At 38.1% G+C, this 122184-nt stretch overlaps 12 protein-coding genes, 1 long non-coding RNA gene and 1 pseudogene across 20 annotated transcripts; 6 read left to right on the forward strand and 8 right to left on the reverse strand.

Annotated features, from left to right (window-relative positions):
- The first annotated feature begins 23885 nt into the window (after positions 1-23885).
- LOC121786619 lies at positions 23886-25368 on the forward strand. The gene is made up of 3 exons (XM_042185257.1): positions 23886-24044; positions 24173-25207; positions 25288-25368. Exons 1-3 carry the CDS (start codon positions 23886-23888, stop codon positions 25366-25368), a joined length of 1275 nt encoding a protein of 424 aa, XP_042041191.1.
- Positions 25369-29177: 3809 nt separating this feature from the next.
- LOC121787494 lies at positions 29178-32155 on the reverse strand. The gene is made up of 3 exons (XM_042186228.1): positions 31791-32155; positions 30173-31431; positions 29178-29628 (listed from the first exon to the last, which is right to left on the reverse strand). The coding sequence occupies exons 1-3, from the start codon at positions 32106-32108 to the stop codon at positions 29433-29435; spliced, it is 1773 nt and encodes a 590-aa protein (XP_042042162.1). The 5' UTR covers positions 32109-32155; the 3' UTR covers positions 29178-29432.
- Positions 32156-33868: 1713 nt separating this feature from the next.
- Positions 33869-34762, reverse strand: LOC121786621. Its single transcript, XM_042185258.1, has 3 exons — positions 34629-34762; positions 34132-34472; positions 33869-34038 (listed from the first exon to the last, which is right to left on the reverse strand). Exons 1-3 carry the CDS (start codon positions 34760-34762, stop codon positions 33869-33871), a joined length of 645 nt encoding a protein of 214 aa, XP_042041192.1.
- A 1155-nt stretch (positions 34763-35917) lies between these two features.
- LOC121786180 (thymidine kinase a-like) lies at positions 35918-37561 on the reverse strand. Its single transcript, XM_042184748.1, has 4 exons — positions 37316-37561; positions 37011-37155; positions 36539-36660; positions 35918-36433 (listed from the first exon to the last, which is right to left on the reverse strand). Exons 1-4 carry the CDS (start codon positions 37435-37437, stop codon positions 36169-36171), a joined length of 654 nt encoding a protein of 217 aa, XP_042040682.1. The 5' UTR covers positions 37438-37561; the 3' UTR covers positions 35918-36168.
- Positions 37562-40507: 2946 nt separating this feature from the next.
- LOC121787999 (protein disulfide isomerase-like 2-3) lies at positions 40508-44841 on the reverse strand. Its single transcript, XM_042186852.1, has 9 exons — positions 44686-44841; positions 44055-44213; positions 43419-43532; positions 42854-43011; positions 42043-42142; positions 41495-41671; positions 41232-41377; positions 40993-41139; positions 40508-40907 (listed from the first exon to the last, which is right to left on the reverse strand). Exons 1-9 carry the CDS (start codon positions 44806-44808, stop codon positions 40733-40735), a joined length of 1299 nt encoding a protein of 432 aa, XP_042042786.1. The 5' UTR covers positions 44809-44841; the 3' UTR covers positions 40508-40732.
- A 1422-nt stretch (positions 44842-46263) lies between these two features.
- Positions 46264-54191, forward strand: LOC121786401. Its single transcript, XM_042185031.1, has 5 exons — positions 46264-46453; positions 46587-46659; positions 46857-46921; positions 47432-47538; positions 53742-54191. The coding sequence occupies exons 1-5, from the start codon at positions 46313-46315 to the stop codon at positions 53944-53946; spliced, it is 591 nt and encodes a 196-aa protein (XP_042040965.1). The 5' UTR covers positions 46264-46312; the 3' UTR covers positions 53947-54191.
- A 561-nt stretch (positions 54192-54752) lies between these two features.
- Positions 54753-57619, reverse strand: LOC121787601 (zinc finger CCCH domain-containing protein 63-like). 2 transcript variants are annotated; one of them, XM_042186378.1, is made up of 7 exons: positions 57294-57619; positions 56889-57061; positions 56709-56768; positions 56149-56259; positions 55739-56026; positions 55432-55659; positions 54753-55357 (listed from the first exon to the last, which is right to left on the reverse strand). In XM_042186378.1, the coding sequence occupies exons 2-7, from the start codon at positions 57054-57056 to the stop codon at positions 55019-55021; spliced, it is 1194 nt and encodes a 397-aa protein (XP_042042312.1). In that variant the 5' UTR covers positions 57057-57061; positions 57294-57619; the 3' UTR covers positions 54753-55018. The 2 variants fall into 2 exon arrangements, with proteins under 2 accessions (XP_042042312.1, XP_042042311.1); XM_042186377.1 differs by having other exon boundaries at positions 57278-57619.
- Positions 57620-69517: 11898 nt separating this feature from the next.
- LOC121787344 lies at positions 69518-72655 on the forward strand. 4 transcript variants are annotated; one of them, XR_006047343.1, is made up of 6 exons: positions 69518-70241; positions 70954-71036; positions 71130-71313; positions 71533-71707; positions 72079-72236; positions 72342-72655. It is a non-coding gene; the product is annotated as an uncharacterized LOC121787344 (long non-coding RNA). The 4 variants fall into 4 exon arrangements; XR_006047342.1 differs by having other exon boundaries at positions 69518-71036; positions 71528-71707; XR_006047341.1 differs by having other exon boundaries at positions 69518-71036; positions 72079-72264.
- LOC121787343 lies at positions 71872-76638 on the reverse strand. Of its 2 annotated transcripts, none has more exons than XM_042186050.1 (10): positions 76202-76638; positions 76003-76088; positions 75327-75468; positions 74938-75231; positions 74699-74846; positions 73183-74118; positions 72858-73096; positions 72700-72773; positions 72397-72505; positions 71872-72227 (listed from the first exon to the last, which is right to left on the reverse strand). In XM_042186050.1, the coding sequence occupies exons 2-10, from the start codon at positions 76056-76058 to the stop codon at positions 72168-72170; spliced, it is 2058 nt and encodes a 685-aa protein (XP_042041984.1). In that variant the 5' UTR covers positions 76059-76088; positions 76202-76638; the 3' UTR covers positions 71872-72167. The 2 variants fall into 2 exon arrangements, with proteins under 2 accessions (XP_042041984.1, XP_042041983.1); XM_042186049.1 differs by having other exon boundaries at positions 74696-74846.
- Positions 76639-78004: 1366 nt separating this feature from the next.
- Positions 78005-80074, reverse strand: LOC121786511 (clathrin coat assembly protein AP180-like). Its single transcript, XM_042185147.1, has one exon. It carries the CDS (start codon positions 79986-79988, stop codon positions 78180-78182), a length of 1809 nt encoding a protein of 602 aa, XP_042041081.1. The 5' UTR covers positions 79989-80074; the 3' UTR covers positions 78005-78179.
- A 4778-nt stretch (positions 80075-84852) lies between these two features.
- LOC121787883 (plant UBX domain-containing protein 4-like) lies at positions 84853-87076 on the forward strand. Its single transcript, XM_042186732.1, has 4 exons — positions 84853-85410; positions 85662-85953; positions 86350-86451; positions 86558-87076. The coding sequence occupies exons 1-4, from the start codon at positions 84920-84922 to the stop codon at positions 86939-86941; spliced, it is 1269 nt and encodes a 422-aa protein (XP_042042666.1). The 5' UTR covers positions 84853-84919; the 3' UTR covers positions 86942-87076.
- Positions 87077-91867: 4791 nt separating this feature from the next.
- On the forward strand, positions 91868-95418 carry LOC121786600 (chromatin remodeling protein EBS-like). The gene is made up of 5 exons (XM_042185238.1): positions 91868-92071; positions 92645-92987; positions 93102-93170; positions 94590-94728; positions 95080-95418. The coding sequence occupies exons 1-5, from the start codon at positions 91999-92001 to the stop codon at positions 95104-95106; spliced, it is 651 nt and encodes a 216-aa protein (XP_042041172.1). The 5' UTR covers positions 91868-91998; the 3' UTR covers positions 95107-95418.
- A 180-nt stretch (positions 95419-95598) lies between these two features.
- LOC121786118 lies at positions 95599-97431 on the reverse strand. Of its 3 annotated transcripts, none has more exons than XM_042184655.1 (2): positions 97334-97431; positions 95599-96170 (listed from the first exon to the last, which is right to left on the reverse strand). In XM_042184655.1, exon 2 carries the CDS (start codon positions 96108-96110, stop codon positions 95685-95687), a length of 426 nt encoding a protein of 141 aa, XP_042040589.1. In that variant the 5' UTR covers positions 96111-96170; positions 97334-97431; the 3' UTR covers positions 95599-95684. The 3 variants fall into 3 exon arrangements, with proteins under 3 accessions (XP_042040589.1, XP_042040591.1, XP_042040590.1); XM_042184657.1 differs by lacking the exon at positions 97334-97431 and adding an exon at positions 97265-97319; XM_042184656.1 differs by lacking the exon at positions 97334-97431 and adding an exon at positions 96831-97240.
- A 1897-nt stretch (positions 97432-99328) lies between these two features.
- On the forward strand, positions 99329-109914 carry LOC121786622 (annotated as a pseudogene).
- The last annotated feature ends 12270 nt before the right edge of the window (positions 109915-122184 follow it).

Genomic DNA, 122184 nt, shown 5'->3' on the forward strand with positions numbered 1-122184 from the left:
TTAAAGCCCTAGACCTATGCATGAAATTAGCCTTATCAAACTGCTCACACTTAAACCATGCTTGTCCTCAAGTATGAAAGACAAGAAAAATGAAATAAGGCGAATTCCAATGCACGGTTCCCAAGAATGACCCTACAAACAAGATTTAACAAAAACAAAAACCTAGACCTAGAAAACTAACAGACTCAGAAAAGAAAATAACACACAAAGAACACAAAACACAACACATAAACATGCACTAGCTTCAACTTTTAGGCGACTGTCCCCACAAGCTTAAGTCTTCTCCGATCGTCTACAGTCTCCAAATCCTCCTTCTTCCTTCGTCAACCCAAACGGTTCGTTAGTTTGTCAAGAAACCCATGGATTTCCTAGCGGTTGGGTTCGCTCGATCACTTATTCCTCACCAGGGATGTTAGGATCAAAAACACTCCAAGGTTAAAGTTACACCACTGATGCGTTGGGTTATGAGAGTTTCTCCTTTTTATTATCTCCCCTCTTTCCTGGGTAAGGCAAATATCTCCTAGGTCAGGTAATTTTTACTTCCTGCCCTTAGATAATTAAGCTCCTTTTCCTCTTCTTTTATTTTCCCCCTGGACTTCGTCCAGCTTATACCTCCCTTTTTTCTTTTCTTTTTTTTTCCCCTGGACTTCGTCCAGCTTATACCTCATTTCCCTGGACTTCGTCCAGCTTATACCACCAGCTCTGGACTTTGTCCAGCTTATTCCTTCATAACCCATTTTTTTCTCCTTTATACTCTACTCCCTAAGCATCAAGTGGCTGCCCATTTTTTACAAGTTAGCTCAAAGTGTTTAGGCTTATAACTCACTTTATAGTAAGGCTGCACAACTAGGTTATCTAAGGTATCCTCCATCGTCCTCACTTCATCCAAACCGCTTTTAGTTTATTAAGGAAGAGGGCATCAAAGTTGACGTGTTTCCTATCTTCAATCGCTCTCACTAAAGGAATATTTCTGCCTTATTATATCCACTAGCTCATGCAACACGTAAAATAGACTTACAGTCACAGACTGCACCTATTCCCTCCCCCTCCCACTTCACTCAAGCTTGTCCCCAAGCCATCCTAGTGAAGGGGGTAAATAGGGAAGTACGAACATGCAAAACAGAAAACTAAACAAATAAAAAAAAACGTGCCAAAACAAACAAACTTCTCACACTTAGACCGTACACCGGGTTAAGTGGGAGAAAGCACAACAACCAAAACCAAACATGCAAAACAGCTCAACCCCTTCTCACACTTAGACCAGAAATTGGGCTAAGTGTGGAAAGTAGCAACACATATGTACAGAGCAAGCATGCCCGACTTGGGTCACTTTAGCTTTCTTTCTTGCCGGTGATTCCGGCTTCTCCTTCCTCTCGTCAGTCTGCCCGGGTACGGTCTTCTTCAAGGTCATGGGTCTAGTAGAGGACGAAGTGATTAGAGGCTTGGTGACTTGTGGCTGCTTCCGGATAGATAGATCTCCTGGACTTGGCGCCCTGGGTCCGCCACTAGGTCCAGGAAGTAATATTGGTGCGTCCGGGAATTTCTCGCGCAACCACTTCATCATTGTCATCATTAACATGACACCCTCCGTCATCTTCTCAGTGCATCGGGTCGACATTGCCACCAGATCAGAAACGCGCCCCTTGAGGGCCACCATTTCCTCCCTAACCGTCCGAACCTCCGATCTCAGTTCTACCATTCCCGTTCGTACTCCGGCAACTTCCTTCCTTACTCTCTTAGCTTCACCACTGTCTTTTCCTTTACCCCGCAGGGCCACAATCTCTTCCATCACTTTTTGAATCTCAGATCTCATCCAACTGACTTCCTTTCTTGTGGCATCCACCTCCACCACTGGCTTCCTGGCTTCACCTGCATCAGCAACGTCCTTCACACCCGCCACCTCTTGTTCCTGTTTGATCTGGGCATCCGATTTACCAACCTCGTAAAAACAGACATCCCTCTTGTGCATGATTAGCAGCCCCTTGTTGAAGAAGTACTCCATATTGAAAACCTCGGGAGGTAGACATATCTTCACCTCCCGGCAAGCCTTGTGGATCTTCATAATCACATTGCGCTGCAGATAAGCTCCCAGAAGGTGGCATGTGTATAGATGCCTGGAGGGATTGGCAGTTACTTGGTGGCAGGCTTGAGCTAACCAGTAGCCCAAATGAACACGTACACCCGTGGCCATGCACCAGGTAAAGTATAAATCGGCGGTTGTCAGGGCGGTGTTGGCTGTGCCCATCAGGTTGTAGCTAATGAAGGTTTGGGCGAACCTCAGAACCCTGTCTTCGATGTGGTGAGCCTTCGAACAATTAGTTTTAAATTGACCCACCCTCAGATGAGTCAAGAACTCCCATGCGCTCTGCGCTTTGAAACCTGGCGTGAGTTTTGGTGGACCAACCATTCTTTCATTCCATAATCCCTCGTCATCTTCCGTACGCGTTAACAGACCCATCCGTAGAGTCCACTCCCTGATGCTCATCACATGCTCCTCATTGAAGAGCCTGAAGTTAATGGAGTCGGCATCCAAGTCGGTAGTGGATTTAAACCGGAAGGTCGAGAAAAATTCCCGTGCCACGTCTATCGGAACCTTAAGGATGCTATGCTTTAGCAACCAGTCAAAGCCGATTGCCTCTACATACCCCCGAAACTCGTCATTGCTTGAGATCCCCTTAAGCTCTGCTGAATCGTACTTCTTTCCCGATTTGGCATGTTTCCCCACGGTACTCTTCTCTGCATATACCGCTGTACATTTTGGGTCATCAAACTTCCCCATCGCATTCAGCAGTTCCTTAGTTATCCAGATTTCTTTCGGCTCAAAATTGAGCTCCACTCCTTGTTCTTCCTCGGAGTCACTGGACTCATTAGGGCTTTCCGACTCGGCATCGGATGATATTTTAGCAGGTGGAGAGGGAGAATGGTCGGCGGACTTCCCTCTTGCTTTCTTGGTCGAGGAAGGAGCGATCTGCTTCCCCTTTCTCTTTCTCTCGGCCGCGCGTCTGCGCTCCTCCTCGTCGTTCTCCCCATCGTCAGGTCTGGGAGAATCTGCCTGCTCAGGTGCTGCGGCCCCTCGACCCAGCATGTCCTCCTCCGTCTGCTGGACGGTTTCGTCTATCTCATCAAGCAGACTCCGACGAGCCCGCCTCTTTGCTTCCCTTGCGTTTACCGGTGAATCGGTCCCATCAGGGACATCAGTCAGATCCACCATTAGAGTCATCCCGTCGTCGATGGGTTCCTGTGCCTCGCCAGACGCGAGGTCGTCTTCCTTCCCAATCAATGGTGTTGCCCCCTCGATGTAAACAGGGGTCTCTACCCCACTCGGACTTCTCGCAACAAATTGGGCTTCGGTGCCCTCAACCACTTCTGGGGTTTCCCCCTCAACCAACCCCTCCAAAACAGGGGTTTCCCTCTCTGTAAACTCCTTCACAACAAGGGTTTCCACCTGTGTAAACTCCTTCACAACAAGGGTTTCCCCCTGTGTATGACTATCAGTAACAGTAGAAAGACCCACCCCCACAGATTCATGCAGGATGTCTCTCTCAACAAAATCCACGGCGGCAGATAAAGGATTTACCTCCTCAGTGACAGAACCGAACCTAGGCTCACTTACGGCCAACAACTCCAACCCTGCGGTCAGATCTGCTTCTTCTTCGCGAGATTCTGCGGTGGTTGGTTCTTGAACAGTGACGGCTTCCTCTGGTACAGCGGTGGTGGGTTCTGCGGCAGCCACCGGTTTGGGTGATGAAACCCCTGAAGTTCCCGGTTGTGATACGGATATCAAGAAGCGCGTGTAGCGGCACTTCGTCCACTACACACATCTCCGAGGCATCCCTAAACACCTTCAGACGATGACCATTTACAGGGAAAGGAGTAGAGTTTGAAGAACTTCCCTGGATTTCTAATGCTCCATTTGCACGCAGACTCACAACAGTGTATGGCCCATTCCATTTGGATTTTAACTTGTCGGGCATTAACTTGAGCCGGGACTGGAACAGGAGAACCTTCTGCCCAACTTGCAATTCCTTGGTCCAGAGATTTTTATCATGCCACAATTTGGTCTTTTCCTTGTACCACATTGCTGACTCGTAAGATTCAAGTCGCAATTCTTCCAACTCTTGGAGTTGCAGTTTCCTCTCTCCCTCACAAGCTCGAGGACTCATATTAATCTCTTTGACCGCCCAGTACGCCCTGTGCTCAATTTCCACCAGTAGGTGACACATCTTACCAAATACTAACCTGTAAGGAGACATTCCAATGGGCCTTTTATATGCTGTTCTATATGCCCATAATGCATCATCAATTCTCTTGCTTCAGTCTTTCCTCGACGGATTCACCGTTTTTTCCAGGATCGCTTTGATTTCTCTATTTGATATTTCCGCTTGGCCATTGGACTGAGGATGATATGGTGTGGAGAGGCGATGGTGAACTCCGTACTTTCTCATTAGAGCTTCAATAGTCCGGTTGTGGAAATGCGTCCCATTGTCAGATATTATAGCTCTGGGTACTCCGTACCTGTTGAAGATGTTAGCTCTAAGGAACTTCGCTACCTCTTTAGCTTCACACGATGCTGTTGCTTTTGCCTCTATCCACTTCGAAACATAATCTACTGTCACAAGTATGTAGGTGTTTCCGTATGAAGACGGAAATGGACCCATGAAGTCCATCCCCCAGACATCGAAGATCTCACATACAATTATTGGAACTTGTGGCATTTCGTCCCTCCTGGAGATTCCCCCGGTCTGTTGACACCTCACACAGTTCTGACAGAATTCAAAAGCATCCTTATTCAACGTGGGCCAGTAAAACCCACTGTCCAACACCTTCCTTGCGGTCTTCCTAGGTCCAAAGTGACCTCCACACGCTAGGGCATGGCAATGGTTCAACACATCCCTCTGTTCCCACTCTGGGATACACCTCCGGATAACTTGGTCGGCTCTCATTCGCCACAAAGACGGGTCATCCCAGAAATAGTACTTGGCCTCACTCTTTAATTTCATCTTCTGGGCCCGGGAGATTTCTTGGGAACTGGGTACCTCTCCAGTTACTAAGTAATTTGCCAGGTCAGCGAACCATGGCTCAGTGTTTGTCTGACATTTCCCTTTCTCGGCATCCCCTGGACCTATTAAATGCTCCTCGGGGAATGCATCTGGAATTGCTTCCTCGGTCTGTCCTTGAAAAATACGACTTAGGTGGTCAGCCACCTTGTTCTCAGTTCCTTTCTTATCCTTAACTTCCCAATCGAATTCTTGTAAAAGTAATACCCAACGGATTAATCTTGGTTTAGATTCCTTCTTTGCCAACAAGTAGTGTTGTATCAGGAACCTTATGTGTACAAAATTCTGAAAAAAGTTAACATTTTTTATGCTAAACCTGCCTCTGTGCCTTTAGCTGCTCATTTTATGTTCAGTAAAGATCTGTGCCCTAAAACTAAATCTGATATTGATGCTATGAGAAAAGTTCCCTATGCAAATGCTATTGGGTCAGTGATGTATTTAATGGTGAGTACTAGGCTTGACATTGCCTATGTTGTATCATGTCTAAGTAGATATATGGCCAATCCTGGTCTTGTTCATTGGGAAGCTTTGAAATGGCTTCTGAAATATCTGAAACATACTGCTAAGTATGGGTTGTGCTATTCTAAATGTGATAATGGTGTGTTACTAACTGGTTTTGTTGATTCTAATTATGCTAATGACAAGGATAAGAGGAAGTCCACCACTTCCTATGTGTTTACAGTTTACAGGTCATATATTAGATGGAAGTCTCAGCTGCAGCACATAGTGGCTCTGTCCACTACTGAGTCAGAATATATTGTCATTACAAAGGCAATTAAAGAAGCTGTGTGGTTAAAGGGAGTGCTTTCTGAACTAAAGTTTGTGAAGACTTCTCCTACTGTGTTTTCTTATTCCCAGTCTGCTATTCAGTTGTGTAAAAACCATGTATTTCATGATAGAACAAAGCACATTGATGTAAGGTTTCATTATGATAAGGCCTATTTCATGCATCGGTTTATGGGTAAAATGTGTACTACTTGATCGGTTTATCGCGCAAAATAAGTGTTAATTGTGCAGAAATGCCGCTTGACCAAGGCAACAAAGCCAAACCGATCAAGCAAGTACAATCGGTGGAAAAGGCCAATAAATCAGGGGAGTTGATCAAGGGGAGTAATCATGCAGTTAGGCAGGGACCACTGGCTTCCAGAAGAAGGGCACGTGAGGAAATGAGCTGGATGTGGCGCATCATTCTGTTATCAATGACAACGTTCTAGAAGGGGACACGTGCTGGCATATGAGACGCAAGGACGGAGCTGAGTCATGAATCTTTTACTCAAAAGCGTCGACATTCTAGAAGGAAAAGCACGTAGCAATCAATGAGTCGCTCATCCTCAGCGTGAGTGAATATTCCCTGTCAAGATCGTTATCCAGCTGGAGGGCGAGTAGAGCTTATAAATAGAGGATGTGCCATCACAAGAAGAGAATCCGATCCTTTACTTCCCGTCTAGTTTAGCTTAGTTCAGTTCTCTAGCTTAGTTCAGTTCTCTAGATAGCTTAGCCTAGCTTAGATAAAATGTTGATTACTTAGAAAGGGCGATTGAAGAAGCGCTACAGAATATTTGTTATCTGTCAGCGTATTCTGAAGTTTCCCGCCGAGATTCTTCTCAGTTTTACTTGCTTTCGTAGTTTCCCAAAGTGTTAGTTTAGTTTAAACTTCTCGTTGTACTGTTCTCAGTTTTAGTTTAATCAAAGTTATTTCGTTTTCATCCCCGCATTTACTGTTACGTTTTCGCCTGCAATTCACTTGACCCAGTAGTTAAATTTACCTTGATCAAGTCAACAAGTTTAATTCTGCCTAGAGTAAAATCATTAGTTAAAAACTCCCAAGTTAAAGCGTGGCAGCAGCCAACCCCCTGTTCACTACTCACACACTCGACACACCAACTTCTCTGTGGGATCGACCCCGAACTTGCCGCTTTACTTTGGAAGGAAACGAGCGAGAGCGAGTTTGCATCGATCAAGTGGCAACGACATTTGCTAACTGATCCAATCGGTTCGGTTATCTTCAATATAACTTGGTCCGAATTCGCGCCCCTCTCGTGGTCCTTCCAAAATGGCGCCGTTGCCGGGGAAGCATGGTGTTACTTCATGTTTGTGCGTAATGCGTAGGAGTAAATAGTTTTCTTTTTTATCGTTTCTCATTTGTTTTTCCTGCTGTTGATGAGAAAGTACCACCGCGGCGGCCACTGGAATAACCCTCTTATATACAGAGGCGCTAATGCTCATTGGAGAGCCCAGGAAGCTGGCGTTGTCACCACCCGTTTCAGAGCAGGATTAGAAGCAGCAGCAGCCGCTGAACAGAACACACTACAACCACCACCAGAACGAACAGAAGCAGAGATGGCCCTTGTCGCTGACGACTCTGGAATCGGCTCTATGCACGCTCATGATGAGAAGGAGCCCACACATGCCATTGCCGCTACTCCTGGGATGCAGACCATCGCGATCAAATCAGGAGTACTAGCCGTTTTGTCCCACTTCTACGGTCTTTCAAAGGAATGTCTGTACGCCTTCCTGGAGGAGTTCTGCCGATACTTTGGTAGGAAACGAGCGAGAGCGAGTTTGCATCGATCAAGTGGCAACGACATTTGCTAACTGATCCAATCGGTTCGGTTATCTTCAACATAACTTGGTCTGAATTCGCGCCCCTCTCGTGCTCCTTCCACATTACATTAGAGACATTATAGAAAAACGTGAAGTTTTTCTTCAAAAAGTCCATACTGATAGAAATCCTGCTGACATGGGAACTAAAAGCTTACCACTTGAAAAACTTATTTTCTGCATAAAGTTTTTGCATTTTGATCTAGGATAGGTTGCATGTCCCGGGGGAAAACCTCAGTCACCTTATCAGCTGTGGTAAGGGTGTTAGGTGACTAGAGGCATGAAGTCCCTTAGACTAATGGGTGTCAGCCCTCTGGTGTCTAAAGGCAGCCTGGTGGGTTCCCTAATGCTGGTGAACTTTAGTTCCTTGGAGCTGAGGGGGCCACCTTGTAGGCGGTGATGATTAACACCTTAGCCTATAGTTTGGATTGGTTTCCCAAAATAAAGTCCAAGGTAAAGTATGTTGAATATATGGACATTTATTTGGGCTGTAATTTAATTTTGGCCCAATGCAGAATTGTTTGGGCTTGACCCAAGTGACCGAGCCCTTTAGCCCGTGATTCTTCCTCTCCACCGTTGGATGGCTGCCACTTCGCTCCTTCACTGGGATCATGCTCCTGCATCGTTGGATTGTGAAGTGTGTTTGTTATGTGTGATGTGTATGGTTGTTTGCCTCTCACTTTTCACTTGGCTCTCTCTCTCTATTCACTCAATTCAGTGAATTCTCTCTCTTCTCTCTCTTCTCCGATGACTTATCCGGCGGTTTCTCTTGAGTCCTTCACTGTTCCGTGGTGTGATTGACTGTGGTTTTGACCGGTGAAGGCAACTGCTTCGGTTGCCGGTTGTGTTTGTGAGACCTAGGGTTTTGTGTGGAGAGAATAGGTGTGAGGTTGTGTGTTGTGGTACTAGATCCGGTGTAAAGGGGCTGTGGTGAGTCGGTATTGACAGTGAGAGGTGAATCTTTGGTCATAGTCGACGGTACTCCTTTGGATTTAGGGTTCTGGTGAATAGATCTGGAATATAGGCTGGTGGCTGAGCCATTTGTTGTAATCTATTCGGTTTTCTCTGTGTTTCTTGTTCATTTCAGTTGTAATATCTTAGATCCGAGAGGATCTTGTTTGTTATTACTAACTGATTTCTTTAATTGTGCAGGCGGTGATTTTTTCAAGGAACTAGCTAGGGTTTCAGTCAAGACTTGTAATAGCTAGGTTATATTACTTGTAATCAAACCTATAATATTGGTTAAATCAGCCGCGTGATTGAGAGTTTGGCTGAGCTCTCTTGTACAAGAACAAAGAGGTCTCGGTAATTAGTGAATCCGGACTGGTCTGATCCCTACAGTAATTGAGTTTTTTGCGATTTTGTTATAAACTTGTCAAGATGTATTTATAGTGTCGAGGTTAGAGAAATTGAGTATGTGATGTAAATCTGCGAACTAAGCGTGTTATTATTATTTGTAAATAAATCATTAAAGAATTTATACATAAAAAAATCGAAATGTACTTGCATCTAATTATAGTTGACTTGAATAAAGATCTGTCGTTGCTCAATATTAGTTAAAAAAAATATTTTTTGATTATTTAGCATTGTATCATTTTTATGTGTTCAACGTTGTATATTGTAGAAAAGGGATTGCACTCAAATTATTTATGTAAATATTTGTTAGAGCATCACTAACAATAATTGAAAACATTAGAAAAAGATTTTGTTTCTTTAAAGAATCGCCGATACGTTTAAATTAATTTGATGTTGTGTTCAGCATGGTATCATTTTTATTTGATTAAAATTGGAGTATATTGTAGGAAAGGAATGCGGGCAAATTATTTTTGATATTTTTTTGGAGCATTTAGAAAAGGAATATATATCAACACAATAATGTAGCAGTAGTAGTATTTTTTATTGCTTATGCCTATAAATGGGTCGATATGATTATTAAAATCATAGTAGTATGATTTCGCCCATAAACAAATCGTTTGGTGAGACTTGTAAACAAGTTAAAGCCGACATGGAATGAAGCTTGTTAGTGAAAGCCGACATGGAATGAAGCTTGTTAGTGAAAGCCGACATGGAATGAAGCTTGTTAGTGAGGTCGCCGTTCGGCTCGACAGATAAAATAATATTCCTTCTATCCCATTTTAATAGTCTCGGTTTGCCATTTTTGGATGTTTCACTTTAAGAGTCTCGATTGGAATATTCTATAAATGGTAATAGACATCACATTCTACTAACCTTTCTCCACTCACATTTTATGATAAAACTAATCACATTCCACTACTTTTTTTACCAACTTTCCTTTATATATCTTAAAATCCGTGTCGAACTTATATGAGACTCCTAAAGTGGGACGGGGGAGTAGTGAGAATGTGAGATACAATATGAAATTAGCTAAAATAAGATTTTTTTTTTTTAGATTGAATTAGTCATTGAGGTGGAATCATGATGGATAGTCACGGAATAAAATTAGGGCCGGCAAATCGTGCGGATTTGGTCGTTATTGGGTCAACCTGATAACGACCCAACCCAATAATGCCTAACTCAAACCCGAATATGAGCCTGGCCTGCTACCCTCAAACCTGAACACGACCCGAACCCGACATGAACCCGTTAACGACATGATATAATATGGGTTGACACGACATGATAACGACCTGAACCCAATATTACACGATTAAAACTTGATATTGCACGATTAAATCTAATTTTAAACTTGACTTACATGATAAAAATCAAAATTTCAAGATTTAAACCCGATTTACAACAAATTAAATAACTAAACTAAAGCATTGTTTTTTTAAAATAATATTATAAATAATAAAAATAATAATATTATTTTTTAATGGGTTATCCGTATCCAACCCGCATCCAACCCGAATGCAACCTGAAATTTTTGGGTTCATGACGGGTCAACCCAATAAGAACACGAACTAATTAAGGTGTAACTCAAACTCATTATTTTCGTACGAATTCTTGTCGAATTATCGTGTTGAATCAAAAATTGTCACACCCTAAATAAAATGTAATATTAATCGACATTCTGCACACTGTCCAAAATACATTATCGTATGACTCACAGAGCCAAGCTTTTGAGAAAAAGCAATCAAACAACAGAGTAATATTACACATGATCATTAGTCAAACTAAACATTTATGTAATCTATTGGAAATACAAGCTCTCATTTTATTAGATAACTTAATACAGTTGAGTCTTAAATAAGACCGATTAGAGCATTCACAATAAAAGGGCCGATCTTCGGGCCCTGACATCGGTATCATCAGTGTCAAGAGAAAACTGAAACTAGTATATAAGTCTCATGGGCCCCTCTTTCTATCACCAATTGGTTTTAGGATGGAACCCATGGATTTCTATCAGAGCGGGTCGCCGACTGTGGGTCAAATTTAACTGACCCAGCAGTATATCTAGGCCGAAACCAAAAAAATGATTGACCCAGCAGTATATCCGGACTTAAAAATTTGGGTCAAGTGGTCCAACCGATCGAAAAAAAAATTGGGCCGATTGTCCAATCGATTAGAAAAAAGTCCAACCCCTCCAAGGTTCACCTTGAAGGGTTTGAGAGAGGGTGTTGGCAATTGAAACTAAAAGTATAACATATAACTGTCACACATCGGTGTCAAGAAAAAACTGAAACTAGTATATAAGTCTCATGGGCCCCTCCTCCTATCACCAATTGGTTTTAGGATGGAACCCATGGATTTCTATCAGAGCTAGTTATCATAATTAAAAAAATATTTAAAAAAATAAAGACATTATATTCATTGGCATCGACTCGTGCGCAAGGTGATGATTTTTAAAATTGATTGATTTGGTGTGCTATTAATTTTAATTATGTGCTCAACATTTCGCAATAATTGAGTAGACAATTATACATTGATTAAACTGAAATTTGTTGGACTACTTTAAATTAATGGAGTATCCAAACAAAAAAAATGTTTATTAGCTAAAATTGTAAATGAGTCGAGTTAGTTATTCATTATTTAAAATCTAATTGAAAATATATTTTGTGGACATATAAACGAGATAGGATTGAAATGGACAATACTTGTATCGTTGTCTCGTGAAGCTTTTACCATATTTGTGGGTTACAGAAAATATAAGGGACAGTGAATTTAAAATAATTATTTATTGCCGTATATTTCTATTAAAATCAGTAGGTTCATAGCCTACTGATTAAAAAACACTCCATTCTTTTTTAATCATTCGGGTTTGAATCATAGCATCCTCATTCAAATATATTCTTTTTAATGGTATATTTAAATTATCCATATTATCCTTTTTTATTAAATTTTTTTTGTTTAAATAATGTATTTTTCTTTATTTAAACTATGTATTTTTCTTTATTAAAGTTATTTTTTATTTTTAAAATTTTCTTTAAAAAAATTCAAGTTCAATTTTATTAACTGCCCCAGAAATTATTTGTTAAGTTTCACCATATTTAATTTATTGTGTTAATTAGGACATCCACAATGGTGTATCTTAGTCATCAGTTCTCCGACACCAATTCTATCACTAATTCATCACTATATCTACACAATTCATTCAACCTATATTTTTTTTTAATTCGTTAATGTTATTCACTCTAATTTCTGACAAATTCATCATAATTTTTAAAGAGAGAATTTTTTTAATAATGAATTTGTCAGAAATTATGATGAATTTGTCAGAAATTAGAGTGAATAACATTAACGAATTAAAAAAATTATAGGTTGCATGAATTGTGTAGATATAGTGATGAATTAGTGATAGAATTGGTGTCGGAGAACTGATGACTAAGATACACCATTGTGGATGTCCTAATTAACACAATAAATTAAATATGGTGAAACTTAACAAATAATTTCTGGGGCAGTTAATAAAATTGAACTTGAATGTACAATTCTTTTATTAACCAATTGTAGCACAAGAGTTTAGTAATGTAGTACAGTAATATTAGTTTGTGTGGCTGAATACACGCGCACCGGATCATAGTAAAGAGTCTCGAAGGTAACATAACCACGGGCTAGGCGGAATTTTCCAGTCCCACCCACCACAGCCACCTCAGTCACTTGCTCACTTTGCTCATAAGGACCTTGTACTTCTAATGTGCTACCTTTATATTCGCCATTGATAAAAATAATTGACATTATCATTTGAGCTTGGGATCCATCAAGGGACGATATGATATATATACCTCTGCTCCTAGCAATTTGGGTCGAGCCTTCCTCAATTTCTTCGGTTATTGGGTCGTCTGTACAGAATGCGGATCCGAATTTGGTGAAGTCAAGGGGCCCGGTTGATGGGACCGGTATCTCGACAGTGGTAGTATTTTGGTCACCAGAATAATTTTGGTAGTAGAGTACCATTTCGGTCTTCTTGAGATGACCTAATTTTGCCATAGAATGTGTAAAATTGGAGAGAAATAGAAGTAAAGAAAATGCAATTTTGATGGATGCCATGCAAGAAAATTTTGGGGACTCGAATGAAAGATTGTGTTGATTTTGTAATTGTGTTGATTTTGTGATTTGGTTATTAGTTTTCAAGAAGTATTTATAGCGTCGGTTCGAAAATTTAGTACATTAAATGGTGGTTGTTAATTAAAATGGTGATTTGATTAAATAACTTTGATTACATATTGCGTATGCAGAGAATAATATCCAAATACAATGTAAATATATGGATTTGATGGTAACAACCTAACAACACATATATTGCAGGAAAGCGACTGCAAGCAAACCTAGTAAAATATATGTAGGGACATTTGAAAGGGGATGTATAAGCATAATAAAATTCTTTTTAGTTAGGACACTTAATGAGTCGAGCTACCTAATAATTATTTATATCTTGATTAAAGAATATAATTATTTGGCGAAACATGTAAATGAGCTATGATTGAAATTGACAATTTTATCAATACGTACATTCATAAATATCTTATTGCAATTATTTTAGAATAAAATTCAAATGTAAAAACGAATTTTAAAAGTAGAGTGTAAAATTGTAAAATAAATATAATCAAAATTATGCTAAGATTAGAGGAGAAATAATAATAATAATAATTGTAATAATGGAGTGCTCATTTCAGTTGGAAGAAGAAGAGAAGAAGAAGGAAGCTCGGCTTTGAGCTCGGCTTTGAGTTCGGCTTTGAGCCGAGAAGACAGTTGGTCTTGAGCCGAGAAGCAAAGGAGTTCGGTTTGTGTACCGAGAAAGGAGTTCGGTTTGTGAACCGAGAAGGGAGCTCGGTTGTGAGCCGAAGAGAGTGCTCGGTTGTGAGCCGAAAAGAAAGTTCGGTCTTGAGTCAAGAATAGAGTTCGTCTTGAGCCGAGAAAGAAGAAGCAACAGTTCGGTCTTGAACCGAGAAGGAAGTTCGGCCTAGAGAAACTAGCCGTTGGAGCAGCTGTTAGTTAGCCGAGATGTAGCGGTTATTCTTCTTGCTTTCTTGATTCTTCTTGTAGTTAGTTAGTAGCAGTTGCTACTTGATTGTAGAGCTTTAAATAGCTCAAAACCATGTACGTAGTGAGTAGTGAAAATCAATAAAGAGTTTTCAAGTTTTCTCTCCAAGATTACCATCTTCGATACTCTAAGTGTGAGTGTGTGTTCTTCTGCATTGTGAGTTATCATACAACTGTGAGTGTGTGTGTGATTCACCTGAGTGTGTGAAAGTCTTGTGCGTATTGAATCCCAACAAGTGGCGCCGTCTGTGGGAAGGGGATATTGAAGCTGATTTGCAGAGGATCAAACGGTTTCAGAGATGGCAGCAAGGCTTGATGCAGAAAAGTTCACAGGCAAAAATGATTATAGCCTGTGGAAGATGAAGATGAAGGCGGTCTTGATTCAACAAGGCTTGGCCGCAGTTCTTGCAAATACAGAAGAGAAAGGAAAGGCTCCAATGCTTGATGATAAAGCTCAGGCAAAGATGGAGGAGATGCAGCTCAAGGCACATTCTGCAGTGATTCTGTGCCTTGGAGATAAGGTCTTGAGGGAAGTTCAAGAAGCCAAGACTGCGGTGGAGATCTTGAACAGGTTAGATGAAGTTTACCTGGCAAAATCTTTGGCTAACCGGCTGTATCTCAAGAAGAGGCTCTATGCCTATAGTTTTTCTGGTGAAAAATCTATCATAGAGCAGTTGGAGGAGTTCAACAAGATCATTGATGATCTGGGCTCTGTGGATGTTAAAATTTCAGATGAAGACAAGGCCATTCTTACATTGAATGCCTTGCCTAGCTCGTATGACCAGTTGAGTGATGCAATTATCTATGGCAGAGATAAGCCTATCACCTATGCAGAAGTCTACTCGGCCTTGATGGCTAAGGAACTCCAGAAGACTACCAGCAGAGGCTCTGCAAGCTCCAATGTTCAAGCTGCAGAGGCCTTGAATGTGAAGAAGTTCAAAAAGCAGAACTTCAAGAAAAAGTTTGAGGGCTCTAAACGCTCAAGTTCTGATGCTCAGAAGGAAACCAGAGCATGTTTTTGGTGCAAGAAACCAGGGCACTTGAAGAAGGACTGCCATGCCTGGAAGAGAAAACTAGCCTCTGAGGGCCACAACACTTCTGATTGTGTAGAGAGTACTGATCCCCCTGCTCAACTCATGAATGTCAGTGATAATGGGATCAGTCACAGGTGGATAATGGACTCAGGGTGCAGCTTCCATATGTGCCCCAACAAATCTTGGTTTCATGATCTTCAGGAAGCATCAGGGACTGTAGTTCTTGGAAATAACCATGTGTGTCAGATCAAAGGGATAGGGAAAGTGAAGCTAAGTTTGCAAGATGGCTCTATAAAGATCCTAACTGGGGTGAGGTATATTCCGGAAGTGAAAAGAAATCTCATCTCATTGGGAATGCTGGAGGAGAAAGGATTCACCATATTGATGAGTCAGGGAAAGATGCTTGTGAAATCTGGGAATGCAGTGATGATGGAGGCTGACAGAGAGCACATTCTCTATTATCTGAAGGCTAAGGCTGTTGATGGAGAAAGCAATGCAGTGTCAGATGATTCCATAATGCTATGGCACAAGAGATTGGGCCATCCAGCAGAAGGAAGCTTGAAAGAACTCATCAAGAAGGGCCTGATCTCTGGAGATTTCAACAAGATGGACCCCTGTGAGCAGTGTATACTTGGAAAAGCAAAGAAGGCACCCTATCCTACAGGTATTCACTCTTCTACAGCCCCATTAGACTACATACACAGTGATCTCTGGGGCCCTTCACCTGTAAGCTCAATTGGTGGTGGGAAATACTACCTTGCTATTATTGATGACTACACTAGGAAACTGTGGGTGTACATACTGAAAGAAAAATCAGAGACATTCACAAAATTCAAGATATGGTGTAAAGAGGTGGAGCTAGAGAAGGGAAGGAGTGTTAAATGCCTAAGAACTGACAATGGCTTGGAATTCTTGTCTACTGAGTTTGATCTGTTTTGCAAAGAAAAGGGTATGAAGAGGCACCGCACTGTTCCTGGTAACCCCCAGCAAAATGGTGTTGTGGAGAGGATGAATAGGACTATCCTAGAGAGAGTAAGGTGCTTGTTACTCAGTTCTGGTCTGAGCAACAGATTTTGGGGAGAGGCTGTGAATACAGCAGCCTATCTCATCAATAAGTGTCCATCTACTGCCCTTAAGTCTGAGACTCCTGATTACATGTGGTATGGAGCCCATAGTGACTACTCAAAATACAAGGTGTTTGGGTGCGCAGCCTATGCTCATGCTAGGCAAAGTAAGCTTGAGGCTAGGGCTCTGAAATGCATATTGCTGGGGTATCAGAGGGGTGTTAAGGGGTATAGGCTCTGGTGCATTGAGCCTGGTAGGCAGAAGGTGGTGGTGAGTAGGGATGTTGTGTTCTTGGAGGATCAGATGCCATACTTAAAAAGGAAGCTGGACTCCAATGAAGTTGAGAGTGATTTCCTCAAGGTGGAGCCAGTGGGACTTTGCCAAGGAGCAGGTGGAGCCTCTGACTCAGAAAGTGAGTCTGAACCAGAGGATGATGGTGCTCTAGCTCGAGGTAGAAAAATTGATGAGCCTACAGCAGATTCTGCCAGAGAGTACCAGATAGCAAGAGATAGAGGCAGAAGAAATACAAGACCACCTGAAAGGTTTTCTGATGTGGTCTACTATGCACTTTGTGCTGCTGAGAGCATTGATATTGCAGATCCTCTCACATATAAAGAAGCCATGAAGAGTAAAGACAGAGAAAGGTGGATTGAAGCCATGAATGAGGAAATGGAATCTTTACTCAAGAACAAAACATGGATTTTGGTGGATAAATCCAGACTGACTACAGATGGAAAAGAAAGGAGGCTGATCAGTTGTAAGTGGTTGTTTAAGAAAAAGATTGAGACCACTGATAAAGATAGAATCAGATTCAAGGCAAGGCTGGTGGCTAGGGGCTTCACACAGCAAGAAGGAATTGATTTCAATGAAGTATTTGCTCCAGTTGTTAAGCACACTTCGATTAGGATCTTGTTGGCAGTTGTGAACCAGCTAGACTGGGAGCTACAACAGCTTGATGTGAAGACAGCCTTCCTCAATGGGGATCTAGAGGAGACTATCTTTATGGAACAGCCAGAGGGCTATGTGAAGACTGGAGAAGAAGGCAAGGTGTGCCTGTTACAGAAAAGTCTTTATGGACTTAAGCAAAGTCCTAGACAGTGGAATAAGAAGTTTGATGCACAGATGAAGAAGATTGGCTTCTCCAAATCAGAATATGATGATTGTATTTACATCAAGAAGGCAGGCAGGACTCCCATTGCCTACCTATTACTCTATGTGGATGATATGCTACTTGCAGGCCCTTCTATGACAGAAATCCAGAAAGTTAAACAAGATCTGAAGTCGAGCTTTGAAATGAAGGATCTAGGAGAGTCAAGGAAGATCCTAGGCATACATATTCAGAGAGATAGAGGCTGCAAGAAGCTGTGGATGCTGCAAACTGATTATATTGACAAAGTTATGCAGAGATTCAGAATGGAGAATGCTAAACCTGCCTCAACACCCTTGTCCCAGAGTTTCAGATTATCAAAGGAACAAGCTCCTAAAACTAAGCAAGAGGCTGATGAGATGGAGGCTATCCCTTATGCTAGTGTTGTTGGGAGTATCATGTACACTATGATTTGTACAAGACCAGATCTTGCTCATGCTATCTCAGTGACTAGCAGATACATGGCAGACCCGGGGAAGGAGCATTGGAATGCTCTTAAATGGATATTGAGGTACATGAAGTCAACTAAGGACTGGGGGATTGTGTTCAATGGCTGGGAAGGTGGATCTGAGGAGGTTGTGCAGGGGTATTGTGATGCAGACTATGCTGCAAATCTGGACACCAGAAAGTCTCAAACAGGTTATTTGTTCACCATGTTTGGAACTGTGATCAGTTGGAAATCAGGTCTGCAGAGTGTAGTTGCTCTCTCAACTACAGAATCAGAGTATATAGCTCTCACTGCAGCTGTACAGGAGAGCTTTTGGATCCAGGGAGTGATTTCTGATTTTGGTTTTGACCAAGAAACAATGGTGATTCATTGTGACAGCAGCTCAGCTATATGCTTGGCTAAACATCCGGGTTTCCATGAAAGGAGCAAGCATATAGACATAAAGTTGCACTTTATTAGAGATGAGATTGAAAGGGGAAGGGTGAAGGTGGTTAAGATTAACACCTTGCACAATCCGGCAGATATGCTAACTAAATCTCTAAGTAGAGACAAGTTTGATCATTGCAAGAAGTTGATCAATGTTTGTGCGAGAACTGAGATGAGCCCTCAGGTGGAGAATTGTAATAATGGAGTGCTCATTTCAGTTGGAAGAAGAAGAGAAGAAGAAGGAAGCTCGGCTTTGAGCTCGGCTTTGAGTTCGGCTTTGAGCCGAGAAGACAGTTGGTCTTGAGCCGAGAAGCAAAGGAGTTCGGTTTGTGTACCGAGAAAGGAGTTCGGTTTGTGAACCGAGAAGGGAGCTCGGTTGTGAGCCGAAGAGAGTGCTCGGTTGTGAGCCGAAAAGAAAGTTCGGTCTTGAGTCAAGAATAGAGTTCGTCTTGAGCCGAGAAAGAAGAAGCAACAGTTCGGTCTTGAACCGAGAAGGAAGTTCGGCCTAGAGAAACTAGCCGTTGGAGCAGCTGTTAGTTAGCCGAGATGTAGCGGTTATTCTTCTTGCTTTCTTGATTCTTCTTGTAGTTAGTTAGTAGCAGTTGCTACTTGATTGTAGAGCTTTAAATAGCTCAAAACCATGTACGTAGTGAGTAGTGAAAATCAATAAAGAGTTTTCAAGTTTTCTCTCCAAGATTACCATCTTCGATACTCTAAGTGTGAGTGTGTGTTCTTCTGCATTGTGAGTTATCATACAACTGTGAGTGTGTGTGTGATTCACCTGAGTGTGTGAAAGTCTTGTGCGTATTGAATCCCAACAATAATAATAATAATAATAATAATAATAATAATATAAGATTTGTAGTTGTTGGTCTTATTAGGGTCAGGGTTCGGTTGCGCGTGGGCCAGAGCTAGGTTTCTGATGGTCCTAGTAGGCCTTGGCTGGGTCTGGGCATGAAAAATGGGCCAATTGGAGTTCAACCTATGAGCCCAGCCTAGCCCAGATTAGCTTTGTTTCAATGATGACCCAGTCTTGGATCTCTTGTACCAGACTTGGGTCGTATTGGGCTGGGTCTAGCTGACCTAGAAGTGTAGCCATAACTTATTGAACCTTACTTTCTTTATTTTTAAATTTTTTCAAACGTAATTTAGACACCCTTTTGAGTAACTATAATACAAGCCAAGACAAGCTCTCATAATCTAGTAATGTAGTACAGTTAAATTAGATCGGATGGTTGCATGACTACGGACCGCATCAATGTTAAGAGTCTCGAAAGTAGCATAGCCACGCGCTAGCCGGAATTTCCCTGTGCCGCCCACCACTGGCACCTCCCTATACCCGGATCACAGGTCGGAACCATATATCTCTATTGAGCTACCATTATACTCGCCACCAATAAAAACAACTGACAACATCACATGAGAGGACGACCCATCCAGTGATGTGACCACATTCAGTGCTCAGCCTCTTGCAATTAGGGCTGAGTTGTCCTTGAATCCTTCGGTGATTGAAATAGTCACATTTGGCACGCTAAGAAATTCTCGGATAGCCACCTCAGCCTAGTTAGTCAATTTTGCCTCGTCAATGATATTTATGGAGTACACATTGATTAAATTTATTACTCATTTTGCCTCATCAATGAGGCAAAATGAGTAATATTTTCAAATGTGACTATTTCAATGTGACTATCCGAGAATTTCTTAGCGTGCCAAATGTGACTATTTCAATGTCACCTTAGCACATAATATTTTCAACTTATATTTTTTAGTAATAAATTAAAAATCGTTATTGACGTGGCAAAAGGTAATAATCAAATAATGAATATTATCATTGACTCGGCAAAGTTGATTAACTAAAGCTGAGGTGGCATTCCAAAAATTTCGCAGTCAATGTCAACTTTCAATCCATATTTGTATACATAATATAGTTCATATTTGTTATTTCTGAGAGGTTGTTGGAGATAAAATGCTATCTGCAAATCCAAGACTGTCAGATTTTGATCTAGGAGACATGATAGACACAATTAATTTGTTGAATGGTTCAAAAAATTTGAACAAATATATTTGAGATCCAGCAATAAAGGTCTTTATTAAAGGTCATATATTATGAGTGTTGTGTGTTATTGTTATAGTATCCTGATTTCCCAATTAAGAACATCACATTATTTAAATGAGAATGGTTTGATCCTTAACCTCTAGGACATTCATTCATTCATAACAACTTTGGATTGGTTGATAAAAACCACATACACATGTTATCCAAGTTTGGACCATTTTTATTAGTGAATCAAGTGTATTATTATTCATATCCTAGCATGAACCATTTTATTTTTGACTGAACTGCACCAAATGGCCCTAACTTTTCGCTGTGTAACGGCAGAGGCCCCTAACTTTTAAAAATCCCACCAGAGGGATCTAACAAAATATGTAATCACAAATCGTGTATTTTCGGACCATAATACCCTCAGGGCTTAGAAGGGCAAAACCGGCCTTTTGCATGGCCGCCATTGCTGCATGGACTGTTGATGGGACCTGTAAAAAGATTTGACGTGACTGCAAAGCATGGTTCTTGTCCCCTATTATTTTCAAACCCTCGGACCTGCATTGTAATTTCCAATTTTGTAGCCATTTCGCCAAAATAATTAGGCGGTAGTTTCTCTTTCATTTTTCCCTCCAATCCACTTTAACTGCATCATTTCGTCTGCATAACCGTATCTCACCACAATTTTCTACTAATTCTCGGAAAACGCCGTTGTCTTTCACGCCATTTTCATCAATGCCTCCAAAACGGAGACGAAGTTCCGGCCGTAGTTCTTCAAGGGGCAAAAAGAAGCCGCCAACGCCATCTTCTGCGTCACCATCACCTCCGGCATCACCTGGATACGGTAGAAGGGGTCGACCAGAGATAATCGACGTAGACCCAGAAACGTGGAGCATTCGCGATCCTCGGCTGGATTTCTTTGTTCCGGAAGACGAATATAGTAAGTTCAAATTTAAAATTCCAAGCAAGCGATTTTGACTGTGATTTAGGGCTCCGAAAATTGGTTGTTTTGTGAAATTGTTTTGATGTCGTCGCGTTTGAGAAATTAGGACTTTATATGTGAAATTGTTTGGTTTAAATTTGGAAGTTTTCTAATTCTATACAAACCCCCTAACATGGGACCATGTCGGGATGTTTTCCGTCGCTTTTCATCACGGAGGGTCAATCTTCGAAATCAATGGACAGAAGAAGTATGTTGGGGGGCAATTGACATTCTTCGACTATTGCTGGATTCGCCAATTCGAGCTCTTAGATCTTTCCGCAATGGTGTTGCGGTTGGGGTACAATAGGAAAACCATCTATGAGTTCTATTACGTTCATCCAATGTACAGTTATGGTTGTATGGGCGTGGACATAGGAGGTCCATTGCTGCCCATTACGGACGATCCACATCTGGCCCCTTTTCTCGAAGTCGCGGCTACTAGCACAAAACTTGTTCACATTTATCTCGTGGAGCTGACAGAGGCGGCCGCCTTGCTCAAGAAGCGAAGGGAAGAAGCGGAGGAGCTTCTAAAATTTGTGAACGCTTGTAAAAAAACCACTGTGGTCATTGAAGAGCTTGACGAACCGGACCCAATTGTGCCGAAGAGTAAGAGTAAACCAAAAAGGAAGAAACATCAGCACGAGGAGCAGAGGAAACCATCGGCACCATTATTGATGCTTGAGTGGTACCCCAGGGATATCGAGTTTGAAGAGTATTTTACCAAAAGCTTAGAAGACAAACGTCGCGAATGGAAGAGGGAAGAGGATGCAGCAAGTAAGAATTTGATGGATGCATTTGCATCATGTAGTGCAGACCAAGCAGAAGCTGTTGTGGTGGAGGTTGAAGAGAATGATGCAGTCGATGGAGTTATTGGACAAGGAGATGTCCATGAATGCGAAGATGGAGATGAGATTGAGGTAGAAGATGGAGATGAAGGTAGCAAAGGTGAACACGTTAAACAACATGAGGTTGAGGTTGAAGTAGTTATAGACCATGCATAGGTTAGTACACCACTGTGGAATATGTTTGTGATTTATTGTTTATGTTTGGTATTCATATGTGATTCATCTTTTGGTCAGATTCTCCTACATGAAGATGAAGCAATTGTAGACCCTGATAGCGTGGCAGAGGTTAGTGCACACCTTTTGTAATATAGTTGTGATTTATGCTTGTATGTATGGTGTTCATTTGTGATTTTATGTTAAATCAGATGGGGCAATCTATTCATAGTGAAGATGTTCAGCATGTTGACGATAGTGTGTACAACCCGACCCTGGATTTGTCAGCCGAACCGCAATGTCAACTGCAGGTGGAAGTTCCCATTATAGAGGAGATTCCGGATGAATTGCTAATGCCCGGACTTGAACGTGATGTGGAACAAGCTGGACAGGAAGTGCATGATGGGCCTGAAGCGCAAGGTATTCCGGAAGTACATGATGTTCCGGGAGTAGAACCTCAAGAGGAGGTATACATTCCATCGTTTGAGTACGTTCCGGACGGCTGCCATCTACATAACGAGGGACCGCCGACTGATGATGATGAGATGGACCATTTTATCTCGTTGGCACACATGTGCCGAGATGAGAAGTTTTTCACCTCAAATTACGAATCCATTTTCCAACAACAGGCAAGACAAGAGCCAGAGAATGCAGACCAGCCGGGTCAAGGCGAAGCCCAGCCCGTTGAAGGCGAAAACCAGCCGGGTCAAGGCGAAGCCCAGCCAGGTGGATGCGAAGACCAGCCGGGTGAAGGCGAAGCCCAGCCGGGGTCAGGGGGTCAGGGGATAAACGATGGAGGAAGTATTTGCCTTATGTCGACAAGAGGAACATGACAGACAACCCACTTTTCGAGGAAGAAGCTGTGGACGAGTTACAAGATGTTGATGACCTCGAGGATTTGGAGGGTTTGGAGGGTTTGAAGAAGAGCGGCATAAAATTTACCCCGTTCAAGATCGAGAGTAATGAGCTTCCGGTGTGGAAGCCGGGTGATGTTTTTAAGCATAGGGATTTCTTCTATGACGTGTTGAGACAGTACGCAATAATGACCAGAAGGCGGGTGCACGTGAAAAGAAATGACGGCGACAAGCTTCAAGCCATTTGTAAAGGGCAAGGGTGTGAGTGGTATGTATACTTGAGGAAGCACGAAATACACAACGGTCATGATTACGTTGTGATGAATATGCAACGCGATCACGCGCACACATGCTCTCAGGTGTTGGATTCGAAGTGGCTGACAGCAAAGTGGCTAGGTGAGCGTTATATGGAGAAGATCAAAGCCAACCCTCACATTCCACTTGCAGCTATACGGCAGTGTGTCGAAGAAGATTTTGGCCTGAAGATAGGTAGGATGAAGGCATATCGGGCCACAGAGCACGCACTGGACGGCATATTCGGCTCTGCGGCAACCCAATACAGAAACTTGTTCTACTACAAAGCCGAATTGGAGCGGACACACTCTGATTCCCGCATTCATATACATTATGAGAATACGAGGGATTCTGGCGCCGTGGGCCCGAGATTCTAGAGGTTCTACTGCTGCCTAGGACCATTGAAAAAGGGATGGATGCAATTATGTCGGCCAATTATCTTCTTCGTCGCTTGTTTCTTGCGAGGGATGTACAGAGGACAGCTCATGACAGCAATGGGGATTGATCCCAACAATGGCTGGTGGCCAATTTCTTGGTCTGTGACTGAAGCCGAGAGTTATATCCAGTGGAAGTGGTTCGTGGAGTACTTGTCTGATGACCTAAACTTGCATGCAAATGGGCCACGATATGTGTTTATGTCTGACCAACAAAAGGTATGGTCGCTGTGATTTCAATATTACATAATGTACGTGGTATGTGATTTTATTTTATCTGTGATTTGATCAATACATGATGTACTTGAACTGTGATTTTGTGATAATGTTTTGTTGTGTTGCATCAGGGGCTTGCAAAATTGATTGCTGAGGAATTCCCACAAAGCGAGCATCGCTTTTGTGTGCAGCACATATACAACAATTTCAAGAAGAGATTTGTTGGAGAAAATTTCAAAGAACGTTTTTGGGAGATTACATCGAGTACCACCCTCGAACATTATGTGGACAAGATAGATGCTTTGCAGACCGAGTATCCCCAAGCACATCAGTGGCTTTCTGGAGTTGCTCCCAAAGAAAACTGGGTTAAGGCATTTTTCTCTCCACACACTTGTTGTGATGTGCTCCTGAACAACATTTGTGAGACATTCAATTCGAAGATTACATTGGCTCGAGAGAAAGCAATTATCAGCATGTTGGAGGAGATTCGAACAAGTCAAATGGAAAGAATTCAGATCAGAGGCCAGTGGATCAAAAGTTACTATCACGCAGTCCCTCATGTTATCAAGGAGATTGTTGACAAGTGGTACGCGAGGGCGTCATCGTGGAGGGCTACATGGAACGGACAGTCTTCGTACCAAGTAACTGGGCAGTCTGGCCAATATGTAGTCAACATGTGTGATTTCACATGCTCCTGCAGATTGTGGCAGCTAACCGGAATCCCATGCACGCATGCTATCGCAACAATCAACAAGAATGGCGACGACGTGACGCGATTCGTCTCCCGATATTATTTGAAGTCCACAATGATCATGCTCTACGAGAATGTCCTTTACCCCATCAATGGGGTGGACAATTGGCCCAAGTCTACTTGTGCTGGTGCGTTGGAACTGGCGCCCCCGCGGACAAAGCGACAGCGTGGTAGGCCGAAGAAACGGAGACGTGAGGAGCCCCAGATTCGTCTTCATGTGGACGGAGGTGAGTCATTGCGTCGCACCTTCGTGATGAAATGTCGTCGATGCGGTCAAGAAGGTCATAATAGGAGGACATGCAGCAATGATCCTCGGACAAATGCCCGTTCTCGGGTTGGGGAGACTTCGCAGCCCAACGGGTCGCGTGAACGTGGTGAGAGTACTTTGCCAGAATCGTCAAATAATTGCCGAGAGGTAATATGCAATAAACATATATTCTCTAATTGTACACAGCGCTTTCTCGTATATACTTACTATGCTGTTAAGTGTTGCAGCCTAATGTTTCGAATCTGGGACCAAGCACTCGGACCAGGACTCAGCCTCAGAGATGCGGCCGCAGCGGTGATCAAGATTGACGGGCTTTACTTAATCTTAAAACTTTATGTTTGTTTGGGATGGGTGAACAATTTACAGTGGCAGTGTTGATATGATGTGTATGGTAACTACGAGTTTGTATATTTTGGTGGCAGTCATGATATGATATGTATGTTATGTATGTTACAGACTAGTTTGTAACAAATTACTCTAGTATTTTGGTAGAAATGATATCATGACATATTTTGGTGGCATTTGATAAGAGTACTTCGTCGGTTTGTATCCATTTTTTACATAGTATGTGATTGTGATTTCAACCATAGTTGGGTAACTTCATTCGTGATTTCAAGCATAAAGAAAACAATCATCATCAGACATTTGTGATTTCGGTCATATTTTACTAACCTCAGTCGTGATTTCAGTCATAGTTGAGTAACCTCATTCGTAATTTCAGGCATAGATTAAAACAAAGCTTTGCAAAGCGTAATCAATCCACAGCAGAAGATAACGACGGAGTGAACACGACATAGCTATGTTATAATTTAGAAAAATTACAATACATAAGAACAAGATAGTGATTTTTAACCGTCGGAGAGTTTTTGCCGTTTTGTCAATTGTTAGCGCCAAATCGTCACACTCTTCAGTTTTCATGCCCAGTTGTAACTTCAAGGTTTCAACCTCCTCAGTTTTCATGCACAATTTCTCCTGCAGAACACCTTCAAGTACCGATTTGGCTCAAACTTCAGATTCGAATTGGTCTCGCTCAAGTTTCACTCTCTGAAAGTAACTGTCTTGACTTGGGGATAGACTCGCATCAACCCATCGAAAAAACTTGCAATCATCTTCCTGCATAATACTTCCTCATTAATCTTTATGCCAAGAAAATTAATGGAAAAAGGACCAAAATACATGGTTTTAACCTTCCATATTGGGCAGCGATAGTAACGTCTACCCGGGTTAGCAGTCGTCCTAGATGTCACAAGCTCAGCCTCAAGATCGTGATTACATTTCACAATTTCGGGACGAGGCCAATTCCAATTGAAGCTTGAGCCGAAAGATTGAGAAGAAGAAGAAGAAGAAGAAGAAGAAGAAGAAGAAGAAGAAGAAGAAGAAGAAGAAGAAGAAGAAGAAGAAGAAGAAGAAGAAGAAGAAGAAGAAGAAGAAGAAGAAGAAGAAGAAGACATTGCAACACGACCTGAATTCAATTTGACAATATAAAATTCAAATCAGCAATGCAAGAATTCAACACGGCCTGAATTCAATTTCGTCGAAAAGATAGCACATAACACATAGCACAAAAACTAAAATTTCCGCCCAACTGTAAACTTCAACCAAGAACAGCAAAATTTTCCACATGCCCCGACTATAACCCTACAACCATTAAATTGACCAAGAATTGCAAATTAGTTTTTCAGATGCTAACCCTACAACAAAAAAATCAACCACCAATTGCAAAATAAAATTCCAGCTGAAATCGCTTAAACCCTTGTGGATACCTTAAATTCAGTGAAATCCAGATGAAAACCCGTAATTTCCAGATGCCGAACAGATGCCGAACCAGATTCCGAACAAAATATAATCGCCTATTATGTTAGAGAGGGAAATATGAAAGACGAAAATGAAACGGATAGGGAGGGAAAGGAGAAAGAAAATAGGAGAATGGAATTATGACGACTATACTGTTTGACAAGACAGCCCCTGCACATGCAGGCATAGGGAACAGGTGTAGTACGTAAAAGGTCTAAACTGCCCTTCAGCCCATTTGGGCATTTTCGTCCGAAAAATGGCAAAATATATACGTTTTGTGATTACATATTTTGTTAGATCCCTCTAGTGGGATTTTTAAAAGTTAGGGGCCTCTGCCGTTACACAGCGAAAAGTTAGGGCCATTTGGTGCAGTTCACTCTTTCTTTTTTAGAATCTTAGTGCTTGGCCTCTCAAAATGTCTACAGATTTTAAGTTTCTATGTGATATACGTACACGTTACGATACTGACTCGACATTTTTTCATTGAAAAAAAGTGAGTGAAATATAAAAAAGTCTCGACAATTGAGATTTCACTTTCATGGTGTGTGGAGAAATTTTTTTTCAAATATCTTTATAGACATTGATGTAATTTCTTTTGAGATAAATTCTTCTTATTTTGACTCTTATTCTTTCCTATGCTTTTTTCTACCTCAAGGGCAATGTCGTTTACATTTCTTTGTTTAAGATGTATGTTGATAAATTTGTTTTTAGTCCTAAAATTGGACTGTAAGTGGATAATGTTATTATAATATAGCTAAAATTTGGTACTCCCAATCGAAACTTATATTCTAATTGTAAGTATTGCAAATTGGAGCTCACGTACTATTAGAACACATGGTTTTTGGTTTGGTTCAATAACTAAAATACTGAATTAAATATAAAAAGTAAGAAAATAATTAAGTAATAAAAAGATCAGAAGGAATTCTAAAATAATAATTTCATCAACTTGTGCTTTAGTTATTTTAATTGTTTACTTTATTGTTCATCCGAGCTTTACTAGTATTTTTTTTGTGAGTTCATTCACAAGTCAATAACTTTATCAACTAATCTTGTTAATTATTCACAGCATATATCAACACTCATATCACTGAGTATTGTATTGACTCATAAAATAAATCAATCAAAAATTGCATCGATCAGCAATTCACATCAATAAATGTCACGGTCAATATATGCTCCGCAATAATTAAGCAAAATGAGTTCTGAATATTAAATACTCCCTCCGTTTCACAAGAATATACACTCTTTTCTTTTTAGTCCGTCGCACAAGAATATGCACTTTTCAATGTTAGAAACTTCTTTCACTCTAATGAGGTGTGGCTCATTCTCCAATAACAATATTTTATTTATTTATTCTCTCTACCTCTCTCTTATTTTCTCAATTTTGCATTAAAACTCGTGCCGAACCCAAAGTGCATATTCTTTGAGGACGGAGGGAGTAATAAAAATTACTAAATATGAGTCAATTACTTTCAATCTATAGGATTTTAAGAACATGCTAACAAAAACTAAATAAAATCTAGAGGAGGTAATCTTGCTCTGCTCAATATCTTTGGAATTTTCTGCTCTTTGTTTTTTTCTCCAAAAGGTGTCCCTACTCTAAGTGTATACAAAAGCTAGATAAATATATAATTCTTGGACAGGCTTTTTAGTCGAAGTAGGCATATTATAGTGTGGAGGAAGCTAGGAATCGAATCCTACATACATGGTGTATCTTTAACATGGAATATATTGGGCTTTAAAATGCAAAAAAAAAATACAAAAAACTGGGATTTTAAGTAAGTAAAGTCCAGCGGGTTCACAAGGCACGAACCCACTCACTATGTGCTGCCTCTGCGCAAATTTGTAAAATGACTATAATTTTCTTTACTTATATCTGGTTAAGACGTGTGAGATATTCACGCGAAACACTTTCAAAGAAAAAGCGCGACTGATTGGAATTCATCACTTTTATCCATTTTTCCTTCAAAACCGATTGATAGAAAGTTATACAACAGCATACTAAATCATGCTATATTCAACCAAATCAAATCAAGATAAGACTATGCGACAAAGGACAAACTAAGTAGAGACAACCCCCATTAACATCAGAATTACGAGGTGTCATCAAGTCTGCAATGCAATGCTTAAGATTTAATGCTCTGATGCCATTGTCCTCATTGATTATGTCTAATTTGTACAAATGGTGTTTGCTTGTGTCGAGAAATATGACAAGAAGCACTTGTTTTGCACGCACACAAGCAGCATATAGCATAAATTCAATTGACATATGAGAAACAAAATTCCACCTTTGGCTGCCTTTAAACATCAAATATGAAAGGGGTAAGTGAAGAACAAATGGATAGAAATGCTCATATTAGTACTACATACTCCTTCGCATATGTGACTGTTACACGACAACCACAACGGAGACTAATACAGAAGCTATAGAATCCAAACTCGCGATGAAAGGAATGGTATACGACGAGGTGGGACTCGATGATAAAAAACAGTCCCGGATAAAATAAAATGAAAAACATACGAGATGATGTACAAGTTGTGTAGATGCTCATGAGTTTGTGAACCACCTTGCATACTCTCAATCTTTTTGGATTCGGACAGGCTTATGGTCGTCTGAGTCGGATGGAATAGAAAGGTCTGTTTCAAGCATGAAAGAAAGATCGTGCATCTGGGACATCAATATCTTCACACCATCCTTCGAGGACTGTCCAGACGCATCTTCATTGCTTGCAGCTTGCACGGATTCAAGGGAAGGGGAGCTCATGTCGCCAAACCTACATCGTCACAAGGATACTACTTATGAAACGAGTTATAAGCACAGTGTAAATTTAGCTCCACATCTGCAAATTTTAGCACATGAAACCAATCTGAATGATTAAACATACCAAAAACTAAATTACTGCACAAAAAGTTAACTTCATTGTTTGAGATGACCTTAGTGAAACTGTCTCCACACTGGTTTTCTCAAACATAGTTAGCTGAGAAAGGAAAGGACAATATACTTTAGCATTTTAGTTGCTAATAAATCTTATATTCCTCCGGGGTTTGGGTGTCATTTTCATTTTTCGGATTCTAATACAGTTTGGGCCTAATTTCATTGCTTTTCTAGGACTGGTCCAGCTACCATACAAGTTCAGTGACAAATGTGCAAAGGTCGAGCAACAATAGCATCTAGCATTTTTCACATTGCACAGATACAATTAGGAGAGTAAAACATCGGTAATCATGTTGAGGAAATTCAGATTCGAATAGTTTATACCAAAGCAGGTTATTGAAAGATACGTGCAGGAATCTTGTATAAGCAGAGTACAAACTAACCAGATTGAAGTAGGATCATCTGACATAACAACATTGCCTGGTGCAGGAGCATTAGGTTGAGAGTAGCCGCTGAAATCTCCTCCAAAATCACCATCAAAGCTGAATAAATCTCTCTCTGGGGACTTTTTGTCGTCTTCAAACTTATTGTCAAAGCTGAATAAATCTCCATCTGAGGGCTTGTTGTCGAAGCTGAATAAATCACTATCTGAGGGCTTCTTGACATCTCCAAACATATTGTCAAAGCTGAATACATCTCTGTCAGAGGACTTGTTGTCACCTTCAAGCTTACTGTCAAAGCTGAACAAATCTCCCTCTGTGGGCTTATTTTCAGAACTCGAGACGTGATCATTCTGGGGAGGAGCTTGTAAGCTAGTAGAGCTAGCAAAATCGTTCCAGTCTTCAAATACATCCTCATCCGTTGCTGTAGGCTCCTCGCTCGTGGTCTTATTCTTAGTAACATCTGCATAGTTCGCTGGCGACTGGAAGTCCTGGAACATATCAAAATCAACACTGGTAGAAAGATCTTCCGAGAAGCCTGGTGTAGGGTCATTTCGAGGCTCAATCTTAGTACTGAAAGGATCATCAAATCCACCAGACAAATCGGGGAAACTTGACCCCAGATTATTCCACATATCATCCGAATTCCAGTCACCAACTGCTGTAGGAACGGATGCACTCTCATTTGGTTTCCCATCATTCGGATTTTCCCCAAGGCCATACACTGAATCGAGTTGAGCACCAAGATCAGCATTCGAACCCATGGATCTCTGAAAGGGCACTGGATCTTCAAATTTGATATCAAAACCTTCTGAGGAAGCTACAACATGCTCAGATGACATCTGACCACCAAGCTGATTTTCAGAATCGGGGAACTGAAAATCCGCCTCCCATCCAGAAAGAGCTCTGCTAGTCTTCTGCTCGGAAGAGCTGACAGCCGGCTTGGATGAATGGACATTTTGAAACAAATCTTGATTGCCAAGAGCTGCAGCATCTTCTGAATTGTCAGCCTCAACCCATTTAGGCTCAGATGGTTGGTCGGTAGGCGTATCAGAGATGCCATTACTCTTAGATATCAAGAAGAATTTATCCGGAGCTACTCCAGTCAAAACCAAAGGTTTATCGGAGGAGCTATTCACTCCGTTCACATTTTCAGCTGGACACACTATCTTGAAGTCTAAGAATGCAGACAATGGAGTTGAATCTTTAGGCGAGCTCTGAACTTTACCTTGGTTAACTTTACTGGTTGGATCAACCATTTCCTGCAAGATACGAGTTATCGAATCACTATTGAGATAGCAATTAAAACAACAGAAGCTACAGCTGTTGTTTTTTTCTCACTCTTCTTGGATTAATCACCATAAATTTAGACAAGCAGCAATCAATTAATCTGTCTGAGTTCTACAAATCCCAATTATGGAAACCCTAAGCATCCAGCTCAATCCATCATGATCCTACTATTTCAATTCGAAATACAAACACATCAAATTGGAATCATAAATCGATTTCTATAATCAGATAACTCAAATTCTCCCAAACAATAATCAATCAGCGAGATTCAAGCAGCGATTTCGCACTGCAACGTAAAATTTAGCAATTAGATTCATCGAATCAACCATACCGATCCATCGAGGTGGAGCGAGCGGAGCAGCCACTGGTAGCCAACGGTGGAGGTGAAGCGGATGGGATCCGGAACGGCGTCGTAATGGGGGCCGATGCCGCAGTACAAGCAGACAATAGACTCCGATCCTCTAAGCAGCAAGGCTTTACAGCTCCGGCAGCGGCGTTCCGTCGGCGAAGCGTCGGCGGCGGCTATTGTGGCCGAGAGAGACGGGAGAGCGGGCAGTGTAGGATCCGACGGGTCGTAATCGGGCAGCCCCGCCGCTGAACGCGCACGGATCTGGACTTGTCGGATCAATTCAAACGGAATTTGGGGCATTTTCGCTTTTCAAAAATTACTCACACTACCTCTGCTCTGTCCTTCTATTTCAGTGATTCTATTTTTTTGTTAATGATAAATTAAGTGTTTCAACGGTTAAAACTACGAAACATCCCCCAACACCCACAACAACTCTTCCACAGCCAAAAAATACTTTTCAAGCCCAATGGGGGATAATTACATGTTTCATACAAAATATTTTATCTTTATTTCAATTTAGTATAAAAAGTATTAAGTTTACATATTTCATACAAAAAGTTTACTTAGTGTTCCAAAATAATACATTCCGTTAAGTCATTACTAACACCGTTACTTCCAATTACATCATACATACAAAAAGTTTCATCAATGTTTCAAATTTGTACAAAAAGTTTAATTTAAAACTTTTCATTAATTATTTCAAACACAGTTATTTTTATTACTCACAAAAATGAAATACACATAGAAAAAAAATCACAACTCTTCACCATCAAATTAGCGAATTGCATTTTATTGTCGAAGATTCCTCATGTAACAATGGAGAATACATGCAACTAAAAAGATATTGAATCTTTTTTGTAAAAATAAAATATCGACTTATTGACTGTTTGAAGCTCAAATTAGCCATTTTGTAAAGATGAAATATGGACTTATTTTATACTGTGTTCTATAAATAATACAATAAAAAAAAGAGTATATTGCTGGAAGAATTGATTTTTTAGAGTGATTAATTGTATTAAATCTCTAATTATTCTTTTATTATGATGATAAGTTGGACAAAGTATAAACTAACTAACGGTGTTTAAAATATTTAACGGAATGTATTAATTTAAAACACTAATGTAACTTTTTTATAAAATATGTAAACTTAATACTTTTTGTACTAAATTGAAACAAAGGTAAAACATCTTGTACGAAACATATAATTACCCCGCCCAATGGACAACCCCGCCACAACCACAAATCATATTATTTAATCAATTGTTGATATATTTTAATTAGACCAGAATAAAAATTATCGGATGAAAATAATTAGGAGAAAAAATGTATCTAATTTAAAAAAATTATTACAACCAAATCTTCATTGTATTATAAATATTGGAAAATTATACAACGAAAATTAGCTAAAAACACTAAACACAACACTATCGTCGTGGCTATCACGATGTGCCCGCTCCCCTACGTGCCCAGAGCTCTTCCACCATATCGGCCTGGAGTGCCAGATGTTCTCCTTCCCTATGCATATCGGTGAACGCTTGGAGCAAGTATTCATTACTACGCGGTACACCCATTTGCAGGGGCGCGGTGGCAACACCATGACTTGAACTAGCACCGCTGTCCGATCCCTAACGCTCTGCAGCCGAGCCTTCATCATCTATTATCATGTTATGTAATATGATACATGCATACTCCCCCCGTCCCATGTTACTCGCACTTTTCATTTTAGGCCATAAATTTGGGATTTATTTTTTAGTATAATTAAATTAAAATTTTAAGTGTAATGAGACATCAATTAATAAATGAGCTCTTAACTTAAACTAACATATTAATTAAATGCATTAATTCTAACTTAAAGTTTGTGACGAACCGAAAAGCAACAGTGCAAGTAACATGAGACGGAGGGAGTACATGATATCAGCGACATCGTTTTGGTGCCAAACTCGTGTCGGGCACCATATAATGCCCAATCACGCTTTTAGCACACCAAAAGCTCGCTCAACATTTTTCCTCGCACCCTCTTGACGTTGCTTGAAGTAGGCTTTCTTCGGACCAACTGGATGTCAGATCGTCTTCACAAATACGGGCCATCGAGGGTATATCCCATCTGCCAAATAGTAGCCCATGTTGTACTGCTTGCCGTTGGCCACGAAGCGGATTTCCGGGCCCTCACCACGGCACTGCTCATTGATGAGGGGCGACGACTGCAGAACGTTGATATCGTTGTTAGACCCTGCAACACAAAAATACGCATGTCAGATCCGCAACCGGTAGTCAGCCACAGCTTCAAGGATCATCGACGGGTGTTTGCTTTTGAAGCCAGTACTGAACTGCCATTTCCACACTACCGGGCAGTTCCTCCATTCCCATTGCATGCAATCAATGTTGCCCATCATCCCTGGAAAGTTGTGCACAGTCCCATGCATATCCAGCAGTATCTGGCAGTCTTGTACGGTTGGTTTTCGAAGATACTCCGAACCGAAGATGGCCCTGATGTCCCTACAAAACTGCCTCAGAACCTCCAGGCTAGTCGTCTCACCCATATTCAGGTATTCGTCGAACATGTCAGTCAGTCCGGCATAGGCCAACTGCCTAATTGCAGCGGTGCACTTCTGCAATGTCGACAGTCCGATCCAGTGGCTGGCATCCCGTCGGAGGGTGAAGCACCTATACCGCCCAGCTAATGAAGTCGTTATATGGAGGAAGAGTCGCTGCGACATTCTGAAGCACCGACGAAAAACCTTTGGCGGATAACGGGAGTTTTCGGCAAATTAGTTGTCCATTAGCCGCTGGTTAGCCCCGGCATGGTCATGTCGGATAAACCGCCGATGATGAATCGTACGAGGGACCTCCGCCGCCACCGCACTCTCCACATCCTCCTGGACTTCCCATTCAACCTCTTCAACCACCTCATTAAACGCCTCATCCAACATGCGTTGATACTCGTCGTCAACCATTTTATGAGAGAGGGTTTGAATAAAATTTTAGATTTGAGTTTGGAATGGAATGGAAAAAAATCAATTTAGGTACAGAGATGAAAATATGGATGTGAAATTGTAGTATAGAAGTGGAGGTGTGAATAAAAATGAGAAAATGGGTATATTTAAAGAAAAATTAAGAGAAAAAAAATCCCGCGCCACGGCGGTCGGCTACTGCAGTGGTCCGCTACACCGGCCGCTGTTAAACCGCCCCTTCCTTGCCGCGTTTGCGGCGCCTAGACCATCTCCCCGCCCCTTCCTTGCCGCGACACAGCACATCCAGCAGTGGTCGCCGCCGGCTGCCGCCGTGGCGGAGCCATTGTGGACACTCTTAGAAGTACTACCTTCGTCCTATAGTTGGTCGCTTCGCAAGATTGTATTTCGAGATTAAATATATACTCCCTCAGTCCCATAAAAATATGTGCACTTTTCATTTTCTTCTGTCACACAAAAATATATGCATTCTATTTTTGGAAAGTTATATCAATTTAATAATGTAGATCCCACTATCTACTAACTGTACTTTAACTATCATTTTCCTCATCTCTCTTACTTTAACATATCATTCTTCTCATCTCTCTTACTTTACCAATTTTATCTTAATTCTCGTGTCATCTCATCCGCCCATATTTTTATGGAAGGGAGTAATATATTTGGTTCATGAAATTGAATCTCACAACTCAATCCAAAATGAATAATCATTTATGTGATAATTAGTCATAGCCAATCCCCAACTAAAATAATCTTATAACTTAATCCTTGATTATATCTTGGTATTATTTTATCTAGCAAACCGAACACCATCTAATAGAAGACATATTTTATTTTAGCAAGGTTTTTAAAAATGCAAAGAAAAATAGTTAAATGGAATATGTCTACTTATATACTCCCTCCGTCCCAATAAATATGAAACAATTGGTTTCCAACATAAGTTTTTATACAGCTTTTTTGTGAGTTAATGGTGTTGTTTCTATTTTAGAAAATGTTTCATTTTTAATAGAACAACTCAAAAAGAGAAATGTTTCATTTTGAATGAGATAGACAACATATATTAGTTTTATAAGTAATAAAATGTGGGTGAAATAAGTTGATGGATTGTGAAAATATAACTCATTGTTCAGAAATAGACGAAAATGGCGAAACATTACTCTTATTATAGGAGAGTGGAGCATACAATAAGTGAAATAATACTAACCTCGAATCTTCCATTACAAATGAGTTCACAACATTTTCATGAGAACTCGATGATGAAGATTCAAGGCATAGTTTAAGAAGTGAACGAGTTTAAACATATGCTACTAAAACTATACATCACTAACAACACAGCCATAGATAGATATACTAAACAGCACAAACCAACACTTTCCTCAACTTGTGCAGTTGTTTCAACAATCAAGCAATTCTTCAACCGCGGCAGCACCAAACTTGCTTCCTGATGCAGCTTCCACAGAAGCACTGCGTTGCTCATTGCCATAGTGCAGGCGACAGACGGGCATGTAAACATCAGCACCACCAATGAGCTCAGTTTGCAGCTCGCCCGTCTTCCTCAGAGTGAAGAAAGCACGCTTGCCACAGAGCTCGCACCGTGCAGTAAGCTTCGTGACAGTATCAGCAAGTGGGATGATATCGAGCACTGATCCAAAACTCCTCCTATTGGGATGATAACATGTGATTTAGATCAAGAATCATCTATTCACAAACAGAACAAACTAGCATGGCATAATGTAACTACTATAGATTGCACATTTCAACTACCTCAAGTAATCACCATCAAGGCCAGCAACTACAACAGTTTTCCCATCAAGATCAGCCACCTCACAGCAGAACTCGTACAGGTCACCGAAAAATTGAGCTTCATCAATGCCTATCACATCCACCTGCTCGAATGAATCAAGCAAATTAGCTCAAATGATGATGTTTAAAGAAACCATCAAAAGGCATACTGCAAAACAGTAGTATATGGCAAAACAATGCATAATTTAATCAGCAAACATAACAAACTCTAATTCTGGCTTGATCCCTAATTCATTTTCTTACTTAGGGTTTCTTTTCATCTGGCAACAAACAGAGCAAAAACAACAAAATGAAATCAAGCATGGAAATTATCAGGCAATTTTGATATGAATTCAAATTCAACAAATATGAAGGGCGCATGGTGAATAAAGTAAACAAATACACGGTACAAAAGGCATCAAATTAACGTATGAAAATCATGAATATGAATTACTTTTTCATACGCCTTGGCGCCAATTTTGAGCTTGAACGACAAGAGATCCGGCAGCGGCCAACAAGGGAACTTGGTGCCATCGTGCGTCACGACTGCATCCACCGCGTATCGAGTATCCTTACTCGACTTTATCATCGCCACAGTCCTGCAAATCGATCCACCAAAAAAATTTCTAAGTCAATTCGATTCACAAACAGCAATCATTAAATCAGATCGGATCTCAATTCCACGCCAAAATCAAACTCTTGCATACTGCAAATTTGCGTAATTTCAAAATAAAATTGAATCAGAAGACTCGTGAATACCTGCCGGAATCAGACTCCGCCGTGATGCGACGGAGGAGAGCGGTTGATTTACCGGCGAACATAGGTCCGACGATGACGTGGACCTCGCCGGGGCGGCGGTAGGGGGCAGCGGGGGGTGCCATGATCAGGATCGGGATTGAAGAGGGAAGTGTAGAGTAGTGGAGGAGTGGTTGTGTAAACGTTGAAAGTGGTGGATTTTTCTGAATTTTCAACTCGAATTATATAGTTGACGATTGAAGGTTGAATTTTTAGGGTTGGAACCAAAAAAGGGTGATAAATTTGAAACGAAAATCGAAATTTGAGAGGGAAATTTGAATCGAAGATGGAAGCGTGCAGTGTACATCTCCGAACCGCGCCTACCTCAATTTGAATCGTACTTGACAAGATTTGAATTTTTTTATTAAAATTTTGAATTATTAATCACTTTGATTAGTTTCCAATTTTCAACTGAAATAATTTTTGAAATTAATGTTTAGTAGATCAAATTTCTAATATACTCATATACCAATCAATGCAGTGTGAATAATTATATGAGCATTAGTATAATTCTTTAGAGGCCGTGGAGCTATAATAAGGATAAATATTGTGGGATACTTTTACGAGCTTTTCCTAAATTATTCCCTTTACTATACTCAGTTTAAATATATTAAATTGAGTTTGACACTATTCTCTCGTTAATTAATTAACGCGTCTCGTTGCAGTCTCTATCTTGTCTCTGAGAGACGAGACGGCAGCGAGACAACGTTGTGGGCTCCGTCTCGTCCCCATCCCGTCCCATAACTCGTCGCGGAGAGACACTTGGCGAGCTGTCTCTCCACGCGCGTTGGCGATGTGGCGAGCTGCGGTTCGTCCGTGACGCCCACTCGCCGACCAGCGAGTGGGCGTCGTTTATTTCCGTTGAAAATGTATTTTTTATTGTTTTTTTTTAAATTCGGAAAAAAATGGGAAAATAAAAAAATCCCAAAATTATACTAGTCGTTTTTTACAAATTTTTTAATTTTTTTTAATTTTTTTAAGCCCTCAATCACTTCTATAAATATCAAATCATTCCCACAAATTAATCCACAAAAAAACTCTCTATTCTCACTCAAACACTCTTAAACACTCTACATTATTCTTCATCTCGAAACATTATTCTTCTCCCAAATTTAATCCATTCATGAATCCATTTGAACAAATGCGTCGAATAATGGAAGAATCGCTAGCAGAAGATCGACGTCGGGAGAAGGAGGAAGCCGCGGCGCCTCAAAGGCGATCCCGGACATACATCCATGGTAACCGGGAGGAAGCCGCTGCAAGGTCGGTACGCGACTACATTGGTGACAACTCAGTATGGGGAGAGACCTACCTCCGTCGCCGTTTCCGCATGCGGAAACGGCTATTTATGCACATCGCAAATACATTGGCAGCCCGGGAAGAGTTCTTCCAAGAAGTGTTCGACGCAGTTGGCCGTCCCAGTCACACGACGCTGCAGAAATGTACTGCAGCAATCCGTCAGCTTGCCACTAGACACACGGCGGATGTGTTAGACGAATACCTGCACATTGGGAAAGCACTGGGAGAATGTGTTTGATAAACTTCTGCAAAGGCTTCCGGGCAGCCTTCACCGACGAATTTCTCCGGAAGGCAAGCACGGCAGATTGTCAGTTTCTGCTCCGACTTCACGAAGAAGTGCACGGATTCCCCGGGATGCTTGGCAGCGTCGATTGCATGCATTAGCAATGGAAGAATTGCCCTGTGGCGTGGAGGGGGTCATACACGAGTGGCCACAAAGGCACCCACCCCATCGTTATACTCGAGGCCGTTGCCGACTACCGGCTATGGATTTGGCATGCGTATTTCGGGGTCCCTGGATCGAACAACGACGCCAACGTGCTCAACCAATCCGACATCTTCACCGAAGTTTTGAATGGTAAAGCGCCGGCCATTAACTTCATCGCTAACAACCGACAGTATAAAATGGGGTAATATCTTGCCGACGGCATCTATCTGAAGTGGCCATCCTTCGTGAAGACGTTCAACAGGCTGGTGAACGAAAAACATGCTCTTTTTGCGCAGAAGCAAGAGGATGCTCGCAAGGATGTAGAGAGAGCGTCTGGGGTTCTCCAAGCTCGCTTCAACATTATCAAAGCCCCGACTCGTACGTGGTTTATGGAGAATATGGTCGACATCATGTATACGTGCATAATCTCGCACAACATGATTGTCGCCGACGAAGGACCTGGGGCGGGAAATTGGTTCGACCCTGAAACCCCGGGAAGCTCTACCGCAAGTAGTCCGTCTCGCAGTGGAGTGCATCCGTCTATGCAAGATCGGTTGTCTGTTCGGGCAAGGACACGTGATTCTACCGCCCACGCCCAACTCCAGGAGGATCTAATGGAGCACATTTGGGTTAAATTTGGCAACCAGTAGACGCACATGATCGCCATTAGACAACTCTTTCTTCTGCTTCTTTGAGTTTTGATATTTTTAATTTAGAGAGAGTGAGCGGAAGATTTTAAATTATGTATTTTTTATTTTTTTAGGATTTTATTAATGTGGTTTTTTATTTTTTTAGAATTTTAAGTTGTAATTTTATTTTATTTAATGAAGTATGTTTTTATTAATTGAATTTGTTGGAAATAAAAATAAAAAATGAAATTGAATGAATAGTTAAGGGATGAGATGGTTAAAAGATGGAGGGTTGCAGGTGCTGTCTCTTAGTTAAGAGATGGGATGAAAAGTACAGTGGGGCACATAAATAATGAATAGATGAGACGGTTAAGAGACAGCGTTGCGGATGACCTTCAAGGATCTTGTATAGTAGTATCTCGTAGGAGCAATAACATATAAGTATAAATTTTTATTTTATCTTTAGCTTTATTTGGGTAGTGTTTTAATAGTATCAACGATTTAAAGTAGATTTATCCGCCAATATTTGTTTTTTATGTCATGATTGTGAAAATCCTTATATTACAAAATAACTAAACCGACAATTATAATATATTTAATTTAATAAACTGGTCTAGTCCTGGTGAAGATGTAAATTCTCCTGACCATAGTTGGTGGCCTGATTCTTTGTAAAATGAATTACTACTACTGAATTATTACGAAGATAAGTAGATATATTATGCGGGCATGTAATAATAATAGTATTAATAATGAAATAATAATAATAATTATAATAACAATAAAATACACTTTCACCAGATCTGGTTAATATATGTCGCATACTTGATATTCAATATATTTAGTTCAGAAAAATCAGTTTTCAGTTTATGAACTCGCAATCATACGTGTAAACAATTTAAATTTCAACAAACGACGTAGATCACCTTTAAACATTCATTTATCAACCAATAACACTACTCTGTAACATCAAAACTGTTTTCTAATTAAGAGAATTCTTGTTTCTCTCAGAAGCTTAAAAGAATTGAACTAAAGCTCATCTTTGCTGGCAGTGTCCTCTCCCATGAGTTCTTCGAGCGAGAACTCGTCTTCCTCGATTATCTCACCGTCTTTGCCGTCCCACGGTTGGGTCTTCACGAGCTCCGGGTCAACGGCCAGTGGCAGAGTGCCCTTCCCGCCTCGTCCGGCTTCTTTGACAAACTCTCTGAGAAAGCAAATGGGGTTTCACTTCGTTTGCAGTGCCAAATGAAGCGAGAAAACAGAGAAACAGAGTGAAGAGAAGAGCTCACGATATCTGGGCACGTTCAAATGCGCTCTTGAGTGGGGCATAGGCTCTCTTCTTCAAGTTGAGTGCCACTAGAGCAGGATAACCATAGCCTCCGACTCCAACGTGCTGCTCAAGATTGGGCTGCTTCCCCGCAGCAGCCCAGAGAAAACTGTGGCATTTGACAAACTCGAGTCAATCGTGTGAGAGATTAAAGTTAGTTCAAAACTCAGAATATGAGATTTTATAGAGCTTTTGTGTTGCCTGTAGGGACTCTTTCTGAACTTCTCTGCAACCGATAGCATAATCTCAAGGTATCTGTTTCGACCCTCCGCCTTCGAGTCCAATATGTCAGGGAGGAAGCCTACGAAGCAGATGGCAGCTGAGCCACACTTCTCTTCCATAACGTCCTATACGAATATACAACATCATTCCAGTTTCAGAGATCACAATTTGAATGAATCGCCCTAGGAAAGTTAGATTGGGGGTTAGGGGTGGGGGAGACGAGAAGGGATGACGGATCATACTGGGCAAGTCAATTCAGTCACTTCAGGAGGAGCAGCATTTGCTTCCAGCTGTCCCAGAGCGAAAGATTCAATTGCCGATGCAGTTCTTGCACCTTCATATGGAATGGGGCTGTCTTTGTCGGCTCCAAACACCATGATAGTGGGAAAACCTTGGACATTATACCTGCTCATCAAAGACTGGCAGGGCTGACTGGTTAGAAATGGGAAAAGACCTCCATCTTGTATTAATAGCAAGAAAGATAGGATCGAGCTACAACATTTATATCAGTAGGTTACCATGCAAGATATCTTCTTATGAAAAATACATGAATGTATGCATATGCAATTCCTAGTACAGTCTGAAAAGTGATACTGATCTCTATGGCATACAACATGAGACATCATTCATGCGTGCCAAGCATTGCTAAAACTAGACTGTGAATATTTGCAGATATAGTTATACTTAATGGGGACTAGAGAGTGAAGTATAGCACTGAACTTATGCTCGCTCTGTAGAATAAAACATTGAGATAACCGGAGTGACCAGTTCTTAATGGCAGGTGGCTTACCTTATCTGCATCACAGTCAACATGGCCCAACTTCACCTGACCCTTGAGACTGTTAGCTACCTTCTTCCACTCAGGAGCAAGCTTCTTGCAGTGACCACACCTTCACAACAGCAAATTGAATGACAATCAAATATTTAAACAACAGCAAATTGAATGAGAAACAAATATTTGAAAAACAAAATCACATAATAGCTAAATTAAACATCACGATATTATTATATCAGAGGAAGTGTTGATTTCAATCTAATTAATTAGTTGGCCACCTTTGATTTTATATTGTACAGAGAATCCCTTTGCTTAGACGAACTAAATTCGACCTTGATCGAACAATTAACATCAATTTTGATTTTTGACAATAAGTCACTTGCAATTATCTATACTCCCACCACCCTTCTTCATGGCTGCACCACAACCGAAACTATATTTTATAAAATCACATAATCTCAAAGCCTGTTTTGATGGTGACCAGCACTGCATTAAATATCATTATCTGTCTCAAGATTTCCCACCCAGCTTCCACTTCCTCTGTCAACCTGTCCCAGTAGTCTACAAATCTCAAGCTAATTTTCTTCAGAATATGCTCCACCAATCAATATTCCTGATCAATCTCATTCCCATATACAGACCCCATTCTCTCCCTAACCTCAGCAGCCCCCTACCATGCCAAAAGTAAGACTTTGTACCTCCATCCCAACCACTATTCAGTACTTCATAGACTATCATGCAGAAATGCAGGATAAAATCCACACAAAGTCACAGGTTTAACCTATAAGGATTTACACAAAAAGTACATTTGGAAAGCACAACTCACCAAGGAGCAAAGAACTCCACGACCCATAGTTCCTTGCTTTTGAGTACCAATTCATCAAAGTTGTGTGAGTTCAGTTCCACTGATGCACTTGGTTCTGATTTCTGGCTTGATCCTCCTCCTGATTTCCCATCCAGACGTTCTTTCAGGAGTGTTTTGACCTTATGGAAAGAAAACAAAAGCAAAGAAAATTTTAGTTATCCCTGCTCAACAATAATGACTCGGTGAAGAGTCAGAGATAGTGCAAAGTTACTAAGAACTTTATGGAACTTGACTTGTTACATTGACTAAATGGTTACCCAAACAAATAAGTACGCGCAAATGTATAGAATAATGTTTCATCAGAAGGATGGTAACCAATTCTTATTGCAGACATCTGACTATAACTTTTTCAGTAAGGACGTAAGAACCATTTCACTTTCAGATGACCCTTAAAACATGATTGCCAATCAAGGATGTAGGTGGTGATAATCAAGACAAAAGCAATGCACACAGTCACAAACAAGCATATGAATAGACACTAGAGAAAAAGGAAAAGGAGAAGCAATAAATTTAAGGCTTAATTCACCTGTTTCAAAGCAAATTCAACAATAGGCTTGGCATCTCTAGCTCCTTGATAATCTGCAGGGGGTTTTCCTGGTGCAAAGACCTTGATGGTAGGAAATCCTTTAATCCCATATTCCTACATAACACAAGGGACCAAAGAATTTTAAAATAATGGACAAATAAAGCCTTGTCTATGTGAGCAATAAAACACATCTTTGAATCTTAAATAAATAGAATGCTTCCTTTCATGGGAAATTATTTTAAAGGAAAGATTGAATAAAAAGTGGTGATCAAATTTCAAACTCCATTTTATACCCATTAAGTCACATACAGAAAGTCAAGGAGTTGATTAAACTCCTGTTGGCTTCAGATCTATGAGCAACCTTGCAGCATATTCACCATTCTTTAATGTCAGTCAAAAAACCACACAATACTTCCACGAAAACATCTCTAAATGCTCTTAGTCCACAAAGCGATCAATCAATAGATTACACGCAACCAAGAATGCAACATGTTATGGAATAAGCATTAGTACTATCTATATCAGGTTGATACTAATGAAGTGGAGATAGCACAGTGGAAGTTCTTCATAAAATCGAGCTCAATAAATGAACAAATGAGATATGGAATGTCACCAAATTGTTTGACAAATAAATACCTGAGCTAGTGACTGGTGAGCATCGGCATCTAAAGCTGCCACGGTTGCCACACCTTTCAAGACAGTAGCCGCCTTCTCCCACGCGGGTGTCAGGGCTTTACAATGACCACACCATGGTGCGAAAAACTCAACCAAAACTATACCATTCGAATTGAGTACCTGCGCGAGACAAATAAACAGAACATCAGAAATACTACGCCACCAATTAAGGCTCCATATGAAAATAATATAGCAGTCAAGCATTAAAGTTACTATCAATTTTATCTCAGCCAGCAACGAATTTACAAAACCAAGGCAAGCTGTCCACCTTCTCAATGTAGTTGAAAACTTAATCAACTCCAACCAATCACACACTCACAACATGAATCAAAGGCTAAAAAAATCAGCATTGTGATCTAAGTAAAGACCACTCGTTTCCACATCAATGCCAAGAAAATCTACCAATTCGCAAATTACAATATCTGAACTTCAGCCAGATCAACATAGCTGGCGTATAAAGTGTTTAATCTAAACGAATCGATTTTCAACAAAACAAACAGGGCGAATGAGCTGAAACAGTCTTTAATAAACGTTACACCTAAAAATAGAGGAAATAACTCAGAAACGGATAAATTGAAGCAAATTCGCGTACCTTGGACTTGAAATTGTTAGGGTTTAGCTGAACAACGGGGGAAGAAGGTCCGTACAGTGCATAAACGCCGAGATTCCGGACCAATGAGAGAAGGAGAAGTGCGATCAACGGCGATTTCTCCATTGTTTGGATTTCTTTTTCACACTTTCGAATTGGCAAAGATTTGGTTTTTCGCGGAGTAAAAAAACCCGCTGCTACTTGCGCTACGTAGCTTGGCCAATGGAAGAGTTCCACGTCATCTTGATAATTTTATTTTGTTGAATATTGTCTTAAACATGTTAGATGGGGTTTGGTTTCCAAAATAAAATAAATATTAAGATAATATAAGATTGAGTCGTGAGATTATTTTAATCATATAAGGTAACATATGACTAATTATCCAATGTCTATCCATTTAGCGTTGAGTTATGAGATTGAATCTCATGAACCAAACACATTACATATTTAATTCAGCATACAATCTTGCAAACCGAACATTTCCTTAATATAACTAAATATGATTTTATCTTGTAGCAAAAGCATATAGTAAAATATTTTGGATGAAATATAAGTTAGAATCCAAATAATTCTACCTTTGTTAATAGTGAACATTACAAATTTAGAGTGAGAAAAAAATGCTAAAAGTATAGTTAGTAAATAGTAAGATTTATTTTAGTAAAGAGATAAATTTATCGTATAATGAGAATAATTTTGGTGAATAACCCAAATTGTAAATACAAAACGTTTTCATCTGGCAACGAAAAATAGTTCTCATTATTGATGACACGAGTTTTAATGAATAATAATTGATAAAAATGCGAAAGAAAAAGAAAAAAATAATAATTGAAGTATAAGAAAGAAAATAATTGTTGATGGGATAATTACATTTGTATACAATAGTGTACAACTTCCTTAGGATTGTGATCAATATAGAACCATTCTTAAACGTAGAACCATTCTTAAACGTAGAACAAATGCCAAACGGAGGTCGTTAGATCTTTTAATCCAATGGTGTTGATTTGCACAGCAACTTCCCATTACAACCAAAACTATTATTAATGGGTGAATGCAGAGAAGTGAAAAAATAAAGCATGCATGGACTCTTCTTCGTTTCATTCATTCTTCCATCAACATGTGAGTTTTTTCACATGTTGAGTCCGGAATGTCGTGAAAACATAGTCTAATATGTATGATTTTTAATCTTGACCGTCATTTTTTCCTCATCCAATGAATAAAATATGTAGAGTTCTAGGTTCTACACTTAAGAATGGTTCTATCTTTAACGCAACCCCAACTTCCTTATCCTTGATTATATGTTCCACATTTCTTATTTGGAATACCCCTAATTTATTGACCTTATTATGAAACAAATTTGTAAAAACATTATTTAGCCACCTGTTAATAATTTTTAAAAATTTGTGTTGATCAAAGTAAGAGATTATCATTCGTGGGGGGAAATTATACATTTTTGAATTTAATCACAAAAATATTTATCAAAAACTCAAAATGATAAGAGGAGGCCAAATAATAATTTTCTAAAAGTAAAGGGTGAAAAATGTGATTTGCATAAAATTAACCACTAATCTGCGTTAGAATTTCCAGTGTCTGGAGTGTCTCAAGAGGATTTTATAGAAAGCAAGGTTTTAGAATGAGAGGAGGATTTTATAGAAGTATGCCGCGATTGAGGGCGTCGGGCTCCTCGATTATGAACTCTATCGCAGCATCTCAGCTCAGAAGAAAAGCTATGGATTCAATGTCTTCTGCTCAGGTCACTTATTCTACCATAAAGGTGAATGCAAAGATTCCTCTTTTTTATGCGTTTGCTGATAAAAATTTGGTTTTTATGCATGGAATGAAAGTTGGATTATTTTAGGGGATTTTATTTTTGTTGATGTTTGATTTTGGGGGTTTTGATGTTTCAGGATTTATTTGAGAGGCATAAAGTGGTATTTACAGTCTCCACTTCCATTGCATCAGTTGTTACAGCTTGGGCAGGTATGCTTCTCCCCTTATCTTTCACACATAACACACACATATACATAGAGAGAGAGAGGGGGGGAGAGAGATTATATGATTTGAGCATTAATATGTGGGGTGGTTACTGGTTAGAAAATATGAAGATGATGATTATGTAGTTTGAGTTTCTTTTAGCTTGTTGGATTTGCTCAACAATGATGTGGATGTTGATATAGGTTATTCTTTACGCCAGCTGCATCAGTCGAGAGTCGAGCAAAAGCTTGAATCAATTGAGAAAGCTGTAAGCATTTTCAGTTTTGTTTTAATCCACCTTTTGTTGACATATGTTTAGTATGTGATTCTGTGTTTCAAATATTTGAAGTTTCTATTGCTTTGGATGTGAGTTTAGAGATGAGAGAATTTTAGAATGATTCGTATCATTCTAAAGCATGATGATGGATGTCCTTTTTTTTCCTCCCGATAATCTTGTTGTGTTGGTAATCTTACCTTGTGTGATTGAAAAAATCTTAAAATTTACATTGGATTTACCTCGATGTCAGAGCTCCTAGCTTATGGATTCTTGAAGTAACTACACCAACGATTTTTTCTCAGAGCTCCATATTAGGATCGTAGTCCCATTATTCATGATGTTTAAATCATTAGTATAATGTTTGTTTTTGGTCCGATTGTAAGTCCAAATACAATAGGCCATTTCGGCTTCGTCTTTACTTTCTTGTACTCAAATGTACTACTTGCCCCCCGTCCCCTTTTTTATTCATACTGATATGAGATTATGGTTTTTATTTGTCAGATGAAATACAATTATCAGATGGAAGATCCCGAGTTGAGGAAACTAGTCTCAGGATCTGTTAGTTTGCCCGCTTGTCTTGCAACTGCTGGAACTGGTTTGATTATAGGGTCAGTGAAAACATATTTCTATTTATGTTACCTTTGATTTACAGTCTTTATTTGACATGTGAAGAAGAACAATAAGTTCTGATTCTCAATGACATTATTAGCAATGCATAGGGTTAGTTGCATCTATAACACAAACTAGCTTACCGTTTCCTCTGTGAAAGTGTGTCCGTGCAAACTACTGATTTGATCGAGTGTTGGAGCCGAGCTGCAGCTCAAAGAAGAGATCAAGAAATGAAGCTCGGCTTTGAGCTAGCTCGGCTAGAAAGGAGTTCGGCTAGAAAGGAGTTCGGCTAGAAAGGAGTTCGGTGAAAGGAGTTCGGTAAGCTCGGCTTACCGAGCTGGAACTAGCCTGGAACTAGCCGAGAAGAAGAAGGCAGAAGAAGGAAGCTCGGCTTTGAGCTGGAACTAGCCGAGAAGGAAGAGTTCGGTTTTGAGCCGAGTAGCGGTTATAACTAACTTTGGGAAATAGAGTTAGTTGGATTTTATTTCTTGATTGCATCTTGTATAAATAGCTCGATAGAGCTCAGTAGTGAAGTAGCAGAATTACACCATATACACACACACCCAGAGAGATTAATTCTCAAGATAGCGAGCGGTTGTGAGCGGTAGAGTGTGAGTGTGAGTTCATTGTAATTGTAAAGAGTTCATCAATAAGATTCCGGTCATCTTCTCCGTGGACGTAGGTGGTTTATCACCGAACCACGTTATATCGTTTGCGTGCTTTATTTTCTCGATTACGTGTGTGAGATCAGCGGCAACGCAACCCAACAGGTGGCGCCGTCTGTGGGAATTTCCCAAAGGAGTTCTTGATTGCTTTCTGGGATAGTTAGGGTCCAAGAATTCCGGTACTTGAGCTGATCTTGGCGATTGCCCACCGTCTGTTTGAGAAATGTCTACAGCTAAGTTTGAGGTGGAGAAGTTCACCGGGAAAAATGACTTTGGGCTGTGGAGGTTGAAGATAAAGGCCATCTTGATGCAGCAGGGCCTATGGAATATCTTGAAGAATGAAGTCGATGCCGAGAAAGAAGCGGAGGTCGATGAAAAAGAGAAAGGAAAGCTTCAGGATATGCAGTATAGAGCCTACAGCACCCTAATCTTGAATTTGTCAGATAGGGTTCTGAGGGAAGTCTCCAAAGAGGAGACAGCTGCGGGAGTATGGACAAAACTTGAGTCATTGTACATGACCAAGTCCATTACAAATCGTTTACACCTGAAGCAGAAGCTCCTTGCATTCAGATTCTCAGATGCGAGAGGAATTACAGAGCAACTTGAAGAATTTGGTAAGTGTGTAGATGATTTGGAAAATATCGATGAAATGATCAAGGATGAAGATAAAGCCTTGATGCTGCTGAATTCGCTTCCTAAGAGTTTTGAACACTTCAAGGATGCGGTGTTACTTGGAAGAGAGTCCAAGGTTACATATGAAGAAATTCATTCTGCTCTGAAAATGAAGGAATCGCATAAGAATGATTATTCCACTTCTACTAGACAAAATGATCCAGTGGCTGAGAGTCTTTTCTTGAAGAAGGGTCAGAACAAGAAAGTTTTCAACAAGAAGAAACAAAACAAAGATAAGGCTGAGGGAGAGAGGGAGACTAGAAGCTGCTACTATTGCAGAAAGCCGGGTCACTTGAAGAAGGCATGTTTTGCTTGGAAAAGGAAGCAAGAACAAGCGATCAATGCAGGTTCAAATACTGCAGATCTTGCTCAGGAAGTGGAGGCCAATGAGGCCTTGAATATACTCTCAGGGGCAAGAATTGAAGAATGTTGGATCATGGACTCGGGTTGCTCCTTTCATATATGCTCCCACAGATCCTGGTTTCAAAAGTTGACAGCACACACAGGATCAGTAATGTTGGGGAATGATCAGACATGTGATGTTAGAGGGATTGGAGAAATCAAGCTGAAGGTGAGTGATGGTAGTGTAAAAACTCTCACAGAAGTGAGGTTCATACCTCAGATCAAGAGAAACTTGATTTCTTTAGGGCTGCTGGAGTCCAAGGGCTACAGGTTTGAGTCCAGTAACGGAGTGCTCAGGGTGACAAAGGGTCCCAGAATAGTCATGGAGGCCAAAAGAAAGAATAGCCTGTATTACTTGGTGGGTGAAACCGTGATCAATGCAGCAAATGTTACTCAGTCAGAGAGCCTGGATCTGTGGCATGCTAGACTTGGGCATGTGGGGGAAAAAGGCATCAAGGAGCTTGCTAAGCTGGGTGTAATGAGGCTGGGGACATCAGAGAGGCTCAACAAATGTGAGTCTTGTATTCTTGGAAAGGCAAAAAGGCTACCATTCTCTGGTGGAAAGCACACTACAACAGCTCCCTTTGTATATGCTCACAGTGACTTATGGGGGCCTTCTCCAGCAGAATCCATAGGTGGAGGTAAGTATTTCATATCTATTATAGATGACTATTCAAGAAAGGTATGGGTTTACATCCTCAAAGAGAAGTCTCAAGCATTTGAGAGGTTTAGAGAATGGCATACTAGATATGAAAATGAGAAAGGGTCAGTGCTGAAGTACTTAAGAACTGATAATGGGATGGAGTTCTTATCTACTGAGTTTGATAGCTTCTGTAAAATGAAAGGGATAAGAAGGCATAGGACCGTGCCAAGGAACCCTCAACAGAACGGGCTGGCAGAGAGGATGAACAGGACGTTGCTAGAAAGAGTGAGATGCATGTTGTTCTACTCTGGAATGCCAAAGAAATTTTGGGCAGAGGCTGTTTCTACTGCAGCTGATCTGATTAACAAATGCCCCTCTTCATCAATTTCTAATGAGACTCCTGATCAGAGATGGTATGGAACTTTGGGAGACTACTCAGGCTTGAAGATTTTTGGGTGTGCGGCTTATGCACATATCAAGCAGAATAAGTTGGAACCAAGAGCAAGAAAATGTGTGATGTTGGGATACCAAGATGGAGTGAAGGGGTATAGGTTATGGAATATGGATGAAGGGGGTCAGAATATCATTGTGAGTAGAGATGTAGTGTTCGATGAAGGAGAAATGCCATTCAAGAAAAGTAGAGCACCCCCTGGTGGTGACAGTAGCTCTAGCATTCAAGAGTTTGAGTTTGATGAGGATGTTGAAATCTCTGAACACCAAGAAGAAGGTGGAGCTTCCAGTTCTCAGTCAGATGAAAACACAAGAGGTGGAGATCCATCAAATCAAGGAAACAGAAGAAATCCAAGAAGGAATGCAGGCTTGCCCAGCAGGTTTTCAGATTATGATATGAGCTTCTTTGCTCTTTGTGTAGCAGAGGTGCTCATGTTCTCAGAGCCTTCAACCTATGAAGAAGCCATAAAATGCAAAGAAAGTCAGAAGTGGATCAGAGCCATGGAAGAAGAAATAGAGTCCTTGTTGAGAAATGGGACTTGGATTTTGGTGAATGACCCAGGGACTCAGAAACTCATAAGTTGCAAGTGGCTATTTAAGAAGAAGGTTGAAGTTGGGGAAGTTGAAAGCATACGTTTTAAGGCAAGGTTGGTAGCTAGAGGATTCACACAAGTAGAAGGTATTGACTACACTGAGGTGTTCTCTCCAGTGGTAAAACACACCTCCATTCGGATCTTATTGGCCTTGACAGCTCATTTTGATTGGGAGCTGCATCAACTCGATGTAAAAACAACTTTTTTACATGGGGATCTAGAGGAGACGATCTATATGATGCAGCCTAAGGGTTTTGAAAGGCCTGGAGAAGAAAAGAAGGTTTGCTTACTTAAGAAAAGCCTATACGGGCTCAAGCAGAGCAGTAGGCAGTGGAACAAGAAGTTCCATGAGCAAATGGAGCTGATGGAGTTTGAGAGATCCAGCTTTGATAGCTGTGTATATGTCAAGAGAAGTGGAGATTTGATAATAGCCTACCTGTTACTGTATGTAGATGATATTCTACTAGCTGGATCAAGCTTGAGTGAATTGCAGATTGTAAAAGATGAGCTTAAACAAAAGTTTGAGATGAAGGATCTTGGGGAGGCAAAACGAATCCTAGGCATGGACATTGTCAGAAATAGGAAGAAGAAGGAACTGAGGCTTGTGCAAGCTGAGTACATCAAGAAAGTGATAAGGAAATATCAGGTGACAAATGCAAAGGCAGTCTCTACTCCATTAGCAGGCCATTTTAAGTTGAGCAAAGAACAGGCGCCTAAAACCGATGAAATCAGAAGGGAAATGAGTGCGATACCATATGCGAATATAGTGGGAAGCATAATGTACTTGATGATATGTACAAGGCCGGATGTGGCTCATGCTATAAGCGTGGCTAGCAGGTACATGGCTGATCCGGGTAGAGAACACTGGATGGCTCTGAAATGGATCTTGAAATATTTGGGAGGATCTGTTATGATTGGTTTGAGATTTGGTGGAAAAGCATGGTCTGAGAAAGATGAGATTCTTGTAGGCTACTGTGATTCTGATTATGCGGCCAACTTGGATAATAGGAAGTCCCAAAGCGGCTACATATTCACTTTGTTTGGTACAGCCATTAGTTGGAAGTCGAATCTACAACCGGTGGTCGCATTGTCCACAACTGAGGCAGAATATATTGCACTAACAGAGGCCGCAAAGGAGGGAAAATGGCTACAAGGAATCTTACAAGATCTGGGGATAGAGCTGGGAGCAGTAATGATTAATTGTGACAGCAATTCAGCCATATGCTTAGCCAAGCACCAAATGTTCCATGAGAGATCTAAACATATCGATGTAAGGAGGCACTTCATCAGAGACGAAATTCAGAGTGGGAAGATCAATGTGGTGAAGGTTCCCACTGAAGAAAATGCCTCAGACATGTTAACCAAGTCACTACCAACTTTGAAGTTCAAGCATTGCTTGAAGTTGGTGGAAATTGTGGAATGTTGAAGTATGGAACAGGATTGAGAAGGGAATCTAGATATTGATGGAGTTTTGCAAGGACAAGGTGGAGATTTGTGAAAGTGTGTCTGTGCAAACTACTGATTTGATCGAGTGTTGGAGCCGAGCTGCAGCTCAAAGAAGAGATCAAGAAATGAAGCTCGACTTTGAGCTAGCTCGGCTAGAAAGGAGTTCGGCTAGAAAGGAGTTCGGTGAAAGGAGTTCGGTAAGCTCGGCTTACCGAGCTGGAACTAGCCTGGAACTAGCCGAGAAGAAGAAGGCAGAAGAAGGAAGCTCGGCTTTGAGCTGGAACTAGCCGAGAAGGAAGAGTTCGGTTTTGAGCCGAGTAGCGGTTATAACTAACTTTGGGAAATAGAGTTAGTTGGATTTTATTTCTTGATTGCATCTTGTATAAATAGCTCGATAGAGCTCAGTAGTGAAGTAGCAGAATTACACCATATACACACACACCCAGAGAGATTAATTCTCAAGATAGCGAGCGGTTGTGAGCGGTAGAGTGTGAGTGTGAGTTCATTGTAATTGTAAAGAGTTCATCAATAAGATTCCGGTCATCTTCTCCGTGGACGTAGGTGGTTTATCACCGAACCACGTTATATCGTTTGCGTGCTTTATTTTCTCGATTACGTGTGTGAGATCAGCGGCAACGCAACCCAACATCCTCAAGTCTAATTAGCAGACAAAGCCTGTGCCACACTGGTTTGGCCAGGCCGGAAAATGGTTGTGTTACAAATTGCATAAATTATAAAGGTCGTATTTTTGGTGCAACAATTTAGTAACAATGATGTAAAGTTGTAAACCTGAAAATGTGGTGATCATAGATGCAGATAACACCAACCTAAACAAAGTAAGTAGCATAGCAGATGGCCCATGAACTGCTCGAAAATCTTTTGCATCATTAAATCATGAAGAGAACAATGCATCTCTCATTTAAATTTCCATTCATCGGTTTTCCTCTTTTGTTATATTAAATTTGGAGATGTTCCACAGCTGATGCTTCATGGCGTGTTGTTTTGCTTGGTTCAGTGATACGTCGCTATAGTAATTGTATGCGCTTTTAGTACATAGAAGAATAGTGCTGAAACAGCGTTCTTTCACTTAGTATAAAAAGGTGTGAGCTATGAATTTTCGTAGCTGATTCATTCATTCTGTTTAGGGTGTGTTCTCTTGATAGAAAGAGAGAGAAAACAATATATTTTCACTATCTTTGCACTCTTTCAACATGTTATGGAGGGTGGATAGTTATCTCCAGACAGTATGCAAAAAAATGAGGGCACCTTAGTGAAATGAATACAGATTTTCTCTCGTCTTCTCTCTTAATATGCTATGTCTAACGATGCAGGTTAGGTTTGGGTTGGCGAGGTGGAGTGAGGTATGCAAACCGGAGGTTCCAGAGGGAACAGATGAAGCTGCTCGGGCAGCTGAAGCCAGGAAGATGGCCGTTGAAGTTATTCAAAAGGCCAATTTTGAGACGAAGACTTCAAGAAAATGCTGATAAGATGTCAGAGCCTGTAGAGAAGGATGCATTAGCTCAACATTCTAACTGATCAAAGCCGAACAGCTGAAGCCCTTTTTTCTATTTACCTATGTTATTTGTAAAAAATCCTATGAGAATTTTGCCCTTCAATAGTAAATCATAATATATCAATTTTGCTCTTCATTTTTTTGTAATTTAACTTTATTATCCTTCAACTTTCTTGTGTTTAAAATATACGGATTACTACATATGAAAAAAATTAACTAGTAATAATTTGTCGTCTATGTGCATCAGTATTGAGAATTGAGGTCCTTATTGTATCTCTCTTTGACCTTTAGTCTGATATTATTTAAATTTTGTAGATTATTGTAGTATACTTAGCTTGTAAATTTGTAACTATTTGATTTTTAATTTGTTTTTGTAACATATCATGTGAGTTTTTGCTGGTGTAAAACATACTAGTAGTACTAGTTAGTTAGACTATTCTGTCCGTAGGGAAAGTTTATGCTAAAAAGTTGTGCATATATTGTAAATATACAGATATAAACTTGTTTTTTTCAGTTATTAGAAAATTAAAATTTGGAAAGCAACAAAATCTAAAAAAAAAAGTAAGCACAGATTCACGATTGACATAATCGTGTGAAGGTATAAGGATATTTACAACATTTACTATGCTAATCCCAATTCGACGTGAGTTGTTCACCAAGCAATGAATTAGTATTGTAACAGAGATCCCATTGGACAATTGTTCTTTTTACAACATTTACTATGGTTATTATATAATGTCTCATCCTTAAAAAAATCAAACTCGGAATCTTCAATACAATCCAATTAAGAAAAACAACAAAATCAAAATAAAATTAGCACACAATAAAAGAATAAGAAATTTGCACGCATTTACCATTTGATCAACTCTTTCTTTTAAGCTCTTTCTCCAAAAAAGAGTTTAAGAGAAAAAACCAATAAATATTGGCAGTTAAAAATAAAACGCGGGAGTAAGTATTAAAACAAAGTATCACAATAATATACTACTCCCTTTCAAAATGTAAGAGAGTTCAAGAAAAAAATATCAGATCAGCCAAAAATAGATCACCACAGAGATGGTGATGGAGAGTGGTTACAGCCGGCTGTGCCACATCGCGTCAGTCAGACTTGTCGTGATGAACATCGGGCGAGGCCTTAGACGAGTGCGGGAGCGAATCTGACTGGTCGAGTGACTCCCCAAGGCTCTTGGTGTTGGAGTTTTGATGATGCTTGTTGATTGCAGTTGTTTCCTTATTGATCCAGTCACTCAACTTGGATGATTTGGCCGGCGAGCCGTCGGCTACGGGCACCAGGGATGCTATTCTCTGATATGGGGCCAGGGGCGGGTAAGCAAAGGCCGTTGGAGGGACACTGAGGCCGTATGGGTGGTCGAATCTGCAGGCAGGGCCGTAATTGCATATTCCGTAGAGGCTATAATAAGAACACACAGGCTGACCCTGCATTTAAACAGATGTCGAACCATCACAATTCAGAACCAACGAAACCTAGTAACGTATCATGAGCGACCTACGGGTCTTAGAGGAAGCCCGAGTGGGACGACAGAAGTTGAAACTAATGGTGAGAGCTTTTCTCTGGGATGGTGATATTTGCACTCTGATCCGTATTTACAACTCCCGTGTTCCATGAAATAACGGCACTCTGGCTGATCCGGTCTTTCTGGAAGATAAGAGACAGATTGCTGCCCGTTCGGTACTGGACCAGTTAGGACACTAGTGAAAGGCAACGGACTGGCGTTTCCCTAGCAATCGGAGAAGGGAATGCAAAATAAGATAATCCCCATATATTGAGCTAAAATCGTTTTAATGAAAATGGCATACCATATAGGTGTTCCATCCTTGCGATTGCGGTAGAAATAAGGGCATGTAGCTTTGTGGAACTTGGAGTGAACTAGCAAAATAAGTTGCCTTTGACAATGGTGCTCCTGGAAAACTTGCAGATGACACACCAGATGAAGGAACTACTGCAGAGCCAGCCGAACCATATACGGGTCCCATTACAGGTACGGCATTTGGAGCAGCTAATGTTGGTTGGGGATGATGGAACTTGCAAGCATATCCATATTTACATAACCCTGTGCGCATATAAAAAGGACAAGGCTTTGCGTCCTGTACAATATACAACCAGTTTAACGTCGTCTATAGTAATTCATGGTCGTGGTTTGACTGTGTACCAAACCTTGAGGGATCAAACCTAAATGAAACGACCGGATTATAGAAGATATAACTACCTGACGCATTGGTAATCCCAACATATTCAACAAGAAATCAGCTTGTCTATCCTTGGGATGATGATACCGACAGGTCGACCCATACTTACAGGTGCCCGTCTTTAGATAGTGCTGAGAGACAACATACTTATCAGAATATCTCCACATATCACAAGCTCACTGAAAGCTTGATCATTTGATAACACGTGGCCAGCAAAACAAGTTAGTTATATGACTCGGGTAAGAAATGCAAACTTACCAAAAAGCACAGTTCATTAAAAAGCTTACATAACGACATACCTTATCAAGCTTGGCCTGAAAATTTAATACTACTCGCCTACGACAAGCCAATTATCATAAGTGAAGACAAAATGCACCTGAACTAAATTTACTACACAGCTCAATACGATAAAACAACGTTGATGCGTAGTGTGGTTGAGAATGCCTCATTTGCTCTAAGCAATACAAGAAATTATCTTCAAGGAACAATCATTATAGACCACTAAGTAATAAAAATACACAGAGACAATAGCAAGATTATAACCAAAAGAGCTTGAAAAGAAATCGAACCGAAGAATTACCCCACAATCCGGCTGTCCAGCCCTTTCGGGAAGCTCACTGCCAGCTTTAACACCATAAACCTAGCCATCCATCGCCAACAACAACAACAACAACCAAAACCATTCAGAAAGCATCATAAAAAAACACCAAACACACACATAATGCAAAAAGACATGATTATTTATCATGTAAATTCGTACTTGTTCTGCACTAGAGGGGTGATTAAAACGACAATTGCTCCCATAGCCACAAGACCCCGTCCGCAAATAGTAAATGCAATCGGGTTCACCCGGCCGATCCGGGTAGGATCCCCGCTCATCACCAGCTCCACCATTTTCATCACTCTCTTCCACCTTTAGCCGTCTCATTGCCTCTGCCAAAATCAACTAGCTAAGTATCAAAATCAAAACGCACAAACTCACACAAACGTGAGCTGAGCTAAGATGAATGATACTCAAAATCCAAGCTCAATTAACCAGAATCAACCAATCTCAATTACAAAAAAACACCGATCATCAAACAATACGAGAGATCAACCGAGGATCAACATTGATAAAGCATATATTGAAACAAAAACAGAGATTTTGACCAAAATTCGCGCCTACAACTCTGTCGGACGTTGAATCAATTCTCGAAACTTTCCGATTCCCCGGCATCGATCTGTGGGAAATTTTCACCCACACTTTGCTGAATTTGTGGTTTGGATTTCGATTTTGATATTGATTTTGAATTACAACCTCGACACGCTTGTGATTATGATCAAAATTCAGGAATCACGCCAACTTCAATGCCGGCAAAATTAGGAGAAGATAAACAATAAAAGAATTAATATCAGTCGGATTCGATCATCACTCGCATATTATTCGATTTCTCTCTCTAGAACTGAGAGGCTTCAGATCTTCAAAAAAAGTCCCAATATTGCGAAAGATTTTCCTGCACTCGTGTCCCAATTTATTTAATTTAATTTAATTCACCAAATAATTTTTGTCATTGTTGAATACGAGAACAAAATGTACACGTGGCATGTGAAAATACATGTTTGCCCCTAGGATTGTTATTTTTTCTTGCCTCTGTTGTTTTTCGACTATGATATAATTATGTCAATAGTTTAGTTTCTAATCTTGTGATATTAAGCTCTTTGTTTTATAAATCTACTAAAAAGTATCAGCTTCAAAAGTTTAATAATAGTGTTCATGGTTTTAATTTCTAATTGAGCTATATTTATCTTTATGCCTTTAATTTAATCTAACTATTATAGTGGAAATGCATGTTTAAGTGTAAACAATAATGCAATCTTCTTTTAAGTAGGAGTAGACATTAGTCTGACTTGGTAGGCAATAAAATTTTCTTTATGAGCAATAAATAGTGCTCCCTCCATCCGGAAAAAATAATCTTATATGTTTCCATAAAAACTAATATGGAATATCTTTTTAAAAATAAAAATATTCTTTCATACTTTATCCATTTTTTCTATTATCTTTCTAATTTTCTCTTTCCTATTTTATTTATTTTTTCTTTCATCCTTTTTACTTTATTAATTTTTTATTAAAATTTTTGCCTTACATAAATATGATTATTTTTTTTGGTGAATGGAGCAAGTATAATAAAAGATATTGTAGTTAATATATTTTGGTTGACTTCTATTTCAAGTGTCAAAATCCTGTCTTTGTAGGTACATTATTTTGCGCGTTTGGACATAAAATTCAAAAGCATCTCTTTATAGGTTTTTAAATATTTGTCTCAAAACTAGAAAGAATACACCGATTTTAACGTGAATGATATAAATGAATGAATGAGATTGTTATGGATCAAATATAGCCACGGAATTTATACATATATACTTCAAAATTAGAAAAAAAAAAACTTTAGAAACATCAAAAAGATTCAAGTTGAGAGACAAAAAATCATAAAGTGTGGTGTTATTTTATGGGATGTATTTGATCCTTAACATCAAATAATTGAATATTTCGTAAACATTGTATTTGCATAACTTTTCATTTACTATTTGAATTGATTACAAGCAGCAATGTTGAAACTTTGGTAGTAATAATATTCATGAACCAAAGACTTATTTAATATTTCAGATATTATTAAGCGAAAAGACACAATGATGCTATTAGTCGGGGGCATATCTGTCATTTCGAGCATCATAGTTATGTAACTACGGCGTATGGTACTAGAAATACAGAGAATATTTTATTTAATTTGTATTTTATGTAAATGCGAAAAATCGTCGCCGTTGAAATGGGTAAAAGTAGTAGCGTGGGCTACAAGCAGGAGGATATCAGCCGTTGATCAACCATGTTTCTTGGATCTTCTCTGATGGAGTATCAGCCGTCAGATCGTCGAATTCCATGGGGCCCACGTATTGGAATTTATCTCGGATTTGGATCCTCTACGGTGCACAGCACTGCTGTGCACCTCACAACACATTAAAAAAATATTTTTTTTTTATTATTAAAAAATTATTTTATTAGGTGCACAGCAGTGCTGTGCACCGTAGAGGATCCAAATCCATTTATCTCCTAGGATGTCAGAGGAAATAAGCGTTTGTGTTTGTGAATTTTTTTTATCCTATTGCATTCTTTTTTCTGTTTTTGGGTTTTTCTTTATCTAACGGTACTCCCTCGTCCCAAGTTATTTGATTGGTATTTCTTCTTAGATTGTCTCAAGTTATTTGAGTCATTTATTTTTTTAGCTAAAAATAAAGTATTTAATTAAACTTACTTTATTTTTTCTTTTACTTTACTTTTTCTCCTCTTTCTTACTTTATTCTTTTTTTAATTTTATTTTACTTTATTTAACTCATTAAACACAATTTTCTTAAATCTCATGTCGAAAAGAAACACCTCAAGTAATGTGGGACGGAGTGAATAGCATGTTTATATTTTTTTTATCTAATTACTGAATATATATAGCAAAAAGTTGTGTGAGTCTTATGAATAGTGTAGTAAAGGATTGGATTTAAGGAATAGGTTGTGGATTGCCCTAATTAGTTACAAATATTATTTGATTTTACTCTGACGATCATTGATATTTAAATAAAATATCTGCAATTGATCAATGGTGTGATTTACAATCTTTAATAAAGACAAATACCGTATAAAATTCCACCATATGTAAGTGGAATTATAAACTAAAGGAAAACAAGCTTAAGTAAAAAAAAAAGCTTATTTGAAAAACAAAGGCAATTAAGATATATTATACACAATTACAAACTTAATTTTCGAACAAAATGTCCAAAACATATACACCCTCCATCCCATAAAAATATGTGCACTTTCCATTTTCATCCGTCCAACAAAAATATATGCATTCAATTTTTGGAAAGTTATATCAATTAAATACTGTAGGTCCCACAATCTACTAACTCTACTTTAACTATTAGAGCATCATTAACCCCGGCCCGGTTTCAGGCCCCAAGTTCCCTCCACGTCATCATTCCTCTACAGTTGCGGCCAAGGCCCCAACTGCTCTAACCCTACGGGCCACAACCCGGGCCGCAACTAATAAATGACACTATTCACAACTTCGACTTATTTTACGTGTAAAAACTGAAAACGTTGAACAATTATAACACGAGAAATTCATTTTTAATTCAAAAATAATAAATTATAAACTAAAAAACTAAAATTATAACATAAAAAAATGCAAAAAAAAAATTAAAAATTAGAAAATGCAAAAAAAAATTAAAACTAAAAATGTAAAAAAAAACATCGACTGTCGCCCCTCTCCCTCTTCTTCATCTTCTTCCCTCTTCTTCCTCTCCCCCTCCCTTTTCTTCCTCTTCCAAATGCAAAAGAAATCAGAAAATTGGGTTCTGTCGCTCCTCTCCCTCTTCCTCCCTCTTCTTCCTCTTCCAAATGCAAAAATTGCAGCTCCGTCACGGCCCCTCTCCCTCCATCGCCGGGCTGGGCCGAACCCCGGGACCGGCCTGGGCCGGAAATCCGCCTCCTCCAACGCGCGTCTCGGGCCTGTACTCGCGATTTGCGGCCCGGCCTATCGCGTTAATGATGCCCTTATTCTCCTCCACTCTCCTACTTTACCATACTATTCTTCTTCTCTCTCTTGCTTTACTAATTTTATCTTAATTCTCGTGTCATATCCATTGCCCATATTTTTATAGGACGGAGGGAGTATTATTGTTTGTTGTATTGTTTGTTGCTTTATTAGGGCATTGGATGTTGGCGCTGCAATTCTTTGTTTTAAAGCTATAGCAACTGAAGAACATGTAAAATTTTGTTTTGCAAGTCAATTAAAGTATTTGATTATTTTTTCTGATAACATTTTTAAAAAAAATCAGATTTTCCAGGTAGAAGATTCAAGTTCGATATCCAAGTGTAAAATACGAAGCACAGATGCAACTCTACAAGTAATAGTGTTGGATGTTTTGTTTTTAGTCAAAAAGGAAAATGACTCAACTTTGTTGGGACATCCAAAAAAGGAATACGACTCTAGGTGAATTAACTACAAGAGCACAAGGCGAAGGATTTTGTGGGCAATTCCGGGGGTAGTAGAGGAAATATGTGCCCTAATGAAATAGGGCACATATTACGAAGTTAGACTATCTTGACTTAATGCCAAAAGGATTCAAGTATAATATCCATTGGATAACTGATTTTTTATGGAACAAGCTTAAAGCATCCACTGCGCTGTCCCTCCACCGTCCCTTAAATTACTATTTGAGGGTCCCACTGTACTTTATTCCTCCATCCCTTAACTAAGGGACGAAACCTGCAACGCTCCGTCCCTTAACCGTCCCTTAAATTACTATTCATTCAATTTCAGTTTTTAAATTTTTTTTTCCAACAAATTCAATTAAAAAAACAAACTTCATTAAAATTAAAACAATATTAAAATTCAAAAAAATAGAAAAAAGACATAATTAAAATCCTAAAAAAATAAAATGACATAATTTAATTTTTTCCGCCAAAGTTTTCCCAAATGTGCTCAATTAGATGGATGTACGTCCGGGAGCGTCGTGGGGGGCGGCGCGGCTTCCTCCGCCTCTCGGTGTCGATCTTCTTCAAGTGATTGTTCCATTATTTGACGCATTTGCTCAAAAGGATCCATTAGTTTGAGTTGATTTGAGATGGAAATTGGAGTGGATATAGAGAGGATTTGATAGGAATAGATGTGTGTTTGTGTGTGAAATGAGTATGAAATAGTATTTATAGAGTAAAGAAATAAAAAAAATTAAAATAAATTGAAAATAAAAAAACGAAACGGTAACATTACCGTTTGATTTTTTTTATTAAAATTCGAATTTAAAAAAAATTGAATTATTGCGTCATCCGTGACGACGCCCACTCGCGGGCCAGCGAGTGGGCATCACGCATGAGTCGGGCGAGCGACACGTCGGCCGGGCGCGTGGCGCGACGTCGCGCAGCGACGGGCTCCTGGACGGGCGATACGCTGCAACGCGTCCCGCGGCGGAACCGTCCCTCCGGGATGGAACACGAGCCGCGCGCGGGACGCATAGTGGATGCTCTTATTGAGCTTTATTCTGGTGCTCAATGACTGGGGATTAACCATACACAATCTCCATCAACTCGATTGGCAAGCGCCGTGCAAATTTCAAATAATTCTACAAACTTAAAATTCACCCTGTGCTTGTGTGTCTTTGTGTTTTTCTTTTTATTGTTCCAAATAATAGTACTTTTTTGATTAAGTGTTGTTAAGCGTTAACCTACATTTTTTCACTAATGCAATTAAATATATCATCAATTATATTATATACTTTACTTAATAATTAATTATTTTAAATTAAACATAAATCACAATAATTATAAATAATTCTGTTTTTTAAATTATAAATAGTTTAATTACAGATACTTAAATTTCGGATGAGATCACCTATACCATCTCATGCTCCATCTCCTACTACATACACACAAATATGATAAGTGATGGTGGAGTCCACATATTATCACGTTAGTAGCTCATAATATTATAATAGAAAAGAAAAATAGCTCATATTATAATAGTGTGTGAATTTATATATTTATCAATTTATTATAAAAAGAAGCACAATAAGAAAAAAAATGTGAATGAAAACTTTAACAAACCACCCATTTACCAACCCACGCCCACATTCCCCCATGGGCCATGCCATAATCGCAAGTTTAATTATGGTTTCACAACTTATTTTATCATAACTTCAATTCTTCATTTTATTTACTTTTTGTAGAATTAAATTTGGTTATATAAGATATTTTAATTAGGAATAAAACAAAGTGCTCTCTTTACTGTGTGAACTTTATACTATTGAAGTTTTATCAAATCTAAATCTTAATAGCCAATTGAAGTTAGGAAAACTGAGGTTTTTTTATAATCATAGTATATAGTAATAATTTAATTGTAAAAATCGTTATTTAGTTTATATACTAATACAATGTATGTAAATATAAAATTAGTTAAATATAAAAGAAAATAAAAATAATGAACAAATAAAAAATTTAAAAAACACATGAAAAATAAAATTTTAAAAAACTACCACCATTTCTAAATTAACTACTCATTAAATGAGGTAATCAAACTTTCTTTTAAAGGTATATTAGTCAATTATGAACGTGTAAAGGGATGATATTTTCTTATGCACACTAATTTGACTTCATTAAACCAACAAAAGTTAATTATTACGTATTTCTCATGTATAACATACAATATAATTATTTCGTAAACTATTGATAAATTAAATGGTTTTGATTTTATTTACCCTTGTTTTGAATGTGGAATTAGTTAATGCGTTTAAAATAAACTTTTTCGAAAAAATGGGTTATAATAATTGTTGAAGTAAAATTCAAATTTTGTTAGTTAGTTAGTTAGTAAATAAAAGCGGGTTATAATAATTTAAATTAAATCAAATTTAGGTGTTTTAACTGACAAGGTAAAAGACTGATATGCCCTTAATGGCCTCAGGGGCAAAAAGGTAAAAAGTGGCACCTAAAATTTGATTATCCATCTTTTTGGACCCTAAATGTGATGATTTCGATATTGGATACCAAAAAGAGGTGAACACCATTTTGTGGGTACCAATTTAGTTCACTCAAATTAGAAGAGAAATAATTAGTTATGAGTCTTATTTGGGTCTGCCCAGGGCCGTGTGCTGGACTGGGTGGGCGGGTTTTTAATGGTCCTGGATTTGAAAAATGGCCCAATTGATACTCATTTCCACTTGTGAGCCCAGCCAGCCCAAGCCCCACTTTGTTTTGTTGAACCAATATCCTAGACTAGGTTGGTCTGACCCACCCAATGAAAAAAACTTACTTTCCACATTGCTGGCAGTATCTCTTGCTCTCCCCATCGAGCACCACGACGGCAGCGTGAGCGCACTGGAGGCAGACGCGGTGGCGCTAGTGATAGACTTTGAGCTCACTGATGTCGGCCTCGCAGCCCGGCACCTGGCAAAGGAGCGGGCCGGCGGCGGGGGCCCGGACCTCACGGGTCCGCTTCTTCCCCGGGAGAGCAGATTCCTCTTCCTCCTCCAATTTCTTGTCCAATTCGGGGCACGCGCACGGGACCACGCCCGCCACGAAATTGGGGCACAGCAATCTCGGGTCCCGCTTCCTGGCTTTGGTAGGATCCGGGCTCCTGCTCTGGCCCTGACCCTGGCTCGGAAATTGCGAAAGGGGTGTTGAGGGCTTCGTCGATGTCGAAATTCAGGAAATCGGACTAGTCGAAGAGGGCTGATTCGGTGGGGTCGGCGGCATGTTGAGGAAGCTCAATCCTAATGGCAGATTTTTGGGAATTTAAACCTAATTGCAGATTTTTGAATTTTTGATGATTTTTGTATTTTTGCGGGGATCGAATTTGAGGATTTCTGGATTTTTGACGATTTTTGGAAGCTCGATCCATTTTTTATTTGGGGAATTTAAACCTAATTGCAGATTTTTGGATGAAACGGCGTCGTTTTAGGTATTAGAAACGACGTCGTTTTACGATTTTCCGATGACATCCACGTCAACTTTCAGGCATACCACATAGGACACTTAGTTACCGGAAAACATAGGGTCGGATCAATTTGAGAGATACCAGCAACCCGGCAAAGTTGATGACTTTATACGCCAATTTTAAAGGTCATGGGAAAAACAGGAATTCGAATAAAGTTGGTGACTTTTAAGACCGTTATTCCTTTATTAAAACCAATCTATTTCCCCAAATAAGCCCTCATCTTCTTCCCAACGCTTCCTTCCCCAATTCACTGAACGAACCCCAATCTCCATTTCCGCCGGCGTCATTTATTCAAATCACCCTCTCATCGCAAGTCACCTTTCCTCTTTGAAGGTTCTCTACCGCAATTTTCTTAAATCTCATGCCGAAAATAAACACCTCAAATAACATGGTGGTACCGAGTGAATAACATGTTTATATTTTTTTATATAATTAATGAATATATATAGCAAAAAGTGACGTGAGTCTATGAACAGTGTAGTAAAAGATTGGATTTAAGGAATAGGCTGCGGATTGCCCTAATTAATTACAAATATTATTTGATTTACTATGACGACCATTCATATTTAAATAAAATATCTGCAATTGAATGGTGATTTACAATCTTTAATAAAGACAAATACCGTATAAAATTCCACCATATGTAATTGGAATTATAAACTAAGGCCATGTTTGGTGGGTGGGAAAGTAAAGTTGACAAGGAAAATAATTTCTGGGAAAATGAATCCCGGGAATATGATTCACAATAATTTTACTTTCATATGTTTGGAAAATATCAAGATTTTAAATTTTATATTTGATTTAAACACCAAACTAAAAATATACTACATTCGTCCCGCATTAACTGTCACATTTACTTTTCTGCACTCGTTTTGTAAAAATGATAATAAATAGTTAAAGTGAAGAAATAGTAAAGTAAGAGAGAGAATAATGTAAATAAGACTCTTCTCTACCTTATTCTCTTTCTTATTTTTACTATTTCTCCACGTTAACTATTTATTATCATTTTTACAAAACGAGTGCAGAAAAGTAAATATGACAGTTAATGCGGGATGGAGGTAGTATTTATTATTATTTTATTTATAAAGAATAGTAATAATAATATTTTTTTAATAAATTACTAATTACAAATGATAATAATTATATAATTATATTTATTATTATAATGGATAGTTTAAAAATGGATCATCCATGACAATATATAATAATATAATTATAATTATGGTTACATGGAGTATAATAACAATAACAATAATAATAATAATATTTATTATTATTATTATATTTACGGATATTATAATTACATAAATATTATAATTTAAAATTTTACTATGATTTTATTGATTAATTATTAATTTATAAAATAATAATTAGTATTTATTATTATATAATTTATATTATAATTATATTTTAATTATTTAATAAATTATGAATTATTATTATTATGATAATAACAATTATATATAAATATTATAATAACATAGTTATAATTATGATAATGTTAATTATAGTTATTTATTATACTGAAATAAGTTTGATTTATAATTTTAAATTATTTTAAAAACATTGTATATAATAATAATAATAATATTATTATTATTATTATTATTGCATTAAATATGTATGAATCCTAAAGCTGGGAAAAAGAATACCTAAGAAAAGTTCGGATTCAGGTTCCTGGAAAGTTGTACTAACTTTCCTTGTTCTCTGGATTCTGATTACTTTCCCAATTTGATTAAAATCCGAAACAAACACAGGAATTTAAAATTTAAGGAATCAGATTACTTTCTTAGACAGAATCATGGCAACCAAACATGACCTAAAGGAAAACAAGCTTAAGTGAAAAACAAAGGCAATTAAGATACACAATTTACAAACTTAATTTTCGAACAAAATGTCCAAAATTTCATATATTATTGTTTGTTGTATTGTTGGTTGCTTTATTCTGGCATTGGATGTTGACGCTACCATTCCTTTTTTTTAAAGCTATAGCAACTTAAAAACACGTAAATTTTTGTTTTGCAAGTCGATTAAAGTATTTGATTATTTTTTCTGATAACATTTTTATTAATCGGACTTGTCAGGAAGAAGATTCAAGTTCGATATCCGCATATAAAATACGAAGCGCAAATGCAACTCTACAAGTGAAATGTGCAGTAATATTTACCATTGCATCTCATGTTTGTGTGAATTTACTTGCATTGGGTATTTCATGCTTCCACAGTGAGTCTTAGGAGGCAGTTGATTTCATAAAAATACAGGCGATTTTCTTGTGGTCGACATGGTAAATAGTAACATCTTTTCACTTAAACTATATATCACATTCTCTATGAATGAATGAATTGATGTTGGTAATATATATTTTGTGAAAAGATGAAAATATGTATATTTTGGAATGTTACCTTAAATTTCTGATCAATAGTTTAAGATTTTCCTTATTAATTTAATGCTTATTTAAAATCGATCATATTTACAAACGTCTTGGATCTTTCGGAAGGTGATAAATATAAAAATATATATATAATCATCTCATCTCAGTTCAGGTTGATCTTTGCCTGGATTATCATATTGGTGGTATATTGGACAGAAATCATTGTGCAAATTCACATCCCATTCTAATGCGGGGATTGGATTGGAGGGCTTTTTGCATATGGCATGCCATGGTTGGCATAGCAACTAATTATTTAATGTATGCTGGAGATCCATAACTAATCTTTTATTATATCATATTAGTATGCTTATATTTTCATGTTTAACATTGTGTATTAGCTTATTGATATAATAGCCATACCAAACTAATATTCATGTTTAGAAGTTATATATATTCCACATGTATAATAAGTTTATATGGTTAATATTTTCTACACATTGTAAATAATTGAAGCCCTAATTTAAACTTTTTCATAAATAATTGAAGCCCTTACTTCGAAATTATCGGTTATTTTATGTTGATAAATTGAAGCTCAATTTCATGGTCATGTATTTGATTAGGTGAATTTATCTTTGGTTATGCATATGACTAGAATTGGAAACAAAGATAATCGTGACATGCTACTAATAGATGACGGTGTAAGGAGAAGGCCTAACCGATTGCAGTTGAAAAAGTAAAATGCGAAAAATTAAAGAAACAAAAACTTTATTCGAATACGTTGTCCTATTAGACTTGAATAAATTCTATGTTATTACATTAACTATATAAGAAAATTTCCTATGATATGTATGGAATATAATTAAACACAATAAATTCTTGATCTTTAACTTTCTTAATTCAACTCTAATTATAGATAATATCAATTTGATTCTTCCCTGATTCTTGCCACGAAAATGAAGACACAAAAATCAAACTCTAATTCAACCAAAAACATTATACTATCTCCGGTCTCACAATAATAGTCACATTGCAGTTTATCTATTCGACTTATATTTTATTGTAAAATTAATACGTATGAGTGAGAGTCATAGTAATTTATTCGAACTCATTTTTTCTTTATATTTCATACACTCAACGTGGGGAAATTGCACCATACGTACAAAATGTTTCATTAGTGTTTCAAATTGATATAAAAAGTTTCAAGGTAACATATATCATACAAAATATTTTGTTATTGTTACAAATTAATACATTTTCCTTATTTAATTAACACCGTTAACTATTCTGTTTCATTAAGTAAAATAACAAAAGAAGTAGGATTACCCTTAAGAAGATGAACCATCACTAAGTATACTTCCAAGAATTGTCCGCTCCAAAAAAATTCTTGAACTTCTCCAGGTAAGCTTCTTACTTTGAAGTATAGAATTTTTTCACTTTTGCTATATTGAAACATGGAAATCCTCTTAGAGATATAGATGATTATGAACCTTCAGGTTATCTCCCTGTGCAACCACCCCCAGTGAATCCTAAGAAAGGAAGAATGCAAAAGCGCAGGAGAAAAACAATAGATGAGCAGATCTGCAAGGTAGCTACAGATGGAACAAAAATTGTGGTCAATACAGGACAAATAAAGGGGAATTGTTCTAAGTGTGGAGGCCAAGGACATAACAAAAGGACTTGTGGCAGACAAATTTCTGATGGAGGTGCTAGAGAAGAACATAGAGAAGAAAGTGTAAGCACTCTTGAAAGAAGAAGCAAACTAACAGTGAGAAGAAGGATGACTAGCATTTCACAAGAGCCTCAAAACATAACAAGTCAGCTTCCCAAATTTGAGAATTGAGAGGATACTTGCCTCTTTCTTTAATGTGGATGTCTTGCCTACTTTTGTTCCTTTTTGAATGATCTCAATGACATGTATTCATCTTAGTTTTCACTTGACTATTTTTGCATATGTTTTTGGACAAATATCTTAATCTTAATTTTGAATTGGCCACTTCTGTAGGCTTAAAATCTAAGTGCAGTTGCTTAAATTATACTTCTTGTTTGCTTTTTAGTTGCTATTTACTTTATAAGTTTTGGTTGCTATTGACTGTGATTTAGTTTAGAAAATATGTCTTGGTTGTTTTAATTGCTTATGCATCTAAAAACATGGAGGTGGAGGTGGAGGTGGAGGAACTACAGAGGAAAAAGTTCTATTGTATTCATTCTGCTGTCTTACAAAAATAGCAAGAATATTCATATATAGAGCACAGATTGTAATCCTCCTATTCTAAGAGGCATCTTGCCGAAAGTGTGTAGTCGTTTGCAGTAATTATAGAATCATAAACTGTTCTGATACTTTTGTGGTCTAAGTCTAAAATGGCCACAGTTTATAATTTGCCAAAACAATAGAACAATACAATGTAAATCTAGATAGTATTGCATTAGAAAAAAAGGGGGAAATGAATGATTCCAGCATCTATAAAGTTATTGTTTACGCTTAAACTTGATTTTAATTTTATGAGACGGCGCTGAACTTGAGCCCCCATCATTTCTGCTCACACCCGCCCCTTGTAAAGAAACTTTACTAGAATCTGCAGTACACTGTAGTTCCTTAGAAAGTTCTTCTCCATCATCAGTCGTGGGTTTAGCACGGCCTATATTGGCATCCTCAAAGTTGTGATTTCCAGTACTGATAGTTTCGCCAAAGTTTCTATGTGGTGCGTCAACAGAAACTGAACTGCTCGCTCCATGATCAGCATCGTTGTTTCCATCTTGAGCATTCAAGATTCTACTCCTAACAAGATATAAACAGAATAGTTAACGGTGTTAATTAAATAATGAAAATGTATTAATTTGTAACAGTAACAAAACATTTTGTATGATATATGTTAACTTGAAACTTTTTGTATCAATTTGAAACACTAATAAAATATTTTGTATGTATGGTGCAATTTCCCCACTCAACGTCAATCAAAATCTCGTATTTGTTTTTCTATTTGTGTTAACCGGCAAAAAAAATTCCATCAATTAAACTGTAAAATTGTAAAATCTCAGATCACACGCGGAATGGAGGGCCCACCGACGGGTGTCACGGTGCGGCCGGCGGAGCACGGAGGAGATCCAGCTGCGGGAGCGGAGGAGAAGGAGTTTCCGTGCTCAATTTGTATACAGATTATGAATGACCCTGCTGCGCTCAGTTTCTCACTCCCGCTCAACTTTTCCCCAAATTAATTTCCTCCTCAATAAGGTTTCGTCGCTGGGTGATTTTTTTATGTTGCTTTTTCCTCATATGGATTTTATTTCGTAATTTCTTATGGATCTCCATTTTCGTATCTGATTTTTGATCTCTATTCGATTTTTATTATTTATTAGTATTAAATTTCGAGTTCGTTAATTGTGATGGTGAAGTTTCTGATGAGCTCGGAAAGTAGAGAATATTAGAAGAAGAGGAGAGATTAGATTCGTATCCCTCTTTAGTAAACACAGATAGATTTATTGTCTAAAATAAAGGAAACTGACAAGTTGAATTAATTCAGCAAGATGTTTAATTCAAATTTTTTGTTGTGGAAATGCTCAAGATGAATTAATTAACACTGCCACTGCAAATTGACTAGTGCCATTAATCCCATAGGTTTTCTATAATGCTTTAGATCCAATATATATCTAATCTTGTGAGGGAGAATGTATAACTGGAGTAGTATTTGATATGTATGGATGGTTAGAAATGATTTTCATATCTGATTTGTAGACATGTGCACTCACCTCTTGCATAGTAGACTGTACTTTCAAATTTTCATTTCTTGTAGTTTAAATTTCAACAGCTTAAAGGAGCAGTTGTTTGTGTTTTTGTATTGTTCCCTTTCTCCTTGGTTTTGCAGCATTTCTTTATTACTACTTTACTGTGGTTTTATGATTTGTTTCCTACCTAGTTTGCAATCTTTAAATACTTCAATTGACAGTGCAACTTATTGTGATCTCTTCAAAATTAGCATCTCCTGTAGTACAATTTCGTCGGTCGTTGGAACAGATAATTGTGATTTAGGTACTTTTTATGTTACAATACGATATATTGTAGTGATTCTCTATCAACGTGCTTCTTTTCGACACATATGAATGTTATTTAAAAACATTTCAGGCCCTGTGTCCAACTCTTACAGCATAAGAGGAATCCTCTTCTATGAAGTTTCAGTTCAAGAAAGATGAAGGGAAGGCTCAAGTTAATATCCCCCGTGAAGGAAGCTACCCCGGACGAACCAACTTCACAACATCTGACCGAATCTGGTTGGTAGTAATGCGCTTAAGCGAGAGTCCATGCACAGGTTAGTGATTAAGTTCGCTTGACAAGCTTTCATCTGGATAACTTAGCAAAAGTTTTAGCTTCTCCTTATTTGAATTAGTCCTTTGCTGATGATTTGATTCATCTGGACATGAAATTCAATTAATGTGGAATGTATTTCTATTTTTGTGAAATCAGTTTTGGCAAAAAATTTAGCCTTTTTAAAAAATGATGAAGAATATACATGGTTTACTTAGTGCAGTGAGTTTGAGGTCAATGGTGTTTGGAGTAATACCAAAATATCGAATGCTACACATATTACATCTAACTCGGGCTATTGCGAAATCATGAACAAGTTTGGAACCCGCAGACGTCGAGGAGAGTTCAAAATCAACAGCAGAGGAGCGATCTAAGTGTTGGCCCTCACACAGCATACGGTAACTCTGGTTATTTCGAATCGGATTCTATATTGCACCTTTGTTCAACATCGAAAAGTTCTTAATTATTTTCTTTAGGCACAGAATTTTACCATGTTCTGTCAATTTCCACAAGCATAGTTTTAAATTTACTTGATACACTATGATCATAAGAGATGTTGTGGTCGTGTTTGAATTTGTTCATTTCTGTTTACCATAGTAAAATCTAAAAACTAGTTCTTGCCATAGCCCTTTCATTGAATAAAAACATGTCAATTACCATCAAAATTAGTTCAAAATTTCTGCAGACAACACCAAGAAATATTTACAGAGTTAGCAGAGATTTCAAAAGGAAAATGTAGTATACACCTAATTTCACAGTTGATACACAGATTCTTATGTACAAGCTCTCACATGTACAAGTTGGCATTACCCGTTGAGAATTTGTCATGTACGAGTTACGACACGTATCGATGTCATGTCATCTAACCGTTCCTGGGCTCAACCTGGTCCTGGCGATGGGACTCTTCCTAACTCTTGGCTGTAACAAGTAATTTTTTTCACCAAGTTAATTCAGGGTATATGGCAAACTTACATCCAAGCTACTATGTGAATGAAACTAATGAAGAATAATATGCATCAACGTTTCGTGCAGGTGGGTGTTACGATTGAACCTAATCATCTATGAGATGCGCTGGATATATACTTACACTAATACTTGTTGCAGAAGCATGTGGATCTTGTTCGGCCTTTTGAGCACCTGCTCTCCCGGGTCTACGTGACAATCTGTGGTATAACTCCTTCATATGATTATACGTGCTGCAGTAAAAACGCAACGCATTAAACAAAACTACAGTATCAATCTGATATTCACAACTGAATATGAGAACAGCGCTTTCTTGAATTCTGTCTTTTCTTGTATCTAGTACTTCACTACTATTTACTCCAATTAAACTAAGTTTCACATCAGAGATGCAATACTGAGATAACATGGCTAAATGTGCGAGAAATACCTTAGCCGATGTCTGTTGCACGCGGTGAAGAAAGCCACAAAACCATTGAGGATACTCCGGAGAGCACGGAAAATCTGAAAAAGGACTGTAAATGAGCAAAGAAAAAAAATAAACAGGCACACTCAAGTGGCAAGGGTAGAATAGTACAACGAAACTACCTGAGAGAAAAGGTCGTTCCACAGCGAGCGCCAGATTGAAACCTCATACGAGCTCACTGTTGATTCAACATCCCTAGAAAAACTAACTAGGCTGCCAGCGAATAGCAACAAATCTCCAACCATTTCATAAATGGGTGTACATAAGGATGCGACGAGACTACAAAATCCAAGTACTAATCGGATTGGAGCATAAAGGAGTTCCCACAGGATCCAGAATAAGGGATATATAACTGATATTGCTGCAATCAAACACAACAAACGAAATTATATTTACGTAAAAACAACTTAGAAATCCAAAGAATAGAAAAGAAGGATGTAAACTCACCAATATTCCATACAAGAGACAAGATATACCACAATGGCAGCAGTAACATCTCTATGAGGTCTCCGACCATTGTGAAACAAGACCCAGCCACCATCCATGTGACTGAAAAGAGATTCTCGGCGACTTCCGCGAGCACAGTCCAAAGAGGAAGTAAGAATTCCAAGAACTCAGCAAATGGCCCAGCCATTGGCTCTATAACTAGTGTGAAAAATGAACGAATAGTTCTTGTTGCAGAAAGAAACCATTTAATTGCCTTTTGAGAATTATGAAGGAATAACATGGTCCCTAAATACTTGATTCTTGAAATCATTTCCAATGATTCTATCCAATCGAACAGGGGCCCGAACAACCTAGATGCTGTGGCTTTAAGGAGAGGTACATTTTTGTACAAGTCGTAAAACCCAATGAGGACAGTGATGACCGATATAAGCACGTAGCAAGCTCTGGCCAAGGGACACATCCATGGACGATAAAGATGGCAGAACACTGGATAGGATTGAAGGAAAATAACCCACGATGGAAGCCCAGCTTCAAGTAGAGTGAGTAACCGCAAATCAGACATAATTATGTCTCTTAATTTGAAAGGAAGGTCACGATCATCGAAGCGGAACAAAATGAGAACATCACGGTACATGGAAGACTGGAGTGTTTCTTCACAGTCACTCATATCCTCAGCATTTTCGGCATCTGCTTCTTCAGAAGATGATCCGAGATCAAAGTGTACAGGACTCGTAAGTTTCCGCCTTTTGTAAGGAGAACCATCAGGAGGAGGCGTGTGCAATCTATGTGTCAGGTTTTGCATCGGTACTGAATACGCGCTGAAACTACTACTCGAAGAGCATGGAGATTCACCTTCAACATTCGTGCCATCACTTGCGATATCGGCCTTCTTGTCAGTCCTTGGGAAACTTTCGTGTGCATCATGGAAAACTTCCCCTGTCACAAGGTCGATTTTAGGAACAATCTGGAGAATATATTGGGATACGGAACATACATAAAGATGAGACACTTTGTAGATAACAGAAAAATCACATGATAAACAGCAAACCTAAAGTAGGTTTTTCTCGTTGAGCACATTTCAAACAGGGAAAATGGATTGTTGGATTCTGACAACCAAGGTTCTAGCATTGTTTAATGTAACATCCATCATTTTTAGCAACTTTGATGCAGTCCAGTTTTAAGAGTAGAATAATCAATTTAATGTATGACTGGAGAAGTTCACATAAAATTAGACTGCATATGTACAAGGAACATTAACTGCCCCAACTCCCCCACCCCCCAATAAAGAAAAAAAGCTGAGAAAAGCTAAGAAAACACAGACACACACAAGTCATTCGATGTTTTTGTTTAAGTTCATAATCTTGGAACAGTGGTGATGTATCTCAGACTCAGTGATGTTTCTTTTTTCTTGCTCGTTGAAGATCCACATAATGATCAAATGCATGAAGCAAGTGAGATGACAAGAGTATAATTAAATGTAGAGCAATACTCTGGAAGGAGGTAAATTCACCACTACCTATTGTAGCATCCAAATGGTGTTTCAAAAGGATCTGTTCGTTGCGGGTCCCAGGGAACCATGAAGGAATCAAGTCTGCTGCTTGGGCTAAGCTATCGAATTCCCACCTTCTCATGACTTTAGCCTCAATTGCAAGCGAGGTATCAGTCTTACCATGAAACAAAAAAGAAATGGATACTCAGAGTCACTGAATAGATTTAAGTGTGTCGCTTGTAACAAAAAAATTCAAGATTAGCTACCTGAAGTTCGTTCAAATAGTTAATACCACGTACGTCACTCCACGCAACCTCAAAGACAATAAATCCATACAAGGTTCTGTGCAACTTGCTGTTCGCAATCAAAGAATTTTTAAGCTTCTTCACGGGTAACAAAGCCCTCTTCCGGGACAAGGTGACCGCATCAATTAATGAGAACCACTGTTTGAAGTTTTTCAATTTACTTGTGTTTGATGAGGGAGAAATCTCTAAATCCGAAAGTTGTCTCAACTTCCTACCCTCCTTCCTCTTCGTGTTTGCAAAGGGGGACAACCTGGACTGCAGCACAATCACCAGAATCACTCAAATCACCCGAGCCAATGGCCACAAATCAAAGCTACAAAAACGTGATTAACCAGAGATGTTTCAGCAACCTTAGTGACCATCAGCTGCCACAAATGCGTGGGCCGTGACACAAGATCCTTCAACCACGGCCGGTTGTCCACCAAGATGTAGAACTTCCCACGGTCAGAGGCCACAAATAGGCTCAGATGTGAAAGATAGGACTGCAAATCCCTGCTCAAAATTACCAGAATAAATCAATTTCTTCATCTTATAGAACTACTTTCATATCCATCATCAAATCCCCATCCCCGTCACTACTTTTATAGAGAGAATTCAATTCAATCAAAAATTCAGAAATCACACAATCAGCTATTGATGGAACTACTTTTAGAGAGAGAATCTGATTCAATAAAATTTCAGCAAACGTACACTTTACTAATACTCCACTTAATTGATGGAACTACTTTAAAAAAGAAAATTTCAACTAACAAAAAGTTGAGCAAACATACAATCAACTGATAATTACACTAACGAAACAAATAACTCTAAAAGAGAAATGAATTCAATCAAAACTTAGCAAACATAAAATCAGCAAAAATTATCCAACACATGCAAAGGCGACAAGAAACAGATAAAAACGTCAAAATAGCCTTACAAACAAGATCACGCCACATATATTTTCACGACTTCAATATTTTCAAATATTCCACCGCTTATAAAGTAGAAAAAAAAAACGAAACATCAAAACAAAATAAAAAAAATTACCCAATTTGTAAGCCTGTCAACGGAAACACGCAGCGGCCATTGTCTCCATTCGCCATCTGAATCTCCGCTCTTTCTCAAAAACACAACTGTTCCATCAAAACAACAAAATTCTCAAACGCGTTCGATCCCAATACCAACACACCATCCAAAAAAAATACAAAAAAAGCAGCTCAGCACAACAAATCAAAGGAATCAAAACCTGAGGCAGACAATGCAAGTGTGAGCTGATCACGCGAATTCCATAACAATTGCTGCGGAGCACAATCGAAACGGCAGGCGGCACTACAACAGAACTTCATTAAACAGAAAAAGTTCAAAATAAATAAAAAAAACAATAGCCAAAGGCTGCGATCGGCGCTTTGATGGCGCAATCAATGGATAAGAACAACAACTGCTGGAGCCACGCGCCGATAAATGAAAATGAGACAGAAAATGCCTAGAATTAGTGAGGAAAATTCGCAATTAATGCATAGGAGAGAGAGATTGCAGCGGATTGAATGCGAATTTCGGATTTTCGGATTTGGAGCAAAGGTTTTTGGTGAGGGGATAGAGAGGCATAGCGGTGTTGGCCTAGAGAGGGAGACACGTTTACTGCGTGAGAGAGAGGAGAAGTTTTGTCTGGTCTGATGAGAGAGAAACGGGTTGACATGCTTGATTTGTTTATGAACCGGATAAGGGTAGTTTCGGTATTTCAGAAGCTTCCCGCCACTTGCAAATCCACAGCGTGGAATGGATATATTCTTTGTGGAGATGACAATAATGATGTGATCAATTATTTTTTTCATGTGCTATTTAATTAGTAATTACCATATTCGAATAGGCTACAACTAGGATTTTTATTTAGATTTTGAGTGTAAGACTACAAATTTATGGAAATGAATGACTTCGGAATATTTTGAGAACAAGGCGAAGACTTTTTTAAATACATAATTATATTTCTAAAATTACATGGGTGAAAAATATAGTATTACATAATTTATATTCATAAATTTGAAAGTAAAAAATACATATATAAAGTTCCAACTTTGGACATGGATTAATTCCTTGTATATCTCCAATTTATATTCACATATTTGAAAGTAAAAAAATACATATATAAAGTTCCAACTTTGCACATGGATTAATTATTGATAAATGCCTTGTGTATCTCCAATTGTAAGGAGGATCTTGTGCTCTCTTCTTTGTTGTAAGCTTCCAATAGCTTATTGTACAACACACGATCTGACGCCTCATCAAGTGAAGATTGAACATTGCGTGATGCTCAAGGTGTTGGTGCCTTTTGCGGCACTGGTTGAGCTTCTCTCCCCCTTCGTCCTTCGCTATTTTCTTCGCGCCTTTTGTTGAATAGGATTGCGGCTACTCAGTTTGAAGCTCTCGCTCCCACCCACTTTGTTGCTCGGTCGGGCAGATCCGATTACGCCGCTCGTGCATCATTGCTCGTGGTACATGTGCTTTGACATTGTTGAAATTTATTAGGAATCATTGTTTAAAAAATTTATGGTGTTAGAATCCAATATTAATTAAATGGGAGGGAAATTCCACTTTTTAATTCATGTTTGACATTGAATTCGTCTCAGTTAGTCTTCCACCTTATTGCATAAAGGAATGATGCAAATTATTATGCCCGCAGGGGCATAGCGCAGTTGGCAACGGAGGGGCAGATCTTGCTGCAATGAGGCTGGGTTCGAATCTCACTGATGTCGTGTAGTTGCTTCCATCTCTCAGGCATAAGTGTGAGGCCTTGGGAGATGGGCTTCTGGCAACCAGTGGGTTAAGGCCTCCCCCTTAACGGGCTATCGCGTACCATGATTGAACCCCCTCACATGATGTCGGGCCGGAGTGTGGGGCCGCCAAGGCGACGGAATCACCTTTTTTGCTGCAATGATGCAAATTATTATGTCATACATACATTTATTTGAATGAGAATTCAAAAACACAAATGGTGGGGTTACCTAATAATTAAACCCATAAATTACACCAAAACCTATTCTTGAATAATACAAAGTCAAAAACAAACATACAACAATACCAATTAAAACAAAACCAAGAAAGCAAACAATAATCTCAAGTATACATAGAATTCCCTCTGAACTGCTTTTTGAAGTAAACTTTTAAGTAAGAATTAGATGGCATCCGTAAAAATCGAACTCGTCACGACACAGTAATCACCAACTATACTAATAATCCAAGTTAGATATCATATACTTGCCTATGACATTGTTTTGGTTCATCAACCACTGCTTCTGCTCACTTGCCAAAAATTGTTGATCCAATGAATTGCTCCTCGAAAATTGTTCCACCTCATTATGTCCTAAAAATGGACTTTGATTTTGAAATTGAATTGGAAACTGAGGAACTGCACGAAATGTAGGCATTGAAACCGTATGTTGAAGGCTTTGTGCTTCAATTGGATCATCTAAGAATGGATTGTAGTAGTTGTTTGGTGGCATTGGGTGGCTTTGTACTTGTTGGTAGGGTTGAGATGGCCGCAGCGGCGGAGGCGGTAGGTCCGGCTCGAATAAAATAAGCTCCCAATTGTCTGACAAATTGCCAGCATGGGCAGCAGAGGGGCCCGCCTCCTCTGCATCATGTGCTACTGGCATTTTGTCAGACATTGGTAGTAGTGAGGGTGAGGATAGTGGTGATGGCGAAGCTAGTGTCTCGGTCAACACGAGCTCCCAATTGTCAGAGGGTGACGATTGTGGGAATCTGTGATGTCTTTGTTCTCGGTCATCGAGGTCCGACCCGTCCCACTGCGAGATGAGGTCGACCATGGAGTAGGAGACGGGGAGGGACCTGATCGAGGACGTCTCACTCATCATGAACGCCTCGTCTCGCTGTGGGGGCTCCGCGTAAGCCTCGAGATCAATGGAGATGGCCGAGCACGCGGACGTCTTCGTCGCCGTGGCGTTGATTAGGTATTGTAGCGAGGTGCACGACGATCCCACGTCGGACAACGATCTCTCCCCCTGATTGCCTCTCTCTGTTTCTTTGTCTTGAATGACCTTTGCATTGGATGATAGAGAAGTGGATTGTTCATTCAAGAATTCTTGCAAAGCCTCAATTAGGTGTTCTGATATTGATTGAATGCTTGGATACTCAGAGCTACGCCCAACGCCTATGCTTTTGCATAAAGTGTAGAAATTGTTTAGCTCTTTGAATTGCTTTGTAGCTTTAGCGCAAGCGTGGAAGGCACCGACACAATTTTGGAATTGTAGATGGAAGAAGTTATCAAGAATGAGAGAGAGGCCATCTGAGATGTCTTTGTATAGATCGAAGCTCTCTTGAACGACGTCGTATAGACAAGTTTGGACCAATCGGTTGATCCGGGCCTCTCCCGTTGGCCGGGTGGTGATGGCCCGGTCGAGCAGTCGTTGCCAATACGTGATCCGGTCGAGGAGTATTGCCGGTTTCATATCTAAAACCGGCTCGCTAGACCGCTTGCCACCGATCGTTGCCCGTTGGTAGGTCGGGCTCTCCTTGACCGACCCGTTAACGTGCCTTCTCCGTTGGAGCTTGCCCGTGATGAAGCACTCGAGGCGCTCGTCTAGGTAGAGGGCAAAGGTCCGGACGAAGGACGTGAAGTCCCACGGGCTGCTCGAGCTCGACTCGTCTCGGAAGGAGGCAAGGTTGAGGATCTTCGCGCCACGTTTCATGGCGTGGAAGACCTCTCGAGGGAAGTAGGGGTCGCCGTCCTGAAGGATCCGGAGTACGAGCATCAAAGACTTGAGCGCCACAATCCAGTTCCTCGTGCGGCCTATGCGCTTGCCAATGGCACGTGCACAGGCCGCAGCGTGGAACTTGTTGGAGGAGACGAGAAGGAGGACCTCGCGGACGAACTTCTCATCGACCGGATCGTCATCGTGGGTGGTGGCCTTGAGCACAGCAACTTCAAGGGAAGAGGAAGTGGTGTTTGAAACCTTGACTAGGTTAATGCTGGTTTGGTCCTTGACTGCACCAATTGCTCTTTGAAGTTTGCTTGGCATTGTTGATGATGAGAATTTTTTAATATCTCATCATCAACAATGACCACTCTCAATTTTTAAAGAAATGGCCAACTCATGATTTTATTTTTTGCTTTCTTGATGTTTGTTTTTGAAATTCTAGAAAAAAATTGAAATCTAACAATAAAAGTTAGTTTAGCCAAGAACAAAATGAGAATTGGATGGAGACTATTTTTGGTATTCTTCAATCTCTTTTTTCCTTTTCGGGGTTGTGGGGTTGGGATAGGGTAACCCGTAAGGTGTGGGGCAATGGATGGTATTGCATGAAAAAAGAAGAAAATTTGGTTATGTGAATAAGATCTAGTTGAGGAATGGTGATACATTTCCTAAAACCTCTCTCCCTCAATTACCTTTTTTTAGCAAAATTTACACAATTGTATATACATAACTTTTTTTAGCAAAATTTACACAATTGTATATACATAATATTTTATAATTAATTATAATTTATCTGTTGTTCTATAATCATACACATTATATAGTTGATACCATTGGTAATGAGTATTCTTTATAGAGTACATTATAGTTATAGTATAGTGATAACTTGACTAATTTTAAAATTATAGTAGTATAAATTTATCTCTACTCATTTTCTTTTTACAAATATGCCATTGGACTTTGAATTGCAATTTCATATGAAACTGCCTAGTGCCTGCCATTTTTATTTGGTCAATCATTTGGGGAATCAATTGAACATTTGCACTATCGTATAATTAAGTCTAAAGCTACCTACCCTCCAAAGGCGCTCCCATTTACATTTAATGATGGTTTCCGAATTTTATGCTTTTGAGAATATAGGTTGATACTGATTTTGACTATCCATAAGTACTAAAGTCAAACCCTAAGAGCATCTCCAATAACCGGCGTCACCATCGCGACGCCGATTTTTCGCCGACACCGGTTTGACGCCGAACCATTGGAACCGGCGTCGGCGAAATCGGCGTCAAAATCGGCGTCGCCATGCCGATTCCCGCGCTGACGCCGGTTCCGACGCCGATCCTCACGGGCGCCATTGTGCGTCCCGGATCGGCGCCAAACCGGCGTCGGATTAAAATTTTTTTTTGTTTTTCGAAAACACTATATATACGCGCGTTGAACCTCATTTTCATTCGCACGTGGAGCGCGCATTTGGTGTGCTTCAAGCTCGATGGGCTGCAGTTAAGGGACCAACGCGTTTGTGGCATGTCGACTGCATTGCTGATATAATGTACGCCTGTATTATCATGCACAACATGATCGTCGAAGATGAAGGTGTACAACTGACTGATTCGGCCATCGACGATAATGAAGCAGGTCCAAGCCACGGCGTCACCGCCGCCAACGTACGAGATGGGGTACCGCACGATGAAGAAGCCCTCCTCCAAGCACATGCCGACATGCGTCAGACGGAGGCTCATATTCGACTGCAAAAGGATTTAGTTGAAGAGTTGTGGGCGCAGAGGATTGCAAGACGTTAGTTTTTATGCAAATTTATGTAATTTTTTAAAAGTAATTTTTTTAATTATTGTACTTTTTTTAAAAATTAATGTACTTTTTAAATTTTAATATTATTATTCGAATTTTCCGTATTTGTCTCGTAAATTAAATTCCGTATGTTGATACGAGTGTAAATTAAATTATATAATTGTTATTAGTGATGTGGATATGTAGTGTGAAGGCTATGTGAGGGCTATTTGATGTCCAGTTGATGTGACAGAAGAATTGTAGTGCTGATGATGTGGCAGTGTGAAGGCTATTTGAGGGCTATTTGACGTCCTAACCTATTGGAGATGCTCTAAATGTTGCAAATAATTTGAATAAATTAGAATGTCCAACCCTTTATTAGGTTATCTGAATGTTGTTTCGTGTTTAGATTTAATTGAAGATGTGATTTATCACCTAAAAGCAAAAAAAAAATTATAATCGATAAAATAAATTACCGAAGTCAAATGCAACCAAAATTCAGTTCACTGCTCCCACCTAATATTCACATCCTTTAAAAGAGAGTATTTGGGTTACTAGGGTCAAATCTTTTGTCCCGGGCAAAATTTTTCTATCATTTAATAATTTTACAGTTTTAAACTAACCTTTATTGAAACATATTAATTAATGACGTACTAAAGAAAACATTATATTATGATTGCTATTTTGATTTATCTATGATTTTTAATGAAAAAAGTTGTAGTTTTGTGTGACTTAGCCTCAATTAGTGATGAAACTATGTTGCGTAAGGTGAAAACGTGTTGGATCAATGTGGTTAGAGCACCAGCAATGGAGGCTAATCGCAAGGGCCGAGTGATCGGCCTCCCCATCGGTTGTCATAGCCACCATTGTGGGGAGGGAACCCATCTCCAACCCCCAACGCTCAGCCCCATGCCCGATCAATCGTCCCAGCCAATACCTCATCGGCTCCACATCGGCCCTGCGATGGGCCTCCATTGTGGAGGCTCGGGCCGATGGCGGAGCCTATTTTCATATTTTTTTTTAAAAAGAATTTTTTAATTTTCTTCTCCTATTATAAATACCTTAATCTCTTCTCCTTCATTTCACACACCCACATCCTTCTCTACTTCACATTTTTCTCTCACTAGAATGAATTTATTATGTAATTTTATTTATATTATTTTGACATTTATGCTTTATTTAGTTCTTAAAATGAAATATGTTTTTTGCCGTATATTACGTTGTCTTTAATTTACATCAACAATTAAAGGTGAAATAAAATAATGATGATATGGAAATGAGATGGGCTCTGAGATGGGCCTGTTGACGTGGTAGGAAAAAATAAAAATAGGTTATGAGATGGGCTCTGGATATAGGTCATCATTGCTAATGCTCTTATAAACACTGCAAACGTAATGAATTTGAAAAAAATATGAGGATAATAAATGCCATAGTTTTCATCTTCTCCTATATTGTCCAATACTTCCCTTATAAACTAAGAATCACATTAGCTGTTTGAAGGTGAAGGGTTCAATAGGGAAATCCCGCATGCGCACAATGTTTAGGGATGGAAGTCATTTTTCACACTACTTAAAATTTAATTTTCTAATGTTGCAATCTGCAGAAACCGTTTTGTTAGCATTTCAGAAATGTATCTTAGTACTGGACACGAGTGTTATATTGCTCGTTCGTGTGATGAGGGAAGCGATATAAGAAAACGCTCATTCTTGTTATCTTCTTTGTATAATTATGAAGGGTTGCAAATCTTGATTCATGCAATGAAATTTTCAAGATTTAACTTCTATCGTAAACCAATTCTTTCCTTTCTCAAGGAAAAATCAATTCTTTCCTAACAACACACAGAGATAAGGCGGGTTATTCAAGATTTTCTTGCTTATCCTCATTTCTTGATTATGAAGCTGCAATTTTCACGTTCTTTGATCGTGTTTTTCTTTTATAGTAAACTAACTCTTTCCAAGTTGAACCTTAGGAATCTATCGCTTACCCCCTTTCTTGTCATTAGCAAGAACTACTAACTAGTTTCGTTGGCTTATCATAAGGATTTCGAGCAACTATTTTAGACGCCATCAATTCTAGCTTTTATTCAAGGCTTTTGAGATCGATCTATCGACCTATCAAGGTTTAATTTTGTTTATACACCTGATTTCACCAATTAGGCCAAAAAAACTTACATTTTAGGACATGTTGAACCACAATTCTATTTCTTGACAACTTCTTCAGCCCTCTCGGAATGACACATGTTGTTGGATTGATTGGATTGGTTGGTTTAGGTGCCTAGGTTTACCCATTTCATGCAATATTCTTGTACACTCTTTCACTACATCCTAGAGTTTTGGCACACAACTATAGTTCGATAGTCAGTCCCATGAGCCATAAAGTACAAAGAGGAGGAAGGCCAAGTGGACGACTACAACGCCGAGTGCATCTAACCCGCAAACGATGTCACCGAGTTGGATCCATCATAAAATATATAGGTGATGCGGTACTTACAAGTCGGGTAAATTTTAAGGATCCCTTCGACTTTAAATGAAGCCGAGTCTCGTAGCTGTAAACATTTGATCCAGATGGTCGAAAACAAATTAAGAATGTAGCTTTTGTTTTTTAATTAATAAAATTGTCTATTAAACTGTGGATTAAGATAAGATTGAAATAAGAATTGATATTACTATTAGAGCATCCGCAATGACACCCATCCCGGCGGACGTCCGCCATTGTACAAAGGTGACGCGGATACGGACGCCCGCTGCAGATACCGGAGTTCCGCGGCGTTTCCGGGACGTCCGTCGCGACGTCCTTGCGAACGTCCGCTATTGCGTTGACCCCACGGACGTCCGCGCAGACGTCCCGATTATTTTATATTTTTTTTCAAAAATTCTATAAATATGGTTAGTTGAATTTCATTCTATAAATGCGCCAAAAACAAACTCATATTCGACCTCAGAACGATATAATTGAAGAAGTATGGCAGCGGATGAAATTTTTATTTGTTGAAATGCACTTTTTTTAGTTTTTTTTTAAATGTACCTTTCTTTTTTTATTTAATGAAATTTTTATTCCATAATCGTTCCGTAAATTTTAATTCCGTAAATTGTTTAATTTAGTGAATTTGTGAATTTTTATTAATGTGGGAAGTCCGTCGGGATGTCCTTGGGGATGTCCGCCACTATGCAATGGGATGTCCTTATGACGTGACAGTGTAGTGAGAAGTCCTTATGACGTGCCAAGAGGTGTTTTTGAGATGTCCACGAGATGTCCGCATGGACATCCGCACCATTGCGGATGCGCTTGGAGATGTTATGGTTGAAAAAACTACATTAAGCGTGACAACATAAAACTAAAATGCGAAATTGATTAATGGGCCAAATTATCAATTCCCTTGATTCGGTTCATATAAAAGTATAATTATATATCCAAATCCAACACAAAAATTCCTCAACAAAAAGAATATATCTAAAAAGAGCTCTCCAACAATGGCTAATCAGTCGCCGGAATTCGCCGGAGACGCAACCCTCGACGGTCACCCTCATATTGGCCTAATCAACACCTTCTGCGAGATTACCGCCTGCGCCTCCAAACCCGAAGCCCTATTTTTCCTCGAATCGCACAATTTCGATGTGGACGCCGCGGTCTCAACCTTCATAGAAGACGCTAATCACATCGAGCCCGCTGCAGCCGCTCCGGCTTCCCCCGCGGCGCAGTCGAATTCTCACTATTCGCCTTCGGAGTCGCTGTCGCCGTCGCCTTCCCGGTCGCGATCCCATTCGCCGCCACCTACTTCCCGACCGTATAGTCTCCACTCCGCCGGTAAAAGTGGTGCTGGCGGCTCGGCTGCTGGAGGCGCGAGACGTGGAGGCGGTGGAATTAGGACTCTCGCCGATCTGAATAAAAACCCTAAAAATGAGGATTCTGATAGTGATCCCGATTTCGATCCTCAAGACTACTACACTGGCGGAGAAAAGAGGTAGAATATGCCTTTAGTGATTAATTAAGATGAAATTTCATATTATTATTTGTGATTAGGTTACAAATTAACTGATCAAATAATACTAGTTCATTATGTAGTGAAGAAATTGTGTGTCTGTGGATAATAAATTCGATTATTATCTCTGAATACGATGAAGTTCAAACCCTAGCTTGTTAATTAATGATGAAAAAATTGTAGTTTATGCACCATTTCGATTTAACTAATGCTATTCTTCTTGCATGCGATAGTGGAATGCTTGTTCGTGGTCCACCAAAGGAGAATAATGTGGACGCAATATTCAATCAAGCAAGACAATCAGGAGGTGTAGAAGCAGCAGCTGAACACCAGTTGCCTTCTTCGAGCTCAAGAAGCTTCGCTGGGACGGGAAGGTTACTCTCTGGGGAGGTGTCGTCTGCTACCCCAGAGCCAGAGCAGCCTCAAATTGTTACCCACAACATCACTTTTTGGAGAAATGGATTCACAATTGATGATGGACCACTGAGGAGGCTGGATGACCCTGCCAACGCCCCCTTCTTGGAGGTACATTCTTGCAGCTTTGTTCGTTCGATCTTTACACAAGCTGTTTTTATGCATACCGTTCTTGTGCTGATGAGTAATTCCCAAGGTGGTATGGCGCATTGATTAAAATGAGTGTTTTTATTGCGTAGTAGATTAGTCTTGTGATGATTCGCATACTATTATGTTTGTTTGGTCTTTAGAATTTGTTTTAGAGAAGCTCTTTGTTATGCGTAGACTTCTTTCTTGTGATTGCGAGTAATGCCAAGGTGGTTTATCTCATTGGTTTAGTCTAGTGTTTTATAGTGTTAGATCAGGATTCCTTTTGTCATAGCTCTAGATTTTTCTAATTCTCTCTCTTTTGTGTATAAACTTCCTAAAAAACAATGGCGGTCTTTGTAAATGTATATCATGATGCAGAGCATTGCAAAGTCCGAGTGCCCAAGGGAGCTTGCACCCGCTCCCGGAGATATGAGGTCTGCTGTTCATGTTAATCTTACAAGGAAGGAAGGAGACTACAAGGTTCATGCTCATTTCTAACGATTTTATATCAGTTTCGTTTCACCAGAAACCACTTCGATATAGCAGTCATTCATCTTGATAGCTGCTCATGCTTTTGTAAATACAGGAGCCACCGAAAAAGAGCCTTCCCTTCCGAGGTGTTGGAAGAACTCTAGGTAGCACCAGTGACACAGCAGCGCCAGTGGAGGCGGGCAGCGTTCATACTGTGTTGGCTGCTGCTCCCACGCCATCCCCTGGCCTGGTTGTTGATCAGGGGCAGCCTTCCACGTCTATCCAGCTGAGGTTGGCAGATGGTACACGCATGGTTTCACGATTCAACAACCACCACACGATCAGGGACATCCAGGGCTTCATTGATGCATCGAGACCTGATGGACCAAGGAATTATCAGCTGCAATCCATGGGCTTCCCTCCCAAACAGCTTGCTGATCTGGACCAGACGATAGATGAAGCCGGAATTGCGATGTCTGTCGTGATCCAGAAACTATAGCCCCGGTATGATAATTGGCAGGGTTATCTACTACATATATCTTAAGAAAACAGATGATGGTCTTATATTACCAATTACTCTACTTCTTGATTAGCCATTTATATTCCCATTGATTTTAGTTTTATTTGGTCGAAACGTATTGCGTTTTCTTTGCTTATATGCGTCTTTATCATAATGAAGAAACTAGTTGAGGTAAATTGTTGGAAAATTCATGAAGTTTGGTCAGATTCTGATTTTTTTCGCAACTTAAAACAATGGCCCGAAAAACTATTAAGTTAACTCTGGCAACTCCTACATGGCACCTTGGTTCGTCGCTGAAACGGCAAGTAGTAGGGCAGCCACTGGAGATTGTTTATCTGCGTGAACCAGCTCTCATCAACTGAGAAGAAGGATACTGCCCCTCGTTTCATCGATCATTGACAGTCGTTTCATCGATCATTGATAGTATATGCCGGCGATTGCAAGAGTTGAGACAGCAAACTATTTTGATAAAAAGGTAGAACACCTAAAATTGAGATAAATTTTTGCTATAAACTCAAATACGAATATAATGAAAATTATTTGTTAAGTGAATAGATTTATGGTACTTAAATCATATATTTATAGTCCAAACAAAAATTATCAGATCACCTTCCAAATCCTTTTCACTCCTTATTCAAAAAATTTTAACCTCTCCCAAAGTCCCAACTATCACAGTAAACAAAACAAAACTTTTATTTAGATTTTATTACCTTCATCTCGTATTCTTCTGTTTATTAGTAAGATTTAAATCTAATTATCTACATATAAATATTATTTGTATATATTTGATCCAAATCTTCATCATGTCATTTTTGTTAATTTTCCCCAAAGTTCCTCTTTTATATATGTACAAATGTACAAATTCCACAAATTTTGTACACATTACATTTTCTATTTATAGCTTAACTATTAACTCACCACTCGTGCATGTATCACTATTTTATCACATATCCTTTTCATCGCATATGTTTAAAACATACCACAATTCTCTATTAAAATAATTGTAAAAACTAAAGAAATTATGAAATGCATGCAAAAGCAATCTACGATTATAGTTGACGATGAAAACCCTAAATAATACTAGTAGTATTGGTTTAGATACACATGTTCAAGAAAAAACTACAGTTAGCTATTGTATCTAAAATAATTTGTAATATGCTAATTATCTATCTAGGTTGTATCATTTGCCCTCAAATATGCAGCATTCACCTATTTTCCACATAATATGTAATATGTAAAAGCTAGAAAAACTCATCAATTACTCAGAAACTTAATCTTTTACACTCTAATTAAATCATATAGAAACCTGACAAAATTATTATAGTACATCTGCATATATAGATGAAAATGGAAGAAATCAAAAGTCATGATTATGCTGTCTTGATGTGTTGAGGTTGTCGAAAATGATTTTGTGCAGCCACATTAGCACAAATAGCAGCTGTGGATTTCTCCTCTTCATTGGCACCAAGAAATAGGCATATTAAAGACTCCCAAACGCACCCCAACAGGGGAATTGAAGAAAACCAATTATATGAATAGTGTTTTTGGTTCATCATAGCTAAAATGTAATGTGGAGTTTAGTTTGATTCTATAAGATAGCTAGGCTAAGCAAATTATATAGTGGTGAATTTGTGAGTTAGTCAAACTTTCTTGGGTGCTAAGATTTTGAATAACAAAATGGAAAATGAAGATTAATCATTGTATCTTCTCTTTTTTTGAAGTGTTGTGACTTGAGAGTGACCAATGAGCCATCAAATAGGACTCTTTGAGAACAAGAAACAAACATAATTTCCTTTGAATTTTCTGACGTGTTATTTCTTTCTGTTTTATGTCATTCACTAATAATCTAATATACTCCCTCTGTCTCATTATAATTTATTCATTATAATTTATTGCGAATTACGTGTCGTAAGAATGACTGCATTAATAAAAAAACACATATACCTAGGGCTGGGGAAAAATACCAAAATACCGAAATACCGGCCTTATCGTACCGAAAAAATATCGAAAATACCGAATTTTTGGTATACCGTGACTTTCGGTACGGTATGATACCTTACCGAAAAATTTCGGTAAGGTAACGGTATGAATTTTCAAATACCGCGGTATACCGCTGCATACCGAAATTCGGTATATACCGTAAATTAAGGTATATACCGTAAACTAAGGTATATACCACAAGAATATAAACACAATTATATACTCCCTCCGTCCCGCACTACTTACACTTATTTCCTTTCTGGGCGTCCCAAGTTATTTGCACTCTTTCCATTTTTAGTAACAATTTATACCTACAGCCGTAATTGTTGACTTTGTCTATCACTCATTCCTTAATCTCCGTGCTCAAAAGGAAAGGTGCGAGTAGTGCGGGACGGAGGGAGTATAAAATATATTTTTTTATATTTTTAAATTATAAAATCTATTGTGAAATATAAATATAATTATGAATAAATTATATTTAATTTATTTTTAAAATTATAAAATATAAATAATATTCTAAAAACACTAATTTTCTATTTTAATTGATGTTGAAAGTCAGGTATACCGAACTTCGGTATGGTATACCGAAAATGAGGTACGGTATCGGTATGGAAATTCGTCATACCGAAAATAAGGTATACCGAAGTTCGGTATACCGAAAACTTTGGTAAGGTAAAGGTATGATTTTTTCGCATACCGTATTTACGATAAGGTATACGGTATGGTGGTTTCGGTAAGGTATACCGTACCTACCCACCCCTACATATACCCTAGTTTCTTAAATTCAAAATATTCTAATAAGTAATAATTAGAATTGGTTGTAAAACAACCAACATGCTATTCTTAAGCGGTTTGGAAATATTATGAACGAAATTAGGGATTTTAAAAGAAAGCTCGGAAAAAAATAATAAAATGATGATTTTGCCCGTTAAACGATGTCAATTGCCCGAAATTAATCGTACACCGTGGTGAAAATAATGAGTTTGACTCGTTAGTCCATTTCGTGAGAATCTTGCGAATTTCTTGCCATTTCGACACAATTGACATTTTTAACGTTATTGTCATCGTCGGCGTCGACTGATGAAATTGCATCATAGTTGAGTCATATTCTTTTTATAATCATCTCAATATAATTAAGTCATACTCTCTCATTCCCATAAGAATATGGGCAATGGATATGACACGGAAATTAACACAAAATTAGTAAAGTAAGAGAGATGAAGAGAATGATATTATAAAGTAAGAGAGAGAAGAATGGTGGTTAAAGTAGTGTTAGAGGATAGTGAAACCTACGTTATTATTAAATTAATAGTATAACATTATTAAATTTGCCTGCAGGATGTAATGAAACGCTTAAACCAAGTTATGCTATTAAAGTTCAAGTTGCGCAGAGAGTCGAAAAACTTGAATTCACTGTTGTCTTGGTGTGCATCTTATCCAGATAAAGTTAAAAAGTATTTGTATTGTTTGTAACATTGCAGCAAGATCTGCCCCTCCGTTGTCAAATGCGCTACGCCCCATCGGGCAATATTGTTTGTAACATTAATACACATTGTGATCCTCAAACAAATTTTAAGATACAACTACTTTTTGACTTTTCTCAGATAAGCTGTACAACACAACAATATTAATTCATTTTTTTATTCTATGCCCATAAACTTTAATGCGTAATTTATTTTAGAGGGAGCATCATTTTAGGTCTACGAACTTTGCCAAAGTATCATTTTAGGTCCGTGAACTTTGAAAATCTTATTTTAGGTCCGTGAACTTTGAGTTAGTATCATTTTAGGTCTTTTTTACTATTTCCAAGTTTTTTGGACGAAAATACCCTCAATACCTTAAAATGTATATATTTTTAATAAATTTATCATATACTCATATTTTTTTATAAATATCTTTACAATATATTTTTGACAAATTTTCTAAATATAATTTGACCTTAAATATTATCACTTAATTTTGTGACATGCAAGTAAAATTGCTTCTTCAATTTTTTATATTAATTTTTTTAAAATTGAATAAATAACTTTTCTCTAATAATAAAAAATTGAATAAAGATCTTTTCTTGCATGTCACAAAATTAAATTATAATATTGAAGGTCAAATTATATTTAGAAAATTTGTCAAAAATATATTGTAAATATATTTATAAAAAGATCTTTATTCAATTTTTTTATTATTAAAGAAAAGTTCTTTATTCAATTTTAAAAAAAATTAATATAAAAAATTGAAGAAGCAATTTTACTTGCATGTCACAAAATTAAGTGATAATATTTAAGGTCAAATTATATTTAGAAAATTTGACAAAAATATATTGTAAAGATATTTATAAAAAAATATGAGTATATGATAAATTTATTAAAAATATATATATTTTAAGGTATTGAGGGTATTTTCGTCTGAAAAAACTTGGAAATAGTAAAAAGGACCTAAAATGATACTAACTCAAAGTTCACGTACCTAAAATAAGATTTTCAAAGTTCACGGACCTAAAATGATACTCTGACAAAGTTCATGGACCTAAAATGATGTTCCCTCTTTATTTTAAGCATTTCGTTGAATGCCGTAGACAAAATCTAATTATCTGTATATAAAAAATCTGTGTTATTTTCGTCAAAACTCATGTGTAAAGATGATATGAATAAAATTAGCCTAATGTGGTAAAAGAGCATATATCCATAAATGATCAAATTAAATTGACATTTGCTAAAGCTGCCCGCGGGCAGGGCTGAACCTGAACCCTGTCTTCCGACATAATTTCTCCACGCCACTGAATTTCTCGGGCTTGGATCCCCTGCTGTGCTGCCCTCCACAGCAGGGGCTGCTGTTCCATACACTATAATATTTAATTCAAGAATTATAAAATTAAAATATTATTTTTATTTATTATATAATATTAAATATTATGCTGTATGGAACAGCAGCCCCTGCTGTGGAGGGCAGCACAGCAGGGGATCCAAGCCCGAATTTCTCTCTTCAACCCAGCAATTAGGGTTTCTGTTTCTCTCCTCAGCTCCAAATTCAACCCAATATCCGCTGCACTTTCTTCGATCGCGATGGCCAAGACGAAGCCGGGGAAAAAAGACGTCGATTCATACACTATAAAGAGCACCAACAAAGTTGTCAGACGTATTCCCATTTTCACCCCCTTTCTCTCCATCTCTGATTCCTCCGTTCTCCTTCTTCTAATATGCATTTTTGAATCGTCGATTTGGTTGTTGATTAACGTGATTTTGTCGTTTTTGTATGCTGAGGTATCAAATGTAGGGTTTTGGGGCTGTTTGTTTTGATATTTATGTCTCGTGATTTGTGATGCTAATTTAATTCTTCCTGGAATTAGGTAATGGTTGTTTGGTGTTTATTTGAATTTGAAAGCTGTTTATGATTTTGTTTACCTAACTGCTGATGCAATTTTGTTTTTTTAAGCTTTTTGAACCTATTTCTATTTAATCCGTTTCTGTTTAGTTTCTAGCAAGTTAAAAATAATTAAATGCTGTCGGTTTAGCTTGTTTCCGGATAGGCGAATGAGCTCAATTCAAATGGAAATGGATGTTTTGTTGGTGTTGTTTTCATTATCCACCTAGGCCACTTTGTGTTGAGTTTTCGATTGTTGGATTTGTATGGCTTATATGCTCGTCTCCTGATATGTGTATTTGGTATGGTTTGGTTGAGCTCGACTGATATATACGAGTGTTTATGTAGCTGGTGATTGTGTGATGATGAGACCATCTGACTCGGACAAGCCACCGTATGTGGCAAGAGTCGAGAAGATTGAGGCTGACTACAGGAATAACATGAAAGTGCGGGTGAGGTGGTACTACCGCCCCGAGGAATCAATTGGAGGCCGTAGGCAGTTCCACGGTGCCAAGGAGTTATTCTTGTCGGACCACTACGACGTACAGAGTGCTCACACCATTGAAGGAAAGTGCATTGTGCATACCTTTAAGAACTACACAAAGCTAGAGAATGTGGGGACGGAGGATTACTTTTGCAGGTTCGAGTATAAGGCTGCTACCGGAAGCTTCACTCCCGACCGTGTTGCTGTGTGAGTCTCGGCTATTAAAGCTTTGATGATTTGTTGATACATCTTATAAATGCTAACGTTTCCTCTTCTTTTCTTTTTAATTCTTACGTATTTATTTGGTGATTTTGTTTCAAGATATTGCAAGTGTGAGATGCCTTATAACCCAGACGATCTCATGGTGCAATGTGAAGGATGTAAAGATTGGTATGTCATATATCCTTCGTCTATTTTTTTACAATATGAAATTAGGCATTTATTTAAGCAAATTTGGAATTTTCAACTCTCTCCCCCGATCCAGAACTGGTAAGTGGAGGGGGCGGAATGAAAAAACCAACTTATATCGCTAACACAACCTTCAAATTTTGTAAGCATCTTTTTTACCGTTATATACAACTCTTTCAGCAACTATCATTAATGAATGGGCTTCACCCTTTATGGTATCATGTACTTAGTTCGACCATTACTTGAATGATTAGTTATATTTTTTGAATTTTAGTAAATCAAGAGATTTGGTCTATTTAAGAAATTTTGATAAGTTAATTTATGAAAAATACAAGCATAATTTATAGATAATTGAATATTTATTATAATGAAATAATTTTAGTTCCAAGTGTTAATTTTTTGAATTTATGTTAGATAAATTTAAAATATATATGGAGTATAATTAAAGGTTTCAATTGTGTCTGCCATATCAACACACAAGAAAAAATTAAAAAGGACAACTTTGTTCTTCTCTCTCACCCTAGAAACCTACACGGCTGTAAAAAGAATTTTTTTTAATAACCACAAAAAAAAAGATTCAAACAGAAAGTCAAAAGGAGTTACTCATTCCTTCTTCTTCCTAGTTAGCGACACCCACATGAAAGAGAAAGATAAAAACTTCATCACTACCACCCACACCACTCAATCTCTGAACAGCCTCTCGAAAACCTCAAATAATTGAAGAAACTATCTCAGTGTAACAGATTTCTGGCAACTCCTTTATTTTCCACTTTCCATTTCTCCAATTCTTCTTCTTTGTGACTGCACCAGCTGCCAAGGGAGGTGGCAACCGCCCCCTCATGCCCCTGGATCCACCACTGCCCCCTCTGTTGCAAATCCATATCATCCATATGATGCAGCCAAGTTGAGGTTCATCATGTTTACCAATTTGACGGATCGATTCTAGCTGGTTTTGAGCCAATTTTACATTTATAAAGAGATTATGAAAAATAGGATGATTGGCATAAAAAAGTCATCCGGATGTCCTCCCTAGTCCAGGCCCTTAGAAACTGTAAATTGGTGTGTTTCTCTGGTATATTGGTATGCCTCTTACCATTCATAAAACATATATTTGAGTTTAAAACAATGAGCAATATGCCTTTACTTATGGAATGCAGTTTGGTATTCTCTACTATTAGAGCCAAATAAATGTCTTGTGCTAATGCTCATGACACGTGTATTTAATGTTTGACATTTCCTCTTTTAGGGGCCAGCTTAGAAACACACGTATTTAACGTTTGACATTTCCTCTTTTAGCGGCCAGCTTTCTAACATTAGTTGTATTTCACTTGATCGAATGTGGACGTTATTTCCTGACACCCCTTTAGAGGATGTGTTTCTGATGTATCTTTCTTATTGAAGGTTTCATCCTTCTTGTATGGGCATGACCATTGAAGAGGCAAAGAAGCTGGATCAGTTCTTGTGCTCTGATTGTTCATCTGATGATGACACCAAAAGGTCTTTGAACTCATTTCCCGTATCTCTGGCTGCTGAGACAAAGGTGAGAACGTTTCTCCTCTTTAAACTCATCCTTCTTAATACTTATAGCAGTAGATTCCCCTACCCCTGAAATATTGACCTTGGCTGTAACAAACGCGAAATGGAAGTGATCTTTATCTAACTTTTAAGGTTTCTGGTGAATCACACTATACTGGTGTATTAGACACACACACACACCCACAATATTATTCGTCTTAAGAGATGCGCTTAGGTGGGGTTAAGAGCCGAGTTTGGAACACTTTTTACTTCTCTGTGCAGTAGTAGCGAGGACGAGGGATGATTTTCTTTCTATTTTGAGATGCAAAATACTTATTCAAGTATCTCTAACCCCTTGATGACAATCAATTGTTAGGTGGAGGCGAAGCGAAGAAAGAGGTGAATGAGTCGTGCATGAGTATGTGCGAGATTTCTTGCATAGTAGCGCGCTTGTACCATGGAATTGTACAGTGCAGAGAGAGTGGAAACTACAAGACAAGGTCTGAGGCTTATTTCTAGTTTATGGTAGCCTAATTATTATTATCATCTATTTATTGTATCTTTGTGCAGACTAAGTAGTTAGTAGTACTACTCACCATTGTTGGTATGTGCGTGTACAATTCCCCTTAAAACATTGAAATTGTTGATTGAAATCCATCATTAACCCTAGTTTTCCTAATATGGTAAAATGGCAATTTGGAAGTGTGATTTGTAATTTGTTCTGTTTTCTGATGTAGTGTTCCAATCTCCTTTTGTTTCTGATACAAATCAAATATTTTATACTAGTACTAATTTATTTGGAAATCAATGACATTCAAACTTGCACTAAGAATCCAGAGACAGAGAACACTTAAATGCTAAAAAACAAAACACTAGAATAAATACAAACATAATATATCTTCAACATTCATATCATAAATTTAACTCAAAATCCAACAATTTTCTTCTGAACATACAACATAGGATCAAGATCATCATCTGCTAATCATCGCCATATGCTCTAAAGCTATACCGTTCTTGATAGAAGTCATTGAAGAAGAGATCAGCTTCAAACCACTTTGGGTAGCGAACGAGGTCGCCCGCAACAAAGCTCATGTAGCGCTTGCTCCCGTCCGGCACCACTCTCACTTCCCCTTCCTCGATATAAACGAGCTGATCGACCTGCCAGTCCCATGGGAGCTGGCACTTGCCCGTCTTCCACACAGACCATCTCGAGACACCGAGCTCTGCCAAGCGCTCCTTTGAGACCTTCCTCTCTACCTTTACGTTGTAGAGCTCCTCCAATGGCTTCTCCACCTTCATTGCTCGTATAGGCTGGTACTGCCTCGGGCTAGGAACGAAACTTTTGTGCTTTTTGGCAGAAGATGAAGGGAGTGCTAGCATCGGAGCCGTGATACTACTAGCCATATCCGATTATTTTACACTTGCTATGCCAACAACGCGCAAAAGATCAGTCTGGTGCAGCAACTGCACAGAAACACAGGATTAAGTTTATTTTTTTCGTGCAAAGCATAAAACGTGGTTAAACCATGGGTGCACTGTGAAATAGTATCACTTATAACATAAATGCATAGAAGAAATAGCCTCGTTATCTTAGATCACAAACAAAATCTAGTTTTGTTTGTGCAAAAGCATAAACAGTGGTTGAACAAAGATAGAAGCAAGATGTACCTATCACCTACAACATAAATGCATAGCTTTTAATCATATAAGAACTCATGTAATGTAATCTTTCAACAGGAAAAACATGGTTCCCTTTCCGAAAACTGGTACTCCATCATGGACCACAAAAATAAGGGGCTAATTTTTTTTTCATTCAAAGCACAAACAGTTATTAAACAAAGGTGGAAGCACACTATCACCTACGCCATAAATAGCTTAAAGCTTTACAAAAAATCATGTATTGCAATCTTTCACAGTTGCCTTTTTCAGATAGACTCGTTATCGTGGAGCACCAATAAAAACTCATTCCACATTCATCGACTCCTCCTACCTTGAGATTTCTAAGCCATTCCTAGTATAAAAAGTAGGCAGTCAAAGAACATATAGTGATTGTTAACACTCAAATCAATCATCCACACCACTTTATGTCTCCAAAAACTAGTAATTCAAATCATACATACGCACATTTCAATTAGGGTGATGGTCCATGGCTATGATTTCACATATGCGTATTTTTCATTTCACTGAAAATCCATTCTCCTGCATACAATTTCTATGGCAATATGACTAATTCATCGATCAAATTAATATCTGGATTGGATATCACATTTTAGTCTAATATAAAGCAACTTTGGTACAAGAAATCATTTCCCAGTAGTTCTTAATTTTCCTTAACCACAACCTAAAAGGGGCTTAAAATGAACTTCAATCTACAGCAAAATTACGCAGAATCAGTCGAGAATTAGATAAAAACGACCACCTTAACCCTAAGCATTAATTTCTTCCATTTCTATACTCAATGCAAACAATTAACCAATATAATTTCCTCAACTACTATTCAATTTGAAAGGAAAAAAACCGCAGAAAGGAAGAATCTGCAATTAGACTATCAAACATGCCCTGAGCAAGCAGAAAATGAGATTAACGCAAGGGCCAAATGATGCCCTTTTCGTTTTCAGCGATCTCACCTTTTTTCTTAAACCCTTCAACTAGAACTGAGAGGTTTATCCACAAGAGCTGTGTCTGAGCTTCCAAGAGTTCTTATAATTGCGAAAAAGTCACTCTAGTTTCGCAACATATGTTAATCAGCCCAACAATATTTATAAATACTAAAACGGCCTCGCCAATAACATTAAATGAGTGGGCTTGGGCTTGGGCTGCGCATAAATACCCCCAACTTTCTTAGTTTGATTTTGATTTCGAATCAGATAAATAATTTTGGTAAAAATTACACAAATTTTATATGTTTTGAAATTAGACTCAACTCCGAAGAATGTACTATTGGAAATATCTTAGTGCCAACTTTCTTATAGTTCGAATATGAGAATCTAAATTCCGCTAGAGAAAAGAAAAACATAATGAATATGGAATTATGAGATTAATTATCTCTTAACTAAGAAACAACAGTATTGAGGCGTATTCGTTTTGCGGAAAGATGTCTTGCTCGACTAGACTTGATATACAATTTTGTTTGATCTATTTGTAATTTCAGTTTAGTAGTTCCATTAACGTAAACTTCTATATTCTTCTACGTTATTTTATTGTTATTTGAATTGTATTGTGCCTAATAAGTTTGTGTTTCATGCTGGCTCCACCTTCGGCTCTCTTGATCGAACTTTGTATACCTACCTCAACCTTGTGCTCAGCTCTCCTCTACCGGAGGAGTTTCTCGAAGATTTATGGGAGCCGAGATTTCTCGGAAGTCTAATTATGAATTAACCTAAATATATAGGTGCTCAAGTAGATGGATTCAAATTTGAACAAAGAAATTTGATTCTTGTGTACCAAGGCCTACTTTTTATCTCCATTAATTTCAATTGGACAAAAGCTTTGACCTTTTCTTTTCAATAGTGTGTCAATGTCGATTCCTTGATCATACCTATCACCAATTTCATCTTCTTCTCTGTCACTGTCGCTTCCTTTAACATACCTATCACCAAACTTATCTTGGATCTCACTCATGGGTTTCCTACTACTATCATAACGACGGTCCTTAGGACTACCAGGTAGTGGATTCACCTTCCCAGTGCGGCTTCTTTCGCGTTTCTCCAACTTATCATCAGAATCACCATGTTGCTCATAACCCCTCTCACTCCTACTCTCGAGGCCTTCACGAGGATTTTATCATCTGAGTCAGATTCTCCATTCTTCCAAGCTCCCTCATGATAGTTTTTTCGGTTATCATCATGTTTCCCCTTCTTATTATGACTTTTTATCTCCATTAATTTCAATTGGACAAAAGCTTTGATCTTTTGTTTCTAATATTATCACAAAGCACTTTTGATTTTCTTTGATTAATTTTTGTTTATATTATGTCAACGAATTATGGTATGATATGAAAATAAGCTTTCTAAATTGGGAAGTGTGTTTTTTAGATTCTTTAGAAGTGAGCTTATGCGTCTCATTAATTAAAGACGATAATACTAATGTGTCACTCATTACACATCCCCGATTTCCCCTTGCCATTGGTGGAGCCCAACGCAGCCTAATCCTCCGACAATCGAGCATTAGAGACAGATCAGCCATGCTTCCGAAAATCCCTTTGACCCAAGGCAATGGCCTCGGGGGCATGAAATCGACCGTGGTAGCGCCCATATATGGAAATGAGAGACACATATGCGTTCTTAATTAATGAGCTCACTTCTTTGGTACTCTCTTCGTCCTTAATAGAGGTAGCACTTTCTTTTTTAATTTAATTTGTATTATAAAATATATTATATTTTATTATTTTTTACTCAACTAAACATACAAAATAACATAATCTAAAACGTCATGCCATTATTTAAATATGCTATCAGTATCCTATAACAAAAAAATCACAATCCGATTAGCCCGTACCCGATTGACCCGCAATTCGAATAGGATTAGCCCGAAACCCGGTGGGCTGGCCCGATTGACATCCTTATGTGTGTGGAGTAGTTGTTCACCAAGCATTTCTTTCCAATAAATTGACGCCGGGGCAAACTACACAACCAGAGAAGAAATGAGTTTTCTCGCAGGCCGATTAGCCAGCAAAGAGGGCTCCTATTTCCTGCAAGAATCCAAGCAAGCTGTCACCAAACTCCGCGAGAAGCAGAGGAATTCCGCTGCTGATTGCCGAAGGCGCGCAAAGTTCTTCCTCGCCGGCCGATGTTCTGCCGGAGGTTTTGCGGCACAATATCCCTTCCAAGTTTTTCAGCTCCGACTCGTCGAATTCGGGCTCTTCTCTATCCACGGCCTCGAAATGGGCCCTGAAGCCCGATCCGAAATGTCGGCCGATGCTCTGAATCCCCTCAGGGGTTACGTTTCTCTGCCAGCAGGTCACATTTGGACCTAAACGGTTTTCCCCTTTTTCCTTTATATAATTGTAAATTGGTTTATGTTTTTGGGGGTTTTGATTGAGTAATTGATGATTATCGTTGATCGACTGTTAATTGGTGTGTGAATTTAGTATTTGGTTGAATTTCACTAATTTACAGGCTATTGTTCCATTAATATCTGAGAAAAATGAATAGAGATTAATTCAGGTGGTTATTTTTTTGCTCTGATCACATCATTGAATGGGAATTTTGTTGTGTTTTACACAGTGATGATCAAATCATAGTGTTTTTTTTTACATTAATGGCTCTTATTATTTCGGGATCTTTTCTTGCAATGTTGATGGACTAATATCTGGTGACACTCAGGTGGCAGATTCCCAATTCGTTGTAGCCTCGACTGCGAATGATTTGCGGCAAGACAAGTACGCCCCTATCAACCCGGAGAAGTTGAAGGCTGCCGCAGCAGGGCTAACTCAAAGTAAGCTCTGGTTTATTGTTTGTCCGTTACTAATTGTCAGTTTCACGAGGCATTAGAGCCGTTTCTAGAATATTCAGAAGCTCATGTGCATTTCTAATCCTGTGTTTTCTTGAATTGGAACAAGCTGATGTATATCTTTGGGCTCTCTTTGAATGCAGTTGGGTCTGCATTTGCTGTTGCGACTGCTATAGTCCTCGGTGGTGCTGCCTTGATCTTTGGGCTGGCAGCATCAAGGCTCCAGGCGCATAACGTAAGTATTAGTATCTGAAGTGGTCGAATATAACGAATATATTGATATATTTTGGTTTTTTCAAAGGACATGCAAATACATTTTAAGCATTTGGAAATTTTTAAAAATATTGTTATAAACAATGGTCTGCTGATATCAAAATAAAAAATGAAATTGTTTCAAATTAATGTTAGATTTTTAGGACATAATATAGAAAAAGGAAAAATAATTCCTATCAATAGAAGTATTGAGTTTGCTTCCAAATTTCCGGATGAAATCAAGGACAAAACTCAATTACAAAGATTTTTAGGAAGCATCAATTATATTTCTCCTTATTATAAGAATCTTGCTCAGGATACAGCTATTCTTTATGAAAGATTAAAGAAAAATCCTAAGCCTTGGACTAATAGTCATATTGAAGCTATTAAAAGAATAAAAGAAAAGGTTAAAAATATCCCTTGCCTCTTAATTGCAAATCCTGATTGGGAAAAGGTTATAGAAACAGATGCCTCAGAGTTAGGATATGGAGGCATTCTTAAGCAAGTTAATCCTAAGGATAAACAAGAATACCTTGTTAGATTTTATTCTGGTAAGTGGAATAATAGCCAAAAGAATTATGCTACGGTTGTCAAAGAAATTTTAGCTATCCTGAAATGTGTTCTGAAATTCCAGGATGATTTATATAATAAAATTTTTTTGATAAAGACTGATTGCCAAGCAACAAAATATTTGTTTAATAAAGATTTCAAACATGATGTTTCTAAACATATGTTTGCTAGATGGCAAGCTCAGCTAGCTCCTTTTGATTTTGAAATTATCTATAAAAAAGGATCGGATAATAATTTACCGGATTTCCTTACTAGAGAATTTCTTACATAATGGTTAGCCCGTTTAGGAATCATTTGAGACACGAGTTACGTGATCTCCAAAATATTATTATAAATTGCAAAAGTAGAATAGAGGAACTTGATGAAGAAAGGTGTCGTCTGAGAAGATCTCATTCTCCTCCCGGGCCTCTTTTAAATGAGATTTTATACCTTCGGGATATTATAATTGATTGTAAACAAAAAATTAATACGATCATTCTTATTGGTTTAACTTGAATGGATCTATTTTCAGATATGCTCCCTCGAGATCAAGGAAGAGGCCAATACTCTTCTTTTTATAAAGGAAGAGGAAGTGAAATTCCTATAATTCAACATAATCGGAGAAAATATCTCAGGAATAAATCAACTGGAAGATAATCCAGAATTATTCCAAAAAGTCCAAGAATATTTAAACTCAAAGAAAAATGATGAGGCAACTTCATCATCTTTTGCTGATAAAGCACAAGGTTCAGCATCATATGCAGAAGCAATAGCTTCAACGGAAGAAAAAGAGAAGTATATCCCTTCTCCCTTCAAGGAATTAATAGTATTTCTTGAGACCTCTGACCTAAAATGGCAGAAAGAGCCATGGAAACTCATGCAGCGATATATGGACACAGCATCATATGCTGTCCCTGCTTATAAAAGAAGAAGATCTATGAAGAATTTTTAATAAGCATGAGAGCCTGTGAAATAAGGCATTTCAAGACTTATAAGGAAGCTAAGGTTTATAATTTTAGCCGAATTATAATTAAGCAAGTAATAACTGCTGAAGATTGGGGTCTTGGAACCTTAAGAGAAAGAGAATGCCAATTCAAAAATGATAATGGTGGCAGAGAAATTATAAATTTCAACTATTGGGATATAAAAGAAGTCTTATCATAAGCATTCCTGGTGGATTAAGATCTGCCCAAAAGTTTATGAACAAGGACTGCCAACATGGTTATATGACCGGTGGCAAATTTTTGGAACTTCTGAAAAAATATTACCAGAAGAATTTAAATCTCTGTATTATAAATTGAGAGAAGTATCCTCTGCATTAATAGAGGCAGAAAATCAAAATAGATATATTCATAATATGGAAACTCTACATTTTTATGCAGAGTTTGGTATCCCATGGATTTGGAAATGGGAACCAGAAATTGGATATGATCATAACAATATTCCATGTCTTAAAAGGCAGTTCTCCACGAGATTCTGGACCACGATGATGGAAAAGGATAAATCAGGAGAAATCCAAGGAATTCAAACTCTTCATATGATAAAGGAAAGAGTTGCATTTTATACGGAACAAAAGAGAGTTATTAAAACTCTTAAAAAAGATATAACCCCCTTTGAAGAATTTTTGAGAAAAAATATCTCAAAAATGAGTGAAAAAGATCTCATAGCCAAATACATGGCTAGTATTGGGAAAAGCATTGATATGGATGAAGATGAAGAGCGAGTACAGACATAAATTCTCCAGAACTTTCTCCAAATAATAAAAGTGAGCATAAAAATTTTCAAAATGCTCAAGACCTATATGAAGAAGAAGAAGAAGAAGGATTTTCGACAGAAGATAATTTTGATAACTTCATTCAAATGATTGAAGAAAAAGCTCTGAATGAGCCAAGCCGACCAAGTGGAAAAAAGGAATGAATAAGGAATGAATGAGGCAAGCACTTACGTCATCAAGCACTTGCGCCAGCAATAATAGAAGCTGACTATTTTTTTTTGTTTAACATCCGGATTTGAGATCCGACTCTTGTATCTATAAATAAGGTCTCTTAATAGATAAGGAGGCAGAATCTCATGTGATGAGATAGAAACTTTCACCCTCTCTCTCTTGTAAATTTCTTCAGCTCTTCTACTACTGCTCTTCTACTACTGTAAGAAATCCTTCGGGAATTATATTATCACTTATATTTTGTAAGTTTTCTCTATACCTTTTATTATAAGTTTTTATTTATGATTGGCTAAATTTATAAGTATTGGATAAACTATGCGATGAGATACTAAGGAATTCATTATGGAAATATGATTTTAATCTGGAGAGGAAAATATGTCCAGGTTTGATAATTATTGAGTTATAATGGCTATTTCCTTGGGTCTGGATTCGCCTGTTTTTGCCAAAGTTTTGGCGTTGTTTGGGCTTGCCTCCATTGACATAGGATGACTGGCTATCTATAAGTCGATAAATTATAAGTAAAATTCCTATTGGTATATTTCTCCTCCCCAAATTAGGATGAGATTCTGCCTCCTTATCTATTAAGAGACCTTATTTATAGATACAAGAGTCGGATCTCAAATCCGGATGTTAAACACAAAAAAAAAAAACAGTCAGCTTCTATTATTGCTGGCGCAAGTGCTTGATGACGTAAGTGCTTGCCTCATTCATTCCTTATTCATTCCTTTTTTCCACTTGGTCGGCTTGGCTCATTCAGAGCTTTTTCTTCAATCATTTTAATGAAGTTATCAAAATTATCTTCTGTCGAAAATCCTTCTTCTTCTTCATATGGGTCTTGAGCATTTTGAAAATTTTTATGCTCACTTTTATTATCTGGAGAAAGTTCTGGAGAATTTATGTCTGTATCTTGCTCTTCATCTTCATCCATATAATCAATGCTTTTCCCAATACTAGCCATGTATTTGGCTATGAGATCTTTTTCACTCATTTTTGAGATATTTTTTCTCAAAAATTCTTCAAAGGGGGTTATATCTTTTTTAAGAGTTTTATTAACTCTCTTTTGTTCCGTATAAAATGCAACTCTTTCCTTTATTATATGAAGAGTTTGAATTCTTTGGATTTCTCCTGATTTATCCTTTTCCATCATCGTGGTCCAGAATCTCGTGGAGAACTGCCTTTTAAGACATGGAATATTGTTATGGTCATATCCAATTTCTGGTTCCCATTTCCAAATCCATGGGATACCAAACTCTGCATAAAAATGTAGAGTTTTCATATTATGAATATATCTATTTTGATTTTCTGCCTCTATTAATGCAGAGGATACTTCTCTCAATTTATAATACAGAGATTTAAATTCTTCTGGTAATATTTTTTCAGAAGTTCCAAAAATTTGCCACCAGTCATATAACCATGTTGGCAGTCCTTGTTCATAAACTTTTGGGCAGATCTTAATCCACCAGGAATGCTTATGATATGGATTTTGGTAAAAGAAAGTCTTATAATAGGCTTCTTTTATATCCCAATAGTTGAAATTTATAATTTCTCTGCCACCATTATCATTTTTGAATTGGCATTCTCTTTCTCTTAAGGTTCCAAGACCCCAATCTTCAGCAGTTATTACTTGCTTAATTATAATTCGGCTAAAATTATAAACCTTAGCTTCCTTATAAGTCTTGATATGCCTTATTTCACAGGCTCTCATGCTTATTAAAATTCTTCATAGAATCTTCTTCTTTTATAAGCAGGGACAGCATATGATGCTGTGTCCATATATCGCTGCATGAGTTTCCATGGCTCTTTCTGCCATTTTAGGTCAGAGGTCTCAAGAAATACTGTTAATTCCTTGAAGGGAGAAGGGATATACTTCTCTTTTTCTTCCGTTGAAGCTATTGCTTCTGCATATGATGCTGAACCTTGTGCTTTATCAGCAAAAGATGATGAAGTTGCCTCATCATTTTTCTTTGAGTTTAAATATTCCTGGACTTTTTGGAATAATTCTGGATTATCTTCCAGTTGATTTATTCCTGAGATATTTTCTCTGATTAGTTTTTTATTTCCATGTTGAATTATAGGAATTCCACTTCATCTTCCTTTATAAAAAGAAGAGTATTGGCCTCTTCCTTGATCTCGAGGGAGCATATCTGAAAATAGATCCATTCAAGTTAAACCAATAAGAATGATCGTATTAATTTTTTGTTTACAATCAATTATAATATCCCGAAGGTATAAAATCTCATTTAAAAGAGGCCCGAGAGGAGAATGAGATCTTCTCAGACGACACCTTTCTTCATCAAGTTCCTCTATTCTACTTTTCCAATTTATAATAATATTTTGGAGATCACGTAACTCGTGTCTCAAATGATTCCTAAACGGGTTAACCATTATGTAAGAAATTCTCTAGTAAGGAAATCCGGTAAATTATTATCCGATCCTTTTTTATAGATAATTTCAAAATCTAAAGGAGCTAGCTGAGCTTGCCATCTAGCAAACATATGTTTAGAAATATCATGTTTGAAATCTTTATTAAACAAATATTTTGCTGCTTGGCAATCAGTCTTTATCAAAAAAAATTTATTATATAAATCATCCTGGAATTTCAGAACACATTTCAGGATAGCTAAAATTTCTTTGACAACCGTAGCATAATTCTTTTGGCTATTATTCCACTTACCAGAATAAAATCTAACAAGGTATTCTTGTTTATCCTTAGGATTAACTTGCTTAAGAATGCCTCCATATCCTAACTCTGAGGCATCTGTTTCTATAACCTTTTCCCAATCAGGATTTGCAATTAAGAGGCAAGGGATATTTTTAACCTTTTCTTTTATTCTTTTAATAGCTTCAATATGACTATTAGTCCAAGGCTTAGGATTTTTCTTTAATCTGTCATAAAGAATAGCTGTATCCTGAGCAAGATTCTTATAATAAGGAGAAATATAATTGATGCTTCCTAAAAATCTTTGTAATTGAGTTTTGTCCTTGATTTCATCCGGAAATTTGGAAGCAAACTCAATACTTCTATTGATAGAAATTATTTTTCCTTTTTCTATATTATGTCCTAAAAATCTAACATCAATTTGAAACAATTTCATTTTTGATTTTGATATCACCAGACCATTGTTTATAACAATATTTTAAAAAATTTCCAAATGCTTAAAATGTATTTGTATGTCCTTTGAAAAAACCAAAATATCATCTATATAGACAATGATAAAATCACTATAAGGATTGAATATATTATTCAAGATTTTTTGGAATTCTGAAGGTGCATTTTTTAATCCAAAAGGCATCACCTTCCACTCATATTGCCCAAAGGGGACATTAAAAGCAGTTTTATAAACATCACTTTTTTCAATCTGAATCTGCCAATATCTAGATTTTATGTCAAATTTTGAAAATATAATTGCATTTAAAAGCCTATCTAATAAATCTTTTTTATTGGGCATTGGATATCTAAACCATTTTAAAACTCTATTAAGAGGCTTATAATTAATTACTAACCTTGGTACTCCTCTTTCTTGTTCAGCTTGTTTATTAACATAGAAAGCTGTGCAAGACCAAGGGGATTTAGATGGCTGTACAAGGCCTTTCTCTTCAAGACTCTTAATTTCTTTTTTACAAAGATCAAGATATTCTTTATTCATTTGACAAGGTCTAGCCTTAGTAGGAATTCTAGACTCATCAAAATCTTCCTCATAATTAAGGCTAACTATATGTTTCTTTCTATCCTAAAAAGCATTGGGATGTTCATCACAAATATGTTCTGTGAAATTATTTTCTATAAGCTTAATTTTTTCTTTGAGCTTTGGGTTCTCTAATTGAGTTTCAATATTAATAGTATTAATTTCTTGTTTTATAAAATAAATCTGATTTTGTTTATTAATAATACTTTCTTTAATATTATTTAGAACTCTGCTTATGGGTTCTGTGACGAAAGGAAATTCTAAAGATATGTTGCCAAAATTCCCTATTATTCCTTTGTTATTAACTTTAATAGGTAAAATTTTTCTAAGAAAAGGGGTTCCTAGTATAATTTGATTAGAAATATTTTTTACTAAAAGAAAGCTATTAGGAATACAGACTTTATTTTTACATATAAAAGCTCTAGGGAGTTTATAGCTGATTTCCATTTTTTGATTATTAGCATAAAACAGATTATGCGAGGTTTTCTCAAAGTACCTAGTAGGTATTAATCCTTCTTGGATACAATTTAAATCTGCTCCACTATCGACTAAAGCAATAAACTCTTTTTTATAGTTATTATCAATAAGAAGGATGATTTTTATAAACCATTTCTGGGAAGTTATGAATTCTAGCTTTGATAAGAACAATCCTTCTTCACTATTACTATCAGTATTAGTATAAGGACAGTCTTCTTTTCCTTTCCCAATTTTTGAGATTATCAGATCTTGAATTCTTATGTTATTTCGAAGTTCTTTAATTTCTTCTTTAAGGTTATTAATTTCTGAGTTTAAGTCTTTTATAACCGGCTTATCAGAGTATTTTTGATTCATTAATCTTCTTACTTCAGCCATAGTGTAAGGTTCAGAATTATTATAAGATCTTTCACCGATCTTATTTTTTTCTATTATATCTTTATCTTTAAATTGTTCGATTATTTCAAGCCTTAATTTTTCATCTTTTATAATTTTAAAAAACTCTGTTATATTATCATTAGTTAGAACATTTATATTACTGCTACTTCCCGCTTCATCTTGGAATTGGGCTATCATCTTGTAAAGATTATTACAACCACAAGATTCATTACTAGTGTCAGAAGATGTATTTTCTTCTTCTTCACTAGATATATAACTTTCAGAATTTTGATCAATTAATTCTTCTTTTTGTTCTAAAATTTCTATGATAGATTCTTTGAGATCTTTGTCCATCTCAAGGTTATTAATTTTTCTTTTTATATTCTTTTTATTTTTCGACCAGCAATTACTAGCATAGTGGCCTGGTTTTTTACAATAGTCACATATTATAGGAATATTCTTCTCCTTTCTATAATTTCTTCTTTTTTCTCTCCTTTCTCTTCTCTTATGAGTTTTTCTAGTAGGAACATTATAATCTTTTCTTTTGTCATATTTTTTAGTTTTTTCTTTTGTAACTAGGATGTTTTCCACCCCAAACTGGTTACAAAATTGCCCTAATTGTTTTTTCTCATTGAGATTATTTTTCTTAATTTGCCTATCAAGTTTTATTTCATTACAAAGAGATAATCCTTCTTGGATGCAAGATCCTATTAATTTACCATAAGTAAAACTATCATAATTAATATTAATATTTCCTTGTCTCAACTGGGTTCTAACCCTTTCAGCAAAAAGATAAGGTAGGCCATCTATAAATTTAGACTTCCAATGAGCACTATTACTTTCTGGGAGTTCCATTACTCTACTTAAAAAAGTATCTTTATACCATCTAAAATTAGTAAGGGTTTTACATCTTAGATTTTGAAGTAACGTCCTAATAGTCTCACTATTATCAGACCATCTTCCTGTAAAGTGTTCCATAATATTAATTACAAGGGTATAGACTGAATTTTCTTCAACTCTATTATCTTCAGTTTTAACTGAAGTAAGAATGATATTTTTATTTTCTGTGGTGAGATAATTATCCCACCAACCTTTTAACTGACCAGTAAAACCTGCTGTTATCATTTTTGCAATTTGACTATCTGTATTACCAAGATTTTTTGCCACAGTGCTATACATAAGCATTCTATGAATGATATTTTGGATATGCATGTCATTATAACCATCAATATTCCATTCATAAATGTTTTTTCCATTACAAGAATTATTTATCGTATATTCCTGCTCTTCTATAAGAACATCTTGGGGAGTTGGTCTATTATAATAGTACATTCTTTGGGTTGGTTTATCCGCAAATTTAAACTTTTCAAGCTTATTCATTTCTTCTTTTATCTTTTGATCATCACAATCAGTTTCTTCTTCGTCTTTATGAAGAGTATTAATTATGAACTTGCTGAGTTGTTCAGTTATTATTTCTTCAATATTATTCTTTGCCTTCATTTTAAAGTCTTTTATAGTAGGAGGTGGTTGTATACTGGGAGTGCTCACAACCTGTTTAACTTCTTTTTCTATATAAAATTGTTCTTTAAGGTTTTTTATCTCTGAATTAATTTTTTCGATCTTATTTATTATACAACTAATATTTTCTCCTAGCCTTATAAGATAGAGATTCGTAAAATTTCTTTGCTTTATTATTTCATTTATATATCTCATTGTATTAATAAAAGATTCGTTATCAATTAATTTGTGAAAAGCTTTAAAATATATAATTTCATTTTCTTCTTCAATTTGAAAAGATCTTGGAGGAGGAAAACTAGACCTAATGTTTTCTCCTGTTTGGGAAAGTTTATAATCTTTTTCTATAACAGAAATGTAATTCTTTATATAAGTATTCATGAACCAAGGAACAAACGAAATTTCTATATTTATTTCAGAAAGTTCTTTATAAAATTTTTCTGCAAAGTTTTTCTTTTCTTTTGAAGAGAAATTTGTATTAAACCATTCTCTAAAATCTTTCCAAATGGGTTTTTTATAATCCTCCTGTATTTTAAGTCTGGCAGGGGATCCTTGACTGAAATCAATTTTTCTTTTATCCATTTAATCAGAGAAATTGAATTCTGATACAGTTGCGTCGGGACCAACTGTATAAACTCCTCTAGCAATATTATCTTCTTTTATTTTAATTCCTTCAACTTTATCTTCATTTATTCATGTTTCTTTTATTCTAGAGGTGGAAGCCCTAGAAGATTCAGGATACTCCACTTTATAATTTGGGGCTATATAGAAATAATTTTCTTTATCAGATCTAGAGCATATACTGTCACTAGATCTTCTATGACTTTCAAATTCAATTTGAACTTGCCCATCAGGGGTTTGAGTGATACTTATGAGTTTGGTTTGAGTTTGTGGAATTCGTGGAACAGCTTTATCTATAATCCAATTCTTAGGAAATTCAATTTCTTCCCATTTAATAGATCTTCTAGTAGTGATCTCTGATTTCTTTAAATTAGTTTCTATTAAAACAGTTTCATTTATAGATTTATCTTTAATTCTACATCTGGGGTTTAAAGTATGTAGAGGCTTATAATAAATTCTACTACACACACATATAACTTCTGATCCTGGAGCATAGTTATAACCATGTGTTTTAACGTTTAGAGTTAAAGCATCATATATATTAACATCAGACAACGAAAGTTGTAGATTAGGATAAACATTAAAATAAACTGGGCAATGAGCTAAACTTGATTGTATAATTCCCATTAATGAAGACTTATAATCAAGATTTCTAGCATCTCTTAAGGCTGCTATAAAACTTTCAGGTAAACCTTCTAAAGTTAGAGGTTTAAAAGCAATTTGAACTAATCCTATATGCAAAAATTTATGAGTTTTCTTATAAATTTCTAGACTCTTACTATTTAGGAGCTTTATTTCCATATCTTCCTTATTTAAGGATATAGTTTCCTCTGTAGTTTGGACAACTTGAGTTAATTTCATATTATCGAAGAACCCAAATTTATAAACAGTTCTTGGATCAATCCTAGGAATAGTCCACTTATTTAATAATTCAATATCTTGAGGAATATCATATTCTTCCTCAACTCTGTTTTTTACAATGTTATTAGACATAAAAGACATGAATCAAATAAGTATTGGACAACCTATTTGATAAGATACCAAGAAATCACATGGCTCTGATACCATCTTTGAAGGATCGTTAATCAGGATGCCAGATTATAAGATCTCACGTTGACATTCATATATTAAAGAGATAATATTTTTAATTTAGCTTTCGAATATAGTATTTCTTTAATTTCAAATCAAGAACTTACCGGTGAAGTCAAGAAATTTGCACTTGTAAACGCGCTCAATTTAAATACTAAATTGCATAATTAAATGTATAGTATGGACATTATTGCTTGAAGCTAAAAAAAGTGCAATTAATATATAGACTAGGTAAATCTATAAACTTGGCTTTGAAACGATACCGTGAATTGAAATTTAACCAACGTGAGACTTTGAGAGAATAGGAAAAGAGAAAATAAACAACACCTTATGAAGTCGAATTATTTAGGCCATCCACAACGCTGTTCCTATACCGTTCCTAAACCGTTCCTTAAACCACTATTTGAGGGCCCCACTGTACTTTTTTACTCCATTCCTTAACTAAGGAACGGAACCTGCAACCCTCGTTCCTTAACCGTTCCTTAACCGTTCCTTAAATTACTATTCATTCAATTTCATTTTTTTTTAATTTCAACTCAATTCAATTAAAAAAACAAACACATTTTATTAAAAAACACACAACATTAAAACAAAGTTACAACTTAAACTTAAAAAAATAAAAAGCACACAATTAAAATCATAAAAAAATAAAAGTACACAATTTTAATAATTTCATCCGCCAAAGTTTGCCCAAATGTGCTCAATTAGATCATGTTGGAGTTGGGTGTGGGCGCTAGAGTCGCGTGTCCTTGCACGAATGGATAACCGTTCTTGTATAGACGGATGCGCTCCACTTCGAGGCGGACTACTTGCGGTTGAGCTTCCGGGGGATTCGGGGTCGAACCAATTTCCCGCCTCGGGTCCTTCGTCTTGGACAATCATGTTGTGCAAGATTATGCACGTATACATGATGTCGACCATGTTCTCCATGAACCACGTACGAGCCGGGGCTTTGATGATGTTGAAGCGCGCTTGGAGAACCCCGAACGCCCTCTCCACATCCTTGCGAGCAGCCTCCTGCTTCTGCGCAAAAAGAGCCTGCTTTGGGTTCGCAGACCCACTGCACGTCTTCACGAAGGTAGGCCACTTCGGGTAGATGCCATCGGCGAGATAGTACCCCATTTTATAAAGCCGATTGTTGGCGACGAAGTTGATGGCCGGCGCTTTACCATCCAAAACTTCGGTCAAGAGGTCGGACTGGTTGAGCACGTTTACGTCGTTGTTCGACCCGGGGACCCCGAAGTACGCGTGCCAGATCCAAAGGCGGTAGTCGGCAACAGCCTCGAGTATAACGGTTGGGTGGGTACCTTTGTGGCCGCTCGTGTAGGACCCCTTCCACGCCACCGGGCAATTCTTCCATTGCCAGTGCATGCAATCGACGCTGCCGAGCATCCCTGGGAATCCGTGCACTGTTTCGTGAAGGTCGAGAAGGAACTGACAATCGGCCGTGCTTGGCCTCCGGAGAAATTCGTCGGTGAAGGCTGCCCGGATGCCTTTGCAGAATTTGAGCAAGCACATTCGCCCAGTGCTATCTCCGATGTGGAGGTATTCGTCGAACATGTCGGCCGTTTGTCCAGTCGCAAGCTGGCGGATTGCTGCAGTACATTTCTGCAGCGTCGTGTGGCTGGGACGTCCGACCGCGTCGAACCCTTCCTGGAAGAACTCTTCCCGGGCTGCCAAAGTATTCACGATGTGGAGAAATAACGGTTTCCCCATGCGGAAACGGCGACGGAAGTACGTATCTCCCCAAACCGGGTTATCGCAGAAGTAGTCGCGTACTAACCTTGCGGCGGCTTCCTCCCGGTTACGATGGATGTACGTACGGGAGCGACGTTGGGGCGGAGCGGCTTCTTCCGCCTCCCGTCGTCGATCTTCTTCAAGTGATTGTTCCAATATTTGACGCATTTGTTCATAAGGATCCATTAGTTTGATTAAATTTGGGAGAAGGAAAATAGAGTTGATTTGAGATGAAAATTGGGGTGGAAATAGAGAGAAATAGATGTGTGTTTGTGATTGAAATGAGTATGAAATAGGAGTATTTATAGAGTAAATAAAAAAAAAAAAAAAAAAAACGGCTATAAAATTAACGGTCTCATTACCGTTAATAAAAAAAATTTTTATTTTTTTTTTATTAAATTCGAATTTTTTAAAAAAAAATGAATTATTGCGTCATCGGGACGAAGCCCACTCGCGGGGCAGCGAGTGGGCTTCACGCGTCGAATGGGAGTCCGCCACGTCGCCTCGGCGCGTGGCGGAACGTTTCGTTCCGCGTTCCGGAGGAACGAAACGCGGCACGGCATGGGAACGGTGGCGGCACGGAATGGCGACGGAACGCACGCTGCAACGCGTGCCGCCGCGAAACCGTTCCTCCGGAACGGCATAGGAACGGCGACGGCACCGCGTTGCGGATGCTCTTAGGACGAATCCGGTGATCAAAACGACGTCATTTATTATGTAGAGGATTGGATCCCGAGGGAACTCTACGTTTCTCCGACCCGAAATCATTGGTTACTTGATCATCGGCTTTGTTTTGGTGCTTGTAAAAAACATGCTCGGAAGAGGGGGAGGCGTTAGGAAGAAAATATTAAAATAGCTTTAAAATTTGAAGAACATATGATTATATGATCTGAGTTGTAATGATAAAAAAATTAAGAGTTTAATGAAAATAAAAAAATTTAACATAAAAAAATTAATATTAAAAATATGAAAATTTTAAAATCAAAACCGCAAACTTAACAAGTATTAATACTCCATATCATATATCAATGTTAGTTTGTTGCATGATATAGCGAACTAAGCTAAGAATTATAGTAATATTTATACTAAAAAAAGAGAAAGTATTAACTATATAACTTAAATATATTAAATAGACTTTTAAGAATATGTAATTATTTTTTTATCGATGTCCGATTGTAGTGTTCCAAAAATTAAGAATTAAATAAATTAAAATTTTAGAACATGAACAGTTAGAATCAAATCCGCAAACTCAATCAGTATGATTATCAAATTTTAATTTGTTGCATAATTAATATGGTGAATGAGCAAATAACTCTAATATTTTGCAAAAAAAAAAGAAGAGAAAACTATAAGTATGTCTTTAGAATATTAAATAGAGGAATTAAGAATATGTGATTATTTTTTATTGATGTTTGATGTATGGTTTCAAAAATTAAGATTTTAGAAGAAATTTAAAATTTTGAAAGTAAAGAATTAAAATTATAAAATTCTTAAAATAAAAGCACTAAGTGACTAAACTTAATTAGTAATATTATATCTCAAATTTTAAGTTGTTGCATGGTGAGTGGAGCCAAAAGTCTTAATAGTACTATTTTATAGAAAAAATAGACGAGTTGATAATTTAAATAAATTTAAAATTTGGAAAGTAGAGAATAAAAATTTAGATTACGAAAATTTTAAAATAAAACAGTAAACTTAGTTAATATTTTTGCACTCATATTCTCAAATGTTAATTTGTTCCATGTTACAATGAATTTGAGCTGAGTACTCTAATATTTTACAAAGAAAAGAAAAAAATTAATTATATATATTTTGTGGTAATATTAAATAAATGAGTTAAAAAGAGGTAATTATTTTTGTGGTCGGGGTTCAACATGACGTTCCAAAAATTATCATTTTGTAAAGTAAACGATTAAAATTGAAACTATGATATTATTTCAAAACCGTATACTCAATTCGTATTAACACACCACATATTAAATTTTAATTTGTTGCATGTTGTAGTGAATATATTAAGAAAACAAAGAAAATACAATCCACGTATCTTTAAAATATTAAAGAGACTAGTTAAGAACGTGTGATTATTTTTTGATTGAGGTTCGATTTTAATGTATAGCATGATATGGTGATTTGAGCTAAAAACTCTAATACTCCATGTTATAAAGAATCTTGTGAATAAAAAGTGACAAAAAAAATAAATTTATCAATATTAAAATTTACTACAATTTAATTATAATGTAATTGTTTTTGGCCATAAGTTATATATATGATTATTTACATTTAATTAAAGTCAGATAACATTGTTAAATACTTTATATAGTTATTTATTTTTTTATTATATTATTTAAATTAAATTTATAAAAACTAATTTGATAAGAAATCCATTTAATATATTTGCTAATAACTATATCGTTACTCTATTATATAGATAAATGAACACTAAATATATAGATTCAATGGAATTACAATATTTTCAAACGTTAAATATGTGTCTTTAAATAAATGATAGAAAGACGAATTAAAAAAAAACATTGTCATCATAAATACTATGAGTTGCATGTTAACAAAAGAATTGAACATGCATAATTAGAGAAATGTCCTTAAATAAGTATACTAATGAGCAATTTAATGTAAAGGGTAATAAAGTATTTAAACATAACAAATCTTAAATAAAAATAATAACATAATGCACAATTACTATTTAGTCCTCATTATGGCATTGCCATTATGTAACACCCGTGATTTCCGGATAATAAAATTTTTCCTATTGAATGCGATATGGTGATTAAAATGAAATTTCTGGAAAATAATATTCTTTGGAGCGGTGAATTCTTTTAGTTCCTTTGTGAACCTTGAGAAATGCAAATATTGAGGAATTTCTGTAGTACTTGTCATAACATCAATGGACTAATTATTTTTGGAGTGCGCCAAGGAGAGTGCGTACGGTGTTTTAATATTCATACTTGCGCAGTGTGAACTTATTTGGCGGAGAGAAATATCTTCGATCTTTTGTGGAATTTATTTACAATACTATGTAGTACGCGGCGTGTTTTAATCAAGGATCAGTTGAGGAATTAATATTTGGGCTTTACAACCACCGTTAATTACTAATTAGTAGCACATAAAGCTACCTTAATTTCCCATTATTGACAATTAACGCCATTTACTGTTGGAAATATAATATGAGAGTCTCAAGAATATTGAAAATTGTCACTTTAGAGTTTCAAGGAATATAACATTAATAGTGTTATAGTTCCAATTGTTTAGTTTCTAGGTACATTTATTTCTCTACTTCTATAAATAGGGATGTACTATGTATCACAAAGGATAATTCAAATCAATAACAATGTAGTCTCCAAAGTTCTCTAGTGTCTTTTATATTCCGCATTTTACTTTTCAACATGGTATCAGAGCAGGTTCGATTCCTTTAATGGATCGATCTCTGTCTCTATATCCAAAAAAAAAAGAAAAAAAACCAAAAAATCATATCGGAATAAACATCAAGGAAGGGGAGACTCTGCGGTTAGCATGAGGCTGAAACTCTGCCCAACAGGAAGCTCATCACCAACAAAGTGATAGCATAGCAAGATCCGACAGAAACAGCGTCACGACGGCAATGGCAGGGACCGCGTCTGAGGCTGGCGGTGGCGGCGCTGTAAACGACGGTGGTGCTTGGCTGGACCGAGATGACGACAGTGAGTTCTCGGCGGTAGAATTTCGAATGGGCATCAAAAGGCGAAGCCCGACCACGTCGAGGCAACAGCGAGATTAAGCAACAACAGCGCCGAGGTAGGAATAGAGACGGCGAGATGTAGCGCAAGGTGATGGCAACGGCTGCAGAACCCCGATAGCGATGAACGTAGGCGATAACGACTGCTACTTTACGAACGACCAAACCGCGGTGGAGATGGCAGCGGCGAGAAGCAAGGTTGGTAGCTAAACATCACTGGCAGCGGCGGTGAATCGTTTGCCCGCTGAGTAAAAAATCTGCGGCGCTAGAGGCCCAAAGTGAACCACGCACGACGATGTTGTGTCACCGCAAAATCGAGGAGAGAAGAAGCGACTGGATGGGTTGCAACAGCAACTGGAGCAACCCTGTTCAAGAACTATCCGGCCGAGGGGGGAGAGGACTTCCACTGCCGGATAGTTCCACCCACAGCCGGGGAAGGAATAACTGTGGAAGAAGAACTCGAAAGCCTCCACGGAAAAACTAGAAGGATGTGGCCAGTGGAAGAGCGAGCCAGCGACCGAACAATACAATTGTCGGATGATTTCACCCATTGCCGAAGAAGGCCAGTGGAAGAGCGAAACAGCGATCGAGCAGATGTCGTCGAGAAAGCCAAGCGTCGCTCCGGCCGATGAAGAAGCAGCTGGCCGAAGTTTACACACACCTATGAGTTGGTGCAGGAGCCGCCACGGTAGAGATGCCTACCGGTTCCGGTTCCGGCGGTTAACCGGCGAACCAGCACCGTGGCAATTTTCCCGAACCGGAACCGTCGCAATTCGGGTCGCGGTCCGGTTCAGGTTCAAGATATTTCGAACCGAAACCGTCGCCGAACCGGCGGTTCGGGACGGTTCGGAACCGCCGGTTAACCGGAGGAACTGCCGGTTCGGGCGCGTATATCAAGGCATTAGGGATGGGGCCGACGGCGGCAGCTTTTCAGCTGCAAAACCGGCCGGTTCCGGTGGTGGCGCGAGAAACGAGGAGACATGGCGCAGCTTTTGCAGACGGTTTGTTGACCGAACCGGCGATTTTCGACCGGAAACCGGCGGTTCCGGCGGTTTTCCGCCAAAACCGCCGGTTTTTCGAAAATTCAATTTTTTTTTTTAATTTCAGATTTCAAATTCGAATTCTTCCATTCCCCCCCCCCAATTTTTATCTATAAATACCCCCCTCTATCCTCATTTACATTCACCCCACTCTTGTGTTAATAAGAGTTTCTCTCTTCAATCTTCCAATTCTCTCTCTTTGTCTCCAATTTCTCATTTGTGCTATTGTGCTTCCATTTAATTACTCAAGTGCTACTCTTATTATTACGCATTATTATACACTTATACTTGTTCCCGTAATTCTATAAGTTGTCTTTCTTTCTCAATTGCTAAAACAAAAATATATATATATATATATATATATATATATATATATATATATATATATATATATATATATATATATTATTCCATATTTCTACATTTCTACATAGCAATATGTCTTCATCCCGAGAAGGTCGTGTTGATAAGGGAAAGGGAAAGTCCAAGAGGCAATCTCGGCGATCCGTTATTGATGAAATTTCTCAAATGAACATGGATGCGTGGCAGGTTAATATTTATTATCTACTAATTTAATTAATTTTGAATTACATTACATTATTGTTCCTAATTTTATTTGAAATTTACAATACAAATATTATTTTGTAGACTCGAGAAGAGCAAGATGTGGCACATGCTATTTCTCTCTCTCGCTCTCAATCCCAAGGCGATGCTTATGTTGGTACCGGTAGTGGTGCTCCCGGTCGCGGTGCCTATTCTCAACAAATTCCAACCCCTGTGAATGTTGATGAAGACGACGATGATGATGATGACGACAAGGAGGAGGGGGGAGGTAGAAGAGGTTCAAGAAATGCCACCCCCACCACCACCAAGGAGTCGTCGTGGCCGTAGTCGTGGTCGTGGACACCCTCCTCAACCTCCTAGACCAGCTGAAAGGGCTTTAACCTCAAACATCATGGTGAAACATTTCAAGAAGGTACAAGATGGTAACGATCCTGACACTTATAATGTGTATTGCAACTATTGCGAAAACGTATACACATTCCGAAGGGGTGGAGGATACGGTACATTTACCCGTCACATGGAGAAAGCGCATCCGGTCGAGTTTGGTATCGCTCCAACCCAAACTCAACTCAACTTTCAACATGGAGTCGGGGCCGGTAGTAGGACGGGTTCATCCCAAACATCAGGTATGTGTAGCAATACTCTTTTGAAATATGATCACAAAAATGCTCTTAATGTGATGTCTAGATTTGTCGTTATAAAACATTTTCCATTCAATGCTTTTGATAACGATGCTTTTGAGTCGAGTATGTGGCATGTTTATAATGCCGCTGCAACAAAATTGAGTCGAACTTCAATGACTCGAGCCGTTGTTCGACAATGCATGGAAAAGAAGGCGCAATTAGGTACGTTTATTATTAACTTAGGGCATAAAAGTTCTATTTGCTCTAATGTGTGGACTGATTGTTTTTGCAAAAATTCGTATATGGGCATCACTGTGCATTTCGTTGATCACAGTTGGACTTTAAACAAACGTTTGATTGCATTTCGGGAATTTCCCGCACCACACACTGCACAAGCAATTGCTCAATTGATCATTCAAGTTTTGAATGAATTTCAATTGATCAATAAAATTTTTTCCATTGGTTTTGACAATGCTAGCGCTAACACTGCTAGCATAGATGAACTAATCAGTACATGTTCTCCTGTTATTGATGGCAAATATTTTCATTTGCGATGTATTGCCCATATTTGGAATTTGTGTGTTCAAGATGCGATCGATTTGTGGCAAAAGTATGTTGATCCTATTAGAACTGCTGTGAAGTAGATTCATAACAAAGCTCCTATTGGTAGAGCTTGGAAGAGATATTGTCATAGTAAGCAATGCAGGTACACCAACTTTCGTTTGGATGTTTCAACTCGTTGGAACTCGACGTATGATATGTTGGAGTCGACTTTGAACCACATTGAGTATTTATGTGATTTTTTTAGAAGTTGACCTTATGTTCCTTTTGATTTGATTTTGATACCCGCTTGTTGGGACCACAACATAGATTTGTTTCGATTATTCCGCACTTTTAAAAATGCCACTGTTGAGTTATCCGGTGTTTATTATACTACTTCTGTGCGCGTTTTGAAGCATTGCATGTATGTGGCAATTGGTTTTAAAACATGTGTGAAAAATACTCAATTCATTGAGTTGGGGGCAATTTTGTTTTATATGGTTGAAAAGTGGATAAAATATTTTGCCCGTATTTCAAATGTGTTTTTGATTGCAAAATGCTTGGATCCAAAGTGGAAGTTGCATGGTGTTTATAAAATTTTAGACATGTACTATGGTTGTTTGCACGATTTGGATTTTTCTCAACTCCGCGAAATGGGCTTGACAAGAGGAGAATGCTTCGAACTATGTTTCCGATACTATCCATCATGGCTAAGGAGATTTTCGCCGTTCCCGCTTCCACCGTTGCCGTTGAGCAAGCTTTTAGTGTCTGCGTTTGTGTCCTAGACGACAAAAGGAGCAATCTCTCCGCCAAGAACATGGAAGCCACTATGCTACTTGATGATTGGGCAAAGGCGGACATGAGAGCACAAGAGCCGGATTTCGACTTCGGTGTAGAGAGTGATGGTGAAGAATTTTCCTCTGATGGCGGCGATGACGAGGTCAGAAGCGAGAGCACTCAACAATAGCAATGACGGGGGGACGGTGAACGGCGAGCACGGCCGACCAAATAGGTAAGCAAGGTAAGAGAACTATGTGGGCTTTGATTCCTCAATAAAATTGTGGATACGTAGGTAACTCAACTTAAATTTTAAAAGTTTAACTTTGAAAGTTTAAGTTGAGCTCAAGCCCTTTTCAATTTTTTTCCCCCCATTTCATATTTTTTTATTTAAGTTCCGAGTCCGACGACACTTGTAAATTATATTACATTATTGTATGTTGTATACTTGTAGTTGTAGTTGTAGTTGTAGATGTATATGTATTTTAAATTGTAATGTATCGTTGTCCGTTACAACTCAAACTCAATAAAATTGATATCATTTTCTCCTTATTCGTCGTATTTCTATTTGAATTATACATTGTCTTGTTCCAATTTGTTGTATAAATCCAAATTTCAATTAAAAAAAATAATCGAACCGCGAAACCGCCGGTTCCGAACCGGAACGGCCTAAACCCCGGAAAAACCGGTGGTTCTGAACTGGAACCGGAACCGACGGTTTTCGAACCGGAACCGGAACCGTGAAATAGCCTCACGGTCCGGTTCCGGTTCCGGTTCCGCCTTCGACCAAACCGGAATCGTCCGGTTCCGAACCGTGGGCAACACTACGCCACAGACGGAGAAGAAGGCTGCAGAGGAGCTGCCATGGAAGAAATCGAGTCTCCACCTCCGAAAGAGAAGAAAACATAGAGGCGGAGCAGCCAACGTCTGTGCGGCGAGGGGGAAAGAGATTGTGTCACCACACAGCCGCTGTGAAGGTCATGGTGCCGGAGAAGATCGATATGATGACTGCAGGAATGGCGGTGAATACTCTATAGCATCAAATTGCTTCGACCGAAGAGAGTTTTCGAAGAAAGGAAATTATTGATGGCATCGGGAAGTAAGGCCATAATAGCTGCTAGAAGAATGCCGAGAAGAGGCTGAAAGGTGAGCAACGGCACTGTCCGGCAGAGGGGAAGAATTAGACTGCCGGGTGATTCCAGCATTGATGGAGAAGGCGGCAGCAGTGAATAGGTCGCTGGTGGTTGCTGATGGTGCAACATCGCATTGCCACAGTCAAGAGAAGAAAGCAGAGGAGTAGTCCTCGGTTTGTCCGGCCGAGGGGGAGAGGACTACCACAGCTGGAGAAACCAGAAGGAGGCGGCCTCGTCGGAAGGAGGTGAGATGACTGAAGAGAAGATTGTCTCAACTAGGCTCTAAACTTGGGTATCCGATAAGTGTTTCCGCTGAACAGATTGTCTCAAAGAAGAGAAGATTCAGAAAAGGCATGGCCATCGTCAATTGGAGAAGAGAAGGAGAAAGGAGGCGGGTGTTGACGTCTTCTCAATTGTGTTTCAAGAAAAAGAAAAAATTGGGCCTAGCATTATTGGGCTCAAGAAGGGAAACAATGAAATGAAAAATGGGCTCATAGTTTGAGCTGGAATGGGCTGAGGAATGGTCAAAAAAAGGCTCCTAGATACGAGCTAAAACTGTCTAAGATGGCTCCTGGATACGAGCTAAAACTGTCTAAGATGGCTCCTAGATACGAGCTAAAACTGTCTACAATGGCTCCCGGACATGAGTAAAAACTGTCTAGATTAACTCCTTGACACGAGTTAAAACTGCCAATCAAAAAATTAAAGAGCTCTATGACACGAGTTAAAACTGTCAATAGAAAATTGAAGAAACTCCTTGAAATGAGTTTAAACTTTCAATGATGAAGAGCTCCTTGATATGAGTATAAACTATCAATGAAGAATTGAAGAAGCTCTATGATACGAGCATAAACTATCAATGATGAATTGAAGAAACTCTATGATACGAGTATAAACTGTCAATGAAAATTGAAGAACTCCTGAATACGAGTATAAACTATTTATCAAAAGTGAAGATCGTGCAAGTTAAGTGTCGAAAAACTCGATACTTAACTTGAGGGGGAGTGTTGGAAATATAATATGAGAGTCTCAAGAATATTGGAAATGGTCACTTTAGAGTTTCAAGGAATATAACATTAATAGTGTTATAGTTCCAATTGTTTAGTTTCTAGGTACATTTGCCTCTCTACTCCTATAAATAGGGATGTACTATGTATCACAAAGGATAATTCAAATCAATAACAATGTAGTCTCCAAAGTTCTCTAGTGTCTTTTATATTCCGCATTTTACTTTTCAACATTTACTACTTCCATCCCAACAAATCACGGTATTCCCTTATCTTTCAAGAACACAGTCTGCAACTCTCATCACGATCACACTCACAAATTTCTCAAAGGACAATTACACTTCCTCTTCGTGCAAGAGCTCCCATC

Source organism: Salvia splendens, chromosome 22, assembly GCF_004379255.2.
Source record: "Salvia splendens isolate huo1 chromosome 22, SspV2, whole genome shotgun sequence".
Classification (NCBI taxonomy): domain Eukaryota; kingdom Viridiplantae; phylum Streptophyta; class Magnoliopsida; order Lamiales; family Lamiaceae; genus Salvia; species Salvia splendens.

Excerpts from the sequence above, each read along its gene's own strand:
- LOC121787999 (XM_042186852.1), bottom strand. The coding sequence starts at position 44,808 with ATGGAGAAATCGCCGTTGATCGCACTTCTCCTTCTCTCATTGGTCCGG. Across the intron at positions 43,012-43,418 it reads TTGAATTTGCTTTGAAACAG|GTCAAAACACTCCTGAAAGA; the intron begins GTGAATTAAGCC and ends TCTTTCCATAAG. Across the intron at positions 41,378-41,494 it reads TGACTGAATTGACTTGCCCA|GACGTTATGGAAGAGAAGTG; the intron begins GTATGATCCGTC and ends ATATTCGTATAG.
- LOC121787601 (XM_042186377.1), bottom strand. The coding sequence starts at position 57,344 with ATGCCGGGGAATCGGAAAGTTTCGAGAATTGATTCAACGTCCGACAGA. Across the intron at positions 56,260-56,708 it reads CTGGACAGCCGGATTGTGGG|CACTATCTAAAGACGGGCAC; the intron begins GTAATTCTTCGG and ends GTTGTCTCTCAG. Across the intron at positions 56,027-56,148 it reads TGGGATTACCAATGCGTCAG|GACGCAAAGCCTTGTCCTTT; the intron begins GTAGTTATATCT and ends TATATTGTACAG.
- LOC121786180 (XM_042184748.1), bottom strand. The coding sequence starts at position 37,437 with ATGGCACCCCCCGCTGCCCCCTACCGCCGCCCCGGCGAGGTCCACGTC. Across the intron at positions 36,661-37,010 it reads GCGCCAAGGCGTATGAAAAA|GTGGATGTGATAGGCATTGA; the intron begins GTAATTCATATT and ends TCATTCGAGCAG. Across the intron at positions 36,434-36,538 it reads CTTGATGGTGATTACTTGAG|GAGGAGTTTTGGATCAGTGC; the intron begins GTAGTTGAAATG and ends TCATCCCAATAG.
- LOC121786401 (XM_042185031.1), top strand. The coding sequence starts at position 46,313 with ATGAGAGGAGGATTTTATAGAAGTATGCCGCGATTGAGGGCGTCGGGC. Across the intron at positions 46,454-46,586 it reads TCACTTATTCTACCATAAAG|GATTTATTTGAGAGGCATAA; the intron begins GTGAATGCAAAG and ends TTGATGTTTCAG. Across the intron at positions 46,660-46,856 it reads AGTTGTTACAGCTTGGGCAG|GTTATTCTTTACGCCAGCTG; the intron begins GTATGCTTCTCC and ends ATGTTGATATAG.
- LOC121786511 (XM_042185147.1), bottom strand. The coding sequence starts at position 79,988 with ATGCCAAGCAAACTTCAAAGAGCAATTGGTGCAGTCAAGGACCAAACC.
- LOC121786619 (XM_042185257.1), top strand. The coding sequence starts at position 23,886 with ATGGGGATTGATCCCAACAATGGCTGGTGGCCAATTTCTTGGTCTGTG. Across the intron at positions 24,045-24,172 it reads TTATGTCTGACCAACAAAAG|GGGCTTGCAAAATTGATTGC; the intron begins GTATGGTCGCTG and ends GTGTTGCATCAG. Across the intron at positions 25,208-25,287 it reads CGTCAAATAATTGCCGAGAG|CCTAATGTTTCGAATCTGGG; the intron begins GTAATATGCAAT and ends TAAGTGTTGCAG.
- LOC121786621 (XM_042185258.1), bottom strand. The coding sequence starts at position 34,762 with ATGGTTGACGACGAGTATCAACGCATGTTGGATGAGGCGTTTAATGAG. Across the intron at positions 34,473-34,628 it reads CGTACGATTCATCATCGGCG|GTGCTTCACCCTCCGACGGG; the intron begins GTTTATCCGACA and ends TGGGCGGTATAG. Across the intron at positions 34,039-34,131 it reads AGTGTGGAAATGGCAGTTCA|GGTCTAACAACGATATCAAC; the intron begins GTACTGGCTTCA and ends TTTGTGTTGCAG.
- LOC121786600 (XM_042185238.1), top strand. The coding sequence starts at position 91,999 with ATGGCCAAGACGAAGCCGGGGAAAAAAGACGTCGATTCATACACTATA. Across the intron at positions 93,171-94,589 it reads TGTGAAGGATGTAAAGATTG|GTTTCATCCTTCTTGTATGG; the intron begins GTATGTCATATA and ends TTCTTATTGAAG. Across the intron at positions 94,729-95,079 it reads CTCTGGCTGCTGAGACAAAG|GTGGAGGCGAAGCGAAGAAA; the intron begins GTGAGAACGTTT and ends ATCAATTGTTAG.
- LOC121787343 (XM_042186049.1), bottom strand. The coding sequence starts at position 76,058 with ATGGCGAATGGAGACAATGGCCGCTGCGTGTTTCCGTTGACAGGCTTA. Across the intron at positions 73,097-73,182 it reads GTCTCTTGTATGGAATATTG|CAATATCAGTTATATATCCC; the intron begins GTGAGTTTACAT and ends GTTTGATTGCAG. Across the intron at positions 72,228-72,396 it reads CTTCTGCAACAAGTATTAGT|CCAAGAGTTAGGAAGAGTCC; the intron begins GTAAGTATATAT and ends TACTTGTTACAG.
- LOC121787494 (XM_042186228.1), bottom strand. The coding sequence starts at position 32,108 with ATGCCCCAAATTCCGTTTGAATTGATCCGACAAGTCCAGATCCGTGCG. Across the intron at positions 31,432-31,790 it reads CGCTCCACCTCGATGGATCG|GAAATGGTTGATCCAACCAG; the intron begins GTATGGTTGATT and ends CGTATCTTGCAG. Across the intron at positions 29,629-30,172 it reads GATGATCCTACTTCAATCTG|GTTTGGCGACATGAGCTCCC; the intron begins GTTAGTTTGTAC and ends GTGACGATGTAG.
- LOC121787883 (XM_042186732.1), top strand. The coding sequence starts at position 84,920 with ATGGCTAATCAGTCGCCGGAATTCGCCGGAGACGCAACCCTCGACGGT. Across the intron at positions 85,411-85,661 it reads TACACTGGCGGAGAAAAGAG|TGGAATGCTTGTTCGTGGTC; the intron begins GTAGAATATGCC and ends TGCATGCGATAG. Across the intron at positions 85,954-86,349 it reads CCAACGCCCCCTTCTTGGAG|AGCATTGCAAAGTCCGAGTG; the intron begins GTACATTCTTGC and ends ATCATGATGCAG.
- LOC121786118 (XM_042184655.1), bottom strand. The coding sequence starts at position 96,110 with ATGGCTAGTAGTATCACGGCTCCGATGCTAGCACTCCCTTCATCTTCT.